Below are 137,945 nucleotides of genomic sequence, written 5' to 3' on the forward strand. Positions count from 1 at the left end.
AGCAACTCACCACCTGGAGTCATCCTCTTGGATCCAAGCTTCAGTTGTGGAGAAGACACCGTTCCTGACCAGAGAAACGAGCAGCCTCTGAAAATGGGGCCTTTTCTCCCTCCTAGCCACAGCTGGTCAGGATCCTTTGCTTACAAACCGAACCCTAATGGACGGGGCTTCCCGACCCGGACTCAGGTGGGGCGTGTGAGAAGTGGGACTGTTCTTAATGTTTCCTCTGAATAGTGTGGGGGTGCCTCAGTTTCCCCTAGGCAGTTCTTAAGTATCTAGGGGGTGGAGTAAGGGTGTATGATCATTGCAGAGCCCTAGAGGGCATGTGTGTGCAGGAGTCTGGACACAGAGAATGGCCAACACCCTGTTTCCTGGCAACTGATGGCCTGGGCCCTTCCCCCCCTGCAAGGTGAGAGCTGAAGGGTTGGAGAACAAAGGAATCAGGTGACCTCCTGGCCCGGGAAAGGGACAAAGCCCAGAGGAGGAGGGGTTGGAGGGGGGTTTCAGTTTGGGGCTGGCTGGGACATGGAGTGAAGTGCAGACGTGGTTGTCTGGCTCACTGCCCCCCAAAATGGACCCAGCTGAGGGGTCCCGTTCTCTGCACCTGCAAGCTCTGTTTTAGACCATGTTCCTGTCCTCTAATAAACCTTCTGTTTTACTGGCTGGCTGAGAGTCACATCTGACTGCGGAGTTGGGGTGCAGGACCCCCTGGCTTCCCCAGGAGCCCCGCCTGAGCGGACTCGCTGGGGGGAAGCGCACGGAGGGGCAGAGGAGGCTGAATGCTCCGAGGTCAGACCCAGGAAGGTGGAAGCTGTGTGAGCTGTGAGTCCTGAAGACAGGCTGCTCACAGAAAAGCGACTGCCCCAGAGTTCTGACTGGCTTCATAGGGAGCAGTTTCAGAGCATGCCGGGGACTCCGTGACAGGGCGTGAGCAGAGTCCTCACCAAACCAGACACTTCTCTCTCCGAGACTGGCGAGAGCTCGGCTCCCAGATGGAGGGCTCTTGCCTGGCATCACCAACGGTCACAGGCTCGCTGCTCTCACTCACATTCCGTCGCATGAGGGCAGTAGATTCTGAGGCTTGACTTCTTTTTCCTTGCTGCTAAAGCCAGCCCAAGGGGAAAAAAACAAGTAAGTTACCATCTCAGGCGGCAACGTCTCAGAGGCTCCTCTGTTTGCCTCTTCCACACGGCGGGGATCCGCCCTCCACTCTCCTCCCATTACACCTTGAGCATCCCAACCAAAATCTCCTTTTCTTACGGCACCCCACAGAGTCACTCTGCTCAAGAGACTCTGGCCCCTCTCCACCTACATCCCCCTGAGCCCTGTCCCCAGCGAGGACGCCCACGGCCGCTGAGGAGGACGACAGCGACTGCGGACGAGGAACTGGAAGCACTGACCTGGCAGCCAGGTCTGCAGAGGGCAGAGAGCGGAGGCCTTGTTCCGCCCCCTTGGAAAGAGGCCCAAGCGGCTCAGGCCCCCTCCTGCCGTGTTTCCCTCCGGCGAGAGCTCCGGCACCATTCCTCGCCAGAGCCGCTGCGAAAGCCGAGCCGGAGCCCTAGCTCCACAGCGCTCATCATGTTGTGGGTCGTCTTGTGTTGCGTGTGACATGTTGTGGGTTATTTTGTGTTGAGTGAGTGTGTGTTTGTGAGATGTTGTGGGTCGTGTGTGTGATGTTTTGTGTGTGTTGCTTTCCGTGTCGCGGTGTGTGTGTGTCTTTGTCGTGTGTTATTTTTGTGTGTCGTGTTCTGTGCCCTTCTGTGTCATCGTATCGAAAAGCATTTTGGTGAATAATTCGAGGAGAGCTTTAGCACTAGTACTTGTCGATAATTTAAGTCTCCTTAGGAGTAATTTTCTTGACCCAATCGCTACGAACTCTTCAGGAGAGACGCTGGATTGCTGGAGTCTTTACCACTAGATACTTGTAAAGAATGATTTTCTACCTTGAGTCCTTTGCACGAACCGATCTGTTCCAACGCACCAAGGGAGAATGCCTTTGCTTTTCTGCTGGAGGATTCCGTGGGAAATTTATCAGAGGACGGCTGAGGAATTAATTGTCTCATTCCTAGTCATTTTCACGGTCCGATTTTAGTCCAAATCTCCAGGAGCTAATTATGAACATAGTACGGAGGATGATTCCATGTGTAATTAATTGCTAACATTGATCAGAAAGAACTGCCTCCTTTTTAGTCATTTCTACCAAATCGTCAACTGATATCTACCTAATCACAAGGAGCCAATCTGAAAGGCTTTTGGAGGAGGATTCCATTTGTCATTGATTATAAGCATTGATCAGTTATAACTTTCTCTTTTTTAGCAATTTTCTCGATAAATCCTTGCTAAATGCCAAAGAGAGAATAGACTTGCTTTTTGGTGCATGGTTCCATGAGGAGGACATCAGGATACCTGATTTCGAATGACGTTCTCATTTTCAGTAATTTTCGCAACCTGCTCTGTACCGTCTGACGAGAAGTGAATCCTCGGGGCTTTCAGGAAGATTCCTTCTCAAATTTATCTGTCGCACAGATCAAAGATGAATTTCTCTATTTTAGTATATTTCGAGAAACGATTTCTTCGAAATCACCAGCAGGGAATCGAAAAGCGTTTTGGTGAATCATTCGAGGAGAAATGGATCACTAGTACTTGTCAATAATGTATGTCTCATGATGAGTAATTTTCTGGAACAGATCTCTACCAAATGATCAGGCGAGATTACGTATGGCTTTTCGAGGAAGAGTGCATGAGACATCAACGGCTACATCTGATTAGTAATGAAAGTCTCATTTTTAGCACTTTACACTACCTTTCTGTATGTGTGACGTGTTCTGTGTGTGTGTGCGTCGGTATCGTGCTGTGTGTGTTGTCTTGGGTGGCCACAACACAGGGAAATGCACAAAGCATTCCCCTCCTGGAGGAAGAGTGACACGACGTGGCCACTCAGGAGTAATACACAAACAATCCCAAGCCTCCCCCCCACCCCCCACCCCGGAGCAACAGTGATGTCTGTGGCCAATTCAGGTCATTCAGAAAGCATTTCCCTCATGGAGCAACAGTGACACTGGGTGGCCACTTGGAGTAATGCAGAAAGCATTTCCCTCACGGAGCAATGGTGAAACTGCGTGGCCAATTCAGGTAGTGCTCATATCATTTCCCTCCCGGAGCAACAGTGACACCGGGCAGCCCCTTGGAGTAAGACACAAATCATTTCCTCACGGAGCACCAGTTGCACAAAATGAGTTGAATAATAATAATAATCATTAATAATAAAACTAAACAAAAAATAGGTAGGTAGATTTTCAATATTGGAAGGTAGAGCAAACAGAAGAAGGCAGATTTCTAAGCAACTACAAATTCGCACGCATACTGAGCCTAAGATCTTCAAGAGACTGGATTCAACAAGTATTTTCCCATCCTACATGTCTTTCTCCAACTTGAAGAGTTTCTGTAGATTAGATTTGCCGTTGTTTCTCTTTACAGATTACACTCCTGTGTTAGGCTGGACTTCCCCCTTCTCGTTTCCTTTGTCTCTTCAGGTACTTTCAGCAGCCTTTCTACTGCCCTGCATGATCTTCGTCCTCTCCGACTTTTCCATGGCTCCCGAGACCTCACTTGTGGGAATGCACACCTACCCGCGTCCTGTGAAGGGACACGGCACGAGGAGAGAAGAGGAGAGACGAGAAAGAGAGAGTTGGCGAACACAGGAGAGAAAACAGAGAAACAGGAGAGCAAGGCGAGCAACTCACCACCTGGAGTCATCCTCTTGGATCCAAGCTTCAGTTGTGGAGAAGACACCGTTCCTGACCAGAGAAACGAGCAGCCTCTGAAAATGGGGCCTTTTCTCCCTCCTAGCCACAGCTGGTCAGGATCCTTTGCTTACAAACCGAACCCTAATGGACGGGGCTTCCCGACCCGGACTCAGGTGGGGCGTGTGAGAAGTGGGACTGTTCTTAATGTTTCCTCTGAATAGTGTGGGGGTGCCTCAGTTTCCCCTAGGCAGTTCTTAAGTATCTAGGGGGTGGAGTAAGGGTGTATGATCATTGCAGAGCCCTAGAGGGCATGTGTGTGCAGGAGTCTGGACACAGAGAATGGCCAACACCCTGTTTCCTGGCAACTGATGGCCTGGGCCCTTCCCCCCCTGCAAGGTGAGAGCTGAAGGGTTGGAGAACAAAGGAATCAGGTGACCTCCTGGCCCGGGAAAGGGACAAAGCCCAGAGGAGGAGGGGTTGGAGGGGGGTTTCAGTTTGGGGCTGGCTGGGACATGGAGTGAAGTGCAGACGTGGTTGTCTGGCTCACTGCCCCCCAAAATGGACCCAGCTGAGGGGTCCCGTTCTCTGCACCTGCAAGCTCTGTTTTAGACCATGTTCCTGTCCTCTAATAAACCTTCTGTTTTACTGGCTGGCTGAGAGTCACATCTGACTGCGGAGTTGGGGTGCAGGACCCCCTGGCTTCCCCAGGAGCCCCGCCTGAGCGGACTCGCTGGGGGGAAGCGCACGGAGGGGCAGAGGAGGCTGAATGCTCCGAGGTCAGACCCAGGAAGGTGGAAGCTGTGTGAGCTGTGAGTCCTGAAGACAGGCTGCTCACAGAAAAGCGACTGCCCCAGAGTTCTGACTGGCTTCATAGGGAGCAGTTTCAGAGCATGCCGGGGACTCCGTGACAGGGCGTGAGCAGAGTCCTCACCAAACCAGACACTTCTCTCTCCGAGACTGGCGAGAGCTCGGCTCCCAGATGGAGGGCTCTTGCCTGGCATCACCAACGGTCACAGGCTCGCTGCTCTCACTCACATTCCGTCGCATGAGGGCAGTAGATTCTGAGGCTTGACTTCTTTTTCCTTGCTGCTAAAGCCAGCCCAAGGGGAAAAAAACAAGTAAGTTACCATCTCAGGCGGCAACGTCTCAGAGGCTCCTCTGTTTGCCTCTTCCACACGGCGGGGATCCGCCCTCCACTCTCCTCCCATTACACCTTGAGCATCCCAACCAAAATCTCCTTTTCTTACGGCACCCCACAGAGTCACTCTGCTCAAGAGACTCTGGCCCCTCTCCACCTACATCCCCCCGAGCCCTGTCCCCAGCGAGGACGCCCACGGCCGCTGAGGAGGACGACAGCGACTGCGGACGAGGAACTGGAAGCACTGACCTGGCAGCCAGGTCTGCAGAGGGCAGAGAGCGGAGGCCTTGTTCCGCCCCCTTGGAAAGAGGCCCAAGCGGCTCAGGCCCCCTCCTGCCGTGTTTCCCTCCGGCGAGAGCTCCGGCACCATTCCTCGCCAGAGCCGCTGCGAAAGCCGAGCCGGAGCCCTCGCTCCACAGCGCTCATCATGTTGTGGGTCGTCTTGTGTTGCGTGTGACATGTTGTGGGTTATTTTGTGTTGAGTGAGTGTGTGTTTGTGAGATGTTGTGGGTCGTGTGTGTGATGTTTTGTGTGTGTTGCTTTCCGTGTCGCGGTGTGTGTGTGTCTTTGTCGTGTGTTATTTTTGTGTGTCGTGTTCTGTGCCCTTCTGTGTCATCGTATCGAAAAGCATTTTGGTGAATAATTCGAGGAGAGCTTTAGCACTAGTACTTGTCGATAATTTAAGTCTCCTTAGGAGTAATTTTCTTGACCCAATCGCTACGAACTCTTCAGGAGAGACGCTGGATTGCTGGAGTCTTTACCACTAGATACTTGTAAAGAATGATTTTCTACCTTGAGTCCTTTGCACGAACCGATCTGTTCCAACGCACCAAAGGAGAATGCCTTTGCTTTTCTGCTGGAGGATTCCGTGGGAAATTTATCAGAGGACGGCTGAGGAATGAATTGTCTCATTCCTAGTCATTTTCACGGACCGATTTTAGTCCAAATCTCCAGGAGCTAATTATGAACATAGTACGGAGGATGATTCCATGTGTAATTAATTGCTAACATTGATCAGAAAGAACTGCCTCCTTTTTAGTCATTTCTACCAAATCGTCAACTGATATCTACCTAATCACAAGGAGCCAATCTGAAAGGCTTTTGGAGGAGGATTCCATTTGTCATTGATTATAAGCATTGATCAGTTATAACTTTCTCTTTTTTAGCAATTTTCTCGATAAATCCTTGCTAAATGCCAAAGAGAGAATAGACTTGCTTTTTGGTGCATGGTTCCATGAGGAGGACATCAGGATACCTGATTTCGAATGACGTTCTCATTTTCAGTAATTTTCGCAACCTGCTCTGTACCGTCTGACGAGAAGTGAATCCTCGGGGCTTTCAGGAAGATTCCTTCTCAAATTTATCTGTCGCACAGATCAAAGATGAATTTCTCTATTTTAGTATATTTCGAGAAACGATTTCTTCCAAATCACCAGCAGGGAATCGAAAAGCGTTTTGGTGAATCATTCGAGGAGAAATGGATCACTAGTACTTGTCAATAATGTATGTCTCATGATGAGTAATTTTCTGGAACAGATCTCTACCAAATGATCAGGCGAGATTACGTATGGCTTTTCGAGGAAGAGTGCATGAGACATCAACGGCTACATCTGATTAGTAATGAAAGTCTCATTTTTAGCACTTTACACTACCCATCTGTATGTGTGACGTGTTCTGTGTGTGTGTGCGTCGGTATCGTGCTGTGTGTGTTGTCTTGGGTGGCCACAACACAGGGAAATGCACAAAGCATTCCCCTCCTGGAGGAAGAGTGACACGACGTGGCCACTCAGGAGTAATACACAAACAATCCCAAGCCTCCCCCCCACCCCCCACCCCGGAGCAACAGTGATGTCTGTGGCCAATTCAGGTCATTCAGAAAGCATTTCCCTCATGGAGCAACAGTGACACTGGGTGGCCACTTGGAGCAATGCAGAGAGCATTTCCCTCACGGAGCAATGGTGAAACTGCGTGGCCAATTCAGGTAGTGCTCATATCATTTCCCTCCCGGAGCAACAGTGACACCGGGCAGCCCCTTGGAGTAAGACACAAATCATTTCCTCACGGAGCACCAGTTGCACAAAATGAGTTGAATAATAATAATAATCATTAATAATAAAACTAAACAAAAAATAGGTAGGTAGATTTTCAATAATTGGAAGGTAGAGCAAACAGAAGAAGGCAGATTTCTAAGCAACTACAAATTCGCACGCATACTGAGCCTAAGATCTTCAAGAGACTGGATTCAACAAGTATTTTCCCATCCTACATGTCTTTCGGCAACTTGAAGAGTTTCTGTAGATTAGATTTGCCGTTGTTTCTCTTTACAGATTACACTCCTGTGTTAGGCTGGACTTCCCCCTTCTCGTTTCCTTTGTCTCTTCAGGTACTTTCAGCAGCCTTTCTACTGCCCTGCATGATCTTCGTCCTCTCCGACTTTTCCATGGCTCCCGAGACCTCACTTGTGGGAATGCACACCTACCCGCGTCCTGTGAAGGGACACGGCACGAGGAGAGAAGAGGAGAGACGAGAAAGAGAGAGTTGGCGAACACAGGAGAGAAAACAGAGAAACAGGAGAGCAAGGCGAGCAACTCACCACCTGGAGTCATCCTCTTGGATCCAAGCTTCAGTTGTGGAGAAGACACCGTTCCTGACCAGAGAAACGAGCAGCCTCTGAAAATGGGGCCTTTTCTCCCTCCTAGCCACAGCTGGTCAGGATCCTTTGCTTACAAACCGAACCCTAATGGACGGGGCTTCCCAACCCGGACTCAGGTGGGGCGTGTGAGAAGTGGGACTGTTCTTAATGTTTCCTCTGAATAGTGTGGGGGTGCCTCAGTTTCCCCTAGGCAGTTCTTAAGTATCTAGGGGGTGGAGTAAGGGTGTATGATCATTGCAGAGCCCTAGAGGGCATGTGTGTGCAGGAGTCTGGACACAGAGAATGGCCAACACCCTGTTTCCTGGCAACTGATGGCCTGGGCCCTTCCCCCCCTGCAAGGTGAGAGCTGAAGGGTTGGAGAACAAAGGAATCAGGTGACCTCCTGGCCCGGGAAAGGGACAAAGCCCAGAGGAGGAGGGGTTGGAGGGGGGTTTCAGTTTGGGGCTGGCTGGGACATGGAGTGAAGTGCAGACGTGGTTGTCTGGCTCACTGCCCCCCAAAATGGACCCAGCTGAGGGGTCCCGTTCTCTGCACCTGCAAGCTCTGTTTTAGACCATGTTCCTGTCCTCTAATAAACCTTCTGTTTTACTGGCTGGCTGAGAGTCACATCTGACTGCGGAGTTGGGGTGCAGGACCCCCTGGCTTCCCCAGGAGCCCCGCCTGAGCGGACTCGCTGGGGGGAAGCGCACGGAGGGGCAGAGGAGGCTGAATGCTCCGAGGTCAGACCCAGGAAGGTGGAAGCTGTGTGAGCTGTGAGTCCTGAAGACAGGCTGCTCACAGAAAAGCGACTGCCCCAGAGTTCTGACTGGCTTCATAGGGAGCAGTTTCAGAGCATGCCGGGGACTCCGTGACAGGGCGTGAGCAGAGTCCTCACCAAACCAGACACTTCTCTCTCCGAGACTGGCGAGAGCTCGGCTCCCAGATGGAGGGCTCTTGCCTGGCATCACCAACGGTCACAGGCTCGCTGCTCTCACTCACATTCCGTCGCATGAGGGCAGTAGATTCTGAGGCTTGACTTCTTTTTCCTTGCTACTAAAGCCAGCCCAAGGGGAAAAAAACAAGTAAGTTACCATCTCAGGCGGCAACGTCTCAGAGGCTCCTCTGTTTGCCTCTTCCACACGGCGGGGATCCGCCCTCCACTCTCCTCCCATTACACCTTGAGCATCCCAACCAAAATCTCCTTTTCTTACGGCACCCCACAGAGTCACTCTGCTCAAGAGACTCTGGCCCCTCTCCACCTACATCCCCCCGAGCCCTGTCCCCAGCGAGGACGCCCACGGCCGCTGAGGAGGACGACAGCGACTGCGGACGAGGAACTGGAAGCACTGACCTGGCAGCCAGGTCTGCAGAGGGCAGAGAGCGGAGGCCTTGTTCCGCCCCCTTGGAAAGAGGCCCAAGCGGCTCAGGCCCCCTCCTGCCGTGTTTCCCTCCGGCGAGAGCTCCGGCACCATTCCTCGCCAGAGCCGCTGCGAAAGCCGAGCCGGAGCCCTAGCTCCACAGCGCTCATCATGTTGTGGGTCGTCTTGTGTTGCGTGTGACATGTTGTGGGTTATTTTGTGTTGAGTGAGTGTGTGTTTGTGAGATGTTGTGGGTCGTGTGTGTGATGTTTTGTGTGTGTTGCTTTCCGTGTCGCGGTGTGTGTGTGTCTTTGTCGTGTGTTATTTTTGTGTGTCGTGTTCTGTGCCCTTCTGTGTCATCGTATCGAAAAGCATTTTGGTGAATAATTCGAGGAGAGCTTTAGCACTAGTACTTGTCGATAATTTAAGTCTCCTTAGGAGTAATTTTCTTGACCCAATCGCTACGAACTCTTCAGGAGAGACGCTGGATTGCTGGAGTCTTTACCACTAGATACTTGTAAAGAATGATTTTCTACCTTGAGTCCTTTGCACGAACCGATCTGTTCCAACGCACCAAGGGAGAATGCCTTTGCTTTTCTGCTGGAGGATTCCGTGGGAAATTTATCAGAGGACGGCTGAGGAATGAATTGTCTCATTCCTAGTCATTTTCACGGACCGATTTTAGTCCAAATCTCCAGGAGCTAATTATGAACATAGTACGGAGGATGATTCCATGTGTAATTAATTGCTAACATTGATCAGAAAGAACTGCCTCCTTTTTAGTCATTTCTACCAAATCGTCAACTGATATCTACCTAATCACAAGGAGCCAATCTGAAAGGCTTTTGGAGGAGGATTCCATTTGTCATTGATTATAAGCATTGATCAGTTATAACTTTCTCTTTTTTAGCAATTTTCTCGATAAATCCTTGCTAAATGCCAAAGAGAGAATAGACTTGCTTTTTGGTGCATGGTTCCATGAGGAGGACATCAGGATACCTGATTTCGAATGACGTTCTCATTTTCAGTAATTTTCGCAACCTGCTCTGTACCGTCTGACGAGAAGTGAATCCTCGGGGCTTTCAGGAAGATTCCTTCTCAAATTTATCTGTCGCACAGATCAAAGATGAATTTCTCTATTTTAGTATATTTCCAGAAACGATTTCTTCCAAATCACCAGCAGGGAATCGAAAAGCGTTTTGGTGAATCATTCGAGGAGAAATGGATCACTAGTACTTGTCAATAATGTATGTCTCATGATGAGTAATTTTCTGGAACAGATCTCTACCAAATGATCAGGCGAGATTACGTATGGCTTTTCGAGGAAGAGTGCATGAGACATCAACGGCTACATCTGATTAGTAATGAAAGTCTCATTTTTAGCACTTTACACTACCCATCTGTATGTGTGACGTGTTCTGTGTGTGTGTGCGTCGGTATCGTGCTGTGTGTGTTGTCTTGGGTGGCCACAATACAGGGAAATGCACAAAGCATTCCCCTCCTGGAGGAAGAGTGACACGACGTGGCCACTCAGGAGTAATACACAAACAATCCGAAGCCTCCCCCCCACCCCCCACCCCGGAGCAACAGTGATGTCTGTGGCCAATTCAGGTCATTCAGAAAGCATTTCCCTCATGGAGCAACAGTGACACTGGGTGGCCACTTGGAGTAATGCAGAAAGCATTTCCCTCACGGAGCAATGGTGAAACTGCGTGGCCAATTCAGGTAGTGCTCATATCATTTCCCTCCCGGAGCAACAGTGACACCGGGCAGCCCCTTGGAGTAAGACACAAATCATTTCCTCACGGAGCACCAGTTGCACAAAATGAGTTGAATAATAATAATAATCATTAATAATAAAACTAAACAAAAAATAGGTAGGTAGATTTTCAATAATTGGAAGGTAGAGCAAACAGAAGAAGGCAGATTTCTAAGCAACTACAAATTCGCACGCATACTGAGCCTAAGATCTTCAAGAGACTGGATTCAACAAGTATTTTCCCATCCTACATGTCTTTCGGCAACTTGAAGAGTTTCTGTAGATTAGATTTGCCGTTGTTTCTCTTTACAGATTACACTCCTGTGTTAGGCTGGACTTCCCCCTTCTCGTTTCCTTTGTCTCTTCAGGTACTTTCAGCAGCCTTTCTACTGCCCTGCATGATCTTCGTCCTCTCCGACTTTTCCATGGCTCCCGAGACCTCACTTGTGGGAATGCACACCTACCCGCGTCCTGTGAAGGGACACGGCACGAGGAGAGAAGAGGAGAGACGAGAAAGAGAGAGTTGGCGAACACAGGAGAGAAAACAGAGAAACAGGAGAGCAAGGCGAGCAACTCACCACCTGGAGTCATCCTCTTGGATCCAAGCTTCAGTTGTGGAGAAGACACCGTTCCTGACCAGAGAAACGAGCAGCCTCTGAAAATGGGGCCTTTTCTCCCTCCTAGCCACAGCTGGTCAGGATCCTTTGCTTACAAACCGAACCCTAATGGACGGGGCTTCCCGACCCGGACTCAGGTGGGGCGTGTGAGAAGTGGGACTGTTCTTAATGTTTCCTCTGAATAGTGTGGGGGTGCCTCAGTTTCCCCTAGGCAGTTCTTAAGTATCTAGGGGGTGGAGTAAGGGTGTATGATCATTGCAGAGCCCTAGAGGGCATGTGTGTGCAGGAGTCTGGACACAGAGAATGGCCAACACCCTGTTTCCTGGCAACTGATGGCCTGGGCCCTTCCCCCCCTGCAAGGTGAGAGCTGAAGGGTTGGAGAACAAAGGAATCAGGTGACCTCCTGGCTCGGGAAAGGGACAAAGCCCAGAGGAGGAGGGGTTGGAGGGGGGTTTCAGTTTGGGGCTGGCTGGGACATGGAGTGAAGTGCAGACGTGGTTGTCTGGCTCACTGCCCCCCAAAATGGACCCAGCTGAGGGGTCCCGTTCTCTGCACCTGCAAGCTCTGTTTTAGACCATGTTCCTGTCCTCTAATAAACCTTCTGTTTTACTGGCTGGCTGAGAGTCACATCTGACTGCGGAGTTGGGGTGCAGGACCCCCTGGCTTCCCCAGGAGCCCCGCCTGAGCGGACTCGCTGGGGGGAAGCGCACGGAGGGGCAGAGGAGGCTGAATGCTCCGAGGTCAGACCCAGGAAGGTGGAAGCTGTGTGAGCTGTGAGTCCTGAAGACAGGCTGCTCACAGAAAAGCGACTGCCCCAGAGTTCTGACTGGCTTCATAGGGAGCAGTTTCAGAGCATGCCGGGGACTCCGTGACAGGGCGTGAGCAGAGTCCTCACCAAACCAGACACTTCTCTCTCCGAGACTGGCGAGAGCTCGGCTCCCAGATGGAGGGCTCTTGCCTGGCATCACCAACGGTCACAGGCTCGCTGCTCTCACTCACATTCCGTCGCATGAGGGCAGTAGATTCTGAGGCTTGACTTCTTTTTCCTTGCTGCTAAAGCCAGCCCAAGGGGAAAAAAACAAGTAAGTTACCATCTCAGGCGGCAACGTCTCAGAGGCTCCTCTGTTTGCCTCTTCCACACGGCGGGGATCCGCCCTCCACTCTCCTCCCATTACACCTTGAGCATCCCAACCAAAATCTCCTTTTCTTACGGCACCCCACAGAGTCACTCTGCTCAAGAGACTCTGGCCCCTCTCCACCTACATCCCCCCGAGCCCTGTCCCCAGCGAGGACGCCCACGGCCGCTGAGGAGGACGACAGCGACTGCGGACGAGGAACTGGAAGCACTGACCTGGCAGCCAGGTCTGCAGAGGGCAGAGAGCGGAGGCCTTGTTCCGCCCCGTTGGAAAGAGGCCCAAGCGGCTCAGGCCCCCTCCTGCCGTGTTTCCCTCCGGCGAGAGCTCCGGCACCATTCCTCGCCAGAGCCGCTGCGAAAGCCGAGCCGGAGCCCTAGCTCCACAGCGCTCATCGTGTCGTCTTGTGTTGCGTGTGACATGTTGTGGGTTATTTTGTGTTGAGTGAGTGTGTGTTTGTGAGATGTTGTGGGTCGTGTGTGTGATGTTTTGTGTGTGTTGCTTTCCGTGTCGTGGTGTGTGTGTGTCTTTGTCGTGTGTTATTTTTCTGTGTCGTGTTCTGTGCCCTTCTGTGTCATCGTATCGAAAAGCATTTTGGTGAATAATTCGAGGAGAGCTTTAGCACTAGTACTTGTCGATAATTTAAGTCTCTTTAGGAGTAATTTTCTTGACCCAATCGCTACGAACTCTTCAGGAGAGACGCTGGATTGCTGGAGTCTTTACCACTAGATACTTGTAAAGAATGATTTTCTACCTTGAGTCCTTTGCACGAACCGATCTGTTCCAACGCACCAAGGGAGAATGCCTTTGCTTTTCTGCTGGAGGATTCCGTGGGAAATTTATCAGAGGACGGCTGAGGAATGAATTGTCTCATTCCTAGTCATTTTCACGGACCGATTTTAGTCCAAATCTCCAGGAGCTAATTATGAATATAGTACGGAGGATGATTCCATGTGTAATTAATTGCTAACATTGAACAGAAAGAACTGCCTCCTTTTTAGTCATTTCTACCAAATCATCAACTGATATCTACCTAATCACAAGGAGCCAATCTGAAAGGCTTTTGGAGGAGGATTCCATTTGTCATTGATTATAAGCATTGATCAGTTATAACTTTCTCTTTTTTAGCAATTTTCTCGATAAATCCCTGCTAAATGCCAAAGAGAGAATAGACTTGCTTTTTGGTGCATGGTTCCATGAGGAGGACATCAGGATACCTGATTTCGAATGACGTTCTCATTTTCAGTAATTTTCGCAACCTGCTCTGTACCGTCTGACGAGAAGTGAATTCTCGGGGCTTTCAGGAAGATTCCTTCTCAAATTTATCTGTCGCACAGATCAAAGATGAATTTCTCTATTTTAGTATATTTCAAGAAACGATTTCTTCCAAATCACCAGCAGGGAATCGAAAAGCGTTTTGGTGAATCATTCGAGGAGAAATGGATCACTAGTACTTGTCAATAATGTATGTCTCATTATGAGTAATTTTCTGGAACAGATCTCTACCAAATGATCAGGCGAGATTACGTATGGCTTTTCGAGGAAGAGTGCATGAGACAGCAATGGCTACATCTGATTAGGAATGAATGTCTCATTTTTAGCACTTTACACTACCCATCTGTATGTGTGACGTGTTCTGTGTGTGTGCGCGCGTCGGTGTCGTGCTGTGTGTGTTGTCTTGGGTGGCCACACAGGGTAATGCACAAAGCATTCCCCTCCTGGAGGAAGAGTGACACGACGTGGCCACTCAGGAGTAATACACAAACAATCCCCCGCCCTCCCCCCCCACCTTCCCCCCCCCCGGAGCAACAGTGATGTGTGCGGCCAATTCAGGTCATGCACAAAGCATTTCCCTCCTGGACCGACAGTGACACTGGGTGGCAACTTGGAGTAATGCAGAAAGCATTTCCCTCACGGAGCAATGGTGACACTGCGTGGCCAATTCAGGTAGTGCTCAAATCATTTCCCTCCAAGAGCAACAGTGACACCGGGCAGCCCCTTGGAGTAGTGAATCCTCGGGGCTTTCAGGAAGATTCCCTCTCAAATTTATCTGTCGCTGCGAAGGTTCCTCCCCCACTCTGAACTCTAGGGTACAGATGTGGGGACCTGCATGAAACACCTCCTAAGCTTATCTTTACTAGCTTAGGTCAAAACTTCCCCAAGGTACAAAATATTCCACCCGTTGTCCTTGGATTGGCCGCTACCACCACCAAACTAATACTGGTTACTGGGGAAGAGCTGTTTGGATGCATCTTTCCCCCCAAAATACTTCCCAAATCCTTGCACCCCACTTCCTGGACCAGGTTTGGTAAAAAGCCTCACCAATTTGCCTAGGTGACTACAGACCCAGATCCTTGGATCTTAAGAACAATGAACAATCCTCCCAACACTTGCACCTCCCCTTTCCTGGGAAATGTTGGATAAAAAGCCTCACCAATTTGCATAGGTGACCACAGACCCAAACCCTTGGATCTGAGAACAATGAAAAAGCATTCAGTTTTCTTACAAGAAGACTTTTAATAAAAATAGAAGTAAATAGAAATAAAGAAATCCCCCCTGTAAAATCAGAATGGTAGATCTCTTACAGGGTAATTAGATTCAAAAACATAGAGAACCCCTCTAGGCAAAACCTTAAGTTACAAAAAAGATACACAGACAGAAATAGTTATTCTATTCAGCACAATTCTTTTCTCAGCCATTTAAAGAAATCATAATCTAACACATACCTAGCTAGATTACTTACTAAAAGTTCTAAGATTCCATTCCTGGTCTATCCCCGGCAGAAACCAGCATATAGACAGACACACAGACCCTTTGTTTCTCTCCCTCCTCCCAGCTTTTGAAAGTATCTTGTCTCCTCATTGGTCATTTTGGTCAGGTGCCAGCAAGGTTACCTTTAGCTTCTTAACCCTTTACAGGTGAGAGGAGCTTTCCCCTGGCCAGGAGGGATTTCAAAGGGGTTTACCCTTCCCTTTATATTTATGACACCCCCCCCCAAATCTCAGCTAGGGTGAAACACTGGCTGGGATTTCTTCCTGGAGCTCTAGGAAAAACAGAGATAATAAGACACATGCATCTCTAAATACACTACCAAGTACATAAAGACTAACAATGTTTTCCACATCTCAAGGACGATTTTAACCAGTTGATTCTAGGAAACTTTCACGGGAGAGTGCATCAGCCACTTTGTTAGAGCTCCTGAGATGTGTTGGATGTCGAAATCAAAATCTTGGAGAGCTAAACTCCACCGAAGAAGTTTTTTGTTAGTTTCCTTGACGGTGTGAAGCCACTTCAGTGCAGCATGGTCGGTTTGCAGGTGGAAACACCGTCCCCAAACATATGGGCGTAGCTTTTCCAGAGCGTAACATTCCAGAGCGTAACAATGGCATAACATTCTTTTTCAGTGACTGACCGGTTGCTTTCCCTCTCAGACAGTTTTTTGCTGAGAAACACTACAGGGTGGAATTCTTGATCAGGTCCTTTCTGCATAAAAACTGCTCCCACACCACGCTCGGACGCATCTGTGGTTACTAGGAACGGTTTGTCAAAGTCTGGGGCCCTTAGTACAGGGTCAGACATGAGTGTCGCTTTAAGCTTGTTGAAGGCCTTCTGACACTTTTCGGTCCACTGAACAGCATTTGGCTGTTTCTTTTTGGTTAGGTCTGTCAGTGGGGCAGCGATTTGGCTGTAGTGCGGTACAAATCGTCTGAAATAACCGGCCAAGCCTAAGAAGGATTGAACCTGTTTCTTTGACTTTGGGACAGGCCACTTTTGGATAGCATCCACTTTGGCCTGTAGGGGGCTGATAGTTCCTTGACCCACCTGGTGTCCAAGGTAAGTCACTCTGTTTAGGCCTATTTGACACTTCTTAGCCTTAACAGTTAGTCCTGCCTCCCTTATGCGCTCAAGGACTTTGTGTAGATGTTCCAGGTGGTCTGCCCAGGAATCCGAAAATATGGCCACATCGTCAAGGTAGGCGACTGCATATTCTCCTAATCCCGCTAGGAGACCATCTACAAGTCTTTGGAAAGTGGCGGGTGCATTTCGCAGCCCGAAAGGGAGTACATTAAATTCATACAGCCCGAGATGTGTGATGAAGGCTGACCTTTCCTTGGCAGATTCATCTAGCGGTACCTGCCAGTACCCCTTGGTTAAGTCCAAGGTAGAGATGAACTGGGCCCGTCCCAGTTTCTCTCATAGTTCATCTGTGCGTGGCATTGGATAGTTGTCTGGGCGAGTTACAGCATTTAGCTTACGGTAGTCCACGCAAAAACGTATTTCCCCATCTGGTTTGGGAACTAGAACCACTGGAGATGCCCATGCACTTTCAGAGGGGCGGATTACACCCATCTGTAACATATCCTGGATCTCCCGTTCTATAGCAGTTTTAGCTTGAGGAGACACCCGGTAAGGGTGGACCCTAATTGGGTGAGCATTACCTGTGTCAATGGAGTGGTATGCCCGTTCAGTCAGTCCTGGGGTGGCTGAGAACGTTGGTGCGTAGCTAGTGCGCAGCTCCTTGATCTGCTGTCACTGCATACGCCCAAGGGTCATGGAGAGGTTCACCTTTTCCACACCACCAGCACTTTTCCCTTCGTAGTAGACACCTTCAGGCCACTCAGCGTCATCTCCTCCCTGGACTGTAAACTGACAAACCTTTAATTCTCTGGAATAAAAGGGCTTTAGAGAATTAATATGGTGCACCTTAGGCTTTCGGTTAGAGGTGGGGAATGCTATGAGATAATTAACAGCTCCCAGGCGCTCCTGGACCGTGAATGGCCCTTCCCACGATGCTTCCATTTTATGGGCCTGGAGCGCCTTTAAGACCATGACCTGGTCTCCTACTTTGAAGGAATGCTCTCTGGCATGTTTATCATACCAGGCTTTTTGCTCTTTTTGAGCATCCTGTAAGTTTTCTCTAGCAAGGGCTAAAGAGGTTCGGAGGGTGTTTTGTAGGTTGGTTACAAAGTCCAGAATGTTATTTCCTGGAGAAGGTGTAAATCCCTCCCATTGCTGCTTCACCAACTGCAATGGCCCTCTAACCTCACGGCCATATACAAGTTCAAATGGGGAAAACCCTAAACTGGGATGTGGTACAGCTCTGTAGGCAAAGAGCAACTGCTGCAACACTAGGTCCCAATCATTGGAGTGCTCATTTACGAATTTACGTATCATGGCCCCCAAAGTTCCATTAAACTTCTCCACCATGCCATTTGTTTGATGGTGGTAAGGAGTGGCAACCAAGTGATTTACCCCATGAGCTTCCCAAAGGTTTTCCATAGTTCCTGCCAGGAAATTAGTCCCTGCATCTGTGAGGATGTCGGAGGGCCAACCTACCCTGGCAAAAATGTCTGCTAGTGCCTGGCACACACTTTTACCCCTGGTGTTGCTTAGAGGTACTGCTTCCGGCCATCGGGTGGCAAAATCCATGAAAGTCAGTATGTACTGCTTTCCTCTGGCTGTCTTTTTCGGAAAAGGACCCAGAATATCCACAGCTACTCGCTGAAATGGAACTTCAATGATGGGGAGTGGCTGGAGAGGAGCTTTGACCTGGTCTTGGGGTTTTCCCACTCTTTGGCACACCTCACAAGACTGGACATACGTAGAAACATCCTTGCCCATTCCCTCCCAGTGGAATGACCCCACCAAACGGTCTTTGGTCCTGTTCACCCCAGCATGGCCACTAGGGTGATCGTGGGCTAAGCTCAAGAGCTTGGCCCGGTATTTAGTTGGAACTACCAACTGTCTCTGAGGATGCCAGTCTTCCTGGTGTCCACCAGAAAGAGTTTCCTTGTATAAAAGTCCTCTTTCTACAACAAACCTGGATCGATTAGAAGAGCTGAGAGGCGGTGGGTTGCTCCGTGCCACCCTCCAAGCTCTCTGGAGGCTTTCATCTACTTTCTGTTCAGTGTGGAACTGTTCCCTTGATGCTGGAGACATCAGTCCCTCATGGGATTGTGGACCTAGGCTTGGTCCCTCTGGAAGCGATATAGGGGATGGAGCTGTTTCTGTTGACTGTGAACCGCTCTCCGCTGGTGCACTATGTTGGGATTCAGGCTCCGGCTGAGCCTCTTGTGTCAGGTTATCAGCTGCTGCCAGTTCAGGGTCGGTGGGGCCCTCTGGTGTTGAGGTTGCAAGTACTGGATTCAGTGCTGACACGGGGTCTGGTGTTGGTTGTTCGGCTGGTTCCGGTTCTGGGACTGGTTCCGTCTGGGTCTCTGGGACTGGATCCACTACTGCTGTTGCAGACATTGGCCTGGGGTCCGGGTCCATCACCTCTGACTGGGTCCTGATAGAAGTTTCCGGAACAGAGCTAGGCCTCACGGCTTGTTTAGCCTGGCTGCGGGTGACCGTTCCCACCCTCTTGGCCTGCTTCACATGATTGGCCAAGTCTTCCCCCAACAGCATGGGGATGGGATAACCATCATAGACTGCAAAAGTCCACATTCCTGACCAGCCCTTGTACTGGACAGGCAACTTGCCTGTAGTCAAATTGAAAGAGTTGGACTTGAAGGGTTGAATCGTCACTTGGATCTCTGGGTTGATTAAATTGGGGTCCACTAAGGAAGCATGGATAGCTGACACTTGTGCTCCGGTGTCCCTCCACGCGGTGACCTTCTTCCCGCCCACACTCACAGTTTCCCTCCGCTCCAAGAGTATCTGGGAGATATCTGGGCCTGTGGACCTCTGGTGTGATTCCGGTGCAATGAACTGTAATCTGTTGGGGTTCTTGGGGCAGTTGGCCTTTACATGCCCCAGCTCGTTACATTTAAAACATCGTCCAGCTGACGGGTCACTGGGGCGAGGAGGGTTGCTGGAGAACGGGGTGGTGGGACGATAAGGGGTCTGGAGGGTTCTTTGGGAGGTAGGTGGGGCCTAGGGCGGCCCCTGGTAATAGGGTGTGGTCTGGGGTGGTCCCTTCTGGTCTCCGCTCCACCTGCGACCAGTTTTCTTCTTCTCTGCCACCTCCACCCATCTGGCTCCAATCTCTCCTGCCTCGATTACAGTTTTGGGTTTCCCATCTAGGAAGTATCTTTCTATTTCCTCAGGAACACCCTCTAAGAATTGTTCCATTTGCATTAGGAAGGGCAAATTTAGTGGAGATTCAACACTTGCTCCTGATATCCAGGCATCCCAATGTTTCACAATGTGGTAGGCATGTCAGGTAAATGACATGTCTGGTTTCCACCTTAGGGCTCTGAACCTCCGACGAGACTGCTCAGGTGTTATCCCCATTCTGACTGTGACCTTGGATTTAAACAGTTCATACTTGTTCATGTGTTACTTTAGACATTTCAGCTGCCACCTCAGCTAAGGGTCCACTGAGCTGTGGCCTCAGCTCTACCATGTATTGGTCAGTAGAGATGTTGTACCCAAGGCAGGCCCTTTCGAAGTTTTCTAAGAAGGCCTATCATCACCTGCCTTGTAGGTGGGGAACTTTCTGGGATGGGAAGTGGTACTTGGAGAAGGATTGCTAGGGTTTGTTGGTATATTCTGTTGGGCCTTTATCCTCTCCACCTCCTCCACATGCTTCCTCTCTTTTCCTTCTCCTCCTCCACATGCTTCCTCTCTTTTTCCTTCTCCTCCTCCAAATGCTTCTTTGCTTCCATTTCCCTCTTGTGGGCAGCCTCCTGTACCTCCTTCTCCAGCCGCATGAGTTCTATCTGTCTTTCATGTTCCCTTTGTTTTTCCTCAGCCTGAAATTTGGCTAATTCCAGCTGTAGTCGAGCTGCGGATTTGGTCATTCTAACCTCTCTGTTTTTAACTAACTTTACATCCGAGGTTTAGAAAGAAACAAACAAAACTTGGCTGTAAAATTTTGCTGTGCTGGAATAGAATACCTATTCTCTGAAAGTGATTGTCAGCCTACAGAAAAAGACAATTCCCTTGTCTCTGCTCTGGGCCCAAATTAAAGCAAAAAACCTCCAACTACTTGGAAACCTGCTTACCCAGCCCAAAGAAAAAGCAAATGGGTAGAACACCCCCCCTATTTACTTTTAGGAAGAAAAGAAAAGAAAAAAAAACCTCTGGGTTGGAAGACTGTGAATTTCCCTGCAGGAGTTAAGTACCCTGCCTCCAGGCAAAGAAAACCTGCAATTCACAAAGATAATCCCCTTTTGTCTCTGCTTGGCCACAAAGCAGAGAAAAAACAAGCTGCTTTCAGTTTCAGCTGCTTTCTGGACTTTCTTTCCAAAGGAAAAAAAAATTTCCTTTTTAAAATCTGTATTTCTAGTTCAAAAAATCTCAACTGGATCTCAAAATAATTTCAGGTTAATCCCACCACTATGCCACCATGTCAAGGTTCCTCCCCCACTCTGAACTCTATGGTACAGATGTGGGGACCTGCATGAAAAACCTCCTAAGCTTATCTTTACCAGCTTAGGTCAAAACTTCCCCAAGGTACAAAATATTCCACCCATTGTCCTTGGATTGGCCGCTACCACCACCAAACTAATACTGGTTACTAGGGAAGAGCTGTTTGGACGCGTCTTTCCCCCCCAAATACTTCCCAAAACCTTGCACCCCACTTCCTGGACCAGGTTTGGTAAAAAGCCTCACCAATTTGCCTAGGTGACTACAGACCCAGACCCTTGGATCTTAAGAACAATGAACAATCCTCCCAACACTTGCACCCCCCCTTTCCTGGGAAATGTTGGATAAAAAGCCTCACCAATTTGCATAGGTGACCACAGACCCAAACCCTTGGATCTGAGAACAATGAAAAAGCATTCAGTTTTCTTACAAGAAGACTTTTAATAAAAATAGAAGTAAATAGAAATAAAGAAATCCCCCCTGTAAAATCAGAATGGTAGATCTCTTACAGGGTAATTAGATTCAAAAACATAGAGAACCCCTCTAGGCAAAACCTTAAGTTACAAAAAAGATACACAGACAGAAATAGTTATTCTATTCAGCACAATTCTTTTCTCAGCCATTTAAAGAAATCATAATCTAACACATACCTAGCTAGATTACTTACTAAAAGTTCTAAGATTCCATTCCTGGTCTATCCCTGGCAGAAACCAGCATATAGACAGACACACAGACCCTTTGTTTCTCTCCCTCCTCCCAGCTTTTGAAAGTATCTTGTCTCCTCATTGGTCATTTTGGTCAGGTGCCAGCAAGGTTACCTTTAGCTTCTTAACCCTTTACAGGTGAGAGGAGCTTTCCCCTGGCCAGGAGGGATTTCAAAGGGGTTTACCCTTCCCTTTATATTTATGACACACCCTTTATTCCATAACATAATTAAGGAAAATATTTCTCAATGAACTCTTCGTAAAAGGTCAGAAACAGCCAGTGTCCGCATCATGCTAAGGGCATTGGTATTTTCTTTAAATTTGCCAGACCAACCTAACTAACATCTAACAGACATTTGAACCTCTTCTTTTCACACCATTGCTCATCCTCAGGCTCTGCTTTGTCTCCAGACAGATCCATTCTCTTTCAGAACGGCCTTCCTCTTTCCATCTGTTTTGTTCATTGACATGTTGGAGTAAACACTCCCCTTCACTCTGTTCTCAGACAAACACTAGTATTAACTGTTTGCTACTGATGGGTTTAGAAAGCGTTTGTCGAGTGGAAGATGACATTTGTGGAGGATTGTTCCCAAGATCCAGTACTTTGTGTTCCAACATCTCCCAGCTTCCTTGGTGAAAATAAGACCAAGGTTTCCTTGCAATATAGAAGAAGAAAGCAGCTTTTCACCCCAGATGGGACTTGGACCCACAATCTCTGGCTTAGGAAGCCAATGCCTTATCCATTAGGCCACTGGGGCCCTGCTGCATAAGTGAAGGAGGGATGGAAATTCCCTCTCATAATTGCACATTCCTCACATTCACTTGGAACCAAATACTCCCTTTATGAACTTTACATAACTGTCTGCATCCCCTGGCTGCGAGGCAAAGGGGCAGGTCACTGACAGAGCTGAGCACCACCTTTCTGCCAGCCATCTTTAGAGAAGAACCCCACCCTAGAGTCACACCTCCCTCCTCCAGCACCTCCATGTCTGTGGCTCTGAGTGCCAGTAGGCTGCTTAGTGGGCGAATCTGGGCTTGGAAGGGGGGTCAGGTCAGCCTGTAAGGAATAACCAGGTGGGGCAGACCCAGGGGGAGGCTGTGGGCTGCTGTACAATTGGATCAAGTGACAGCTGGCTGAGTTCCAGGAGATGAGGCTGCAGCTGGACGATTTGAGCAGGATCACCGAGTGAGGGGAGGGGCGGCCTCCCATGACATTTTTGTGGCCTGCAGGGAATGGAGACAAAGCAGGGGGATGCAGGGACTCAGGGCAGGACCCGCAGATCCGGTACTGCAGGGCTACAGTTGATGGAGGAGAGAGAGTCCTGCAAGAGGAAGCAGCCGGAGGGAAGCAATAAGTGCAGAGTGCTAGCCAGCCAGCTGAGAGTCACAGGGGTCCAGAAATGGAAATGCTAGCAGGTCCTATGGTGTAATGGTCAGCATGCAAAACTCTGAATCCTGCGATCTGAGTTCGAATCCCAGTGGGACTTCCTGGGTCTATGTTGGTTTGCTGCAAAGCTTTAGAGTTTAGGGTGCTTGGTTTCCGTGTCTCTGGGTGAATCAGAGTGAATTTTTTCCCTCTTCCTGGGCAACTGATGCCCACTGGAGATAGGTCTTTGGTCCAGCTGGTTCAAGGGTCTGGCCACAATAGGTTGGGGCCCTGGAACTTAACAGTCTGGCTAGAGACACCTGAACATTGTGTTTCTCAATGCTTCACCTGATGCTTACAAGTTTGGTCCTTCTTCCTGCAGTTGCCAACCTCTTCCTCTTGCCCACATGGCGCTTGAATAAAGGAGTGCCAGGGACAGGCTTCATAGTCAGGGCTAGGCAGGAGGGAGGAAGTGTTCCAGGCTGGAGCCCAGCACATCTCTCCTCCTCTGGGCACCTAGAGCAGAGGCGGCTGGTGCTGACAGCTCCAAGGGAAGGCTTAAAAGGCACAGAGCAACCGTGGGTGGGGCAAGAGGAGAAGAGGAACATGCCTATGTGTGGCCAGCAGACAGCCACAGAGACAGACAGACAGCCTGCTCCCTGCTCTCTGGCATGCCGAACCCTCACTGAAGGCCACCTACAGACCAGCATTCTCTCTGCGGCCAGCATCACAAGGTGGTAGGAAAACAAAGCCAGCCCGCCAGTGAGACCTCTGACCGTTCCCACTCAAGGAGTATTTTTGGCGGTGGCACAGGAGATATTTCCCCAAGAGGCTGTAGAGGCTTGTAGGGGCTTTGTGCTGGGAGAGAAGCTGAGCCCTGATTAGGGGGCGGGGCTTCACTGACGAGGAGTCCTATAAAGGTAGCAGCCAGTCAGGCAGCGGCACAGGAGCTAGCAAACAGAGCTGTAAATGGGGGAGTTTGAGTGGGAGTTCTGTTGGAGGAGAAGGTATTTGTGTGTGTTTGGTTTTGTATTGGTAGTATCTGTATGTGTAGAGGCTTGGAGGGGCTTTGTGCTGGGAGAGAAGCTGAGCGCTGATTAGGGGGCGGGGCTTCACTGACTATGGGTCTTATAAAGGTAGCGGCACAGACAGCTGCAGCGGCACAGGAGCTAGCAAACAGAGCTGTGAACAGGGGAGTTTGAGTGGGAGTTCTGTTGAAGGAGAAGGTATTTGTGTGTGTTTGGTTTTGTATTGGTAGTATCTGTATGTGTAGGGGCTTCGTGCTGGGAGAGAAGCTGAGTCCTGATTAGGGGGCGCGGCTTCACTGACGAGGGGTCCTATAAAGGGAGCAGCCAGTCAGGCAGAAGCAAAGACAGCTGCAGCGGCACAGGAGCTAGCAAACAGAGCTTTAAACAGGGGAGTTTGAGTGGGAGTTCTGTTGGAGGAGAAGGTATTTGTGTGTGTGTGTCTGGTTTTGTATTGGTAGTATCTGTATGTGTAGGGGCTTTGTGCTGGGAGAGAAGCTGAGCCCTGATTAGGGGGCGGGGCTTCACTGACTAGGGGTCCTATAAAGGTAGCAGCCAGTCAGGAAGCGGCACAGACAGCTGCAGTGGCACGGGAGCTAGCAAACAGAGCTGTAAACAGGGGAGTTGGAGTGGGAGTTCTGTTGGAGGAGAAGGTGTTCGTGTGTGTTTGGTTTTGTATTGGTAGTATCTGTATGTGTAGAGGCTTGTAGGGGCTTTGTGCTGGGAGAGAAGCTGAGCCCTGATTAGGGAGCGGGGCTTCCCTGACTAGGGGTCCTATAAAGGTAGCAGCCAGTCAGGCAGCGGCAGAGACAGCTGCAGCGGCACAGGAGCTAGCAAAGAGAGCTGTAAACAGGGGAGTTCTGTTGGAGGAGAAGGTATTTGTGTGTGTTTGGTTTTGTAATGGTAGTATCTGTATGTGTAGGGGCTTTGTGCTGGGAGAGAAACTGAGCCCTAATTAGGGGGCGGGGCTTCCCTGACTAGGGGTCCTATAAAGGTAGCAGCCAGTCAGGCAGCGGCACAGGTTGTAGCAAACAGAGCTGTAAACAGGGGAGTTTGAGTGGGAGTTCTGTTGGAGGAGAAGGTATTTGTGTGTGTGTGTGTGTTTGGTTTTGTATTGGTAGTATCTGTATGTGTAGGGGCTTTGTGCTGGGAGAGAAGCTGAGCCCTGATTAGGGGGCGGGGCTTCACTGACTAGGGGTCCTATAAAGGTAGCGGCACAGACAGCTGCAGCGGCACAGGAGCTAGCAAAGAGAGCTGTAAACAGGGGAGTCCTGTTGGAGGAGAAGGTATTTGTGTGTGTTTGGTTTTGTATTGGTAGTATCTGTATGTGTAGGGGCTTTGTGCTGGGAGAGCAGCTGAGCCCTGATTAGGGGGCGGGGCTTCACTGACGAGGGGTCCTATAAAGGTAGCAGCCAGTCAGGAAGCGGCACAGACAGCTGCAGTGGCACGGGAGCTAGCAAACAGAGCTGTAAACAGGGGAGTTGGAGTGGGAGTGGGAGTTCTGTTGGAGGAGAAGGTGTTTGTGTGTGTTTGGTTTTGTATTGGTAGTATCTGTATGTGTAGAGGCTTGTAGGGGCTTTGTGCTGGGAGAGAAGCTGAGCCCTGATTAGGGGGCGGGGCTTCCCTGACTAGGGGTCCTATAAAAGTAGCGGCACAGAGAGCTGCAGCGGCACAGGAGCTAGCAAATAGAGCTGTAAACAGGGGAGTTTGAGTGGGAGTTCTGTTGGAGGAGAAGGTATTTGTATGTGTGTGTTTGGTTTTGTATTGGTAGTTTTTGTATGTGTAGGGGCTTTGTGCTGGGAGAGAAGCTGAGCCCTGATTAGGGGGCGGGGCTTCGCTGACTAGGGGGCCTATAAAGGTAGCAGCCAGTCAGGCAGCGGCACAGGAGGTAGCAAACAGAGCTGTAAACAGGGGAATTTGAGTGGGAGTTCTGTTGGAGGAGAAGGTATTTGTGTGTGTTTGGTTTTGTATTGGTAGTATCTGTATGTGTAGAGGCTTGGAGGGGCTTTGTGTTGGGAGAGAAGCTGAGCCCTGATTAGGGGGCGGGGCTTCCCTGACTAGGGGTCCTATAAAGGTAGCAGCCAGTCAGGCAGCGGCAGAGACAGCTGCAGCGGCACAGGAGCTAGGAAACAGAGCTGTAAACAGGGGAGTTTGAGTGGGAGTTCTGTTGGAGGAGAAGGTATATGTGTGTGTGTGTTCGGTTTTGTATTGGTAGTATCTGTATGTGTAGAGGCTTGTAGGGGCTTTGTGCTGGGAGAGAAGCTGAGCACTGATTAGGGGGCGGGGCTTCCCTGACGAGGGGTCCTATAAAGATAGCAGCCAGTCAGGCAGTGGCACAGGAGCTAGCAAACAGAGCTGTAAACAGGGGAGTTTGAGTGGGAGTTCTGTTGGAGGAGAAGGTATTTGTGTGTGTTTGGTTTTGTATTGGTAGTATCTGCATGTGTAGGGGCTTTGTGCTGGGAGAGAAGCTGAGCCCTGATTAGGGGGCGGGGCTTCCCTGACTAGGGGTCCTATAAAGGTAGCAGCCAGTCAGGCAGCGGTACAGGAGGTAGCAAACAGAGCTGTAAACAGGGGAGTTTGAGTGGGAGTTCTGTTGGAGGAGAAGGTATTTGTGTGTGTGTGTTTGGTTTTGTATTGGTAGTATCTGTATGTGTAGGGGCTTTGTGCTGGGAGAGAAGCTGAGCCCTGATTAGGGGGCGGGGCTTCACTGACTAGGGGTCCTATAAAGGTAGCGGCACAGACAGCTGCAGCGGCACAGGAGCTAGCGAACAGAGCTGTGAATAGGGGAGTTTGAGTGGGAGTTCTGTTGGAGGAGAAGGTATATGTGTGTGTGTGTTCGGTTTTGTATTGGTAGTATCTGTATGTGTAGAGGCTTGGAGGGGCTTTGTGTTGGGAGAGAAGCTGAGCCCTGATTAGGGGACGGGGCTTCCCTGACTAGGGGTCCTATAAAGGTAGCAGCCAGTCAGGCAGCGGCAGAGACAGCTGCAGCGGCACAGGAGCTAGGAAAGAGAGCTGTAAACAGGGGAGTTTGAGTGGGGGTTCTGTTGGAGGAGAAGGTATATGTGTGTGTGTGTTCGGTTTCGTATTGGTAGTATCTGTATGTGTAGAGGCTTGTAGGGGCTTTGCGCTGGGAGAGAAGCTGAGGTCTGATTAGGGGGCGGGGCTTCCCTGACTAGGGGTCCTATAAAGGTAGCAGCCAGTCAGGCAGTGGCACAGGAGCTAGCAAACAGAACTGTAAACAGTGGAGTTTGAGTGGGAGTTCTGTTGGAGGAGAAGGTATTTGTGTGTGTTTGGTTTTGTATTGGTAGTATCTGTATGTCTAGAGGCTTTGTTCTGGGAGAGAAGCTGAGCCCTGATTAGGGGGCGGAGCTTCACTGTCTAGGGGTCTTATGAAGGTAGCAGCCAGTCAGGCAGCGGCACAGAAAGCTGCAGTGGCCCAGGAGGTAGCAAAGAGAGCTGTAAACAGGGGAGTTTGAGTAAGAGTTCTGTTGGAGGAGAAGGTATTTTTGTGTGTCTGGTTTTGTATTGGTGGTACCTGTATGTGTAGGGGCTTTGTGCTGGGAGAGAAGCTGAGCCCTGGTAAAGGGGCAGGGCTTCCCTAACTAGGGGTCCTATAAAGGTAGCAGCCAGTCAAACAGCGGCACAGGAGCTAGCAAACAGAGCTGTAAACAGGGGAGTTTGAGTGGGAGTTCTGTTGGAGGAGAAGGTATTTGTGTGTGTTTGGTTTTGTATTGGTAGTATCTGTATGTGTAGAGGCTTGGAGGGGCTTTGTGCTGGGAGAGAAGCTGAGCCCTGATTAGGGGGCGGGGCTTCACTGACTAGGGGTCCTATAAAGGGAGCAACCAGTCAGGCAGCGGCACACACAGCTGCAGTGGTACAGGAGCTAGCAAACGGAGCTGTAAACAGGGGAGTTTGAGTGGGAGTTCTGTTGGAGGAGAAGGTATTTGTGTGTGTGTGTGTTTGGTTTTGTTTTGGTAGTATCTGTATGTGTAGGGGCTCGGAGGGGCTTTGTGCTGGGAGAGAAGCAGAGCCCTGATTAGGGGGCGGGGCTTCACTGACTAGTGGTCCTATAAAAGTAGCGGCACAGACAGCTGCAGCGGCACAGGAGCTAGCAAAGAGAGCTGTAAACAGGGGAGTTCTGTTGGAGGAGAAGGTATTTGTGTGTGTTTGGTTTTGTATTGGTAGTATCTGTATGTGTAGGGGCTTCGTGCTGGGAGAGCAGCTGAGCCCTGATTAGGGGGCGGGGCTTCCCTGACTAGGGGTCCTATAAAGGTAGCAGCCAGTCAGGCAGCGGCACAGGAGGTAGCAAACAGAGCTGTAAACAGGGGAGTTTGAGTGGGAGTTCTGTTGGAGGAGAAGGTATTTGTGTGTGTTTGGTTTTGTATTGGTAGTATCTGTATGTATAGAGGCTTGGAGGGGCTTTGTGCTGGGAGAGAAGCTGAGCCCTGATTAGGGGGCGGGGCTTCACAGACTAGGGGTCCTATAAAGGTAGCGGCACAGACAGCTGCAGCGGCACAGGAGCTAGCAAACAGAGCTGTAAACAGGGGAGTTTGAGTGGGAGTTCTGTTGGAGGAGAAGGTATTTGTGTGTGTTTGGTTTTGTATTGGTAGTATCTGTATGTGTAGAGGCTTGGAGGGGCTTTGTGCTGGGACAGAAGCTGAGCCCTGATTAGGGGGCGGGGCTTCCCTGACTAGGGGTCCTGCAAAGGTAGCAGCCAGTCAGGCAGCGGCACAGGAGCTAGCAAACAGAGCTGTAAATGGGGGAGTTTGAGCGGGAGTGATGTTGGAGGAGAACGTGTTTGTGTTAGTTTGGTTTTGTATTGGTAGTATCTGTATGTGTAGGTGCTTGTAGGGGCTTTGTGCTGGGAGAGAAGCTGAGCCCTGATTAGGGGGCGGGGCTTCACTGACTAGGGGTCCTATAAAGGTAGCAGCCAGTCAGGCAGCGGCACAGACAGCTGCAGTGGCACAGGAGCTAGCAAACAGAGCTGTAAACAGGGGAGTTTGAGTGGGAGTTCTGTTGGAGGAGAAGGTATTTGTGTGTGTTTGGTTTTGTATTGGTAGTATCTGTATGTGTAGGGGCTTTGTGTTGGGAGAGAAGCTGAGCCCTGATTAGGGGGCGGGGCTTGCCTGACTAGGGGTCCTATAAAGGTAGCAGCCAGTCAGGCAGCGGCACAGACAGCTGCAGCGGCACAGGAGCTAACAAACAGAGCTGTAAACAGGGAGTTTGAGTCGGAGTTCTGTTGGAGGAGAAGCTGTTTGTGTGTGTTTTTGTACTGGTAGTACCTGTATGTGTAGAGACTTGGAGGGGCTTTGTGCGGGGAGAGAAGCTGAGCCCTGATTAGGGGGCGGGGCTTCACTGACTAGGGGTCCTATAAAGGTCGCAGCCAGTCAGGCAGCGGCAAGGACAGCTGCAGCGGCACAGGAGCTAGCAAACAGAGCTGTAAACAGGGGAGTTTGAGTGGGAGTTCTGTTGGAGGAGAAGGTATTTGTGTGTCTGTTCGGTTTTGTATTGGTGGTATCTGTATGTGTAGAGGCTTTGTGCTGGGAGAGAAGCTGAGCCCTGATTAGGGGGCGGGGCTTCACTGACTAGGGGTCCTATAAAGGGAGCAGCCAATCAGGCAGCGGCACAGACAGCTGCAGCGGCACAGGAGCTAGCAAACAGAGCTGTAAACAGGGGAGTTTGAGTGGGAGTTCCTTTGGAGGAGAAGGTATTTGTGTGTGTTTGGTTTTGTATTGGTAGTATCTGTATGTCTAGAGGCTTTGTTCTGGGAGAGAAGCTGAGCCCTGATTAGGGGGCGGAGCTTCACTGTCTAGGGGTCTTATGAAGGTAGCAGCCAGTCAGGCAGCGGCACAGACAGCTGCAGTGGCACAGGAGCTAGCAAACAGAGCTGTAAACAGGGGAGTTTGAGTGGGAGTTCTGTTGGAGGAGAAGGTATTTGTGTGTGTTTGGTTTTGTATTGGTAGTATCTGTATGTGTAGAGGCTTGGAGGGGCTTTGTGCTGGGAGAGAAGCTGAGCCCTGATTAGGGGGCTGGGCTTCACTGACTAGGGGACCTATAAAGGTAGCAGCCAGTCAAACAGCGGCACAGGAGCTAGCAAACAGAGCTGTAAACAGGTTAGTTTGAGTGGGAGTTCTGTTGGAGGAGAAGGTATTTGTGTGTGTTTGGTTTTGTATTGGTAGTATCTGTATGTGTAGAGGCTTGGAGGGGCTTTGTGCTGGGAGAGAAGCTGAGCCCTGATTAGGGGGCGGGGCTTCACTGACTAGGGGTCCTGTAAAGGTAGCAGCCAGTCAGGCAGCGGCACAGGAGCTAGCAAACAGAGCTGTAAATGGGGGAGTTTGAGCGGGAGTGATGTTGGAGGAGAACGTGTTTGTGTTAGTTTGGTTTTGTATTGGTAGTATCTGTATGTGTAGGTGCTTGTAGGGGCTTTGTGCTGGGAGAGAAGCTGAGCCCTGATTAGGGGACGGGGCTTCACTGACTAGGGGTCCTAGAAAGGGAGCAGCCAGTCAGGCAGCGGCAAGGACAGCTGCAGCGGCACAGGAGCTAGCGAACAGAGCTGTAAACAGGGGAGTTTGAGTGGGAGTTCTGTTGGAGGAAAAGGTATTTGTGTGTGTGTTTGGTTTTGTATTGGTAGTATCTGTATGTGTAGAGGCTTTGTGCTGGGAGAGAAGCTGAGCCCTGATTAGGGGGCGGGGCTTGCCTGACTAGGGGTCCTATAAAGGTAGCAGCCAGTCAGGCAGCGGCACAGGAGCTAACAAACAGAGCTGTAAACAGGGGAGTTTGAGTGAGAGTTCTGTTGGAGGAGATGGTATTTTTGCGTGTCTGGTTTTGTATTGGTGGTATCTGTATTTGTAGGGGCTTTGTGCTGGGAGAGAAGCTGAGCCCTGATTAGGGGGCGGGGCTTCACTGACTAGGGGTCCTATGAAGGTAGCAGCCAGTCAGGCAGCGGCAAGGACAGCTGCAGCGGCACAGGAGCTAGCAAACAGAGCTGTAAACAGGGGAGTTTGAGTGGGAGTTCTGTTGGAGGAGAAGTTATTTGTGTGTGTGTTTTCTTTTGTATTGGTAGTATCTGTATTTGCAGGGGCTTTGTGCTGGGAGAGAAGCTGAGCCCTGATTAGGGGGCGGGACTTCACTGACTAGGGGACCTATGAAGGTAGCAGCGAGTCAGGCAGCGGCACAGACAGCTGCAGTGGCACAGGAGCTACCAAACAGAGCTGTAAACAGGGGAGTTTGAGTGGGAGCTCTGTTGGAGGAGAAGGTATTTGTGTGTGTGTTTGGTTTTGTATTGGTGGTATCTGTATGTGTAGAGGCTTGGAGGGGCTTTGTGCTGGGAGAGAAGCTGAGCCCTGATTAGGGGGCGGGGCTTCACTGACTAGGGGTCCTATAAAGGTAGCAGCCAGTCAGGCAGCGGCAAGGACAGCTGCAGCGGCACAGGAGCTAGCAAACAGAGCTGTAAACAGGGGAGTTTGAGTGGGAGTTCTGTTGGAGGAGAAGGTGTTTGTGTGTGTTTGGTTTTGTATTGGTAGTATCTGTATGTGTAGAGGCTTGGAGGGGCTTTGTGCTGGGAGAGAAGCTGAACCCTGATTAGGGGGTGGGGCTTCACTGACTAGGGGTCCTATAAAGGTAGCAGCCAGTCAGGCAGCGGTTCAGACAGCTGCAGTGGCCCAGGAGATAGCAAACAGAGCTGTAAACAGGGGAGTTTGAGTGGGAGTTCTGTTGGAGGAGAAGGTATTTTTGTGTGTCTGGTTTTGTATTGGTGGTATCTGTATGTGGAGGGGCTTTGTGCTGGGAGAGAAGCTGAGCCCTGGTTAGGGGGCAGGGCTTCCCTGACTAGGGGTCCTATAAAGGTAGCAGCCAGTCAAACAGCGGCACAGGAGCTGGCAAACAGAGCTGTAAACAGGGGAGTTTGAGTGGGAGTTCTGTTGGAGGAGAAGGTATTGGTGTGTGTTTGGTTTTGTATTGGTAGTATCTGTATGTGTAGAGGCTTGGACGGGCTTTGTGCTGGGAGAGAACCTGAGCCCTGATTAGGGGGCGGGGCTTCACTGACTAGGGGACCTATAAAGGTAGCAGCACAGACAGGTGCAGCGGCACAGGAGCTAGCAAACAGAGCTGTAAACAGGGGAATTGTGTTGGAGGAGAAGGTATTTGTGTGTGTGTTTGGTTTTGTATTGGTAGTATATGTATGTGTAGAGGCTTGGAGGGGCTTTGTGCTGGGAGAGAAGCTGAGCCCTGATTAGGGGGCGGGGCTTCCCTGACTAGGGGTCCTATGAAGGTAGCAGCCAGTCAGGCAGCGGAAAGGACAGCTGCAGCGGCACAGGAGCTAGCAAACAGAGCTGTAAACAGGGGAGTTTGAGTGGGAGTTCTGTTGGAGGAGAAGTTATTTGTGTGTGTGTTTGGTTTTGTATTGGTAGTATCTGTATTTGCAGGGGCTTTGTGCTGGGAGAGAAGCTGAGCCCTGATTAGGGGGCGGGGCTTCACTGACGAGGGGACCTATGAAGGTAGCAGCGAGTCAGGCAGCGGTACAGACACCTGTAGTGGCACAGGAGCTAGAAAACAGAGGTGTAAACAGGGGAGTTTGAGTGGGAGTTCTGTCGGAGGAGAAGGTGTCTGTGTTTGTTCGGTTTTGTATTGGTAGTATCTGTGTGTGTAGAGGCTTGGAGGGGCTTTGTGCTGGGAGAGAAGCTGAGCCCTGATTAGGGGGCGGGGCTTCACTGACTATGGGTCCTACGAAGGTAGCAGCCAGTCAGGCAGCGGCACAGACAGCTGCAGCGGCAAAGGAGCTAGCAAACAGAGCTGTAAACAGGGGAGTATGAGTGGGAGTTCTGTTGGAGGAGATGGTATTTTTGCGTGTCTGGTTTTGTATTGGTGGTATCTGTATGTGTAGGGGCTTTGTGCTGGGAGAGAAGCTGAGCCCTGATTAGGGGGCGGAGCTTCACTGTCTAGGGGTCTTATGAAGGTAGCAGCCAGTCAGGCAGCGGCACAGAAAGCTGCAGTGGCCCAGGAGGTAGCAAAGAGAGCTGTAAACAGGGGAGTTTGAGTAAGAGTTCTGTTGGAGGAGAAGGTATTTTTGTGTGTCTGGTTTTGTATTGGTGGTACCTGTATGTGTAGGGGCTTTGTGCTGGGAGAGAAGCTGAGCCCTGGTAAAGGGGCAGGGCTTCCCTAACTAGGGGTCCTATAAAGGTAGCAGCCAGTCAAACAGCGGCACAGGAGCTAGCAAACAGAGCTGTAAACAGGGGAGTTTGAGTGGGAGTTCTGTTGGAGGAGAAGGTATTTGTGTGTGTTTGGTTTTGTATTGGTAGTATCTGTATGTGTAGAGGCTTGGAGGGGCTTTGTGCTGGGAGAGAAGCTGAGCCCTGATTAGGGGGCGGGGCTTCACTGACTAGGGGTCCTATAAAGGGAGCAACCAGTCAGGCAGCGGCACACACAGCTGCAGTGGTACAGGAGCTAGCAAACGGAGCTGTAAACAGGGGAGTTTGAGTGGGAGTTCTGTTGGAGGAGAAGGTATTTGTGTGTGTGTGTGTTTGGTTTTGTTTTGGTAGTATCTGTATGTGTAGGGGCTCGGAGGGGCTTTGTGCTGGGAGAGAAGCAGAGCCCTGATTAGGGGGCGGGGCTTCACTGACTAGTGGTCCTATAAAAGTAGCGGCACAGACAGCTGCAGCGGCACAGGAGCTAGCAAAGAGAGCTGTAAACAGGGGAGTTCTGTTGGAGGAGAAGGTATTTGTGTGTGTTTGGTTTTGTATTGGTAGTATCTGTATGTGTAGGGGCTTCGTGCTGGGAGAGCAGCTGAGCCCTGATTAGGGGGCGGGGCTTCCCTGACTAGGGGTCCTATAAAGGTAGCAGCCAGTCAGGCAGCGGCACAGGAGGTAGCAAACAGAGCTGTAAACAGGGGAGTTTGAGTGGGAGTTCTGTTGGAGGAGAAGGTATTTGTGTGTGTTTGGTTTTGTATTGGTAGTATCTGTATGTATAGAGGCTTGGAGGGGCTTTGTGCTGGGAGAGAAGCTGAGCCCTGATTAGGGGGCGGGGCTTCACAGACTAGGGGTCCTATAAAGGTAGCGGCACAGACAGCTGCAGCGGCACAGGAGCTAGCAAACAGAGCTGTAAACAGGGGAGTTTGAGTGGGAGTTCTGTTGGAGGAGAAGGTATTTGTGTGTGTTTGGTTTTGTATTGGTAGTATCTGTATGTGTAGAGGCTTGGAGGGGCTTTGTGCTGGGACAGAAGCTGAGCCCTGATTAGGGGGCGGGGCTTCCCTGACTAGGGGTCCTGCAAAGGTAGCAGCCAGTCAGGCAGCGGCACAGGAGCTAGCAAACAGAGCTGTAAATGGGGGAGTTTGAGCGGGAGTGATGTTGGAGGAGAACGTGTTTGTGTTAGTTTGGTTTTGTATTGGTAGTATCTGTATGTGTAGGTGCTTGTAGGGGCTTTGTGCTGGGAGAGAAGCTGAGCCCTGATTAGGGGGCGGGGCTTCACTGACTAGGGGTCCTATAAAGGTAGCAGCCAGTCAGGCAGCGGCACAGACAGCTGCAGTGGCACAGGAGCTAGCAAACAGAGCTGTAAACAGGGGAGTTTGAGTGGGAGTTCTGTTGGAGGAGAAGGTATTTGTGTGTGTTTGGTTTTGTATTGGTAGTATCTGTATGTGTAGGGGCTTTGTGTTGGGAGAGAAGCTGAGCCCTGATTAGGGGGCGGGGCTTGCCTGACTAGGGGTCCTATAAAGGTAGCAGCCAGTCAGGCAGCGGCACAGACAGCTGCAGCGGCACAGGAGCTAACAAACAGAGCTGTAAACAGGGAGTTTGAGTCGGAGTTCTGTTGGAGGAGAAGCTGTTTGTGTGTGTTTTTGTACTGGTAGTACCTGTATGTGTAGAGACTTGGAGGGGCTTTGTGCGGGGAGAGAAGCTGAGCCCTGATTAGGGGGCGGGGCTTCACTGACTAGGGGTCCTATAAAGGTCGCAGCCAGTCAGGCAGCGGCAAGGACAGCTGCAGCGGCACAGGAGCTAGCAAACAGAGCTGTAAACAGGGGAGTTTGAGTGGGAGTTCTGTTGGAGGAGAAGGTATTTGTGTGTCTGTTCGGTTTTGTATTGGTGGTATCTGTATGTGTAGAGGCTTTGTGCTGGGAGAGAAGCTGAGCCCTGATTAGGGGGCGGGGCTTCACTGACTAGGGGTCCTATAAAGGGAGCAGCCAATCAGGCAGCGGCACAGACAGCTGCAGCGGCACAGGAGCTAGCAAACAGAGCTGTAAACAGGGGAGTTTGAGTGGGAGTTCCTTTGGAGGAGAAGGTATTTGTGTGTGTTTGGTTTTGTATTGGTAGTATCTGTATGTCTAGAGGCTTTGTTCTGGGAGAGAAGCTGAGCCCTGATTAGGGGGCGGAGCTTCACTGTCTAGGGGTCTTATGAAGGTAGCAGCCAGTCAGGCAGCGGCACAGACAGCTGCAGTGGCACAGGAGCTAGCAAACAGAGCTGTAAACAGGGGAGTTTGAGTGGGAGTTCTGTTGGAGGAGAAGGTATTTGTGTGTGTTTGGTTTTGTATTGGTAGTATCTGTATGTGTAGAGGCTTGGAGGGGCTTTGTGCTGGGAGAGAAGCTGAGCCCTGATTAGGGGGCTGGGCTTCACTGACTAGGGGACCTATAAAGGTAGCAGCCAGTCAAACAGCGGCACAGGAGCTAGCAAACAGAGCTGTAAACAGGTTAGTTTGAGTGGGAGTTCTGTTGGAGGAGAAGGTATTTGTGTGTGTTTGGTTTTGTATTGGTAGTATCTGTATGTGTAGAGGCTTGGAGGGGCTTTGTGCTGGGAGAGAAGCTGAGCCCTGATTAGGGGGCGGGGCTTCACTGACTAGGGGTCCTGTAAAGGTAGCAGCCAGTCAGGCAGCGGCACAGGAGCTAGCAAACAGAGCTGTAAATGGGGGAGTTTGAGCGGGAGTGATGTTGGAGGAGAACGTGTTTGTGTTAGTTTGGTTTTGTATTGGTAGTATCTGTATGTGTAGGTGCTTGTAGGGGCTTTGTGCTGGGAGAGAAGCTGAGCCCTGATTAGGGGACGGGGCTTCACTGACTAGGGGTCCTAGAAAGGGAGCAGCCAGTCAGGCAGCGGCAAGGACAGCTGCAGCGGCACAGGAGCTAGCGAACAGAGCTGTAAACAGGGGAGTTTGAGTGGGAGTTCTGTTGGAGGAAAAGGTATTTGTGTGTGTGTTTGGTTTTGTATTGGTAGTATCTGTATGTGTAGAGGCTTTGTGCTGGGAGAGAAGCTGAGCCCTGATTAGGGGGCGGGGCTTGCCTGACTAGGGGTCCTATAAAGGTAGCAGCCAGTCAGGCAGCGGCACAGGAGCTAACAAACAGAGCTGTAAACAGGGGAGTTTGAGTGAGAGTTCTGTTGGAGGAGATGGTATTTTTGCGTGTCTGGTTTTGTATTGGTGGTATCTGTATTTGTAGGGGCTTTGTGCTGGGAGAGAAGCTGAGCCCTGATTAGGGGGCGGGGCTTCACTGACTAGGGGTCCTATGAAGGTAGCAGCCAGTCAGGCAGCGGCAAGGACAGCTGCAGCGGCACAGGAGCTAGCAAACAGAGCTGTAAACAGGGGAGTTTGAGTGGGAGTTCTGTTGGAGGAGAAGTTATTTGTGTGTGTGTTTTCTTTTGTATTGGTAGTATCTGTATTTGCAGGGGCTTTGTGCTGGGAGAGAAGCTGAGCCCTGATTAGGGGGCGGGACTTCACTGACTAGGGGACCTATGAAGGTAGCAGCGAGTCAGGCAGCGGCACAGACAGCTGCAGTGGCACAGGAGCTACCAAACAGAGCTGTAAACAGGGGAGTTTGAGTGGGAGCTCTGTTGGAGGAGAAGGTATTTGTGTGTGTGTTTGGTTTTGTATTGGTGGTATCTGTATGTGTAGAGGCTTGGAGGGGCTTTGTGCTGGGAGAGAAGCTGAGCCCTGATTAGGGGGCGGGGCTTCACTGACTAGGGGTCCTATAAAGGTAGCAGCCAGTCAGGCAGCGGCAAGGACAGCTGCAGCGGCACAGGAGCTAGCAAACAGAGCTGTAAACAGGGGAGTTTGAGTGGGAGTTCTGTTGGAGGAGAAGGTGTTTGTGTGTGTTTGGTTTTGTATTGGTAGTATCTGTATGTGTAGAGGCTTGGAGGGGCTTTGTGCTGGGAGAGAAGCTGAACCCTGATTAGGGGGTGGGGCTTCACTGACTAGGGGTCCTATAAAGGTAGCAGCCAGTCAGGCAGCGGTTCAGACAGCTGCAGTGGCCCAGGAGATAGCAAACAGAGCTGTAAACAGGGGAGTTTGAGTGGGAGTTCTGTTGGAGGAGAAGGTATTTTTGTGTGTCTGGTTTTGTATTGGTGGTATCTGTATGTGGAGGGGCTTTGTGCTGGGAGAGAAGCTGAGCCCTGGTTAGGGGGCAGGGCTTCCCTGACTAGGGGTCCTATAAAGGTAGCAGCCAGTCAAACAGCGGCACAGGAGCTGGCAAACAGAGCTGTAAACAGGGGAGTTTGAGTGGGAGTTCTGTTGGAGGAGAAGGTATTGGTGTGTGTTTGGTTTTGTATTGGTAGTATCTGTATGTGTAGAGGCTTGGACGGGCTTTGTGCTGGGAGAGAACCTGAGCCCTGATTAGGGGGCGGGGCTTCACTGACTAGGGGACCTATAAAGGTAGCAGCACAGACAGGTGCAGCGGCACAGGAGCTAGCAAACAGAGCTGTAAACAGGGGAATTGTGTTGGAGGAGAAGGTATTTGTGTGTGTGTTTGGTTTTGTATTGGTAGTATATGTATGTGTAGAGGCTTGGAGGGGCTTTGTGCTGGGAGAGAAGCTGAGCCCTGATTAGGGGGCGGGGCTTCCCTGACTAGGGGTCCTATGAAGGTAGCAGCCAGTCAGGCAGCGGAAAGGACAGCTGCAGCGGCACAGGAGCTAGCAAACAGAGCTGTAAACAGGGGAGTTTGAGTGGGAGTTCTGTTGGAGGAGAAGTTATTTGTGTGTGTGTTTGGTTTTGTATTGGTAGTATCTGTATTTGCAGGGGCTTTGTGCTGGGAGAGAAGCTGAGCCCTGATTAGGGGGCGGGGCTTCACTGACGAGGGGACCTATGAAGGTAGCAGCGAGTCAGGCAGCGGTACAGACACCTGTAGTGGCACAGGAGCTAGAAAACAGAGGTGTAAACAGGGGAGTTTGAGTGGGAGTTCTGTCGGAGGAGAAGGTGTCTGTGTTTGTTCGGTTTTGTATTGGTAGTATCTGTGTGTGTAGAGGCTTGGAGGGGCTTTGTGCTGGGAGAGAAGCTGAGCCCTGATTAGGGGGCGGGGCTTCACTGACTATGGGTCCTACGAAGGTAGCAGCCAGTCAGGCAGCGGCACAGACAGCTGCAGCGGCAAAGGAGCTAGCAAACAGAGCTGTAAACAGGGGAGTATGAGTGGGAGTTCTGTTGGAGGAGATGGTATTTTTGCGTGTCTGGTTTTGTATTGGTGGTATCTGTATGTGTAGGGGCTTTGTGCTGGGAGAGAAGCTGAGCCCTGATTTGGGGGCGGGGCTTCCCTGACTAGGGGTCCTATAAAGGGAGCAGCCAGTCAGGCAGCGGCACAGACAGCTGCAGCGGAACAGGAACTAGCAAACAGAGCTGTAAACAGGGGAGTTTGCGTTGGAGTTCTGTTGGAGGAGAAGCTGTTTGTGTGTGTTTTTGTATTGGTAGTATCTGTATGTGTAGAGGCTTGTAGGGGCTTTGTACTGGGAGAGAAGCTGAGCCCTGATTTGGGGGTGGGGCTTCACTGACTCGGGGTCCTATAAAGGGAGCAGCCAGTCAGGCAGCGGCACAGGAGCTAGCAAACAGAGCTGTAAACAGGGGAGTTTGAGTGGGAGTTCTGTTGGAGGAGAAGGTATTTTTGTGTGTCTGGTTTTGTATTGGTGGTATCTGTATGTGTAGGGGCTTTGTGCTGGGAGAGAAGCTGAGCCCTGGTTAGGGGGCAGGGCTTCCCTGACTAGGGGTCCTATAAAGGTAGCAGCCAGTCAAACAGCGGCACAGGAGCTGGCAAACAGAGCTGTAAACAGGGGAGTTTGAGTGGGAGTTCTGTTGGAGGAGAAGGTATTTGTGTGTGTTTGGTTTTGTATTGGTAGTATCTGTATGTGTAGAGGCTTGGAGGGGCTTTGTGCTGGGAGAGAAGCTGAGCCCTGATTAGGGGGCGGGGCTTCACTGACTAGGGGTCCTATAAAGGTAGCAGCCAGTCAGGCAGCGGCACAGGAGCTAGCAAACAGAGCTGTAAATGAGGGAGTTTGAGCGGGAGTGATGTTGGAGGAGAAGGTGTTTGTGTTAGTTTGGTTTTGTATTGGTAGTATCTGTATGTGTAGGTGCTTGTAGGGGCTTTGTGCTGGGAGAGAAGCTGAGCCCTGATTTGGGGGTGGGGCTTCACTGACTCGGGGTCCTATAAAGGGAGCAGCCAGTCAGGCAGCGGCACAGGAGCTAGCAAACAGAGCTGTAAACAGGGGAGTTTGAGTGGGAGTTCTGTTGGAGGAGAAGGTATTTTTGTGTGTCTGGTTTTGTATTGGTGGTATCTGTATGTGTAGGGGCTTTGTGCTGGGAGAGAAGCTGAGCCCTGATTAGGGGGTGGGGCTTCACTGACCAGGGGTCCTGTAAAGGTAGCAGCCAGTCAGGCAGCGGCACAGACAGCTGCAGCGGCACAGGAGCTAGCAAACAGAGCTGTAAACAGGGGAGTTTGAGTGGGAGTTCTGTTGGAGGAGAAGTTATTTGTGTGTGTGTTTGCTTTTGTATTGGTAGTATCTGTATTTGCAGGGGCTTTGTGCTGGGAGAGAAGCTGAGCCCTGATTAGAGGGCCGGGCTTCACTGACTAGGGGTCCTATAAAGGTAGCAGCACAGACAGCTGCAGTGGCACAGGAGCAAGCAAACAGAGCTGTAAACAGGGGAGTTTGAGTGTGAGTTCTGTTTGAGGAGAAGATATTTGTGTGTGTTTGGTTTTGTATTGGTGGTATCTGTATGTGTAGAGGCTTGGAGGGGCTTTGTGCTGGGATAGAAGCTGAGCCCTGATTAGGGGGCGGAGCTTCACTGTCTAGGGGTCTTATGAAGGCAGCAGCCAGTCAGGCAGCGGCACAGGAGCTAGCAAACAGAGCTGTAAACAGGGGAGTTTGAGTGGGAGTTCTGTTGGAGGACAAGTTGTTTGTGTGTGTTTGGTTTTGTATTGGTAGTATCTGTATGTGTAGAGGCTTGGAGGGGCTTTGTGCTGGGAGAGAAGCTGAACCCTGATTAGGGGGCGGGGCTTCACTGACTAGGGGTCCTATAAAGGGAGCAGTCAGTCAGGCAGCGGCACGGGAGCTAGCAAACAGGGGTGTATTCAGGGGAGTTTGAGTGTGAGATCTGTTGGAGGAGAAGGTATTCGTGTGTGTTTGGTTTTGTATTGGTAGTGTCCGTATGTGTAGGGGCTTTGTGCTGGGAGAGAAGCTGAGTCCTGATTAGGGGGCGGGGCTTCACTGACTAGGGGTCCTATAAAGGTAGCAGCACAGACAGGTGCAGCGGCACAGGACCTAGCAAACAGAGCTGTAAACAGGGGAGTTTGAGTGGGAATTCTGTTGGAGGAGAAGGTATTTGTGTGTGTTTGGTTTTGTATTGGTGGTATCTGTATGTGCAGGGGCTTTGTGCTGGGAGAGAAGCTGAGCCCTGATTAGGGGTGGGGCTACACTGACTTGGGGTTCTATAGAGGCAGCAGCTAGTCAGGCAGCGGCACAGACAGCTGCAGCGATACAGGAGCTAGAAAAAAGAGGTGTAAACAGGGGAGTTTGAGTGGGAGTTCTGTCGGAGGAGAAGGTGTCTGTGTTTGTTCGGTTTTGTATTGGTAGTATCTGTATGTGTAGAGGCTTGGAGGGGCTTTGTGCTGGGAGAGAAGCTGAGCCCTGATTAGGGGGCGGAGCTTCACTGTCTAGGGGTCTTATGAAGGTAGCAGCCAGTCAGGCAGCGGCACAGACAGCTGCAGCGGCACAGGAGCTAGCAAACAGAGCTGTCAACAGGGGAATTTGAGTGGGAGTTCTGTTGGAGGAGAAGGTATTTGTGTGTGTTTGGTTTTGTACTGGTCGTATCTGTATGTGTAGAGGCTTGGAAGGGCTTTGTGCTGCGATAGAAGCTGAGCCCTGATTAGGGGGCAGGGCTTCCCTGACTAGGGGTCCTATAAAGGTAGCAGCCAGTAAAACAGCGGCACAGGAGCTAGCAAACAGAGCTGTAAACAGGGGAGTTTGAGTGGGAACTCTGTTGGAGGAGAAGGTATTTGTGTGTGTGTTTGGTTTTGTATTGGTAGTATCCGTATGTGTAGGGGCTTTGTGCTGGGAGAGAAACTGAGCCCTGATTAGGGGGCGGGGCTTCACTGACTAGGGGTCCTATAAAGGTAGCAGCCAGTCAGGCAGCGGCACAGACATCTGCAGCGGCAAAGGAGCTAGCAAGCAGAGCTGTAAACAGGGGAGTTTGAGTGGGAATTCTGTTGGAGGAGAAGGTATTTGTGTGTGTGTTTGGTTTTGTATTGGTAGTATCTGTATTTGCAGGGGCCTTGTGCTGGGAGAGAAGCTGAGCCCTGATTAGGGGGCGGGGCTACACTGACTTGGGGTTCTATAGAGGCAGCAGCCAGTCAGGCAGCGGCACAGACATCTGCAGCGATACAGGAGCTAGCAAACAGAGCTGTAAACAGGGGAGTTTGAGTGGGAGTTCTGTTGGAGGAGAAGGTATTTGTGTGTGTGTTTGGTTTTGTATTGGTAGTATATGTATGTGTAGAGGCTTGGAGGGGCTTTGTGCTGGGAGAGAAGCTGAGCCCTGATTAGGGGCGGGGCTTCCCTGACGAGGGGTCCTATAAAGGTAGCAGCCAGTCAGGCAGCGGCACAGGAGCTAGCAAAGAGAGCTGTAAACAGGGGAGTTGTGTTGGAGGAGAAGGTACTTGTGTATGTTTGGTTTTGTATTGGTAGTATCTGTATGTGTAGAGGCTTGGAGGGGCTTTGTGCTGGGACAGAAGCTGAGCCCTGATTAGGGGGCGGGGCTTCCGTGACTAGGGGTCCTATGAAGGTAGCAGCGAGTCAGGCAGCGGTACAGACAGGTGCAGTGGCACAGGAGCTAGAAAACAGAGGTGTAAACAGGGGAGTTTGAGTGGGAGTTCTGTTGGAGGAGAAGTTATTTGTGTGTGTGTTTGGTTTTGTATTGGTAGTATCTGTATTTGCAGGGGCCTTGTGCTGGGAGAGAAGCTGAGCCCTGATTAGGGGGCGGGGCTTCACTGACGAGGGGACCTATGAAGGTAGCAGCGAGTCAGGCAGCGGTACAGACAGGTGCAGTGGCACAGGAGCTAGAAAACAGAGGTGTAAACAGGGGAGTTTGAGTGGGAGTTCTGTCGGAGGAGAAGGTGTCTCTGTTTGTTCGGTTTTGTATTGGTAGTATCTGTATGTGTAGAGGCTTGGAGGGGCTTTGTGCTGGGAGAGAAGCTGAGCCCTGATTAGGGGGCGGAGCTTCACTGTCTAGGGATCTTATGAAGGTAGCAGCCAGTCAGGCAGCGGCACAGACAGCTGCAGCGGCACAGGAGCTAGCAAACAGAGCTGTAAACAGGGGAGTTTGAGTGGGAGTTCTGTTGGAGGAGAAGTTATTTGTGTGTGTGTTTGCTTTTGTATTGGTAGTATCTGTATTTGCAGGGGCTTTGTGCTGGGAGAGAAGCTGAGCCCTGATTAGAGGGCCGGGCTTCACTGACTAGGGGTCCTATAAAGGTAGCAGCCAGTCAGGCAGCGGCACAGGAGCTAGCAAACAGAGCTGTAAACAGGGGAGTTTGAGTGGGAGTTCTGTTGGAGGAGAATGTATTTGTGTGTGTTTGGTTTTGTATTGGTAGTATTTGTATGTGTAGAGGCTTGGAGGGGCTTTGTGCTGGGAGAGAAGCTGAGCCCTGATTAGGGGGCGGGGCTTCACTGACTAGGGGTCCTATAGAGGTAGCAGCACAGACAGCTGCAGTGGCACAGGAGCAAGCAAACAGAGCTGTAAACAGGGGAGTTTGAGTGTGAGTTCTGTTTGAGGAGAAGATATTTGTGTGTGTTTGGTTTTGTATTGGTGGTATCTGTATGTGCAGAGGCTTGGAGGGGCTTTGTGCTGGGAGAGAAGCTGAGCCGTGATTAGAAGGCGGGGCTTCACTGACTAGGGGTCCTATAAAGGGAGCAGCCAGTCAGGCAGCGGCAGAGAAAGCTGCAGCGGCACAGGAGCTAGTAAACAGAGCTGTAAACAGGGGAGTTTGAATGGGAGTTCTGTTGGAGGAGAAGGTATTTGTGTGTGTTTGGTTTTGTACTGGTCGTATCTGTATGTGTAGAGGCTTGGAAGGGCTTTGTGCTGCGAGAGAAGCTGAGCCCTGATTAGGGGGCAGGGCTTCCCTGACTAGGGGTCCTATAAAGGTAGCAGCCAGTCAGGCAGCGGCACAGGAGCTAGCAAACAGAGCTGTAAACAGGGGAGTTTGAGTGGGAGTTCTGTTGGAGGAGAATGTATTTGTGTGTGTTTGGTTTTGTATTGGTGGTATCTGTATGTGTAGAGGCTTGGAGGGGCTTTGTGCTGGGAGAGAAGCTGAGCCCGGATTAGGATGCGGGGCTTCACTGACTAGGGGTCCTGTAAAGGGAGCAGCCAGTCAGGCAGCGGCACAGACAGCTGCAGCGGCACAGGAGCTAGCAAACAGAGCTGTAAACAGGGGAGTTGTGTTGGAGGAGAAGGTATTTGTGTATGTTTGGTTTTGTATTGCTAGTATCTGTATGTGTAGAGGCTTGGAAGGGCTTTGTGCTGGGAGAGAAGCTGAGCACTGATTAGGGGGCAGGGCTTTCCTGACTAGGGGTCCTATAAAGGTAGGAGCACAGACAGCTGCAGTGGCACAGGAGCTAGCAAACAGAGCTGTAAACAGGGGAGTTTGACTGTGACTTCTGTTGGAGGAGAAGGTATTTGTGTGTGTTTGGTTTTGTATTGGTGGTATCTGTATGTGTAGAGGCTTGGAGGGGCTTTGTGCTGGGAGAGAAGCTGAGTCCTGATTAGGGGGCGGGGCTTCACTGACTAGGGGTCCTATAAAGGTAGCAGCACAAACAGGTGCAGCGGCACAGGACCTAGCAAACAGACGTGTAAACAGGGGAGTTTGAGTGGGAGTTCTGTTGGAGGAGAAGGTATTTGTGTGTGTGTTTGGTTTTGTATTGGTAGTATATGTATGTGTAGAGGCTTGGAGGGGCTTTGTGCTGGGAGAGAAGCTGAGCCCTGATTAGGGGCGGGGCTTCCCTGACGAGAGGTCCTATAAAGGTAGCAGCCAGTCAGGCAGCGGCACAGGAGCTAGCAAACAGAGCTGTAAACAGGGGAGTTTGAGAGGGAGTTCTGTTGGAGGAGAAGGTATTTGTGTGTGTTTGGTTTTGTATTGGTAGTATCTGTATGTGTAGAGGCTTGGAGGGGCTTTGTGCTGGGAGAGAAGCTGAGCCCTGATTAGGGGGCGGGGCTTCACTGACTAGGGGTCCTGTAAAGGTAGCAGCCAGTCAGGCAGCGGCACAGACAGCTGCAGCGGCACAGGAGCTAGCAAACAGAGCTGTAAACAGGGGAGTTGTGTTGGAGGAGAAGGTACTTGTCTATGTTTGGTTTTGTATTGGTAGTATCTGTATGTGTAGAGGCTTGGAGGGGCTTTGTGCTGGGACAGAAGCTGAGCCCTGATTAGGGGGCGGGCCTTCCGTGACTAGGGGTCCTATGAAGGTAGCAGCCAGTCAGGCAGCGGCAAGGACAGCTGCAGCGGCACAGGAGGTAGCAAACAGACCTGTAAACAGGGGAGTTTGAGTGGGAGTTCTGTTGGAGGAGAAGTTATTTGTGTGTGTGTTTGGTTTTGTATTGGTAGTATCTGTATTTGCAGGGGCCTTGTGCTGGGAGAGAAGCTGAGCCCTGATTAGGGGGCGGGGCTTCACTGACGAGGGGACCTATGAAGGTAGCAGCGAGTCAGGCAGCGGTACAGACAGGTGCAGTGGCACAGGAGCTAGAAAACAGAGGTGTAAACAGGGGAGTTTGAGTGGGAGTTCTGTCGGAGGAGAAGGTGTCTCTGTTTGTTCGGTTTTGTATTGGTAGTATCTGTATGTGTAGAGGCTTGGAGGGGCTTTGTGCTGGGAGAGAAGCTGAGCCCTGATTAGGGGGCGGAGCTTCACTGTCTAGGGGTCTTATGAAGGTAGCAGCCAGTCAGGCAGCGGCACAGACAGCTGCAGCGGCACAGGAGCTAGCAAACAGAGCTGTAAACAGGGGAGTTTGAGTGGGAGTTCTGTTGGAGGAGAAGGTATTTGTGTGTGTTTGGTTTTGTATTGGTGGTATCTGTATGTGTAGAGGCTTGGAGGGGCTTTGTGCTGGGAGAGAAGCTGAGTCCTGATTAGGGGGCGGGGCTTCACTGACTAGGGGTCCTATAAAGGTAGCAGCACAAACAGGTGCAGCGGCACAGGACCTAGCAAACAGACGTGTAAACAGGGGAGTTTGAGTGGGAGTTCTGTTGGAGGAGAAGGTATTTGTGTGTGTGTTTGGTTTTGTATTGGTAGTATATGTATGTGTAGAGGCTTGGAGGGGCTTTGTGCTGGGAGAGAAGCTGAGCCCTGATTAGGGGCGGGGCTTCCCTGACGAGGGGTCCTATAAAGGTAGCAGCCAGTCAGGCAGCGGCACAGGAGCTAGCAAACAGAGCTGTAAACAGGGGAGTTTGAGTGGGAGTTCTGTTGGAGGAGAAGGTATTTGTGTGTGTTTGGTTTTGTATTGGTAGTATCTGTATGTGTAGAGGCTTGGAGGGGCTTTGTGCTGGGAGAGAAGCTGAGTCCTGATTAGGGGGCGGGGCTTCACTGACTAGGGGTCCTATAAAGGTAGCAGCACAAACAGGTGCAGCGGCACAGGACCTAGCAAACAGACGTGTAAACAGGGGAGTTTGAGTGGGAGTTCTGTTGGAGGAGAAGGTATTTGTGTGTGTATTTGGTTTTGTATTGGTAGTATCTGTATGTGTAGGGGCTTTGTGCTGGGAGAGAAGCTGAGCCCTGATTAGGGGGCGGGGCTTGCCTGACTAGCGGTGCCTATAAAGGTAGCAGCCAGTCAGGCAGCGGCACAGGAGCTAACAAACAGAGCTGTAAACAGGGGAGTTTGAGTGAGAGTTCTGTTGGAGGAGATGGTATTTTTGCGTGTCTGGTTTTGTATTGGTGGTATCTGTATGTGTAGGGGCTTTGTGCTGGGAGAGAATCTGAGCCCTGATTAGGGGGCGGGGCTTCACTGAGTAGGGGTCCTATGAAGGTAGCAGCCAGTCAGGCAGCGGCAAGGACAGCTGCAGCGGCACAGGAGCTAGCAAACAGAGCTGTAAACTGGGGAGTTTGAGTGGGAGTTCTGTTGGAGGAGAAGTTATTTGTGTGTGTGTTTTCTTTTGTATTGGTAGTATCTGTATTTGCAGGGGCTTTGTGCTGGGAGAGAAGCTGGGCCCTGATTAGGGGGCGGGACTTCACTGACTAGGGGACCTATGAAGGTTGCAGCGAGTCAGGCAGCGGCACAGACAGCTGCAGTGGCACAGGAGCTACCAAACAGAGCTGTAAACAGGGGAGTTTGAGTGGGAGCTCTGTTGGAGGAGAAGGTGTTTGTGTGTGTTTGGTTTTGTATTGGTAGTATCTGTATGTGTAGAGGCTTGGAGGGGCTTTGTGCTGGGAGAGAAGCTGAGCCCTGATTAGGGGGCGGGGCTTCACTGACTAGGGGTCCTACGAAGGTAGAAGCCAGTCAGGCAGCAGCACAGACAGCTACAGCGGCACAGGAGCTAGCAAACAGAGCTGTAAACAGGGGAGTTTGAGTCGGAGTTCTGTTGGAGGAGAAGGTGTTTGTGTGTTTGGTTTTGTATTGGTGGTATCTGTATGTGTAGAGGCTTGGAGGGGCTTTGTGCTGGGATAGAAGCTGATCCCTGATTAGGGGGCGGGGATTCACTGTCTAGGGGTCCTATGGAGGTAGCAGCCAGTCAGGCAGCGGCACAGACAGCTGCAGCGGCACAGGAGCTAGCAAACAGAGCTGTAAACAGGGGAGTTTGAGTGGGAGTTCAGTTGGAGGAGATGGCATTTTTGCGTGTCTGGTTTTGTATTGGTGGTATCTGTATGTGTAGGGGCTTTGTGCTGGGAGAGAAGCTGAGCCCTGATTAGGGGGCGGGGCTTCCCTGACTAGGGGTCCTATAAAGGGAGCAGCCAGTCAGGCAGCGGCACAGACAGCTGCAGCGGAACAGGAAGTAGCAAACAGAGCTGTAAACAGGGGAGTATGAGTTGGAGTTCTGTTGGAGGAGAAGCTGTTTGTGTGTGTTTTTGTATTGGTAGTATCTGTATGTGTAGAGGCTTGGAGGGGCTTTGTACTGGGAGAGAAGCTGAGCCCTGATTTGGGGGCGGGGCTTCACTGACTAGGGGTCCTGTAAAGGTAGCAGCCAGTCAGGCAGCGGTTCAGACAGCTGCAGTGGCCCAGGAGATAGCAAACAGAGCTGTAAACAGGGGAGTTTGAGTGGGAGTTCTGTTGGAGGAGAAGGTATTTTTGTGTGTCTGGTTTTGTATTGGTGGTATCTGTATGTGTAGGGGCTTTGTGCTGGGAGAGAAGCTGAGCCCTGGTTAGGGGGCAGGGCTTCCCTGACTAGGGGTCCTATAAAGGTAGCAGCCAGTCAGGCAGCGGCACAGGAGCTAGCAAACAGAGCTGTAAATGGGGGAGTTTGAGCGGGAGTGATGTTGGAGGAGAACGTGTTTGTGTTAGTTTGGTTTTGTATTGGTAGTATCTGTATGTGTAGGTGCTTGTAGGGGCTTTGTGCTGGGAGAGAAGCTGAGCCCTGATTAGGGGGCGGGGCTACACTGACTTGGGGTTCTATAGAGGCAGCAGCGAGTCAGGCAGCGGCACAGACAGCTGCAGCGATACAGGAGCTAGCAAACAGAGCTGTAAACAGGGGAGTTTGAGTGGGAGTTCTGTTGGAGGAGAAGGTATTTGTGTGTGTGTTTGGTTTTGTATTGGTAGTATATGTATGTGTAGAGGCTTGGAGGGGCTTTGTGCTGGGAGAGAAGCTGAGCCCTGATTAGGGGCGGGGCTTCCCTGACGAGGGGTCCTATAAAGGTAGCAGCCAGTCAGGCAGCGGCACAGGAGCTAGCAAACAGAGCTGTAAACAGGGGAGTTTGAGTTGGAGTTCTGTTGGAGGAGAAGGTATTTGTGTATGTTTGGTTTTGTATTGGTAGTATCTGTATGTGTAGAGGCTTGGAGGGGGTTTGTGCTGGGACAGAAGCTGAGCCCTGATTAGGGGGCAGGGCTTCCCTGACTAGGGGTCCTATGAAGGTAGCAGCCAGTCAGGCAGCGGCAAGGACAGCTGCAGCGGCACAGGAGCTAGCAAACAGAGCTGTAAACAGGGGAGTTTGAGTGGGAGTTCTGTTGGAGGAGAAGGTATTTGTGTGTGTGTTTGGTTTTGTATTGGTAGTATCTGTATTTGCAGGGGCTTTGTGCTGGGAGAGAAGCTGAGCCCTGATTAGGGGGCGGGGCTTCACTGACTAGGGGTCCTATAAAGGTAGCGGCACAGACAGCTGCAGCGGCACAGGAGCTAGAAAACAGAGGTGTAAACAGGGGAGTTTGAGTGGGAGTTCTGTCGGAGGAGAAGGTGTCTGTGTTTGTTCGGTTTTGTATTGGTAGTATCTGTATGTGTAGAGGCTTGGAGGGGCTTTGTGCTGGGAGAGAAGCTGAGCCCTGATTAGGGGGCGGAGCTTCACTGTCTAGGGGTCTTATGAAGGTAGCAGCCAGTCAGGCAGCGGCACAGACAGCTGCAGCGGCACAGGAGCTAGCAAACAGAGCTGTAAACAGGGGAGTTTGAGTGGGAGTTCTGTTGGAGGAGAAGGTATTTGTGTGTGTTTGGTTTTGTACTGGTCGTATCTGTATGTGTAGAGGCTTGGAGGGGCTTTGTGCTGGGAGAGAAGCTGAACCCTGATAAGGGGGCGGGGCTTCACTGACTAGGGGTCCTATAAAGGTAGCAGCACAGACAGGTGCAGCGGCACAGGAGCTAGCAAACAGAGCTGTAAACAGGGGAGTTTGAGTGGGAGTTCTGTTGGAGGAGGAGGTATTTGTGTGTGTTTGGTTTGGATTGGTAGTACCTGTATGTGTAGGGGCTTTGTGCTGGGAGAGAAGCTGAGCCCTGGTTAGGGGGCAGGGCTTCCCTGACTAGGGGTTCTATAAAGGTAGCAGCCAGTCAAACAGCGGCACAGGAGCTAGCAAACAGAGCTGTAAACAGGGGAGTTTGAGTGGGAGTTCTGTTGGAGGAGAAGTTGTTTGTGTGTGTTTGGTTTTGTATTGGTAGTATCTGTATGTGTAGGGGCTTTGTGCTGGGAGAGAAGCTGAGCCCTGATTAGAAGGCGGGGCTTCACTGACTAGGGGTCCTATAAAGGGAGCAGTCAGTCAGGCAGCGGCACAGGAGCTAGCAAACAGGGGTGTAAACAGGGGAGTTTGAGTGTGAGTTCTGTTGGAGGAGAAGGTATTCGTGTGTGTTTGGTTTTGTATTGGCTTGTATCCGTATGTTTAGGGGCTTTGTGCTGGGAGAGAAGCTGAGTCCTGATTAGGGGGCGGGGCTTCACTGACTAGGGGACCTATAAAGGTAGCAGCACAGACAGGTGCAGCGGCACAGGACCTAGCAAAGAGAGCTGTAAACAGGGGAGTTTGAGAGGGAATTCTGTTGGAGGAGAAGGTATTTGTGTGTGTTTGGTTTTGTATTGGTGGTATCTGTATGTGCAGGGGCTTTGTGCTGGGAGAGAAGCTGAGCCCTGATTAGGGGGCGGGGCTACACTGACTTGGGGTTCTATAGAGGCAGCAGCCAGTCAGGCAGCGGCACAGACAGCTGCAGCGATACAGGAGCTAGCAAACAGAGCTGTAAACAGGGGAGTTGTGTTGGAGGAGAAGGTACTTGTGTATGTTTGGTTTTGTATTGGTAGTATCTGTATGTGTAGAGGCTTGGAGGGGCTTTGTGCTGGGACAGAAGCTGAGCCCTGATTAGGGGGCGGGGCTTCCCTGACTAGGGGTCCTATGAAGGTAGCAGCCAGTCAGGCAGCGGAAAGGACAGCTGCAGCGGCACAGGAGCTAGCAAACAGAGCTGTAAACAGGGGAGTTTGAGTGGGAGTTCTGTTGGAGGAGAAGGTATTTGTGTGTGTGTTTGGTTTTGTATTGGTAGTATCTGTATGTGTAGAGGCTTGGAGGGGCTTTGTGCTGGGAGAGAAGCTGAGCCCTGATTAGGGGCGGGGCTTCCCTGACGAGGGGTCCTATAAAGGTAGCAGCCAGTCAGGCAGCGGCACAGACAGCTGCAGCGGCACAGGAGCTAGCAAACAGAGCTGTAAACAGGGGAGTTGTGTTGGAGGAGAAGGTACTTGTGTATGTTTGGTTTTGTATTGGTAGTATCTGTATGTGTAGAGGCTTGGAGGGGCTTTGTGCTGGGACAGAAGCTGAGCCCTGATTAGGGGGCGGGGCTTCCCTGACTAGGGGTCCTATGAAGGTAGCAGCCAGTCAGGCAGCGGAAAGGACATCTGCAGCGGCACAGGAGCTAGCAAACAGAGCTGTAAACAGGGGAGTTTGAGTGGGAGTTCTGTTGGAGGAGAAGTTATTTGTGTGTGTGTTTGGTTTTGTATTGGTAGTATCTGTATTTGCAGGGGCTTTGTGCTGGGAGAGAAGCTGAGCCCTGATTAGGGGTCGGGGCTTCACTGACGAGGGGACCTATGAAGGTAGCAGCGAGTCAGGCAGCGGTACAGACAGCTGCAGTGGCACAGGAGCTAGAAAACAGAGGTGTAAACAGGGGAGTTTGAGTGGGAGTTCTGTCGGAGGAGAAGGTGTCTGTGTTTGTTCGGTTTTGTATTGGTAGTATCTGTATGTGTAGAGGCTTGGAGGGGCTTTGTGCTGGGAGAGAAGCTGAGCCCTGATTAGGGGGCGGGGCTTCACTGAGTAGGGGTCCTACGAAGGTAGCAGCCAGTCAGGCAGCGGCACAGACAGCTGCAGCGGCACAGGAGCTAGCAAACAGAGCTGTAAACAGGGGAGTATGAGTGGGAGTTCTGTTGGAGGAGATGTTTTTTTTGCGTGTCTGGTTTTGTATTGGTGGTACCTGTATGTGTAGGGGCTTTGTGCTGGGAGAGAAGCTGAGCCCTGGTTAGGGGGCGGGGCTTCACTGACTAGGGGTCCTATAAAGGTAGCAGCCAGTCAGGCAGCGGCACAGGAGCTAGCAAACAGAGCTGTAAATGGGGGAGTTTGAGCGGGAGTGATGTTGGAGGAGAACGTGTTTGTGTTAGTTTGGTTTTGTATTGGTAGTATCTGTATGTGTAGGTGCTTGTAGGGGCTTTGTGCTGGGAGAGAAGCTGAGCCCTGATTAGGGGGCGGGGCTTCACTGACTAGGGGTCCTGTAAAGGTAGCAGCCAGTCAGGCAGCGGCACAGACAGCTGCAGCGGCACAGGAGCTAGCAAACAGAGCTGTAAACAGGGGAGTTTGAGTGGGAGTTCTGTTGGAGGAGAAGTTATTTGTGTGTGTGTTTGCTTTTGTATTGGTAGTATCTGTATTTGCAGGGGCTTTGTGCTGGGAGAGAAGCTGAGCCCTGATTAGGGGGCGGGGCTTCACTGACTAGGGGTCCTGTAAAGGTAGCAGCCAGTCAGGCAGCGGCACAGACAGCTGCAGCGGCACAGGAGCTAGCAAACAGAGCTGTAAACAGGGGAGTTTGAGTGGGAGTTCTGTTGGAGGAGAATGTATTTGTGTGTGTTTGGTTTTGTATTGGTAGTGTTTGTATGTGTAGAGGCTTGGAGGGGCTTTGTGCTGGGAGAGAAGCTGAGCCCTGATTAGGGGGCGGGGCTTCACTGACTAGGGGTCCTATAAAGGTAGCAGCACAAACAGCTGCAGTGGCACAGGAGCAAGCAAACAGAGCTGTAAACAGGGGAGTTTGAGTGTGAGTTCTGTTGGAGGAGAAGGTATTTGTGTGTTTGGTTTTGTATTGGTGGTATCTGTATGTGTAGAGGCTTGGAGGGGCTTTGTCCTGGGAGAGAAGCTGAGCCGTGATTAGAAGGCGGGGCTTCACTGACTAGGGGTCCTATAAAGGGAGCAGCCAGTCAGGCAGCGGCAGAGAAAGCTGCAGCGGCACAGGAGCTAGTAAACAGAGCTGTAAACAGGGGAGTTTGAATGGGAGTTCTGTTGGAGGAGAAGGTATTTGTGTGTTTGGTTTTGTATTGGTAGTATCTGTATGTGTAAAGGCTTGGAGGGGCTTTGTGCTGGGAGAGAAGCTGAGCCCTGATTAGGGGGCGGGGCTTCACTGACTAGGAGTCCTATAAAGGTAGCACCCGGTCAGGCAGCGGCACAGACATCTGCAGCGGCAAAGGAGCTAGCAAGCAGAGCTGTAAACAGGGGAGTTTGAGTGGGATTTCTGTTGGAGGAGAATGTATCTGTGTTTGTTTGGTTTTGTATTGGTAGTATCTGTATGTGTAAAGGCTTGGAGGGGCTTTGTGCTGGGATAGAAGCTGAGCCCTGATTAGGGGGCGGAGCTTCACTGTCTAGGGGTCTTATGAAGGTAGCAGCCAGTCAGGCAGCGGCACAGGAGCTAGCAAACAGAGCTGTAAACAGGGGAGTTTGAGTGGGAGTTCTGTTGGAGGACAAGTTGTTTGTGTGTGTTTGGTTTTGTATTGGTAGTATCTGTATGTGTAGAGGCTTGGAGGGGCTTTGTGCTGGGAGAGAAGCTGAGTCCTGATTAGGGGGCGAGGCTTCACTGACTAGGGGTCCTATAAAGGTAGCAGCACAGACAGGTGCAGCGGCACAGGAGCTAGCAAACAGAGCTGTAAACAGGGGAGTTGTGTTGGAGGAGAAGGTATTTCTGTATGCTTGGTTTTGTATTGGTAGTATCTGTATGTGTAGAGGCTTGGAGGGGCTTTGTGCTGGGACAGAAGCTGAGCCGTGATTAGGGGGCGGGGCTTCCCTGACTAGGGGTCCTATAAAGGTAGCGGCACAGACAGCTGCAGCGGCAAGGACAGCTGCAGCGGCACAGGAGCTAGCAAACAGAGGTGTAAACAGGGGAGTTTGAGTGGGAGTTCTGTTGGAGGAGAAGGTATTTGTGTGTGTGTTTGGTTTTGTATTGGTAGTATCTGTATTTGCAGGGGCTTTGTGCTGGGAGAGAAGCTGAGCCCTGATTGGGGGCGGGGCTTCACTGACTAGGGGTCCTGTAAAGGTAGCAGCCAGTCAGGCAGCGGCACAGACAGCTGCAGCGGCACAGGAGGTAGCAAACAGAGCTGTAAACAGGGGAGTTGTGTTGGAGGAGAAGGTACTTGTGTATGTTTGGTTTTGTATTGGTAGTATCTGTATGTGTAGAGGCTTGGAAGGGCTTTGTGCTGCGAGAGAAGCTGAGCACTGATAGGGGGCAGGGCTTCCCTGACTAGGGGTCCTATAAAGGTAGCAGCCAGTCAAACAGCGGCACAGGAGCTAGCAAACAGAGCTGTAAACAGGGGAGTTTGAGTGGGAGTTCTGTTGGAGGAGCAGTTATTTGTGTGTGTGTTTGGTTTTGTATTGGTAGTATCTGTATTTGCAGGGGCATTGTGCTGGGAGAGAAGCTGAGCCCTGATTAGGGGGCGGAGCTTCACTGTCTAGGGGTCTTATGAAGGTAGCAGCCAGTCAGGCAGCGGCACAGACAGCTGCAGCGGCACAGGAGCTAGCAAACAGAACTGTAAACAGGGGAGTTTGAGTGGGAGTTCTGTTGGAGGAGAAGGTATTCGTGTGTGTTTGGTTTTGTATTGGTAGTATCCGTATGTGTAGGGACTTTGTGCTGGAAGAGAAGCTGAGTCCTGATTAGGGGGCGGGGCTTCACTGACTAGGGGTCCTATAAAGGTAGCAGGACAGACAGGTGCAGCGAAACAGGAGCTAGCAAACAGAGCTGTAAACAGGGGAGTTTGAGTGGGAGTTCTGTTGGAGGAGAAGGTATTTGTGTGTGTGTTTGGTTTTGTATTGGTGGTATCTGTATGTGTAGAGGCTTGGAGGGGCTTTGTGCTGGGAGAGAAGCTGAGCCCTGATTAGGGGGCGGGGCTTCACTGACTGGTGGTACTATAAAGGTAGCAGCCAGTCAGGCAGCGGCTCAGGAGCTAGCAAACAGAGCTGTAAACAGGGGGTTTGAGTGGGAGTTCTGTTGGAGGAGAATGTATTTGCGTTTGTTTGGTTTTGTATTGGTAGTATCTGTATGTGTAAAGGCTTGGAGGGGCTTTGTGCTGGGAGAGAAGCTGAGCCCGGATTAGGATGCGGGGCTTCACTGACTAGGGGTCCTGTAAAGGGAGCAGCCAGTCAGGCAGCGGCACAGACAGCTGCAGCGGCACAGGAGCTAGCAAACAGAGCTGTAAACAGGGGAGTTGTGTTGGAGGAGAAGGTATTTGTGTATGTTTGGTTTTGTATTGGTAGTATCTGTATGTGTAGAGGCTTGGAAGGGCTCTGTGCTGCGAGAGAAGCTGAGCACTGATTAGGGGGCAGGGCTTCCCTGACTAGGGGTCCTATAAAGGTAGCAGCCAGTCAAACAGCGGCACAGGAGCTAGCAAACAGAGCTGTAAACAGGGGAGTTCTGTTGGAGGAGAAGGTGTTTGTGTGTGTTTGGTTTTGTATTGGTAGTATCTGTATGTGTAGAGGCTTGGAGGGGCTTTGTGCTGGGACAGAAGCTGAGTCCTGATTAGGGGGCGGGGCTTCCGTGACTAGGGGTCCTATGAAGGTAGCAGCCAGTCAGGCAGCGGCAAGGACAGCTGCAGCGGCACAGGAGCTAGCAAACAGAGCTGTAAACGGGAGTTTGAGTGGGAATTCTGTTGGAGGAGAAGGTATTTGTGTGTGTGTTTGGTTTTGTATTGGTAGTATCCGTATGTGTATCGGCTTTGTGCTGGGAGAGTAGCTGAGCCCTGATTAGGGGGCGGGGCTTCACTGATTAGGGGTCCAATAAAGGTAGCAGTCAGTCAGGCAGCGGCACAGACATCTGCAGCTGCACAGGAGCTAGCAAGCAGGGCTGTAAACAGGGGAGTTTGAGTGGGAATTCTGTTGGAGGAGAAGATATTTGTGTGGGTTTGGTTTTGTATTGGTGGTATCTGTATGTGTAGGGGCTTTGTGCTGGGAGAGAAGCTGAGCCCTGATTAGGGGGCGGGGCTTCACTGACTAAGGGTCCTATAAAGGGAGCAGCCAGTCAGGCAGCGGCACAGGAGCTAGCAAACAGAGATGTAAACAGGGGAGTTTGAGTGGGAGTTCTGTTGGAGGAGAAGGTATTCGTGTGTGTGTTTGGTTTTGTATTGTGGTATCTGTATGTGTAGAGGCTTGGAGGGGCTTTGTGCTGGGAGAGAAGCTGAGCCCTGATTAGGGGGCGGGGCTTCACTGACTAGGGGTCCTATAAAGGTAGCAGCCAGTCAGGCAGCGGCACAGGAGCTAGCAAACAGAGCTGTAAGCAGGGGAGTTGGAGTGGGAGTTCTGTTTGAGGAGAAGTTATTTGTGTGTGTTTTTGTATTGGTAGTATCTGTATGTGTAGAGGCTTGGAGAGGCTAGGTGCTGCGAGAGAAGCTGAGCCCTGATTAGGGGGCGGGGCTTCACTGACTAGGGGTCCTATAAAGGTAGCAGCCAGTCAGGCAGCGGAACAGACAGCTGCAGTGGCACAGGAGCTAGCAAACAGAGCTGTAAACAGGGGAGTTTGAGTGGGAGTTCTGTTGGAGGAGAAGGTATTTGTGTGTGTTTTTGTATTGGTAGTATCTGTATGTGTAGAGGTTTGAAGGGGCTTTGTGCTGGGAGAGAAGCTGAGCCCTGATTAGGGGGCGGGGCTTCACTGACTAGGCGTCCTATAAAGGTAGCAGCCAGTCAGGCAGCGGCACAGACAGCTGCAGCAGCACAGGAGCTAGCAAACAGAGCTGTAAACAGGGGAGTTTGAGTGGGAGTTCTGTTGGAGGAGAAGGTATTTGTGTGTGTTTGGTTTTGTATTGGTAGTATCTGTATGTGTAGAGGCTTGGAGGGGCTTTGTGCTGGGAGAGAAGCTGAGCCCTGATTAGGGGGCGGGGCTTCACTGACTAGGGGTCCTATAAAGGTAGCAGCCAGTCAGGCAGCGACACAGGAGCTAGCAAACAGAGCTGTAAACGAGGGAGTTTGAGTGGGAGTTCTGTTGGAGGAGAAGGTATTTGTGTATGTTTTTTTGTATTGGTAGTGTCTGTATGTGTAGAGGCTTGGAGGGGCTTTGTGCTGGGAGAGAAGCTGAGCCCTGATCAGGGGGCGGGGCTTCACTGACTAGGTGTCCTATAAAGGTAGGAGCCAGTCAGGCAGCGGCACAGACAGCTGCAGCGGTACAGGAGCTGGCAAACAGAGCTGTAAACAGGGGAGTTTGAGTGGGAGTTCTGTTCGAGGAGAAGGTATTTGTGTGTGTTTTTGTATTGGTAGTATCTGTATGTGTAGAGGTTTGAAGGGGCTTTGTGCTGGGAGAGAAGCTGAGCCCTGATTAGGGGGCGGGGCTTCACTGACTAGGGGTCCTATAAAGGGGGCAGCCAGTCAGGCAGTGGCACAGGAGCTAGCAAACAGACCTGTAAACAGGGCAGTTTGAGTGGGAGTTCTGTTGGAGGAGAAGGTATTTGTTTGTTTTTTTGTATTGGTAGTATCTGTATGTGTAGAGGCTTGGAGGGGCTTGGTGCTGGGAGAGAAGCTGAGCCCTGATAATAGGGCGGGGCTTCACTGACTAGGGGTCCTATAAAGGTAGCAGCCAGTCAGGCAGTGGCAGACAGCTGCAGCGGCAGAGGAGCTAGCAAACAGAGCTGTGAACAGGGGAGTTTGAGTGGGAGTTCTGTTGGAGGAGAAGGTATTTGTGTGTGTTTGGTTTTGTATTGGTAGTACCTGTATGTGTAGAGGCTTGGATGGGCTTTGTGCTGGGAGAGAAGCTGAGCCCTGATTAGAGGGCGGGGCTTCACTGACTAGGGGTCCTGTAAAGGTAGCAGCCAGTCAGGCAGCGGCACAGACAGCTGCAGCGGCAAAGGAGCTAGCAAACAGAGCTGTAAACAGGGGAGTTTGAGTGGGAGTTCTGTTGGAGGAGAAGGTATTTGTGTGTGTTTTTGTATTGGTAGTACGTGTATGTGTAGAGGTTTGAACGGGCTTTGTACTGGGAGAGAAGCTGAGCCCTGATCAGGGGGCGGGGCTTCACTGACTAGGGGTCCTATAAAGGTAGGAGCCAGTCAGGCAGCGGTACAGGAGCTAGCAAACAGAGCTGTAAGCAGGGGAGTTTGAGTGGGAGTTCTGTTGGAGGAGAAGGTATTTGTGTGTTTTCGGTTTTGTATTGGTAGTGTCTGTTTGTGTACGGGCTTTGTGCTGGGAGAGAAGATGAGCCCTGATTAGGGGCCGGGCTTCACTGACTAGGGGTCCTATAAAGGTAGCAGCCAGTCAGACAGCGGCACAGGAGCTAGCAAACAGAGCTGTAAGCAGGGGAGTTTGAGTGGGAGTTCTTTTGGAGGAGAAGGTATTTGTGTGTTTTTTTGTATTGGTAGTATCTGTATGTGTAGAGGCTTGGAGGGGCTTTGTGCTGGGAGAGAAGCTGAGCCCTGATTAGGGGGCGGGGCTTCACTGACTAGGGGTCCTATAAAGGTAGCAGCCAGTCAGGCAGCGGAACAGACAGCTGCAGTGGCACAGGAGCTAGCAAACAGAGCTGTGAACAGGGGAGTTTGAGTGGGAGCTCTGTTGAAGGAGAAGGTATTTGTGTGTGTTTGGTTTTGTATTGGTAGTATCTGTATGTGTAGAGGCTTGGAGGGGCTTTGTGCTGGGAGAGAAGCTGAGCCCTGATTAGGGGGCGGGGCTTCACTGACTAGGGGTCCTATCAAGGTAGCAGCCAGTCAGGCAGCGGCACAGGAGCTAGCAAACAGACCTGTAAACAGGGCAGTTTGAGTGGGAGTTCTGTTGGAGGAGAAGGTATTTGTGTGTGTTTTTGTATTGGTAGTATCTGTATGTGTAGAGGCTTGGAGGGGCTTTGTGCTGGGAGAGAAGCTGAGCCCTGATTGGGGGCGGGGCTTCACTGACTAGGGGTCCTATAAAGGTAGCAGCCAGTCAGGCAGCGGCACAGGAGCTAGCAAACAGAGCTGTAAACAGGGGAGTTTGAGTGGGAGTTCTGTTGGAGGAGAAGGTATTTGTGTGTGTTTGGTTTTGTATTGGTAGTACATGTATGTGTAGAGGCTTGGATGGGCTTTGTGCTGGGAGAGAAGCTGAGCCCTGATTAGGGGGCGGGGCTTCACTGACTAGGGGTCCTGTAAAGGTAGCAGCCAGTCAGGCAGCGGCACAGACAGCTGCAGCGGCAAAGGAGCTAGCAAACAGAGCTGTAAACAGGGGAGTTTGAGTGGGAGTTCTGTTGGAGGAGAAGGTATTTGTGTGTGTTTGGTTTTGTATTGGTAGTATCTGTATGTGTAGGGGCTTTGTGCTGGGAGAGAAGCTGAGCCCTGATTAAGGGGGCGGGGTTTCACTGACTAGGGGTCCTATAAAGGTAGCAGCCAGTCAGGCAGTGGAACAGACAGCTGCAGCGGCACAGGAGCTAGCAAACAGAGCTGTAAACAGGGGTGTTTGAGTTTGAGTTCTGTTGGAGGAGGAGGTATTTGTGTGTATTTTTGTATTGGTAGTATCTGTATGTGTAGAGGCTTGGAGGGGCTTTGTGCTGGGAGAGAAGCTGAGCCCTGATCAGGGGGCGGGGCTTCACTGACTAGGGGTCCTATAAAGGTAGGAGCCAGTCAGGCAGCGGCACAGGAGCTAGCAAACAGAGCTGTAAACAGGGGAGTTTGAGTGGGAGTTGTGTTGGAGGAGAAGGTATTTGTGTGTGTTTGTATTGGTAGTATCTGTATGTGTAGAGGCTTGGAGGGGCGAGGTGCTGCGAGAGAAGCTGAGCCCTGATTAGGGGGCGGGGCTTCACTGACTAGGGGTCCCATAAAGGTAGCAGCCAGTCAGGCAGCGGCACAGGAGCTGGCAAACAGAGCTGTGAACAGGGGAGTTTGAGTGGGAGTTCTGTTGGAGGAGAAGGTATTTGTGTGTGTTTTTGTATTGGTATTATCTGTATGTGTAGAGGCTTGGAGGGGCTAGGTGCTGCGAGAGAAGCTGAGCCCTGATTAGGGGGCGGGGCTTCACTGACTAGGGGTCCTAGAAAGGTAGCAGCCAGTCAGGCAGCGGCACAGGAGCTAGCAAACAGAGCTGTAAACAGGGGAGTTTGTGTGGGAGTTCTGTTGGAGGAGAAGGTATTTGTGTGTGTTTGGTTTTTTATTGGTAGTATCTGTATGTGTAGGGGTTTGGCGGGGCTTTGTGCTTGGAGAGAAGCTGAGCCCTGACTAGGGGGCGGGGCTTCACTGACTAGGGCTCCTAGAAATGGAGCAGCCAGTCAGGCAGCGGCACAGACAGCTGCAGTGGCACAGGCGCTACCAAACAGAGCTGTAAACAGGGGAGTTTGAGTGGGCGTTCTGTTGGAGGAGAAAGTATTTGTGTGTGTTTGGTTTTGTATTGTCAGTATCTGTATGTGCAGGGGCTTTGTGCTGGGAGAGAAGCTGAGCCCTGATTAGGGGGCGGGGCTTCCCGGACTAGGGGTCCTATAAAGGTAGCAGCCAGTCAGGCAGCGGCACAGGAGCTAGCAAACAGAGCTGTAAACAGGGGAGTTTGAGTGGGAGTTCTGTTGGAGGAGGAGGTATTTGTGTGTATTTTTGTATTGGTAGTATCTGTTTGTGTAGAGGCTTGGAGGGGCTTTGTGCTGGGAGAGAAGCTGAGCCCTGATCAGGGGGCGGGGCTTCACTGACTAGGGGTCATATAAAGGTAGGAGCCAGTCAGGCAGCGGCACAGGAGCTAGCAAACAGAGCTGTAAGCAGGGGAGTTTGAGTGGGAGTTCTTTTGGAGGAGAAGGTATTTGTGTTGTTTTGTATTGGTAGTATCTGTATGTGTAGAGGCTTGGAGGGGCTTTGTGCTGGGAGAGAAGCTGAGCCCTGATTCGGGGCGGGGCTTCACTGACTAGGGGTCCTATAAAGGTAGCAGCCAGTCAGGCAGCGGCACACGAGCTAGCAAACAGAGCTGTAAACAGGGGAGTTTGACTGGGAGTTCTGTTGGAGGAGAAGGTATTTGTGTGTGTTCGGTTTTGTATTGGTAGTGTCTGTATGTGTACGGGCTTTGTGCTGGGAGAGAAGCTGAACCCTGATAAGGGGGCGGGGCTTCACTGACTAGGGGTCCTATAAAGGTAGCAGCACAGACAGGTGCAGCGGCACAGGAGCTAGCAAACAGAGCTGTAAACAGGGGAGTTTGAGTGGGAGTTCTGTTGGAGGAGGAGGTATTTGTGTGTGTTTGGTTTGGATTGGTAGTACCTGTATGTGTAGGGGCTTTGTGCTGGGAGAGAAGCTGAGCCCTGGTTAGGGGGCAGGGCTTCCCTGACTAGGGGTTCTATAAAGGTAGCAGCCAGTCAAACAGCGGCACAGGAGCTAGCAAACAGAGCTGTAAACAGGGGAGTTTGAGTGGGAGTTCTGTTGGAGGAGAAGTTGTTTGTGTGTGTTTGGTTTTGTATTGGTAGTATCTGTATGTGTAGGGGCTTTGTGCTGGGAGAGAAGCTGAGCCCTGATTAGAAGGCGGGGCTTCACTGACTAGGGGTCCTATAAAGGGAGCAGTCAGTCAGGCAGCGGCACAGGAGCTAGCAAACAGGGGTGTAAACAGGGGAGTTTGAGTGTGAGTTCTGTTGGAGGAGAAGGTATTCGTGTGTGTTTGGTTTTGTATTGGCTTGTATCCGTATGTTTAGGGGCTTTGTGCTGGGAGAGAAGCTGAGTCCTGATTAGGGGGCGGGGCTTCACTGACTAGGGGACCTATAAAGGTAGCAGCACAGACAGGTGCAGCGGCACAGGACCTAGCAAAGAGAGCTGTAAACAGGGGAGTTTGAGAGGGAATTCTGTTGGAGGAGAAGGTATTTGTGTGTGTTTGGTTTTGTATTGGTGGTATCTGTATGTGCAGGGGCTTTGTGCTGGGAGAGAAGCTGAGCCCTGATTAGGGGGCGGGGCTACACTGACTTGGGGTTCTATAGAGGCAGCAGCCAGTCAGGCAGCGGCACAGACAGCTGCAGCGATACAGGAGCTAGCAAACAGAGCTGTAAACAGGGGAGTTGTGTTGGAGGAGAAGGTACTTGTGTATGTTTGGTTTTGTATTGGTAGCATCTGTATGTGTAGAGGCTTGGAGGGGCTTTGTGCTGGGACAGAAGCTGAGCCCTGATTAGGGGGCGGGGCTTCCCTGACTAGGGGTCCTATGAAGGTAGCAGCCAGTCAGGCAGCGGAAAGGACAGCTGCAGCGGCACAGGAGCTAGCAAACAGAGCTGTAAACAGGGGAGTTTGAGTGGGAGTTCTGTTGGAGGAGAAGGTATTTGTGTGTGTGTTTGGTTTTGTATTGGTAGTATCTGTATGTGTAGAGGCTTGGAGGGGCTTTGTGCTGGGAGAGAAGCTGAGCCCTGATTAGGGGCGGGGCTTCCCTGACGAGGGGTCCTATAAAGGTAGCAGCCAGTCAGGCAGCGGCACAGACAGCTGCAGCGGCACAGGAGCTAGCAAACAGAGCTGTAAACAGGGGAGTTGTGTTGGAGGAGAAGGTACTTGTGTATGTTTGGTTTTGTATTGGTAGTATCTGTATGTGTAGAGGCTTGGAGGGGCTTTGTGCTGGGACAGAAGCTGAGCCCTGATTAGGGGGCGGGGCTTCCCTGACTAGGGGTCCTATGAAGGTAGCAGCCAGTCAGGCAGCGGAAAGGACATCTGCAGCGGCACAGGAGCTAGCAAACAGAGCTGTAAACAGGGGAGTTTGAGTGGGAGTTCTGTTGGAGGAGAAGTTATTTGTGTGTGTGTTTGGTTTTGTATTGGTAGTATCTGTATTTGCAGGGGCTTTGTGCTGGGAGAGAAGCTGAGCCCTGATTAGGGGTCGGGGCTTCACTGACGAGGGGACCTATGAAGGTAGCAGCGAGTCAGGCAGCGGTACAGACAGCTGCAGTGGCACAGGAGCTAGAAAACAGAGGTGTAAACAGGGGAGTTTGAGTGGGAGTTCTGTTGGAGGAGAAGGTATTTGTGTGTGTGTTTGGTTTTGTATTGGTAGTATCTGTATGTGTAGAGGCTTGGAGGGGCTTTGTGCTGGGAGAGAAGCTGAGCCCTGATTAGGGGCGGGGCTTCCCTGACGAGGGGTCCTATAAAGGTAGCAGCCAGTCAGGCAGCGGCACAGACAGCTGCAGCGGCACAGGAGCTAGCAAACAGAGCTGTAAACAGGGGAGTTGTGTTGGAGGAGAAGGTACTTGTGTATGTTTGGTTTTGTATTGGTAGTATCTGTATGTGTAGAGGCTTGGAGGGGCTTTGTGCTGGGACAGAAGCTGAGCCCTGATTAGGGGGCGGGGCTTCCCTGACTAGGGGTCCTATGAAGGTAGCAGCCAGTCAGGCAGCGGAAAGGACATCTGCAGCGGCACAGGAGCTAGCAAACAGAGCTGTAAACAGGGGAGTTTGAGTGGGAGTTCTGTTGGAGGAGAAGTTATTTGTGTGTGTGTTTGGTTTTGTATTGGTAGTATCTGTATTTGCAGGGGCTTTGTGCTGGGAGAGAAGCTGAGCCCTGATTAGGGGTCGGGGCTTCACTGACGAGGGGACCTATGAAGGTAGCAGCGAGTCAGGCAGCGGTACAGACAGCTGCAGTGGCACAGGAGCTAGAAAACAGAGGTGTAAACAGGGGAGTTTGAGTGGGAGTTCTGTCGGAGGAGAAGGTGTCTGTGTTTGTTCGGTTTTGTATTGGTAGTATCTGTATGTGTAGAGGCTTGGAGGGGCTTTGTGCTGGGAGAGAAGCTGAGCCCTGATTAGGGGGCGGGGCTTCACTGAGTAGGGGTCCTACGAAGGTAGCAGCCAGTCAGGCAGCGGCACAGACAGCTGCAGCGGCACAGGAGCTAGCAAACAGAGCTGTAAACAGGGGAGTATGAGTGGGAGTTCTGTTGGAGGAGATGGTATTTTTGCCTGTCTGGTTTTGTATTGGTGGTATCTGTATGTGTAGGGGCTTTGTGCTGGGAGAGAAGCTGAGCCCTGATTTGGGGGCGGGGCTTCCCTGACTAGGGGTCCTATAAAGGGAGCAGCCAGTCAGGCAGCGGCACAGACAGCTGCAGCGGAACAGGAACTAGCAAACAGAGCTGTAAACAGGGGAGTTTGCGTTGGAGTTCTGTTGGAGGAGAAGCTGTTTGTGTGTGTTTTTGTATTGGTAGTATCTGTATGTGTAGAGGCTTGTAGGGGCTTTGTACTGGGAGAGAAGCTGAGCCCTGATTTGGGGGCGGGGCTTCACTGACTCGGGGTCCTATAAAGGGAGCAGCCAGTCAGGCAGCGGCACAGGAGCTAGCAAACAGAGCTGTAAATGGGGGAGTTTGAGCGGGAGTGATGTTGGAGGAGAACGTGTTTGTGTTAGTTTGGTTTTGTATTGGTAGTATCTGTATGTGTAGGTGCTTGTAGGGGCTTTGTGCTGGGAGAGAAGCTGAGCCCTGATTAGGGGGCGGGGCTTCACTAACTAGGGGTCCTGTAAAGGTAGCAGCCAGTCAGGCAGCGGCACAGACAGCTGCAGCGGCACAGGAGCTAGCAAACAGAGCTGTAAACAGGGGAGTTTGAGTGGGAGTTCTGTTGGAGGAGAAGTTATTTGTGTGTGTGTTTGCTTTTGTATTGGTAGTATCTGTATTTGCAGGGGCTTTGTGCTGGGAGAGAAGCTGAGCCCTGATTAGGGGGCGGGGCTTCCCTGACTAGGGGTCCTATAAAGGTAGCGGCACAGACAGCTGCAGCGGCACAGGAGCTAGCAAACAGAGGTGTAAACAGGGGAGTTTGAGTGGGAGTTCTGTTGGAGGAGAAGGTATTTGTGTGTGTGTTTGGTTTTGTATTGGTAGTATCTGTATTTGCAGGGGCTTTGTGCTGGGAGAGAAGCTGAGCCCTGATTAGGGGGCGGGACTTCACTGACTAGTGGTCCTATAAAGGTAGCGGCACAGACAGCTGCAGCGGCACAGGAGCTAGAAAAAAGAGGTGTAAACAGGGGAGTTTGAGTGGGAGTTCTGTCGGAGGAGAAGGTGTCTGTGTATGTTTGGTTTTGTATTGGTAGTATTTGTATGTGTAGAGGCTTGGAGGGCCTTTGTGCTGGGAGAGAAGCTGAGCCCTGATTGGGGGCGGGGCTTCACTGACTAGGGGTCCTGTAAAGGTAGCAGCCAGTCAGGCAGCGGCACAGACAGCTGCAGCGGCACAGGAGGTAGCAAACAGAGCTGTAAACAGGGGAGTTGTGTTGGAGGAGAAGGTACTTGTGTATGTTTGGTTTTGTATTGGTAGTATCTGTATGTGTAGAGGCTTGGAAGGGCTTTGTGCTGCGAGAGAAGCTGAGCACTGATTAGGGGGCAGGGCTTCCCTGACTAGGGGTCCTATAAAGGTAGCAGCCAGTCAAACAGCGGCACAGGAGCTAGCAAACAGAGCTGTAAACAGGGGAGTTTGAGTGGGAGTTCTGTTGGAGGAGCAGTTATTTGTGTGTGTGTTTGGTTTTGTATTGGTAGTATCTGTATTTGCAGGGGCATTGTGCTGGGAGAGAAGCTGAGCCCTGATTAGGGGGCGGAGCTTCACTGTCTAGGGGTCTTATGAAGGTAGCAGCCAGTCAGGCAGCGGCACAGACAGCTGCAGCGGCACAGGAGCTAGCAAACAGAACTGTAAACAGGGGAGTTTGAGTGGGAGTTCTGTTGGAGGAGAAGGTATTCGTGTGTGTTTGGTTTTGTATTGGTAGTATCCGTATGTGTAGGGACTTTGTGCTGGAAGAGAAGCTGAGTCCTGATTAGGGGGCGGGGCTTCACTGACTAGGGGTCCTATAAAGGTAGCAGGACAGACAGGTGCAGCGAAACAGGAGCTAGCAAACAGAGCTGTAAACAGGGGAGTTTGAGTGGGAGTTCTGTTGGAGGAGAAGTTATTTGTGTGTGTGTTTGGTTTTGTATTGGTGGTATCTGTATGTGTAGAGGCTTGGAGGGGCTTTGTGCTGGGAGAGAAGCTGAGCCCTGATTAGGGGGCGGGGCTTCACTGACTGGTGGTCCTATAAAGGTAGCAGCCAGTCAGGCAGCGGCTCAGGAGCTAGCAAACAGAGCTGTAAACAGGGGGTTTGAGTGGGAGTTCTGTTGGAGGAGAATGTATTTGCGTTTGTTTGGTTTTGTATTGGTAGTATCTGTATGTGTAAAGGCTTGGAGGGGCTTTGTGCTGGGAGAGAAGCTGAGCCCGGATTAGGATGCGGGGCTTCACTGACTAGGGGTCCTGTAAAGGGAGCAGCCAGTCAGGCAGCGGCACAGACAGCTGCAGCGGCACAGGAGCTAGCAAACAGAGCTGTAAACAGGGGAGTTGTGTTGGAGGAGAAGGTATTTGTGTATGTTTGGTTTTGTATTGGTAGTATCTGTATGTGTAGAGGCTTGGAAGGGCTCTGTGCTGCGAGAGAAGCTGAGCACTGATTAGGGGGCAGGGCTTCCCTGACTAGGGGTCCTATAAAGGTAGCAGCCAGTCAAACAGCGGCACAGGAGCTAGCAAACAGAGCTGTAAACAGGGGAGTTCTGTTGGAGGAGAAGGTGTTTGTGTGTGTTTGGTTTTGTATTGGTAGTATCTGTATGTGTAGAGGCTTGGAGGGGCTTTGTGCTGGGAGAGAAGCTGAGTCCTGATTAGGGGGCGGGGCTTCCGTGACTAGGGGTCCTATGAAGGTAGCAGCCAGTCAGGCAGCGGCAAGGACAGCTGCAGCGGCACAGGAGCTAGCAAACAGAGCTGTAAACGGGAGTTTGAGTGGGAATTCTGTTGGAGGAGAAGGTATTTGTGTGTGTGTTTGGTTTTGTATTGGTAGTATCCGTATGTGTATCGGCTTTGTGCTGGGAGAGTAGCTGAGCCCTGATTAGGGGGCGGGGCTTCACTGATTAGGGGTCCAATAAAGGTAGCAGTCAGTCAGGCAGCGGCACAGACATCTGCAGCTGCACAGGAGCTAGCAAGCAGGGCTGTAAACAGGGGAGTTTGAGTGGGAATTCTGTTGGAGGAGAAGATATTTGTGTGGGTTTGGTTTTGTATTGGTGGTATCTGTATGTGTAGGGGCTTTGTGCTGGGAGAGAAGCTGAGCCCTGATTAGGGGGCGGGGCTTCACTGACTAAGGGTCCTATAAAGGGAGCAGCCAGTCAGGCAGCGGCACAGGAGCTAGCAAACAGAGATGTAAACAGGGGAGTTTGAGTGGGAGTTCTGTTGGAGGAGAAGGTATTCGTGTGTGTGTTTGGTTTTGTATTGTGGTATCTGTATGTGTAGAGGCTTGGAGGGGCTTTGTGCTGGGAGAGAAGCTGAGCCCTGATTAGGGGGCGGGGCTTCACTGACTAGGGGTCCTATAAAGGTAGCAGCCAGTCAGGCAGCGGCACAGGAGCTAGCAAACAGAGCTGTAAGCAGGGGAGTTGGAGTGGGAGTTCTGTTTGAGGAGAAGTTATTTGTGTGTGTTTTTGTATTGGTAGTATCTGTATGTGTAGAGGCTTGGAGAGGCTAGGTGCTGCGAGAGAAGCTGAGCCCTGATTAGGGGGCGGGGCTTCACTGACTAGGGGTCCTATAAAGGTAGCAGCCAGTCAGGCAGCGGAACAGACAGCTGCAGTGGCACAGGAGCTAGCAAACAGAGCTGTAAACAGGGGAGTTTGAGTGGGAGTTCTGTTGGAGGAGAAGGTATTTGTGTGTGTTTTTGTATTGGTAGTATCTGTATGTGTAGAGGTTTGAAGGGGCTTTGTGCTGGGAGAGAAGCTGAGCCCTGATTAGGGGGCGGGGCTTCACTGACTAGGCGTCCTATAAAGGTAGCAGCCAGTCAGGCAGCGGCACAGACAGCTGCAGCAGCACAGGAGCTAGCAAACAGAGCTGTAAACAGGGGAGTTTGAGTGGGAGTTCTGTTGGAGGAGAAGGTATTTGTGTGTGTTTGGTTTTGTATTGGTAGTATCTGTATGTGTAGAGGCTTGGAGGGGCTTTGTGCTGGGAGAGAAGCTGAGCCCTGATTAGGGGGCGGGGCTTCACTGACTAGGGGTCCTATAAAGGTAGCAGCCAGTCAGGCAGCGACACAGGAGCTAGCAAACAGAGCTGTAAACGAGGGAGTTTGAGTGGGAGTTCTGTTGGAGGAGAAGGTATTTGTGTATGTTTTTTTGTATTGGTAGTGTCTGTATGTGTAGAGGCTTGGAGGGGCTTTGTGCTGGGAGAGAAGCTGAGCCCTGATCAGGGGGCGGGGCTTCACTGACTAGGTGTCCTATAAAGGTAGGAGCCAGTCAGGCAGCGGCACAGACAGCTGCAGCGGTACAGGAGCTGGCAAACAGAGCTGTAAACAGGGGAGTTTGAGTGGGAGTTCTGTTGGAGGAGATGGTATTTGTGTGTGTTTGGTTTTGTATTGGTAGTATCTGTATGTGTAGCGGTTTGGCGGGGCTTTGTGCTTGGAGAGAAGCTGAGCCCTGATTAGGGGGCGGGGCTTCCCTGAGTAGGGGTCCTATAAAGGTAGGAGCCAGTCAGGCAGCGGCACAGGAGCTAGCAAACAGAGCTGTAAGCAGGGGAGTTTGAGTGGGAGTTCTTTTGGAGGAGAAGGTACTTGTGTGTGGTTTTTGTATTGGTAGTATATGTATGTGTAGAGGCTTGGAGGGGCTTTGTGCTGGGAGAGAAGCTGAGCCCTGATCAGGGGGCGGGGCTTCACTTACTAGGGGTCCTATAAAGGTAGGAGCCAGTCAGGCAGCGGCACAGGAGCTAGCAAACAGAGCTTTAAGCAGGGGAGTTTGAGTGGGACTTCTGTTGGAGGAGATGGTATTTGTGTGTGTTTGGTTTTTTATTGGTAGTATCTGTATGTGTAGGGGTTTGGCGAGGCTTTGTGCTTGGAGAGAAGCTGAGCCCTGATTAGGGGGCGGGGTTTCACTGACTAGGGGTCCTATAAAGGTAGCAGCCAGTCAGGCAGCGGAACAGACAGCTGCAGCGGCACAGGAGCTAGCAAACAGAGCTGTAAACAGGGGTGTTTGAGTGGGAGTTGTGTTGGAGGAGGAGGTATTTGTGTGTATTTTTGTATTGGTAGTATCTGTAGGTGTGAAGGCTTGGAGGGGCTTTGTGCTGGGAGAGAAGCTGAGCCCTGATCAGGGGGCGGGGCTTCACTGACTAGGGGTCCTATAAAGGTAGGAGCCAGTCAGGCAGCGGCACAGGAGCTAGCAAACAGAGCTGAAGCAGGGGAGTTTGAGTGGGAGTTCTTTTGGAGGAGAAGTTATTTGTGTTTTTTTGTATTGGTAGTATCTGTATGTGTAGAGGCTTGGAGGGGCTTTGTGCTGGGAGAGAAGCTGAGCCCTGATTGGGGGCGGGGCTTCACTGACTAGGGGTCCTATAAAGGTAGCAGCCAGTCAGGCAGTGGCAGACAGCTGCAGCGGCACAGGAGGTAGCAAACAGACCTGTAAACAGGGCAGTTTGAGTGGGAGTTCTGTTGGAGGAGAAGGTATTTGTGTGTGTTTTTGTATTGGTAGTATCTGTATGTGTAGAGGTTTGAAGGGGCTTTGTGCTGGGAGAGAAGCTGAGCCCTGATTAGGGGGCGGGGCTTCACTGACTAGGGGTCCTATAAAGGGGGCAGCCAGTCAGGCAGTGGCACAGGAGCTAGCAAACAGACCTGTAAACAGGGCAGTTTGAGTGGGAGTTCTGTTGGAGGAGAAGGTATTTGTTTGTTTTTTTGTATTGGTAGTATCTGTATGTGTAGAGGCTTGGAGGGGCTTGGTGCTGGGAGAGAAGCTGAGCCCTGATAATAGGGCGGGGCTTCACTGACTAGGGGTCCTATAAAGGTAGCAGCCAGTCAGGCAGTGGCAGACAGCTGCAGCGGCACAGGAGCTAGCAAACAGAGCTGTGAACAGGGGAGTTTGAGTGGGAGTTCTGTTGGAGGAGAAGGTATTTGTGTGTGTTTGGTTTTGTATTGGTAGTACCTGTATGTGTAGAGGCTTGGATGGGCTTTGTGCTGGGAGAGAAGCTGAGCCCTGATTAGAGGGCGGGGCTTCACTGACTAGGGGTCCTGTAAAGGTAGCAGCCAGTCAGGCAGCGGCACAGACAGCTGCAGCGGCAAAGGAGCTAGCAAACAGAGCTGTAAACAGGGGAGTTTGAGTGGGAGTTCTGTTGGAGGAGAAGGTATTTGTGTGTGTTTTTGTATTGGTAGTACGTGTATGTGTAGAGGTTTGAACGGGCTTTGTACTGGGAGAGAAGCTGAGCCCTGATCAGGGGGCGGGGCTTCACTGACTAGGGGTCCTATAAAGGTAGGAGCCAGTCAGGCAGCGGTACAGGAGCTAGCAAACAGAGCTGTAAGCAGGGGAGTTTGAGTGGGAGTTCTGTTGGAGGAGAAGGTATTTGTGTGTTTTCGGTTTTGTATTGGTAGTGTCTGTTTGTGTACGGGCTTTGTGCTGGGAGAGAAGATGAGCCCTGATTAGGGGCCGGGCTTCACTGACTAGGGGTCCTATAAAGGTAGCAGCCAGTCAGACAGCGGCACAGGAGCTAGCAAACAGAGCTGTAAGCAGGGGAGTTTGAGTGGGAGTTCTTTTGGAGGAGAAGGTATTTGTGTGTTTTTTTGTATTGGTAGTATCTGTATGTGTAGAGGCTTGGAGGGGCTTTGTGCTGGGAGAGAAGCTGAGCCCTGATTAGGGGGCGGGGCTTCACTGACTAGGGGTCCTATAAAGGTAGCAGCCAGTCAGGCAGCGGAACAGACAGCTGCAGTGGCACAGGAGCTAGCAAACAGAGCTGTGAACAGGGGAGTTTGAGTGGGAGCTCTGTTGAAGGAGAAGGTATTTGTGTGTGTTTGGTTTTGTATTGGTAGTATCTGTATGTGTAGAGGCTTGGAGGGGCTTTGTGCTGGGAGAGAAGCTGAGCCCTGATTAGGGGGCGGGGCTTCACTGACTAGGGGTCCTATCAAGGTAGCAGCCAGTCAGGCAGCGGCACAGGAGCTAGCAAACAGACCTGTAAACAGGGCAGTTTGAGTGGGAGTTCTGTTGGAGGAGAAGGTATTTGTGTGTGTTTTTGTATTGGTAGTATCTGTATGTGTAGAGGCTTGGAGGGGCTTTGTGCTGGGAGAGAAGCTGAGCCCTGATTGGGGGCGGGGCTTCACTGACTAGGGGTCCTATAAAGGTAGCAGCCAGTCAGGCAGCGGCAAAGGAGCTAGCAAACAGAGCTGTAAACAGGGGAGTTTGAGTGGGAGTTCTGTTGGAGGAGAAGGTATTTGTGTGTGTTTGGTTTTGTATTGGTAGTACATGTATGTGTAGAGGCTTGGATGGGCTTTGTGCTGGGAGAGAAGCTGAGCCCTGATTAGGGGGCGGGGCTTCACTGACTAGGGGTCCTGTAAAGGTAGCAGCCAGTCAGGCAGCGGCACAGACAGCTGCAGCGGCAAAGGAGCTAGCAAACAGAGCTGTAAACAGGGGAGTTTGAGTGGGAGTTCTGTTGGAGGAGAAGGTATTTGTGTGTGTTTGGTTTTGTATTGGTAGTATCTGTATGTGTAGGGGCTTTGTGCTGGGAGAGAAGCTGAGCCCTGATTAAGGGGGCGGGGTTTCACTGACTAGGGGTCCTATAAAGGTAGCAGCCAGTCAGGCAGTGGAACAGACAGCTGCAGCGGCACAGGAGCTAGCAAACAGAGCTGTAAACAGGGGTGTTTGAGTTTGAGTTCTGTTGGAGGAGGAGGTATTTGTGTGTATTTTTGTATTGGTAGTATCTGTATGTGTAGAGGCTTGGAGGGGCTTTGTGCTGGGAGAGAAGCTGAGCCCTGATCAGGGGGCGGGGCTTCACTGACTAGGGGTCCTATAAAGGTAGGAGCCAGTCAGGCAGCGGCACAGGAGCTAGCAAACAGAGCTGTAAACAGGGGAGTTTGAGTGGGAGTTGTGTTGGAGGAGAAGGTATTTGTGTGTGTTTGTATTGGTAGTATCTGTATGTGTAGAGGCTTGGAGGGGCGAGGTGCTGCGAGAGAAGCTGAGCCCTGATTAGGGGGCGGGGCTTCACTGACTAGGGGTCCCATAAAGGTAGCAGCCAGTCAGGCAGCGGCACAGGAGCTGGCAAACAGAGCTGTGAACAGGGGAGTTTGAGTGGGAGTTCTGTTGGAGGAGAAGGTATTTGTGTGTGTTTTTGTATTGGTATTATCTGTATGTGTAGAGGCTTGGAGGGGCTAGGTGCTGCGAGAGAAGCTGAGCCCTGATTAGGGGGCGGGGCTTCACTGACTAGGGGTCCTAGAAAGGTAGCAGCCAGTCAGGCAGCGGCACAGGAGCTAGCAAACAGAGCTGTAAACAGGGGAGTTTGTGTGGGAGTTCTGTTGGAGGAGAAGGTATTTGTGTGTGTTTGGTTTTTTATTGGTAGTATCTGTATGTGTAGGGGTTTGGCGGGGCTTTGTGCTTGGAGAGAAGCTGAGCCCTGACTAGGGGGCGGGGCTTCACTGACTAGGGCTCCTAGAAATGGAGCAGCCAGTCAGGCAGCGGCACAGACTGCTGCAGTGGCACAGGCGCTACCAAACAGAGCTGTAAACAGGGGAGTTTGAGTGGGCGTTCTGTTGGAGGAGAAAGTATTTGTGTGTGTTTGGTTTTGTATTGTCAGTATCTGTATGTGCAGGGGCTTTGTGCTGGGAGAGAAGCTGAGCCCTGATTAGGGGGCGGGGCTTCCCGGACTAGGGGTCCTATAAAGGTAGCAGCCAGTCAGGCAGCGGCACAGGAGCTAGCAAACAGAGCTGTAAACAGGGGAGTTTGAGTGGGAGTTCTGTTGGAGGAGGAGGTATTTGTGTGTATTTTTGTATTGGTAGTATCTGTTTGTGTAGAGGCTTGGAGGGGCTTTGTGCTGGGAGAGAAGCTGAGCCCTGATCAGGGGGCGGGGCTTCACTGACTAGGGGTCATATAAAGGTAGGAGCCAGTCAGGCAGCGGCACAGGAGCTAGCAAACAGAGCTGTAAGCAGGGGAGTTTGAGTGGGAGTTCTTTTGGAGGAGAAGGTATTTGTGTTGTTTTGTATTGGTAGTATCTGTATGTGTAGAGGCTTGGAGGGGCTTTGTGCTGGGAGAGAAGCTGAGCCCTGATTCGGGGCGGGGCTTCACTGACTAGGGGTCCTATAAAGGTAGCAGCCAGTCAGGCAGCGGCACACGAGCTAGCAAACAGAGCTGTAAACAGGGGAGTTTGACTGGGAGTTCTGTTGGAGGAGAAGGTATTTGTGTGTGTTCGGTTTTGTATTGGTAGTGTCTGTATGTGTACGGGCTTTGTGCTGGGAGAGAAGCTGAGCCCTGATTAGGGGGCGGGGCTTCACTGACTAGGGGTCCTATAAAGGTAGCAGCCAGTCAGGCAGCGGCAGACAGGTGCCGCGGCACAGGAGCTAGCAAACAGAGCTGTGAACAGGGGAGTTTGAGTGGGAGTTCTGTTGCAGGAGAAGGTATTTGTGTGTGTTTGGTTTTGTATTGGTAGTATCTGTATGTGTAGGGGCTTTGTTGTGGGAGAGAAGCTGGGCCCTGATTAGGGGGCTGGGCTTCCCTGACTAGGGGTCCTATAAAGGTAGCAGCCAGTCAGGCAGCGGCACAGGAGCTAGCAAACAGACCTGTAAACAGGGGAGTTTGAGTTGGAGTTCTGTTGGAAGAGAAGGTATTTGTGTGTGTGTTTGGTTTTGTATTTGTAGTATCTCTGTGTGTAGAGGCTTGGAGGGGCTTTGTGCTGGGAGAGAAGCTGAGCCCTGATTAGGGGGCGGGGCTTCCCTGACTAGGGGTCTAATAAAGGCAGCGGCACGGACAGCTGCAGCGGCACAGGAGCGAGCAAACAGAGCTGTAAACAGGGGAGTTTGAGTGGGAGTTCTGTTGGAGGAGAAGGTATTTGTGTGTGTGTTTGGTTTTCTATTGGTGGTATCTGTATGTGTAGAGGCTTGGAGGGGCTTTGTGCTGGGAGACAAGCTGAGCCCTGATTAGGGGGCGGGGCTTCGCTGACTAGGGGTCCTATGAAGGTAGCAGCCAGTCAGGCAGCGGCACAGACAGCTGCAGCGGCACAGGAGCTAGGAAACAGAGCTGTAAACAGGGGAGTTTGAGTGCGAGTTCTGTTGGAGCAGAAGGTATTTGTGTGTGTTTTTTTTTGTATTGGTAGTATCTGTATGTGTAGGGGCTTTGTGCTGGGAGAGAAGCTGAGCCCTGATTAGGGGGCGGGGCTTCCCTGACTAGGGGTCCTATGAAGGTAGCAGCCAGTCAGGCAGCGGCACAGGAGCTAGCAAACAGAGTTGTAAGCAGGGAGTATGAGTGGGAGTTCTGTTGGAGGAGAAGGTATTTGTGTGTGTTTGGTTTTGTATTGGTAGTATCTGTATGTGTAGAGGCTTGGAGGGGCTTTCTGCTGGGAGAGAAGCTGAGCCCTGATTAGGGGGCGGGGCTTTACTGACTCGGGGTCCTATCAAGGTAGCAGCCAGTCAGGCAGCGGAACAGACAGCTGCAGTGGCACAGGAGCTAGCAAACAAAGCTGTAAACAGGGGACTTTGCGTGGGAATTCTTTTGGAGGAGAAGGTATTTGTGTGTGTTTTTGTATTGGTGGTATCTGTATGTGTAGACGCTTTGAGGGGCATTGTGCTGGGAGAGAAGCTGAGCCCTGATTAGGGGGCGGGGCTTCACTGACTAGGGGTCCTGTAAAGGTAACAGCCAGTCAGGCAGCGGCACAGACAGCAGCAGCGGCACAGGAGCTAGCAAACAGAGCTGTAAACAGGGCAGTTTGAGTGGGAGTTCTGTTGGAGGAGATGGTATTTGTGTGTGTTTGGTTTTTTATTGTTAGTATCTGTATGTGTAGGGGTTTGGCGGGGCTTTGTGCTTGGAGAGAAGCTGAGCCCTGATTAGGGGGCGGGGCTTCACTGACTAGGGGTCCTATAAAGGTAGCAGTCAGTCAGGCAGCGGAACAGACAGCTGCAGTGGCACAGGAGCTAGCAAACAGAGCTGTAAACAGGGGAGTTGGAGTGGGAGTTCTGTTGGAGGAGAAGGTATTTGTTTTTGTTTTTGTATTGGTAGTATCTGTATGTGTAGAGGTTTGAAGGGGCTTTGTGCTGGGAGAGAAGCTGAGCCCTGATTAGGGGGCGGGGCTTCACTGACTAGGTGTCCTATAAAGGTAGCAGCCAGTCAGGCAGCGGATAAGACAGCTGCAGCGGCACAGGAGCTAGCAAACAGAGCTGTAAACAGGGGAGTTTGAGTGGGAGTTCTGTTGGAGGAGAAGGTATTTGTGTGTATTTTTGTATTGGTAGTAGCTGTATGTGTAGAGGCTTGGAGGGGCTTTGTGCTGGGAGAGAAGCTGAGCCCTGATCAGGGGGCGGGGCTTCACTGACTAGGGGTCCTATAAAGGTAGCAGCCAGTCAGGCAGCGGCACAGGAGCTAGCAAACAGACCTGTAAACAGGGGAGTTTGAGTGGGAGTTCTGTTGGAGGAGAAGGTATTTGTGTGTGTTCGGTTTTGTATTGGTAGTGTCTGTATGTGTACGGGCTTTGTGCTGGGAGAGAAGCTGAGCCCTGATTAGGGGGCGGGGCTTCACTGACTAGGGGTCCTATAAAGGTAGCAGCCAGTCAGGCAGCGGCACAGGAGCTAGCAAACAGAGTTGTAAACAGGGGAGTTTGAGTGGGAGTTCTGTTGGAGGAGAAGGTATTTGTGTGTGTGTTCGGTTTTGTATTGGTAGTATCTGTATATGAACGGGCTTCGTGCTGGGAGAGAAGCTGAGCCCTGATCAGGGGGCGGGGCTTCACTGACTAGGGGTCCTATAAAGGTAGGAGCCAGTCAGGCAGCGGCACAGGAGCTAGCAAGCAGAGCTTTAAGCAGGGAGTATGAGTGGGAGTTCTCTTGGAGGAGAAGGTATTTGTGTGTGTTTGGTTTTGTATTGGTAGTATCTGTATGTGTAGAGGCTTGGAGGGGCTTTGTGCTGGGAGAGAAGCTGAGCCCTGATCAGGGGGCGGGGCTTCACTGACTAGGGGTCCTATAAAGGTAGCAGCCAGTCAGGCAGCGGCACAGGAGCTAGCAAACAGACCTGTAAACAGGGGAGTTTGAGTGGGAGTTCTGTCGGAGGAGAAGGTATTTGTGTGTGTTTGGTTTTGTATTGTCAGTATCTGTATGTGCAGGGGCTTTGTGCTGGGAGAGAAGCTGAGCCCTGATTAGGGGGCGGGGCTTCCCTGACTAGGGGTCCTATAAAGGTAGCAGCCAGTCAGGCAGCGGCACAGACAGCTGAAGCGGCACAGGAGCTATCAAACAGAGCTGTAAACAGGGGAGTTGTAGTGGGAGTTCTGTTGGAGGAGAAGGTATTTGTGTGTGTTTGGTTTTGTATTGGTAGTATCTTTATGTGTAGAGGCTTGGAGGGGCTTTGTGCTGGGAGAGAAGCTGAGCCCTGATTAGGGGGCGGGGCTTCCCTGACTAGGGGTCCTATAAAGGTAGCAGCCAGTCAGGCAGCGGCACAGACAGCTGGAGCGGCACAGGAGCTATCAAACAGAGCTGTAAACAGGGGAGTTGGAGTGGGAGTTCTTTTGGAGGAGAAGGTATTTGTGTGTGTTTGGTTTTGTATTGGTAGTATCTGTATGTGTAGAGGCTTGGAGGGGCTTTGTGCTGGGAGAGAAGCTGAGCCCTGATCAGGGGGCGGGGCTTCACTGACTAGGGGTCCTATAAAGGTAGGAGCCAGTCAGGCAGCGGCACAGGAGCTAGCAAACAGAGCTGTAAGCAGGGGAGTTTGAGTGGGAGTTCTTTTGGAGGAGAAGGTATTTGTGTGTTTTTTTGTATTGGTAGTACCTGTATGTGTAGAGGCTTGGAGGGGCTTTGTGCTGGGAGAGAAGCTGAGCCCTAATTGGGGGCGGGGCTTCACTGACTAGGGGTCTTATAAAGGTAGCAGCCAGTCAGGCAGCGGCACAGGAGCTAGCAAACAGACCTGTAAAGAGGGGAGTTTGAGTGGGAGTTCTGTTGGAGGAGAAGGTATTTGTGTGTGTGTTCGGTTTTGTATTGGTAGTATTTGTATATGAACGGGCTTTTTGCTGGGAGAGAAGCTGAGCCCTGATCAGGGGGCGGGGCTTCACTGACTAGGGGTCCTATAAAGGTAGGAGCCAGTCAGGCAGCGGCACAGCAGCTAGCAAGCAGAGCTTTAAGCAGGGAGTATGAGTGGGAGTTCTCTTGGAGGAGAAGGTATTTGTGTGTGTTTGGTTTTGTATTGGTAGTATCTGTATGTGTAGAGGCTTGGAGGGGCTTTGTGCTGGGAGAGAAGCTGAGCCCTGATTAGGGGGCGGGGCTTCACTGACTAGGGGTCCTATCAAGGTAGCAGCCAGTCAGGCAGCGGAACAGACAGCTGCAGTGGCACAGGAGCTAGCAAACAGAGCTGTAAACCGGGCAGTTTGCGTGGGAGTTCTGTTGGAGGAGAAGGTATTTGTGTGTGTTCGGTTTTGTATTGGTAGTATCTGTATGTGAACGGGCTTTGTGCTGGGAGAGAAGCTGAGCCCTGATCAGGGGGCGGGGCTTCGCTGACTAGGGGTCCTATAAAGGTAGGAGCCAGTCAGACAGCGGCACAGGAGCTAGCAAACAGAGCAGTAAGCAGGGGAGTTTGAGTGGGAGTTCTGTTCGAGGAGAAGGTATTTGTGTGTGTTTGGTTTTGTATTGGTAGTATCTGTGTGTGTATGGGTTTGGCGGGGCTTTGTGCTTGGAGAGAAGCTGAGCCCTGATTAGGGGGCGGGGCTTCACTGACTAGGGGTCCTATAAATTTAGCAGCCAGTCAGGCAGCGGCACAGACAGCTGAAGCGGCACAGGAGCTAGCAAACAGAGCTGTAAACAGGGGAGTTGGAGTGGGAGTTCTGTTGGAGGAGAAGGTATTTGTGTGTGTTTTTGTATTGGTAGTATCTGTATGTGTAGAGGTTTGAAGGGGCTTTGTGCTGGGAGAGAAGCTGAGCCCTGATTAGGGGGCGGGGCTTCACTGACTAGGCGTCTTATAAAGGTAGCAGCCAGTCAGGCAGCGGCACAGGAGCTAGCAAACAGAGCTGTAAACAGGGGAGTTTGAGTGGGAGTTCTGTTGGAGGAGAAGGTATTTGTGTGTGTTTGGTTTTGTATTGTCAGTATCTGTATGTGCAGGGGCTTTGTGCTGGGAGAGAAGTTGAGCCCTGATTAGGGGGCGGGGCTTCCCTGACTAGAGGTCCTATAAAGGTAGCAGCCAGTCAGGCAGCGGCACAGGAGCTAGCAAACAGAGCTGTAAACAGGGGAGTTTGAGTGGGAGTTCTGTTGGAGGAGAAGGTATTTGTGTGTGTTTGGTTTTGTACTGGTAGTATCTGTATGTGTAGAGACTTGGAGGGGCTTTGTGCTGGGAGAGAAGCTGAGCCCTGATTAGGGGGCGGGGCTTCACTGACTAGGGGTCCTATAAAGGTAGCAGCCAGTCAGGCAGCGGCAGACAGTTGCAGCGGCACAGGAGCTAGCAAACAGATCTGTGAACAGGGGAGTTTGAGTGGGAGTTCTGTTGGAGAAGAAGGTATTTGTGTGTGTTTGGTGTTGTATTGGTAGTATCTGTATGTGTAGAGACTTGGAGGGGCTTTGTGCTGGGAGAGAAGCTGAGCCCTGATTAGGGGGCGGGGCTTCACTGACTAGGGGTCCTATAAAGGTAGCAGACAGTCAGGCAGCGGCACAGACAGCTGCAGCGGCAAAGGAGCTAGCAAACAGACCTCTAAACAGGGGAGTTTGAGTGGGAGTTCTGTTGGAGGAGAAGGTATTTGTGTGTGTTTTTGTATTGGTAGTATCCGTATGTGTAGTGGTTTGAAGGGGCTTTGTGCTGGGACAGAAGCTGAGCCCTGATTAGGGGGCGGGGCTTCACAGACTAGGGGTCCTATAAAGGGAGCAGCCAGTCAGGCAGCGGCACAGACAGCTGCAGTGGCACAGGCGCTAGCAAACAGAGCTGTAAACAGGGGAGTTTGAGTGGGAGTTCTGTTGGAGGGGAAGGTATCTCTGTGTGTTTGGTTTTGTATTGTCAGTATCTGTATGTGCAGGGGCTTTGTGCTGGGAGAGAAGCTGAGCCCTGATTAGGGGGCGGGGCTTCCCTGACTAGGGGTCCTATAAAGGTAGCAGCCAGTCAGGCAGCGGCAAGGAGCTAGCAAACAGAGCTGTAAACAGGGGAGTTTGAGTGGGAGTTCTGTTGGAGGAGAAGGTATTTGTGTGTGTTTGGTTTTGTATTGGTAGTATCTGTATGTGTAGGGGCTTTGTGCTGGGAGAGAAGCTGAGCCCTGATTAGGGGGCGGGGCTTCACTGACTAGGGGTCCTATAAAGGTAGCAGCCAGTCAGACAGCGGCACAGGAGCTAGCAAACAGAGCAGTAAGCAGGGGAGTTTGAGTGGGAGTTCTGTTGGAGGAGAAGGTAGTTGTGTATGTTTTTTTGTATTGGTAGTGTATGTATGTGTAGAGGCTTGGAGGGGCTTTGTGCTCGGAGAGAAGCTGAGCCCTGATCAGGGGGCGGGGCTTCACTGACTAGGGGTCCTAGAAAGGTAGCAGCCAGTCAGGCATCGGCACAGACAGCTGCAGCGGCACAGGAGCTAGCAAACAGAGCTGTAAACAGGGGAGTTTGAGTGGGAGTTCTGTTGGAGGAGATGGTATTTGTGTGTGTTTGGTTTGTATTGGTAGAATCTGTATGTGTAGAGGCTTGGAGGGGCTTTGTGCTGGGAGAGAAGCTGAGCCCTGATCAGGGGGCGGGGCTTCACTGACTAGGGGTCCTATAAAGGTAGGAGCCACTCAGGCAGCGGCAGAGACAGCTGCAGCGGCACAGGAGCTAGCAAACAGAGCTGTGAACAGGGGAGTTTGAGTGGGAGTTCTGTTGGAGGAGAAGGTATTTGTGTGTATTTTTGTATTGGTGGTATCTGTATGTGTAGACGCTTTGAGGGGCATTGTGCTGGGAGAGAAGCTGAGCCCTGATTAGGGGGCAGGGTCTCTGACTAGGGGTCCTGTAAAGGTAGCAGCTAGTCAGGCAGCGGCACAGACAGCAGCAGCGGCACAGGAGCTAGCAAACAAAGCTGTAAACAGGGGAGTTTGAGTGGGAGTTCTGTTGGAGGAGATGGTATTTGTGTGTGTTTGGTTTTTTATTGGTAGTATCTGTATGTGTAGGGGTTTGGCGGGGCTTTGTGCTTGGAGACAAGCTGAGCCCTGATTAGGGGGCGGGGTTTCACTGACTAGGGGTCCTGTAAAGGTAGCAGCCAGTCAGGCAGCGGCAGAGACAGCAGCAGCGGCACAGGAGCTAGCAAACAGAGCTGTAAACAGGGGAGTTTGAGTGGGAGTTCTGTTGGAGGAGGAGGTATTTGTGTGTGTTTGGTTTTGTATTGGTAGTATCTGTATGTGTAGAGGTTTGAAGGGGCTTTGTGCTGGGAGAGAAGCTGAGCCCTGATTAGGGGGCGGGGCTTCACTGACTAGGCGTCCTATAAAGGTAGCAGCCACTCAGACAGCGGCACAGGAGCTTGCAAACAGAGCTGTAAGCAGGGGAGTTTGAGTGGGAGTTCTGTTGGAGGAGAAGGTATTTGTATGTGTTTGGTTTGTATTGGTAGTATCTGTATGTGTAGAGGCTTGGAGGGGCTTTGTGCTGGGAGAGAAGCTGAGCCCTGATTAGGGGGCGGGGCTTCACTGACTAGGGGTCCTATAAAGGTAGCAGCCAGTCAGGCAGCGGCAGAGGAGCTAGCAAACAGACCTGTAAACAGGGGAGTTTGAGTGGGAGTTCTGTTGGAGGAGAAGGTATTTGTTTGTGTTCGGTTTTGTATTGGTAGTATCTGTATGTGTACGGGCTTTGTGCTATGAGAGAAGCTGAGCCCTGATCAGGGGGCGGGGCTTCACTGACTAGGGGTCCTATAAAGGTAGCAGCCAGTCAGGCAGCGGAACAGACAGCTGCAGTGGCACAGGAGCTAGCAAACAGAGCTGTAAACAGGGGAGTTTGAGTGGGAGTTCTGTTGGAGGAGAAGGTATTTGTGTGTGTTTGGTTTTGTATTGGTAGTATCTGTATGTGTAGGGGCTTTGTGCTGGGAGAGAAGCTGAGCCGTGATTAGGGGGCGGGGCTTCACTGACTAGGTGTCCTATAAAGGTAGCAGCCAGTCAGGCAGCGGCACAGGAGCTAGCAAACAGAGCTGTAAACAGGGGAGTTTGAGTGGGAGTTCTGTTGGAGGAGAAGGTATTTGTGTGTTTTTTTGTATTGGTAGTATCTGTGTAGAGGCTTGGAGGGGCTTTGTGCTGGGAGAGAAGCTGAGCCCTGATTAGGGGGCGGGGCTTCACTGACTAGGGGTCCTATAAAGGTCGCAGCCAGTCAGGCAGCGGCAGACAGCTGCAGCGGCAGAGGAGCTAGCAAACAGAGCTGTAAACAGGGGAGTTTGAGTGGGAGTTCTGTTGGAGGAGAAGGTATTTGTGTGTGTTTTTGTATTGGTAGTACCTGTATGTGCAGAGGTTTGAAGGGGCTTTGTGCTGGGAGAGAAGCTGAGCCCTGGTTAGGGGGCGGGGCTTCACTGACTAGTGGTCCTATAAAGGTAGCAGCCAGTCAGGCAGCGGCACAGACAGCTGCAGCGGCACAGGAGCTAGCAAACAGAGCTGTAAACAGGGGAGTTTGAGTGGGAGTTCTGTTGGAGGAGATGGTATTTGTGTGTGTTTGGTTTTTTATTGGTAGTATCTGTATGTGTAGGGGTTTGGCGGGGCTTTGTGTTTGGAGAGAAGCTGAGCCCTGATTAGGGGGCGGGGCTTCCCTGACTAGGGGTCCTATAAAGGTAGCAGCCAGTCAGGCAGCGGCACAGACAGCTGCAGCGGCAAAGGAGCTAGCAAACAGAGCTCTTAACAGGGGAGTTTGAGTGGGAGTTCTGTTGGAGGAGAAGGTATTTGTGTGTGTTCGGTTTTGTATTGGTAGTATCTGTATGTGAACGGGCTTTGTGCTGGGAGAGAAGCTGAGCCCTGATCAGGGGGCGGGGCTTCCCTGACTAGGGGTCCTATAAAGGTAGGAGCCAGTCAGGCAGCGGCACAGGAGCTAGCAAGCAGAGCTGTAAGCAGGGGAGTTTGAGTGGGATTTCTGTTGGAGGAGAAGGTATTTGTGTGTTTTTTTGTATTGGTAGTACCTGTATGTGTAGTGGTTTGAAGGGGCTTTGTGCTGGGACAGAAGCTGAGCCCTGATTAGGGGGCGGGGCTTCACTGACTAGGGGTCCTATAAAGGTAGCAGCCAGTCAGGCAGCGGCACAGACAGCTGCAGCGGCACAGGAGCTAGCAAACAGAGCTGTAAACAGGGGAGTTTGAGTGGGAATTCTGTTGGAGGAGAAGGTATTTGTGTGTGTTCGGTTTTGTATTGGTAGTATCTGTATGTGAACGGGATTTGTGCTGGGAGAGAAGCTGAGCCCTGATTAGGGGGCGGGGCTTCACTGACTAGGGGTCCTATAAAGGTAGCAGCCAGTCAGGCAGCGGCACAGACAGCTGCAGCGGCACAGGAGCTAGCAAACAGAGCTGTAAACAGGGGAGTTTGAGTGGGAGTTCTGTTGGAGGGGAAGGTATTTCTGTGTGTTTGGTTTTGTATTGTCAGTATCTGTATGTGCAGGGGCTTTGTGCTGGGAGAGAAGCTGAGGCCTGATTAGGGGGCGGGGCTTCCCTGACTAGGGGTCCTATAAAGGTAGCAGCCAGTCAGGCAGCGGCAAGGACCTAGCAAACAGAGCTGTAAACAGGGGAGTTTGAGTGGGAGTTCTGTTGGAGGAGAAGGTATTTGTGTATGTTTTATTGTATTGGTAGTGTATGTATGTGTAGAGGATTGGAGGGGCTTTGTGCTGGGAGAGAAGCTGAGCCCTGATCAGGGGGCGGGGCTTCACTGACGAGGTGTCCTATAAAGGTAGCAGCCAGTCAGGCAGCGGCACAGACAGCTGCAGCGGCACAGGAGCTAGCAAACAGAGCTGTGAACAGGGGAGTTTGAGTGGGAGTTCTGTTGGAGGAGAAGGTATTTGTGTGTGTTTTCGTATTGGTAGTATCTGTATGTGTAGTGGTTTGAAGGGGCTTTGTGCTGGGAGAGAAGCTGAGCCCTGATTAGGGGGCGGGGCTTCACTGACTAGGGGTCCTGTAAAGGTAGCAGCCGGTCAGGCAGCGGCACAGACAGCAGCAGCGGCACAGGAGCTAGCAAACAGAGCTGTAAACAGGGGAGTTTGAGTGGGAGTTCTGTTGGAGGAGAAGGTATTTGTGTGTGTTTGGTTTTGTATTGGTAGTATCTGTATGTGTAGAGGCTTGGAGGGGCTTTGTGCTGGGAGAGAAGCTGAGCCCTGATCAGGGGGCGGGGCTTCACTGACTAGGGGTCCTATAAAGGTAGCAGCCAGTCAGGCAGCGGAACAGAAAGCTGCAGTGGCACAGGAGCTAGCAAACAGAGCTGTAAACAGGGGAGTTTGAGTGGGAGTTCTGTTGGAGGAGAAGGTATTTGTGTGTGTTTGGTTTTGTATTGGTAGTATCTGTATGTGTAGGGGCTTTGTGCGGGGAGAGAAGCTGAGCCCTGATTAGGGGGCGGGGCTTCACTGACTAGGGGTCCTATAAAGGTAGCAGCCAGTCAGACTGCGGCACAGGAGCTAGCAAACAGAGCTGTAAGCAGGGGAGTTTGAGTGGGAGTTCTGTTGGAGGAGAAGGTATTTGTGTGTGTTTTTTTGTATTGGTAGTGTCTGATTGTTTAGAGGATTGGAGGGGCTTTGTGCTGGGAGAGAAGCTGAGCCCTGATCAGGGGGCGGGGCTTCACTGACTAGGTGTCCTATAAAGGTAGCAGCCAGTCAGGCAGCGGCACAGGAGCTAGCAAACAGAGCTGTAAACAGGGGAGTTGGTGTGGGAGTTCTGTTGGAGGAGAAGGTATTTGTGCGTGTTTGGTTTTGTATTGTCAGTATTGGTATGTGCAGGGGCTGTGTGCTGGGAGAGAAGCTGAGCCCTGATTAGGGGGCGGGGCTTCACTGACTAGGGGTCCTATCAAGATAGCAGCCAGTCAGGCAGCGGCACAGGAGCTAGCAAACAGACCTGTAAACAGGGCAGTTTGAGTGGGAGTTCTGTTGGAGGAGAAGGTATCTGTGTGTGTTTTTGTATTGGTAGTATCTGTATGTGTAGTGGTTTGAAGGGGCTTTGTGCTGGGACAGAAGCTGAGCCGTGATTAGGGGGCGGGGCTTCACTGACTAGGGGTCCTATAAAGGTAGCAGCCAGTCAGGCAGCCGCACAGACAGCTGCAGCGGCACAGGAGCTAGCAAACAGAGCTGTAAACAGGGGAGTTGGAGTGGGAGTTCTGTTGGAGGAGAAGGTATTTGTGTGTGTTTGGTTTTGTATTGTCAGTATCTGTATGTGCAGGGGCTGTGTGCTGGGAGAGAAGCTGAGCTCTGATTAGGGGGCGGGGCTTCCCTGACTAGGGGTCCTATAAAGGTAGCAGCCAGTCAGGCAGCGGCACAGGAGCTAGCAAACAGAGCTGTAAACAGGGGAGTTTGAGTGGGAGTTCTGTTGGAGGAGAAGGTATTTGTGTGTGTTTTTGTATTGGTAGTATCTGTATGTGTAGAGGTTTGAAGGGGCTTTGTGCTGGGAGAGAAGCTGAGCCCTGATTAGGGGGCGGGGCTTCACTGACTAGGGGTCCTATAAAGGTAGCAGCCAGTCAGGCAGCGGCAGACAGCTGCAGCGGCACAGGAGCTAGGAAACAGAGCTGTAAACAGGGGAGTTTGAGTGGGAGTTCTGTTGGAGGAGAAGGTATTTGTGTGTGTTTGGTTTTGTATTGTCAGTATCTGTATGTGCAGGGGCTTTGTGCTGGGAGAGAAGCTGAGCCCTGATTAGGGGGCGGGGCTTCCCTGACTAGGGGTCCTATAAAGGTAGCAGCCAGTCAGGCAGCGGCACAGGAGCGAGCAAACAGAGCTGTAAACAGGGGAGTTGGAGTGGGAGTTCTGTTGGAGGAGAAGGTATTTGTGTGTTTTTTTGTATTGGTAGTATCTGTATGTGTAGAGGCTTGGAGGGGCTTTGTGCTGGGAGAGAAGCTGAGCCCTGATTAGGGGGCGGGGCTTCACTGACGAGGGGTCCTATAAAGGTAGCAGCCAGTCAGGCAGCGGCATAGACAGCTGCAGCGGCACAGGAGCTAGCAAACAGAGCTGTAAACAGGGGAGTTGGAGTGGGAGTTCTGTTGGAGCAGAAGGTATTTGTGTGTGTTTGGTTTTGTATTGGTAGTATCTGTATGTGTAGGGGCTTTGTGCTGGGAGAGAAGCTGAGCCCTGATTAGGGGACGGGGCTTCACTGACTAGCGGTCCTATAAAGGTAGCAGCCAGTCAGGCAGCGGAACAGACAGCTGCAGTGGCACAGGAGTTAGCAAACAGAGCTGTAAACAGGGGAGTTGGAGTGGGAGTTCTGTTGGAGGAGAAGGTATTTGTGTATGTTTTTGTATTGGTATTATCTGTATGTGTAGAGGCTTGGAGGGGCTAGGTGCTGTGAGAGAAGCTGAGCCCTGATTGGGGGCGGGGCTTCACTGACTAGGGGTCCTATAAAGGTAGCAGCCAGTCAGGCAGCGGCACAGACAGCTGCAGCGGCACAGGAGCTAGCAAACAGAGCTGTAAACAGGGGAGTTGGAGTGGGAGTTCTGTTGGAGGAGAAGGTATTTGTGTGTGTTTTTGTATTTGTAGTACCTGTATGTGTAGAGGTTTGAAGGGGCTTTGTGCTGGGAGAGAAGCTGAGCCCTGATTAGGGGGCGGGGCTTCACTGACTAGGGGTCCTATAAAGGTAGCAGCCAGTCAGGCAGCGGCAGACAGCTGCAGCGGCACAGGAGCTAGCAAACAGAGCTGTGAACAGGGGAGTTTGAGTGGGAGTTCTGTTGGAGGAGAAGGTATTTGTGTGTGTTTGGTTTTGTATTGGTAGTATCTGTATGTGTAGAGGCTTGGAGGGGCTTTGTGCTGGGAGAGAAGCTGAGCCCTGATTAGGGGGCGGGGCTTCACTGACTAGGGGTCCTATAAAGGTACGAGCCAGTCAGGCAGCGGCACAGGAGCTAGCAAGCAGAGCTGTAAGCAGGGGAGTTTGAGTGGGAGTTCTTTTGGAGGAGAAGGTATTTGTGTGTTTTTTTGTATTGGTAGTATCTGTATGTGTAGAGGCTTGGAGGGGCTTTGTGCTGGGAGAGAAGCTGAGCCCTGATTAGGGGGCGGGGCTTCACTGACTAGGGGTCCTATAAAGGTAGCAGCCAGTCAGGCAGCGGCACAGGAGCTAGCAAACAGAGCTGTAAACAGGGGAGTTTGAGTGGGAGTTCTGTTGGAGGAGAAGGTATTTGTTTGTGTTTTTGTATTGGTGGTATCTGTATGTGTAGACGCTTTCAGGGGCATTGTGCTGGGAGAGAAGCTGAGCCCTGATTAGGGGGCGGGGCTTCACTGACTAGGCGTCCTATAAAGGTAGCAGCCAGTCAGGCAGCGGCACAGACAGCTACAGCGGCACAGGAGCTAGGAAACAGAGCTGTAAACATGGGAGTTTGAGTGGGAGTTCTGTTGGAGGAGAAGGTATTTGTGTGTGTTTGGTTTTGTATTGTCAGTATCTGTATGTGCAGGGGCTTTGTGCTGGGAGAGAAGCTGAGCCCTGATTAGGGGGCGGGGCTTCCCTGACTAGGGGTCCTATAAAGGTAGCAGCCAGTCAGGCAGCGGCACAGGAGCGAGCAAACAGAGCTGTAAACAGGGGAGTTGGAGTGGGAGTTCTGTTGGAGGAGAAGGTATTTGTGTGTTTTTTTGTATTGGTAGTATCTGTATGTGTAGAGGTTTGAAGGGGCTTTGTGCTGGGAGAGAAGCTGAGCCCTGATTAGGGGGCGGGGCTTCACTGACTAGGGGTCCTATAGAGGTAGCAGCCAGTCAGGCAGCGGCACAGACAGCTGCAGCGGCACAGGAGCTAGCAAACAGAGCTGTAAACAGGGGAGTTTGAGTGCGAGTTCTGTTGGAGGAGAAGGTATTTGTGTGTGTTTTTGTATTGGTAGTACCTGTATGTGTAGAGGTTTGAAGGGGCTTTGTGCTGGGAAAGAAGCTGAGCCCTGATTAGGGGGCGGGGCTTCACTGACTAGGGGTCCTATAAAGGTAGCAGCCAGTCAGGCAGCGGCACAGGAGCTAGCAAACAGAGCTGTGAACAGGGGAGTTTGAGTGGGAGTTCTGTTGGAGGGGAAGGTATTTGTGTGTGTTTGGTTTTGTATTGTCAGTATCTGTATGTGCAGGGGCTTTGTGCTGGGAGAGAAGCTGAGCCCTGATTAGGGGGCGGGGCTTCACTGACTAGGGGTCCTATAAAGGTAGCAGCCAGTCAGACAGCGGCACAGGAGAGAGCAAACAGAGCTGTAAGCAGGGGAGTTTGAGTGGGAGTTCTGTTGGAGGAGGAGGTATTTGTGTGTTTGGTTTTGTATTGGTAGTATCTGTATGTGTAGAGGTTTGAAGGGGCTTTGTGGTGGGAGAGAAGCTGAGCCCTGATTAGGGGGCGGGGCTTCACTGACTAAGCATCCTATAAAGGGAGCAGCCAGTCAGGCAGCGGCACAGACAGCTGCAGCTGCACAGGAGCTAGCAAACAGAACTGTAAACAGGGGAGTTTGAGTGGGAGTTCTGTTGGAGGAGAAGGTATTTGTGTGTGTTTTTGTATTGGCAGTACCTGTATGTGTAGAGGTTTGAAGGGGCTTTGTGCTGGGAAAGAAGCTGAGCCCTGATTAGGGGGCGGGGCTTCACTGACTAGGGGTCCTATAAAGGTAGCAGCCAGTCAGGCAGCGGCACAGACAGCTGCAGCTGCACAGGAGCTAGCAAACAGAGCTCTAAACAGGGGAGTTTGAGTGGGAGTTCTGTTGGAGGAGAAGGTGTTTGTGTGTGTTCGGTTTTGTATTGGTAGTATCTGTATGTGTAGAGGTTTGAAGGGGCTTTGTGCTGGGAGAGAAGCTGAGCCCTGATTAGGGGGCGGGGCTTCACTGACTAGGGGTCCTATAAAGGTAGCAGCCAGTCAGGCAACGGCACAGGAGCTAGCAAACAGACCTGTAAACAGGGCAGTTTGAGTGGGAGTTCTGTTGGAGGAGAAGGTATTTGTGTGTGTTTGGTTTTGTATTGGTAGTATCTGTAGGTGTAGAGGCTTGGAGGGGCTTTGTGCTGGGAGAGAAGCTGAGGCCTGATTGGGGGCGGGGCTTGACTGACTAGGGGTCCTATAAAGGTAGCAGCCAGTCAGGCAGCGGCTCAGACAGCTGCAGCGGCACAGGAGCTAGCAAACAGAGCTGTGAACAGGGGAGTTTGAGTGGGAGTTCTGTTGGAGGAGAAGGTATTTGTGTGTGTTTGGTTTTGTATTGGTAGTATCTGTATGTGTAGGGGCTTCGTGCTGGGAGAGAAGCTGAGCCCTGATTAGGTGGCGGGGCTTCACTGACTAGGGGTCCTATGAAGGTAGCAGCCAGTCAGGCAGTGGCACAGGAGCTAGCAAACAGAGCTGTAAACAGGGGAGTTTGAGTGGGAGTTCTGTTGAAGGAGATGGTATTTGTGTGTGTTTGGTTTTGTATTGGTAGTATCTGTATGTGTAGGGGTTTGGCGGGGCTTTGTACTTCGAGAGAAGCTGAGCCCTGATTAGGGGGCGGGGCTTCACTGACTAGGGATCCTATAAAGGTAGCAGCCAGTCAGGCAGCGGCACAGACAGCTGAAGCGGCACAGGAGCTAGCAAACAGAGCTGTAAACAGGGGAGTTGGAGTGGGAGTTCTGTTGGACGAGAAGGTATTTGTGTGTGTTTGGTTTTGTATTGGTAGTATCTGTATGTGTAGAGGCTTGGAGGGGCTTTGTGCTGGGAGAGAAGCTGAGCCCTGATTAGGGGGCGGGGCTTCACTGACTAGGTGTCCTATAAAGATAGCAGCCAGTCAGGCAGCGGCAAAGGAGCTAGCAAACAGAGCTGTGAACAGGGGAGTTTGAGTGGGAGTTCTGTTGGAGGAGAAGGTATTTGTGTGTGTTTGGTTTTTTAATTGGTAGTATCTGTATGTGTAGGGGTTTGGCGGGGCTTTGTGCTGGGAGAGAAGCTGAGCCCTGTTTAGGGGGCGGGGCTTCCCTGACTAGGGGTCCTATAAAGGTAGCAGCCAGTCAGGCAGCGGCACAGGAGCTAGCAAACAGAGCTGTAAACAGGGGAGTTTGAGTGGGAGTTCTGTTGGAGGAGAAGGTATTTGTGTGTGTTTGTTTTTGTATTGTCAGTATCTGTATGTGCAGGGCCTTTGTGCTGGGAGAGAAGCTGAGCCCTGATTAGGGGGCGGTGCTTCCCTGACTAGGGGTCGTATAAAGGTAGCAGCCAGTCAGGCAGCGGCACAGGAGCTAGCAAACAGAGCTGTAAACAGGGGAGTTTGAGTGGGAGTTCTGTTGGAGGAGAAGGTATTTGTGTGTGTTTTTGTATTGGTAGTACCTGTATGTGTAGAGGTTTGAAGGGGCTTTGTGCTCGGAGAGAAGCTGAGCCCTGATTAGGGGGCGGGGCTTCACTGACTAGGGGTCCTATAAAGGGAGCAGCCAGTCAGGCAGCGGCACAGGAGCTAGCAAACAGACCTGTAAAAAGGGCAGTTTGAGTGGGAGTTCTGTTAAAGGAGAAGGTATTTGTGTGTGTTTGGTTTTGTATTGGTAGTTTCTGTATGTGTAGAGGCTTGGAGGGGCTAGGTGCTGGGAGAGAAGGAGAGCCCTGATTAGGGGGCGGGGCTTGACTGACTAGGGGTCCAATAAAGGGAGCAGCCAGTCAGGCAGCAGCACAGACAGCTGCAGCGGCACAGGAGCTAGCAAACAGAGCTGTAAACAGGGGAGTTGGAGTGGGAGTTCTGTTGGAGGAGAAGGTATTTGTGTTTGGTTTTGTATTGGTAGTATACGTATGTGTAGAGGCTTGAAGGGGCTTTGTGCTGGGAGAGAAGCTGAGCCCTGATTAGGGGGCGGGGCTTCACTGACTAGGGGTCCTAAAAAGGTAGCAGCCAGTCAGGCAGCGGCTCAGACAACTGCAGCGGCACAGGAGCTAGCAAACAGAGCTGTAAACAGGGGAGTTGGAGTGGGAGATCTGTTGGAGGAGAAGGTATTTGTGTGTGTTTGGTTTTGTATTGGTAGTATCTGTATGTGCAGGGGCTTTGTGCTGGGAGAGAAGCTGAGCCCTGATTAGGGGGCGGGGCTTCACTGACTAGGGGTCCTACAAAGGTAGCAGCCAGTCAGACACCGGCACAGGAGCTAGCAAACAGAGCTGTAAGCAGGGGAGTTTGAGTGGGAGTTCTGTTGGAGGAGAAGGTGTTTGTGTGTGTTCGGTTTTGTATTGGTAGTATCTGTATGTGTAGAGGTTTGAAGGGGCTTTGTGCTGGGAGAGAAGCTGAGCCCTGATTAGGGGGCGGGGCTTCACTGACTAGGGGTCCTATAAAGGTAGCAGCCAGTCAGGCAACGGCACAGGAGCTAGCAAACAGACCTGTAAACAGGGCAGTTTGAGTGGGAGTTCTGTTGGAGGAGAAGGTATTTGTGTGTGTTTGGTTTTGTATTGGTAGTATCTGTAGGTGTAGAGGCTTGGAGGGGCTTTGTGCTGGGAGAGAAGCTGAGGCCTGATTGGGGGCGGGGCTTGACTGACTAGGGGTCCTATAAAGGTAGCAGCCAGTCAGGCAGCGGCTCAGACAGCTGCAGCGGCACAGGAGCTAGCAAACAGAGCTGTGAACAGGGGAGTTTGAGTGGGAGTTCTGTTGGAGGAGAAGGTATTTGTGTGTGTTTGGTTTTGTATTGGTAGTATCTGTATGTGTAGGGGCTTCGTGCTGGGAGAGAAGCTGAGCCCTGATTAGGTGGCGGGGCTTCACTGACTAGGGGTCCTATGAAGGTAGCAGCCAGTCAGGCAGTGGCACAGGAGCTAGCAAACAGAGCTGTAAACAGGGGAGTTTGAGTGGGAGTTCTGTTGAAGGAGAAGGTATTTGTGTGTGTTTGGTTTTGTATTGGTAGTATCTGTATGTGTAGAGGCTTGGAGGGGCTTTGTGCTGGGAGAGAAGCTGAGCCCTGATTAGGGGGCGGGGCTTCACTGACTAGGTGTCCTATAAAGATAGCAGCCAGTCAGGCAGCGGCAAAGGAGCTAGCAAACAGAGCTGTGAACAGGGGAGTTTGAGTGGGAGTTCTGTTGGAGGAGAAGGTATTTGTGTGTGTTTGGTTTTTTAATTGGTAGTATCTGTATGTGTAGGGGTTTGGCGGGGCTTTGTGCTGGGAGAGAAGCTGAGCCCTGTTTAGGGGGCGGGGCTTCCCTGACTAGGGGTCCTATAAAGGTAGCAGCCAGTCAGGCAGCGGCACAGGAGCTAGCAAACAGAGCTGTAAACAGGGGAGTTTGAGTGGGAGTTCTGTTGGAGGAGAAGGTATTTGTGTGTGTTTGTTTTTGTATTGTCAGTATCTGTATGTGCAGGGCCTTTGTGCTGGGAGAGAAGCTGAGCCCTGATTAGGGGGCGGTGCTTCCCTGACTAGGGGTCGTATAAAGGTAGCAGCCAGTCAGGCAGCGGCACAGGAGCTAGCAAACAGAGCTGTAAACAGGGGAGTTTGAGTGGGAGTTCTGTTGGAGGAGAAGGTATTTGTGTGTGTTTTTGTATTGGTAGTACCTGTATGTGTAGAGGTTTGAAGGGGCTTTGTGCTCGGAGAGAAGCTGAGCCCTGATTAGGGGGCGGGGCTTCACTGACTAGGGGTCCTATAAAGGGAGCAGCCAGTCAGGCAGCGGCACAGGAGCTAGCAAACAGACCTGTAAAAAGGGGAGTTTGAGTGGGAGTTCTGTTAAAGGAGAAGGTATTTGTGTGTGTTTGGTTTTGTATTGGTAGTTTCTGTATGTGTAGAGGCTTGGAGGGGCTAGGTGCTGGGAGAGAAGGAGAGCCCTGATTAGGGGGCGGGGCTTGACTGACTAGGGGTCCAATAAAGGGAGCAGCCAGTCAGGCAGCAGCACAGACAGCTGCAGCGGCACAGGAGCTAGCAAACAGAGCTGTAAACAGGGGAGTTGGAGTGGGAGTTCTGTTGGAGGAGAAGGTATTTGTGTTTGGTTTTGTATTGGTAGTATACGTATGTGTAGAGGCTTGAAGGGGCTTTGTGCTGGGAGAGAAGCTGAGCCCTGATTAGGGGGCGGGGCTTCACTGACTAGGGGTCCTAAAAAGGTAGCAGCCAGTCAGGCAGCGGCTCAGACAACTGCAGCGGCACAGGAGCTAGCAAACAGAGCTGTAAACAGGGGAGTTTGATTTGGAGTTCTGTTGGAGGAGAAGGTATTTGTGTGTGTTTGGTTTTGTATTGGTAGTATCTGTATGTGTAGGGGCTTTGTGCTGGGAGAGAAGCTGAGCCCTGATTAGGGGGCGGGGCTTCACTGACTAGGGGTCCTATAAAGGTAGCAGCCAGTCAGGCAGCGGCACAGGAGCTAGCAAACAGAGCTGTGAACAGGGGAGTTTGAGTGGGAATTCTGTTGGAGGAGAAGGTATTTGTGTGTGTTTGGTTTTGTATTGGTAGTTTCTGTATGTGTACAGGCTTGGAGGGGCTAGGTGCTGGGAGAGAAGCTGAGCCCTGATTAGGGGGCGGGGCTTGACTGACTAGGGGTCCAATAAAGGGAGCAGCCAGTCAGGAAGCGGCACAGACAGCTGCAGCGGCACAGGAGCTAGCAAACAGAGCTGTAAACAGGGGAGTTGGAGTGGGAGTTCTGTTGGAGGAGAAGGTATTTGTGTGTGTTTGTTTTTGTATTGTCAGTATCTGTATGTGCAGGGGCTTTGTGCTGGGAGAGAAGCTGAGCCCTGATTAGGGGGCGGTGCTTCCCTGACGAGGGGTCCTATAAAGGTAGCAGCCACTCAGGCAGCGGCACAGAAGCTAGCAAAGGGAGCTGTAAACAGGGGAGTTGGAGTGGGAGTTCTGTTGGAGGAGAAGGTATTTGTGTGTGTTTGGTTTTGTATTTGTAGTATCTGTATGTGTAGGGACTTTGTGCTGGGAGAGAAGCTGAGCCCTGATTAGGGGGCGGGGCTTCACTGACTAGGGGTCCTATAAAGGTAGCAGCCAGTCAGGCAGCGGCACAGACAGCTGCAGCGGCACAGGAGCTAGCAAACAGAGCTGTAAACAGGGGAATTTGAGTGGGAGTTCTGTTGGAGGAGAAGGTATTTGTGTGTGTTTGGTTTTGTATTGCTAGTATCTGTATGTGTAGGGGCTTTGTGCTAGGAGAGAAGCTGAGCCCTGATTAGGGGGCGGGGCTTCCCTGACTAGGGGTTCTATAAAGGTAGCAGCCAGTCAGGCAGCGGCAAAGGAGCTAGCAAACAGAGCTGTAAACAGGGGAGTTGGAGTGGGAGTTCTGTTGGAGGAGAAGCTATTTGTGTGTGTTTGGTTTTGTATTGGTAGTATCTGTATGTGCAGGGGCTTCGTTCTGGGAGAGAAGCTGAGCCCTGATTAGGGGGCGGGGCTTCACTGACTAGGGGTCCTATAAAGGTAGGAGCCAGTCAGACAGCGGCACAGGAGCTAGCAAACAGAGCTGTAAGCAGGGGAGTTTGAGTGGGAGTTCTGTTGGAGGAAAAGGTATTTGTGTGTGTGTGTTTTTGTATTGGTAGTATCTGTATGTGTAGAGGCTTGGAGGATCTTTGTGCTGGGGGAGAAGCTTAGCCCTTATTAGGGGGCGGGGCTTCACTGACTAGGGGTCCTATAAAGGTAGCAGCCAGTCAGGCAGCGGCACAGACAGCTGCAGTGGCACAGGAGCTAGCAAACAGAGCTGTAAACAGGGGAGTTTGAGTGGGAGTTCTGTTGGAGGAGAAGGTATTTGTGTGTGTTTGGTTTTGTATTGGTAGTATCTGTATGTGCAGGGGCTTCGTTCTCGGAGAGAAGCTGAGCCCTGATTAGGGGGCGGGGCTTCACTGACTAGGGGTCCTATAAAGGTAGGAGCCAGTCAGACAGCGGCACAGGAGCTAGCAAACAGAGCTGTAAGCAGGGGAGTTTGAGTGGGAGTTCTGTTGGAGGAGAAGGTATTTGTGTGTTTTTTTGTATTGGTAGTATCTGTATGTGTAGAGGCTTGGAGGGGCTTTGTGCTGGGAGAGAAGCTGAGCCCTGATTAGGGGGCGGGGCTTCACTGACTCGGGGTCCTATGAAGGTAGCAGCCACTCAGGCAGTGGCACAGGAGCTAGCAAACAGAGCTGTAAACAGGGGAGTTTGAGTGGCAGTTCTGTTGGAGGAGATGGTATTTGTGTGTGTTTGGTTTTGTATTGGTAGTATATGTATGCGCAGGGGCTTTGTGCTGGGAGAGAAGCTGAGCCCTGATTAGGGGGCGGGGCTTCACTGACTAGGGGTCCTATCAAGGTAGCAGCCAGTCAGGCAGCGGCACAGGAGCTAGCAAACAGACGTGTAAACAGGGCAGTTTGAGTGGGAGTTCTGTTGGAGGAGAAGGTATTTGTGTGTGTTTGGTTTTGTATTGGTAGTATCTGTATGTGTAGGGTCTTTGTGCTGGGAGAGAAGCTGAGCCCTGATTAGGGGGCGGGGCTCCACTGACTAGGCGTCCTATAAAGGTAGCAGCCAGTCAGGCAGCTGCACAGACAGCTGCAGCGGCACAGGAGCTAGCAAACAGAGCTGTAAACAGGGGAGTTGGAGTGGGAGTTCTGTTGGAGGAGAAGGTATTTGTGTGCGTTTGGTTTTGTATTGTCAGTATCTGTATGTGCAGGGGCTTTGTGCTGGGAGAGAAGCAGAGCCCTGATTAGGGGGCGGGGCTTCCCTGACTAGGGATCCTATAAAGGTAGCAGCCAGTCAGGCAGCGGCACAGGAGCTAGGAAACAGAGCTGTAAACAGGGGAGTTTGAGTGGGAGTTCTGTTGGAGGAGATGGTATTTGTGTGTGTTTGGTTTTGTATTGGTAGTATATGTATGTGTAGGGGTTTGGCGGGGCTTTGTGCTTGGAGAGAAGCTGAACCCTGATTAGGGGGCGGGGCTTCACTGACTAGGGGTCCTATAAAGGTAGGAGCCAGTCAGGCAGCGGCACAGGAGTTAGAAAACAGAGCTGTAAGCAGGGGACTTTGAGTGGGAGTTCTTTTGGAGGAGAAGGTATTTGTGTGTTTTTTTGTATTGGTAGTATCTGTATGTGTAGAGGCTTGGAGGGGCTTTGTGCTGGGAGAGAAGCTGAGCCCTGATCAGGGGGCGGGGCTTCACTGACTAGGGGTCCTATAAAGGTAGCAGCCAGTCAGGCATCGGCACAGACAGCTGCAGTGGCACAGGAGCTAGCAAACAGAGCTGTAAACAGGGGAGTTTCAGTGGGAGTTCTGTTGGAGGAGATGGTATTTGTGTGTGTTTGGTTTTGTATTGGTAGTATATGTATGTGTAGGGGTTTGGCGGGGCTTTGTGCTTGGAGAGAAGCTGAGCCCTGATTAGGGGGCGGGGCTTCACTGACTAGGGGTCCTATAAAGTTAGCAGCCAGTCAGGCAGCGGCACAGGAGCTAGCAAACAGAGCTGTAAACAGGGGAGTTTGAGTGGGAGTTCTGTTGGAGGAGAAGGTATTTGTGTGTGTTTTTGTATTGGTAGTATCTGTATGTGTAGAGGTTTGAAGGGGCTTTGTGCTGGGAGAGAAGCTGAGCCCTGATTAGGGGGCGGGGCTTGACTGACTAGGGGTCCAATAAAGGGAGCAGCCAGTCAGGAAGCGGCACAGACAGCTGCAGCGGCACAGGAGCTAGCAAACAGAGCTGTAAACAGGGGAGTTGGAGTGGGAGTTCTGTTGGAGGAGAAGGTATTTGTGTGTGTTTGTTTTTGTATTGTCAGTATCTGTATGTGCAGGGGCTTTGTGCTGGGAGAGAAGCTGAGCCCTGATTAGGGGGCGGTGCTTCCCTGACGAGGGGTCCTATAAAGGTAGCAGCCACTCAGGCAGCGGCACAGAAGCTAGCAAAGGGAGCTGTAAACAGGGGAGTTGGAGTGGGAGTTCTGTTGGAGGAGAAGGTATTTGTGTGTGTTTGGTTTTGTATTTGTAGTATCTGTATGTGTAGGGACTTTGTGCTGGGAGAGAAGCTGAGCCCTGATTAGGGGGCGGGGCTTCACTGACTAGGGGTCCTATAAAGGTAGCAGCCAGTCAGGCAGCGGCACAGACAGCTGCAGCGGCACAGGAGCTAGCAAACAGAGCTGTAAACAGGGGAATTTGAGTGGGAGTTCTGTTGGAGGAGAAGGTATTTGTGTGTGTTTGGTTTTGTATTGCTAGTATCTGTATGTGTAGGGGCTTTGTGCTAGGAGAGAAGCTGAGCCCTGATTAGGGGGCGGGGCTTCCCTGACTAGGGGTTCTATAAAGGTAGCAGCCAGTCAGGCAGCGGCAAAGGAGCTAGCAAACAGAGCTGTAAACAGGGGAGTTGGAGTGGGAGTTCTGTTGGAGGAGAAGCTATTTGTGTGTGTTTGGTTTTGTATTGGTAGTATCTGTATGTGCAGGGGCTTCGTTCTGGGAGAGAAGCTGAGCCCTGATTAGGGGGCGGGGCTTCACTGACTAGGGGTCCTATAAAGGTAGGAGCCAGTCAGACAGCGGCACAGGAGCTAGCAAACAGAGCTGTAAGCAGGGGAGTTTGAGTGGGAGTTCTGTTGGAGGAAAAGGTATTTGTGTGTGTGTGTTTTTGTATTGGTAGTATCTGTATGTGTAGAGGCTTGGAGGATCTTTGTGCTGGGGGAGAAGCTTAGCCCTTATTAGGGGGCGGGGCTTCACTGACTAGGGGTCCTATAAAGGTAGCAGCCAGTCAGGCAGCGGCACAGACAGCTGCAGTGGCACAGGAGCTAGCAAACAGAGCTGTAAACAGGGGAGTTTGAGTGGGAGTTCTGTTGGAGGAGAAGGTATTTGTGTGTGTTTGGTTTTGTATTGGTAGTATCTGTATGTGCAGGGGCTTCGTTCTCGGAGAGAAGCTGAGCCCTGATTAGGGGGCGGGGCTTCACTGACTAGGGGTCCTATAAAGGTAGGAGCCAGTCAGACAGCGGCACAGGAGCTAGCAAACAGAGCTGTAAGCAGGGGAGTTTGAGTGGGAGTTCTGTTGGAGGAGAAGGTATTTGTGTGTTTTTTTGTATTGGTAGTATCTGTATGTGTAGAGGCTTGGAGGGGCTTTGTGCTGGGAGAGAAGCTGAGCCCTGATTAGGGGGCGGGGCTTCACTGACTCGGGGTCCTATGAAGGTAGCAGCCACTCAGGCAGTGGCACAGGAGCTAGCAAACAGAGCTGTAAACAGGGGAGTTTGAGTGGCAGTTCTGTTGGAGGAGATGGTATTTGTGTGTGTTTGGTTTTGTATTGGTAGTATATGTATGCGCAGGGGCTTTGTGCTGGGAGAGAAGCTGAGCCCTGATTAGGGGGCGGGGCTTCACTGACTAGGGGTCCTATCAAGGTAGCAGCCAGTCAGGCAGCGGCACAGGAGCTAGCAAACAGACGTGTAAACAGGGCAGTTTGAGTGGGAGTTCTGTTGGAGGAGAAGGTATTTGTGTGTGTTTGGTTTTGTATTGGTAGTATCTGTATGTGTAGGGTCTTTGTGCTGGGAGAGAAGCTGAGCCCTGATTAGGGGGCGGGGCTCCACTGACTAGGCGTCCTATAAAGGTAGCAGCCAGTCAGGCAGCTGCACAGACAGCTGCAGCGGCACAGGAGCTAGCAAACAGAGCTGTAAACAGGGGAGTTGGAGTGGGAGTTCTGTTGGAGGAGAAGGTATTTGTGTGCGTTTGGTTTTGTATTGTCAGTATCTGTATGTGCAGGGGCTTTGTGCTGGGAGAGAAGCAGAGCCCTGATTAGGGGGCGGGGCTTCCCTGACTAGGGATCCTATAAAGGTAGCAGCCAGTCAGGCAGCGGCACAGGAGCTAGGAAACAGAGCTGTAAACAGGGGAGTTTGAGTGGGAGTTCTGTTGGAGGAGATGGTATTTGTGTGTGTTTGGTTTTGTATTGGTAGTATATGTATGTGTAGGGGTTTGGCGGGGCTTTGTGCTTGGAGAGAAGCTGAACCCTGATTAGGGGGCGGGGCTTCACTGACTAGGGGTCCTATAAAGGTAGGAGCCAGTCAGGCAGCGGCACAGGAGCTAGAAAACAGAGCTGTAAGCAGGGGACTTTGAGTGGGAGTTCTTTTGGAGGAGAAGGTATTTGTGTGTTTTTTTGTATTGGTAGTATCTGTATGTGTAGAGGCTTGGAGGGGCTTTGTGCTGGGAGAGAAGCTGAGCCCTGATCAGGGGGCGGGGCTTCACTGACTAGGGGTCCTATAAAGGTAGCAGCCAGTCAGGCAGCAGAACAGACAGCTGCAGTGGCACAGGAGCTAGCAAACAGAGCTGTAAACAGGGGAGTTTGAGTGGGAGTTCTGTTGGAGAAGAAGGTATTTGTGTGTGTTTGGTTTTGTATTGGTAGTATCTGTATGTGTAGGGGCTTTGTGCTGGGAGAGAAGCTGAGCCCTGATTAGGGGGCGGGGCTTCACTGACTAGGGGTCCTATAAAGGTAGCAGCCAGTCAGACTGCGGCACAGGAGCTAGCAAACAGAGCTGTAAGCAGGGGAGTTTGAGTGGGAGTTCTGTTGGAGGAGAAGGTATTTGTGTGTGTTTTTTTGTATTGGTAGTGTCTGTATGTGTAGAGGCTTGGAGGGGCTTTGTTCTGGGAGAGAAGCTGAGCCCTGATCAGGGGGCGGGGCTTCACTGACTAGGTGTCCTATAAAGGTAGCAGCCAGTCAGGCATCGGCACAGACAGCTGCAGCGGCACAGGAGCTAGCAAACAGAGCTGTAAACAGGGGAGTTTCAGTGGGAGTTCTGTTGGAGGAGATGGTATTTGTGTGTGTTTGGTTTTGTATTGGTAGTATATGTATGTGTAGGGGTTTGGCGGGGCTTTGTGCTTGGAGAGAAGCTGAGCCCTGATTAGGGGGCGGGGCTTCACTGACTAGGGGTCCTATAAAGTTAGCAGCCAGTCAGGCAGCGGCACAGGAGCTAGCAAACAGAGCTGTAAACAGGGGAGTTTGAGTGGGAGTTCTGTTGGAGGAGAAGGTATTTGTGTGTGTTTTTGTATTGGTAGTATCTGTATGTGTAGAGGTTTGAAGGGGCTTTGTGCTGGGAGAGAAGCTGAGCCCTGATTAGGGGGCGGGGCTTCACTGACTAGGCTTCCTATAAAGGTAGCAGCCAGTCAGGCAGCGGAACAGACAGCTGCAGTGGCAGAGGAGCTAGCAAACAGAGCTTTAAACAGGGGAATTTGAGTGGGAGTTCTGTTGGAGGAGAAGGTATTTGTGTGTGTTTTTGTATTGGTAGTATCTGTATGTGTAGAGGCTTGAAGGGGCTTTGTGCTGGGAGAGAAGCTGAGCCCTGATTAGGGGGCGGGGCTTCAGTGAGTAGGGGTCCTATAAAGGTAGCAGCCAGTCAGGCATTGGCACAGACAGCTGCAGCGGCACAGGAGCTAGCAAACAGAGCTGTAAACAGGGGAGTTTGAGTGGGAGTTCTGTTGGAGGAAAAGGTATTTGTGTGTGTTCGGTTTTGTATTGGTAGTGTCTGTATGTGTACGGGCTTTGTGCTGGGAGAGAAGCTGAGCCCTGATTAGGGGGCGGGGCTTCACTGACTAGGGGTCCTATAAAGGTAGCAGCCAGTTAGACAAGGGCACAGGAGCTAGCAAACAGAGCTGTAAGCAGGGGAGTTTGAGTGGAAGTTCTGTTGGAGGAGAAGGTATTTGTGTGTGTTTGGTTTTGTATTGGTAGTATCTGTATGTGTAGAGCTTGGAGGGGCTTTGTGCTGGGAGAGAAGCTGAGCCCTGATTAGGGGGCGGGGCTTCCCTGACTAGGGATCCTATAAAGGTAGCAGCCAGTCAGGCAGCGGCACAGGAGCTAGGAAACAGAGCTGTAAACAGGGGAGTTTGAGTGGAAGTTCTGTTGGAGGAGATGGTATTTGTGTGTGTTTGGTTTTGCATTGGTAGTATATGTATGTGTAGGGGTTTGGCGGGGCTTTGTGCTTGGAGAGAAGCTGAACCCTGATTAGGGGGCGGGGCTTCACTGACTAGGGGTCCTATAAAGGTAGCAGCCAGTGAGACTGCGGCACAGGAGCTAGCAAACAGAGCTGTAAGCAGGGGAGTTTGAGTGGGAGTTCTGTTGGAGGAGAAGGTATTTGTGTGTGTTTTTTTGTATTGGTAGTGTCTGTATGTGTAGAGGCTTGTAGGGGCTTTGTGCTGGGAGAGAAGCTGAGCCCTGATCAGGGGGCGGGGCTTCACTGACTAGGTGTCCTATAAAGGTAGCATCCAGTCAGGCATCGGCACAGACAGCTGCAGCGGCACAGGAGCTAGCAAACAGAGCTGTAAACAGGGGAGTTTCAGTGGGAGTTCTGTTGGAGGAGATGGTATTTGTGTGTGTTTGGTTTTGTATTGGTAGTATATGTATGTGTAGGGGTTTGGCGGGGCTTTGTGCTTGGAGAGAAGCTGAGCCCTGATTAGGGGGCGGGGCTTCACTGACTAGGGGTCCTATAAAGGTAGCAGCCAGTCAGGCAGCGGCACAGGAGCTAGCAAACAGAGCTCTAAACAGGGGAGTTTGAGTGGGAGTTCTGTTCGAGGAGAAGGTATTTGTGTGTGTTTTTGTATTGGTAGTATCTGTATGTGTAGAGGTTTGAAGGGGCTTTGTGCTGGGAGTGAAGCTGAGCCCTGATTAGGGGGCGGGGCTTCACTGACTAGGGGTCCTATAAAGGTAGCAGCCAGTCAGGCAGCGGAACAGACAGCTGCAGTGGCACAGGAGCTAGCAAACAGAGCTTTAAACAGGGGAATTTGAGTGGGAGTTCTGTTGGAGGAGAAGGTATTTGTGTGTGTTTTTGTATTGGTAGTATCTGTATGTGTAGAGGTTTGAAGGGGCTTTGTGCTGGGAGAGAAGCTGAGCCCTGATTAGGGGGCGGGGCTCCACTGACTAGGCGTCCTATAAAGGTAGCAGCCAGTCAGGCAGCGGCACAGACAGCTGCAGCGGCACAGGAGCTAGCAAACAGAGCTGTAAACAGGGGAGTTGGAGTGGGAGTTCTGTTGGAGGAGAAGGTATTTGTGTGCGTTTGGTTTTGTATTGTCAGTATCTGTATGTGCAGGGGCTTTGTGCTGGGAGAGAAGCAGAGCCCTGATTAGGGGGCGGGGCTTCCCTGACTAGGGATCCTATAAAGGTAGCAGCCAGTCAGGCAGCGGCACAGGAGCTAGGAAACAGAGCTGTAAACAGGGGAGTTTGAGTGGGAGTTCTGTTGGAGGAGATGGTATTTGTGTGTGTTTGGTTTTGTATTGGTAGTATATGTATGTGTAGGGGTTTGGCCGGGCTTTGTGCTTGGAGAGAAGCTGAACCCTGATTAGGGGGCGGGGCTTCACTGACTAGGGGTCCTATAAAGGTAGGAGCCAGTCAGGCAGCGGCACAGGAGCTAGAAAACAGAGCTGTAAGCAGGGGACTTTGAGTGGGAGTTCTTTTGGAGGAGAAGGTATTTGTGTGTTTTTTTGTATTGGTAGTATCTGTATGTGTAGAGGCTTGTAGGGGCTTTGTGCTGGGAGAGAAGCTGAGCCCTGATCAGGGGGCGGGGCTTCACAGACTAGGGGTCCTATAAAGGTAGCAGCCAGTCAGGCAGCGGAACAGACAGCTGCAGTGGCACAGGAGCTAGCAAACAGAGCTGTAAACAGGGGAGTTTGAGTGGGAGTTCTGTTGGAGAAGAAGGTATTTGTGTGTGTTTGGTTTTGTATTGGTAGTATCTGTATGTGTAGGGGCTTTGTGCTGGGAGAGAAGCTGAGCCCTGATCAGGGGGCGGGGCTTCACTGACTAGGGGTCCTATAAAGGTAGCAGCCAGTCAGACTGCGGCACAGGAGCTAGCAAACAGAGCTGTAAGCAGGGGAGTTTGAGTGGGAGTTCTGTTGGAGGAGAAGGTATTTGTGTGTGTTTTTTTGTATTGGTAGTGTCTGTATGTGTAGAGGCTTGGAGGGGCTTTGTGCTGGGAGAGAAGCTGAGCCCTGATCAGGGGGCGGAGCTTCACTGACTAGGTGTCCTATAAAGGTAGCAGCCAGTCAGGCATCGGCACAGACAGCTGCAGCGGCACAGGAGCTAGCAAACAGAGCTGTAAACAGGGGAGTTTCAGTGGGAGTTCTGTTGGAGGAGATGATATTTGTGTGTGTTTGGTTTTGTATTGTCAGTATCTGTATGTGCAGGGGCTTTGTGCTGGGAGAGAAGCTGAGACCTGATTAGGGGGCGGGGCTTCCCTGACTAGGGGTCCTATAAAGGTGGCTGCCAGTCAGGCAGCGGCACAGGACCTAGCAAACAGAGCTGTGAACAGGGGAGTTTGAGTGGGAGTTCTGTTGGAGTAGAAGCTATTTGTGTGTGTTTTTGTATTGGTAGTATCTGTATGTGTAGAGGCTTTTAGGGGCTAGGTGCTGCGAGAGAAGCTGAGCCCTGATTAGGGGGCGGGGCTTCACTGACTAGGGGTCCTATAAAGGTAGCAGCCAGTCAGGCAGCGGCACAGGAGCTACCAAACAGAGCTGTAAACAGGGGAGTTTGAGTGGGAGTTCTGTTGGAGGAGAACGTATTTGTGTGTGTTTTTGTATTGGTATTATCTGTATGTGTAGAGGCTTGGAGGGGCTTTGTGCTGGGAGAGAAGCTGAGCCCTGATTAGGGGGCGGGGCTTCACTGACTAGGGGTCCTATAAAGGTAGCAGCCAGTCAGGCAGCGGCACAGGAGCTAGCAAACAGAGCTGTGAACAGGGGAGTTTGAGTGGGAGTTCTGTTGGAGGAGAAGGTATTTGTTTGTGTTTTTGTATTGGTAGTATCTGTATGTGTAGGGGTTTGGCGGGGCTTTGTGCTTGGAGAGAAGCTGAGCCCTGATTAGGGGGCGGGGCTTCACTGACTAGGGGTCCTATAAAGGTAGCAGCCAGTCAGGCAGCGGAACAGACAGCTGCAGTGGCACAGGAGCTAGCAAACAGAGCTGTGAACAGGGGAGTTTGAGTGGGAGTTCTGTTGGAGGAGACGGTATTTGTGTGTGTTTGGTTTTGTATTGTCAGTATCTGTATGTGCAGGGGCTTTGTGCTGGGAGAGAAGCTGAGCCCTGATTAGGGGGCGGGGCTTCCCTGACTAGGGGTCCTATAAAGGTAGCAGCGAGTCAGGCAGCGGCACAGGAGCTAGCAAACAGAGCTGTGAACAGGGGAGTTTGAGTGGGAGTTCTGTTGGAGGAGAAGCTATTTGTGTGTGTTTTTGTATTGGTAGTATCTGTATGTGTAGAGGCTTTTAGGGGCTAGGTGCTGCGAGAGAAGCTGAGCCCTGATCAGGGGGCGGGGCTTCACTGACTAGGGGTCCTATAAAGGTAGCAGCCAGTCAGGCAGCGGCACAGGAGCTACCAAACAGAGCTGTAAACAGGGGAGTTTGAGTGGGAGTTCTGTTGGAGGAGAACGTATTTGTGTGTGTTTTTGTATTGGTATTATCTGTATGTGTAGAGGCTTGGAGGGGCTTTGTGCTGGGAGAGAAGCTGAGCCCTGATTAGGGGGCGGGGCTTCACTGACAAGGGGTCCTATAAAGGTAGCAGCCAGTCAGGCAGCGGCACAGGAGCTAGCAAACAGAGCTGTGAACAGGGGAGTTTGAGTGGGAGTGCTGTTGGAGGAGAAGGTATTTGTGTGTGTTTTTGTATTGGTAGTATCTGTATGTGTAGAGGCTTGGAGGGGCTAGGTGCTGCGAGAGAAGCTGAGCCCTGATTAGGGGGCGGGGCTTCCCTGACTAGGGGTCCTATAAAGGTAGCAGCGAGTCAGGCAGCGGCACAGGAGCTAGCAAACAGAGCTGTGAACAGGGGAGTTTGAGTGGGAGTTCTGTTGGAGGAGAAGCTATTTGTGTGTGTTTTTGTATTGGTAGTATCTGTATGTGTAGAGGCTTTTAGGGGCTAGGTGCTGCGAGAGAAGCTGAGCCCTGATCAGGGGGCGGGGCTTCACTGACTAGGGGTCCTATAAAGGTAGCAGCCAGTCAGGCAGCGGCACAGGAGCTACCAAACAGAGCTGTAAACAGGGGAGTTTGAGTGGGAGTTCTGTTGGAGGAGAACGTATTTGTGTGTGTTTTTGTATTGGTATTATCTGTATGTGTAGAGGCTTGGAGGGGCTTTGTGCTGGGAGAGAAGCTGAGCCCTGATTAGGGGGCGGGGCTTCACTGACAAGGGGTCCTATAAAGGTAGCAGCCAGTCAGGCAGCGGCACAGGAGCTAGCAAACAGAGCTGTGAACAGGGGAGTTTGAGTGGGAGTTCTGTTGGAGGAGAAGGTATTTGTTTGTGTTTTTGTATTGGTAGTATCTGTATGTGTAGGGGTTTGGCGGGGCTTTGTGCTTGGAGAGAAGCTGAGCCCTGATTAGGGGGCGGGGCTTCACTGACTAGGGGTCCTATAAAGGTAGCAGCCAGTCAGGCAGCGGAACAGACAGCTGCAGTGGCACAGGAGCTAGCAAACAGAGCTGTGAACAGGGGAGTTTGAGTGGGAGTTCTGTTGGAGGAGACGGTATTTGTGTGTGTTTGGTTTTGTATTGTCAGTATCTGTATGTGCAGGGGCTTTGTGCTGGGAGAGAAGCTGAGCCCTGATTAGGGGGCGGGGCTTCCCTGACTAGGGGTCCTATAAAGGTAGCAGCAAGTCAGGCAGCGGCACAGGAGCTAGCAAACAGAGCTGTAAATAGGGGAGTTTGAGTGGGAGTGCTGTTGGAGGAGAAGGTATTTGTGTGTGTTTTTGTATTGGTAGTATCTGTATGTGTAGAGGCTTGGAGGGGCTAGGTGCTGCGAGAGAAGCTGAGCCCTGATTAGGGGGCGGGGCTTCACAGACTAGGGGTCCTATAAAGGTAGCACCCAGTCAGGCAGCGGCACAGGAGCTAGCAAACACAGCTGTGAACAGGGGAGTTTGAGTGGGAGTTCTGTTGGAGGAGAAGCTATTTGTTTGTGTATTTGTATTGGTAGTATCTGTATGTGTAGAGGCTTTTAGGGGCTAGGTGCTGCGAGAGAAGCTGAGCCCTGATTAGGGGGCGGGGCTTCACTGACTAGGGGTCCTATAAAGGTAGCAGCCAGTCAGGCAGCGGCACAGGAGCTAGCAAACAGAGCTGTAAACAGGGGAGTTTGAGTGGGAGTTCTGTTGGAGGAGAAGGTATTTGTGTGTGTTTGGTTTTGTATTGGTAGTATCTGTATGTGTAGAGCTTGGAGGGGCTTTGTGCTGGGAGAGAAGCTGAGCCCTGATTAGGGGGCGGGGCTTCACTGACTAGGGGTCCTATAAAGGTAGCAGCCAGTCAGACAGCGGCACAGGAGCTAGCAAACAGAGCTGTAAACAGGGGAGTTGGAGTGGGAGTTCTGTTGGAGGAGATGGCATTTGTGTGTGTTTGGTTTTGTATTGGTAGTATATGTATGTGTAGGGGTTTGGCGGGGCTTTGTGCTTGGAGAGAAGCTGAACCCTGATTAGGGGGCGGGGCTTCACTGACTAGGGGTCCTATAAAGGTAGCAGCCAGTCAGGCAGCGGCACAGGAGCTAGGAAACAGAGCTGTAAACAGGGGAGTTTGAGTGGGAGTTCTGTTGGAGGAGAAGGTATTTGTGTGTGTTTGGTTTTGTATTGGTAGTATCTGTATGTGTAGAGGCTTGGAGGGGCTTTGTGCTGGGAGAGAAGCTGAGCCCTGATCAGGGGGCGGGGCTTCACTGACTAGGGGTCCTATAAAGGTAGCAGCCAGTCAGGCAGCGGCACAGGAGCTAGGAAACAGAGCTGTAAACAGGGGAGTTTGAGTGGGAGTTCTGTTGGAGGAGAAGGTATTTGTGTGTGTTTGGTTTTGTATTGGTAGTATCTGTATGTGTAGGGGCTTTGTGCTGGGAGAGAAGCTGAGCCCTGATTAGGGGGCGGGGCTTCACTGACTAGGGGTCCTATAAAGGTAGCAGCCAGTCAGACTGCGGCACAGGAGCTAGCAAACAGAGCTGTAAGCAGGGGAGTTTGAGTGGGAGTTCTGTTGGAGGAGAAGGTATTTTTGTGTTTTTTTTTGTATTGGTAGTGTCTGTATGTGTAGAGGCTTGGAGGGGCTTTGTGCTGGGAGAGAAGCTGAGCCCTGATCAGGGGGCGGGGCTTCACTGACTAGGTGTCCTATAAAGGTAGCAGCCAGTCAGGCATGGGCACAGACAGCTGCAGCGGCACAGGAGCTAGCAAACAGAGCTGTAAACAGGGGAGTTTCAGTGGGAGTTCTGTTGGAGGAGATGGTATTTGTGTGTGTTTGGTTTTGTATTGGTAGTATCTGTATGTGTAGAGGTTTGAAGGGGCTTTGTGCTGGGAGAGAAGCTTAGCCCTGATTAGGGGGCGGGGCTTCACTGACTAGGCTTCCTATAAAGGTAGCAGCCAGTCGGGCAGCGGCACAGACAGCTGCAGCGGCACAGGAGCTAGCAAACAGAGCTGTAAACAGGGGAGTTGGAGTGGGAGTTCTGTTGGAGGAGAAGGTATTTGTGTGTGTTTGGTTTTGTATTGTCAGTATCTGTATGTGCAGGGGCTGTGTGCTGGGAGAGAAGCTGAGCCCTGATTAGGGGGCGGGACTTCCCTGACTAGGGGTCCTATAAAGGTAGCAGCCAGTCAGGCAGCGGCACAGGAGCTAGCAAACAGAGCTGTAAACAGGGGAGTTTGAGTGGGAGTTCTGTTCGAGGAGAAGGTATTTGTGTGTGTTTTTGTATTGGTAGTATCTGTATGTGTAGAGGTTTGAAGGGGCTTTGTGCTGGGAGAGAAGCTGAGCCCTGATTAGGGGGCGGGGCTTCACTGACTAGGGTTCCTATAAAGGTAGCAGCCAGTCAGGCAGCGGAACAGACAGCTGCAGTGGCACAGGAGCTAGCAAACAGAGCTTTAAACAGGGGAATTTGAGTGGGAGTTCTGTTGGAGGAGAAGGTATTTGTGTGTGTTTGGTTTTGTATTGGTAGTATCTGTATGTGTAGAGGCTTGAAGGGGCTTTGTGCTGGGAGAGAAGCTGAGCCCTGATTAGGGGGCGGGGCTTCACTGACTAGGGGTCCTATAAAGGTAGCAGCCAGTCAGGCAGCGGCACAGACAGCTGCAGCGGCACAGGAGCTAGCTAACAGAGCTGTAAACAGGGGAGTTTGAGTGGGAGTTCTGTTGGAGGAGATGGTATTTGTGTGTGTTTGGTTTTGTATTGGTAGTATCTGTATGTGTAGGGGTTTGGCGGGGCTTTGTGCTTGGAGAGAAGCTGAGCCCTGATTAGGGGGCGGGGCTTCACTGACTAGGGGTCCTATAAAGGTAGCAGCCAGTCAGGCAGCGGAACAGACAGCTGCAGTGGCACAGGAGCTAGCAAACAGAGCTGTGAACAGGGGAGTTTGAGTGGGAGTTCTGTTGGAGGAGACGGTATTTGTGTGTGTTTGGTTTTGTATTGTCAGTATCTGTATGTGCAGGGGCTTTGTGCTGGGAGAGAAGCTGAGCCCTGATTAGGGGGCGGGGCTTCCCTGACTAGGGGTCCTATAAAGGTAGCAGCGAGTCAGGCAGCGGCACAGGAGCTAGCAAACAGAGCTGTAAATAGGGGAGTTTGAGTGGGAGTTCTGTTGGAGGAGAAGGTATTTGTGTGTGTTTTTGTATTGGTAGTATCTGTATGTGTAGAGGCTTGGAGGGGCTAGGTGCTGCGAGAGAAGCTGAGCCCTGATTAGGGGGCGGGGCTTCACAGACTAGGGGTCCTATAAAGGTAGCACCCAGTCAGGCGGCGGCACAGGAGCTAGCAAACACAGCTGTGAACAGGGGAGTTTGAGTGGGAGTTCTGTTGGAGGAGAAGGTATTTGTGTATGTTTGGTTTTGTATTGGTAGTATCTGAATGTGTAGGGGCTAGGTGCTGCGAGAGAAGCTGAGCCCTGATTAGGGGGCGGGGCTTCACAGACTAGGGGTCCTATAAAGGTAGCAGCCAGTCAGGCAGCGGCACAGGAGCTAGCAAAAGAGCTGTGAACAGGGGAGTTTGAGTGGGAGTTCTGTTGGAGGAGAAGGTATTTGTTTGTGTTTGGTTTTGTATTGGTAGTATCTGTATGTGTAGGGGTTTGGCGGGGCTTTGTGCTTGGAGAGAAGCTGAGCCCTGATTAGGGGGCGGGGCTTCACTGACTAGGGGTCCTATAAAGGTAGCAGCCAGTCAGGGAGCGGAACAGACAGCTGCAGTGGCGCAGGAGCTAGCAAACAGAGCTGTGAACAGGGGAGTTTGAGTGGGAGTTCTGTTGGAGGAGAACGTATTTGTGTGTGTTTTTGTATTGGTATTATCTGTATGTGTAGAGGCTTGGAGGGGCTTTGTGCTGGGAGAGAAGCTGAGCCCTGATTAGGGGGCGGGGCTTCACTGACTAGGGGTCCTATAAAGGTAGCAGGCAGTCAGGCAGCGGCACAGGAGCTAGCAAACAGAGCTGTGAACAGGGGAGTTTGAGTGGGAGTTCTGTTGGAGGAGAACGTATTTGTGTGTGTTTTTGTATTGGTAGCATCTGTATGTGTAGAGGCTTGGAGGGGCTAGGTGCTGCGAGAGAAGCTGAGCCCTGATTAGGGGCGGGGCTTCACTGACTAGGGGTCCTATAAAGGTAGCAGCCAGTCAGGCATTGGCACAGACAGCTGCAGCGGCACAGGAGCTAGCAAACAGAGCTGTAAACAGGGGAGTTTGAGTGGGAGTTCTGTTGGAGGAGAAGGTACTTGTGTGTGTTTGGTTTTGTATTGGTAGTATCTGTATGTGTACGGGCTTTGTGCTGGGAGAGAAGCTGAGCCCTGATTAGGGGGCGTGGCTTCCCTGACTAGGGGTCCTATGAAGGTAGCAGCCAGTCAGGCAGCGGCACAGGAGCTAGCAAACAGAGCGGTAAACAGGGGAGTTTGAGTGGGAGTTCTGTTGGAGGAGATGGTATTTGTGTGTTTTTTTGTGTTGGTAGTATCTGTATATGTAGAGGCTTGGAGGGGCTTTGTGCTGGGAGAGAAGCTGAGCCCTGATCAGGGGTCGGGGCTTCACTGACTAGGGGTCCTATAAAGGTAGGAGCCAGTCAGGCAGTGGCACAGGAGCTAGCAAACAGAGCTGTAAGCAGGGGAGTTTGAGTGGGAGTTCTTTTGGAGGAGAAGGTATTTGTGTGTTTTTTTGTATTGGTAGTATCTGTATGTGTAGAGGCTTGGAGGGGCTTTGTGCTGGGAGAGAAGCTGAGCCCTGATTCGGGGCGGGGCTTCACTGACTAGGGGTCCTATAAAGTTAGCAGCCAGTGAGGCAGCGGCACAGACAGCTGAAGCGGCACAGGACCTAGCAAACAGAGCTGTAAACAGGGGAGTTGGAGTCGGAGTTCTGTTGGAGGAGAAGGTATTTGTGTGTGTTTGGTTTTGTATTGTCAGTATCTGTATGTGCAGGGGCTTTGTGCTGGGAGAGAAGCTGAGCCCTGATCAGGGGGCGGGGCTTCACTGACTAGGGGTCCTATAAAGGTAGCAGCCAGTCAGGCAGCGGCACAGGAGCTAGCAAACAGGGCTGTGAACAGGGGAGTTTGAGTGGGAGTTCTGTTGGAGGAGAAGGTATTTGTGTGTGTTTTTGTATTGGTAGTATCTGTATGTGTAGAGGCTTGGAGGGGCTTTGTGCTGCGAGAGAAGCTGAGCCCTGATTAGGGGGCGGGGCTTCACTGACTAGGGGTCCTATAAAGGTAGCAGCCAGTCAGGCAGCGGCACAGACAGCTGCAGCGGCACAGGAGCTTGCAAACAGAGCTGTAAACAGGGGAGTTTGAGTGGGAGTTCTGTTGGAGGAGATGGTATTTGTGTGTGTTTGGTTTTGTATTGGTAGTATCTGTATGTGTAGGGGTTTGGCGGGGCTTTGTGCTTGGAGAGAAGCTGAGCCCTGATTAGGGGACGGTGCTTCACTGACTAGGGGTCCTGTAAAGGTAGCAGCCAGTCAGGCAGCGGCACAGACAGCTGCAGCGGCAAAGGAGCTAGCAAACAGAGCTGTAAACAGGGGAGTTTGAGTGGGAGTTCTGTTGGAGGAGAAGGTATTTGTGTGTGTTTGGTTTTGTATTGGTAGTACCTGTATGTGTAGAGGTTTGAAGGGGCTTTGTCCTGGGAGAGAAGCTGAGCCCTGATTGGGGGCGGGGCTTCACTGACTAGGGGTCCTATAAAGGTAGCAGCCACTCAGGCAGCGGCACAGGAGCTAGCAAACAGACCTGTAAACAGGGCAGTGTGAGTGGGAGTTCTGTTGGAGGAGAAGGTATTTGTGTGTGTTTTTGTATTGGTATTATCTGTATGTGTAGAGGCTTGGAGGGGCTTTGTGCTGGGAGAGAGGCTGAGCCCTGATTAGGGGGCGGGGCTTCACTGACTAGGAGTCCTATAAAGGTAGCAGCCAGTCAGACTGCGGCACAGGAGCTAGCAAACAGAGCTGTAAACAGGGGACTTTGAGTGGGAGTTCTGTTGGAGGAGAAGGTATTTGTGTATGTTTGGTTTTGTATTGGTAGTATCTGTATGTGTAGGGTCTCTGTGCTGGGAGAGAAGCTGAGCCCTGATCAGGGGGCGGGGCTTCACTGACTAGGGGTCCTATAAAGGTAGGAGCCAGTCAGGCAGCGGCACAGGAGCTAGCAAACAGAGCTGTAAGCAGGGGACTTTGAGTGGGAGTTCTTTTGGAGGAGAAGGTATTTGTGTGTGTTTTTTTGTATTGGTAGTGCCTGTATGTGTAGAGGTTTGGAGGGGCTTTGTGCTGGGAGAGAAGCTGAGCCCTGATCAGGGGGCGGGGCTTCACTGACTAGGTGTCCTATAAAGGTAGCAGCCAGTCAGGCATCGGCACAGACAGCTGCAGCGGCACAGGAGCTAGCAAACAGAGCTGTAAACAGGGGAGTTTCAGTGGGAGTTCTGTTGGAGGAGATGGTATTTGTGTGTGTTTGGTTTTGTATTGGTAGTATCTGTATGTGTAGAGGCTTGAAGGGGCTTTGTGCTGGGAGAGAAGCTGAGCCCTGATTAGGGGGCGGGGCTTCACTGACTAGGGGTCCTATAAAGGTAGCAGCCAGTCAGGCATTGGCACAGACAGCTGCAGCGGCACAGGAGCTAGCAAACAGAGCTGTAAACAGGGGAATTTGAGTGGGAGTTCTGTTGGAGGAGAACGTATTTGTGTGTTTTTGTATTGGTATTATCTGTATGTGTAGAGGCTTGGAGGGGCTTTGTGCTGGGAGAGAAGCTGAGCCCTGATTAGGGGGCGGGGCTTCACTGACTAGGGGTCCTATAAAGGTAGCAGCCAGTCAGGCAGCGGCACAGGAGCTAACAAAAGAGCTGTGAACAGGGGAGTTTGAGTGGGAGTTCTGTTGGAGGAGATGGTATTTGTGTGTGTTTGGTTTTGTATTGGTAGTATCTGTATGTGTAGGGGTTTGGCGGGGCTTTGTGCTTGGAGAGAAGCTGAGCCCTGATTAGGGGGCGGGGCTTCACTGACTAGGGGTCCTATAAAGGTAGCAGCCAGTCAGGCAGCGGAACAGACAGCTGCAGTGGCACAGGAGCTAGCAAACAGAGCTGTGAACAGGGGAGTTTGAGTGGGAGTTCTGTTGGAGGAGAAGGTATTTGTGTGTGTTTGGTTCTGCATTGGTAGTATCTGTATGTGTAGAGGCTTGGAGGGGCTTTGTGCTGGGAGAGAAGCTGAGCCCTGATTAGGGGGCGGGGCTTCACTGACTAGGGGTCCTATGAAGGTAGCAGCCAGTCAGGCAGCGGCACAGGAGCTAGCAAAGAGAGCTGTGAACAGGGGAGTTTGAGTGGGAGTTCTGTTGGAGGAGAAGGTATTTGTGTGTGTTTTTGTGTTGGTAGTATCTGTATGTGTAGAGGCTTGGAGGGGCTAGGTGCTGCGAGAGAAGCTGAGCCCTGATTAGGGGGCGGGGCTTCACTGACTAGGGGTCCTATAAAGGTAGCAGGCAGTGAGGCAGCGGCACAGGAGCTAGCAAACAGAGCTGTGAACACGGGAGTTTGAGTGGGAGTTCTGTTGGAGGAGAAGGTATTTGTGTGTGTTTTTGTATTGGTAGCATCTGTATGTGTAGAGGCTTGGAGGGGTTAGGTGCTGCGAGAGAAGCTGAGCCCTGATTAGGGGGCGGGGCTTCACTGACTAGGGGTCCTATAAAGGTAGCAGCCAGTCAGGCAGCGGCACAGACAGCTGTAGCGGCACAGGAGCTAGGAAACAGAGCTGTAAACAGGGGAGTTTGAGTGGGAGTTCTGTTGGAGGAGATGATATTTGTGTGTGTTTGGTTTTGTATTGGTAGTTTCTGTATGTGTAGGGGTTTGGCGGGGCTTTGTGCTTGGAGAGAAGCTGAGCCCTGATTAGGGGGCGGGGCTTAACTGACTAGGGGTCCTATAAAGGTAGCAGCCAGTCAGGCAGCGGAACAGACAGCTGCAGTGGCACAGGAGCTAGCAAACAGAGCTGTGAACAGGGGAGTTTGAGTGGGAGTTCTGTTGGAGGAGAAGGTATTTGTGTGTGTTTGGTTTTGTATTGTCAGTATCTGTATGTGCAGGGGCTTTGTGCTGGGAGAGAAGCTGAGCCCTGATTAGGGGGCGGGGCTTCCCTGACTAGGGGTCCTATAAAGGTAGCAGCCAGTCAGGCAGCGGCACAGGAGCTAGCAAACAGAGCTGTGAACAGGGGAGTTTGAGTGGGAGTTCTGTTGGAGGAGAAGGTACTTGTGTGTGTTCGGTTTTGTATTGGTAGTATCTGTATGTGTACGGGCTTTGTGCGGGGAGAGAAGCTGAGCCCTGATTAGGGGGCGTGGCTTCCCTGACTAGGGGTCCTATGAAGGTAGCAGCCAGTCAGGCAGCGGCACAGGAGCTAGCAAACAGAGCGGTAAACAGGGGAGTTTGAGTGGGAGTTCTGTTGGAGGAGAAGGTATTTGTGTGTTTTTTTGTATTGGTAGTATCTGTATATGTAGAGGCTTGGAGGGGCTTTGTGCTGGGAGAGAAGCTGAGCCCTGATCAGGGGTCGGGGCTTGACTGACTAGGGGTCCTATAAAGGTAGGAGCCAGTCAGGCAGTGGCACAGGAGCTAGCAAACAGAGCTGTAAGCAGGGGAGTTTGAGTGGGAGTTCTTTTGGAGGAGAAGGTATTTGTGTGTTTTTTTGTATTGGTAGTATCTGTATGTGTAGAGGCTTGGAGGGGCTTTGTGCTGGGAGAGAAGCTGAGCCCTGATTGGGGGCGGGGCTTCACTGACTAGGGGTCCTATAAAGTTAGCAGCCAGTCAGGCAGCGGCACAGACAGCTGAAGCGGCACAGGACCTAGCAAACAGAGCTGTAAACAGGGGAGTTGGAGTCGGAGTTCTGTTGGAGGAGAAGGTATTTGTGTGTGTTTTTGTATTGGTAGTATCTGTATGTGTAGAGGCTTGGAGGGGCTAGGTGCTGGGAGAGAAGCTGAGCCCTGATTAGGGGGCGGGGCTTGACTGACTAGGGGTCCTATAAAGGTAGCAGCCAGTCAGGCAGCGGCTCAGACAGCTGCAGCGGCACAGGAGCTAGCAAACAGAGCTGTAAACAGGTGAGTTTGAGTGGGAGTTCTGTTGGAGGAGAAGGTATTTGTGTGTGTTTGGTTTTGTATTGTCAGTATCTGTATGTGCAGGGGCTTTGTGCTGGGAGAGAAGCTGAGCCCTGATTAGGGGGCGGGGCTTCCCTGACTAGGGGTCCTATAAAGGTAGCAGCCAGTCAGGCAGCGGCACAGGAGCTAGCAAACAGAGCTGTAAACAGGGGAGTTTGATTGGGAGTTCTGTTGGAGGAGATGGTATTTGTGTGTGTTTTTGTATTGGTAATATCTGTATGTGTAGAGGCTTGGAGGGGCTAGGTGCTGGGAGAGAAGCTGAGCCCTGATTAGGGGGCGGGGCTTCACTGACTAGGGGTCCTATAAAGGTAGCAGCCAGTCAGGCAGCGGCACAGGAGCTAGCAAACAGAGCTGTGAACAGGGGAGTTTGAGTGGGAGTTCTGTTGGAGGAGAAGGTATTTGTGTGTGTTTTTGTATTGGTAGTATATGTATGTGTAGAGGCTTGAAGGGGCTTTGTGCTGGGAGAGAAGCTGAGCCCTGATTAGGGGGCGGGGCTTGACTGACTAGGGGTCCTATAAAGGTAGCAGCCAGTCAGGCATTGGCACAGACAGCTGCAGCGGCACAGGAGCTAGCAAACAGAGCTGTAAACAGGGGAGTTTGAGTGGGAGTTCTGTTGGAGGAGAAGGTATTTGTGTGTGTTTGGTTTTGTATTGTCAGTATCTGTATGTGCAGGGGCTTTGTGCTGGGAGAGAAGCTGAGCCCTGATTAGGGGGCGGGGCTTCACTGACTAGGGGTCCTATAAAGGTAGCAGACAGTCAGGCAGCGGCACAGTCAGCTGCAGCGGCACAAGAGCTAGCAAACAGAGCTGTAAACAGGGGAGTTTGAGTGGGAGTTCTGTTGGAGGAGAAGGTATTTGTGTGTTTTTGGTTTTGTATTGGTAGTATCTGTATGTGTAGAGGCTTGGAGGGGCTTTGTGCTGGGAGAGAAGCTGAGCCCTGCTTAGGGGGCGGGGCTTCACTGACTAGGCGTCCTATAAAGGTAGCAGCCAGTCAGGCAGCGGCACAGGAGCTAGCAAACAGAGCTGTAAACAGGGGAGTTTGAGTGGGAGTTCTGTTGGAGGAGAAGGTATTTGTGTGTGTTTGGTTTTGTATTGGTAGTATCTGTATGTGTAGAGGCTTGGAGGGGCTTTGTGCTGGGAGAGAAGCTGAGCCCTGATCAGGGGGCGGGGCTTCACTGACTAGGGGTCCTATAAAGGTAGCAGCCAGTCAGGCAGCGGCACAGGAGCTAGCAAACAGAGCTGTAAACAGGGGAGTTTGAGTGGGAGTTCTGTTGGAGGAGAAGGTATTTGTGTGTGTTTGGTTTTGTATTGGTAGTATCTGTATGTGTAGGGGTTTGGCGGGGCTTTGTGCTTGGAGAGAAGCTGAGCCCTGATTAGGGGGCGGGGCTTAACTGACTAGGGGTCCTATAAAGGTAGCAGACAGTCAGGCAGCGGAACAGACAGCTGCAGTGGCACAGGAGCTAGCAAACAGAGCTGTGAACAGGGGAGTTTGAGTGGGAGTTCTGTTGGAGGAGAAGGTATTTGTGTGTGTTTTTGTATTGGTATTATCTGTATGTTTAGAGGCTTGGAGGGGCTAGGTGCTGCGAGAGAAGCTGAGCCCTGATTAGGGGGCGGGGCTTCACTGACTAGGGGTCCTATAAAGGTAGCAGCCAGTCAGGCATTGGCACAGACAGCTGCAGCGGCACAGGAGCTAGCAAACAGAGCTGTAAACAGGGGAGTTTGAGTGGGAGTTCTGTTGGAGGAGAAGGTATTTGTGTGTGTTTGGTTTTGTATTGTCAGTATCTGTATGTGCAGGGGCTTTGTGCTGGGAGAGAAGCTGAGCCCTGATTAGGGGGCGGGGCTTCCCTGACTAGGGGTCCTATAAAGGTAGCAGCCAGTCAGGCAGCGGCACAGGAGCTAGCAAACAGAGCTGTAAACAGGGGAGTTTGAGTGGGAGTTCTGTTGGAGGAGAAGGTATTTGTGTGTGTTTTTGTATTGGTAATATCTGTATGTGTAGAGGCTTGGAGGGGCTAGGTGCTGGGAGAGAAGCTGAGCCCTGATTAGGGGGCGGGGCTTCACTGACTAGGGGTCCTATAAAGGTAGCAGCCAGTCAGGCAGCGGCACAGGAGCTAGCAAACAGAGCTGTGAACAGGGGAGTTTGAGTGGGAGTTCTGTTGGAGGAGAAGGTATTTGTGTGTGTTTTTGTATTGGTAGTATATGTATGTGTAGAGGCTTGAAGGGGCTTTGTGCTGGGAGAGAAGCTGAGCCCTGATTAGGGGGCGGGGCTTGACTGACTAGGGGTCCTATAAAGGTAGCAGCCAGTCAGGCATTGGCACAGACAGCTGCAGCGGCACAGGAGCTAGCAAACAGAGCTGTAAACAGGGGAGTTTGAGTGGGAGTTCTGTTGGAGGAGAAGGTATTTGTGTGTGTTTGGTTTTGTATTGTCAGTATCTGTATGTGCAGGGGCTTTGTGCTGGGAGAGAAGCTGAGCCCTGCTTAGGGGGCGGGGCTTCACTGACTAGGCGTCCTATAAAGGTAGCAGCCAGTCAGGCAGCGGCACAGGAGCTAGCAAACAGAGCTGTAAACAGGGGAGTTTGAGTGGGAGTTCTGTTGGAGGAGAAGGTATTTGTGTGTGTTTGGTTTTGTATTGGTAGTATCTGTATGTGTAGAGGCTTGGAGGGGCTTTGTGCTGGGAGAGAAGCTGAGCCCTGATCAGGGGGCGGGGCTTCACTGACTAGGGGTCCTATAAAGGTATAAGCCAGTCAGGCAGCGGCACAGGAGCTAGCAAACAGAGCTGTAAACAGGGGAGTTTGAGTGGGAGTTCTGTTGGAGGAGAAGGTATTTGTGTGTGTTTGGTTTTGTATTGGTAGTATCTGTATGTGCAGGGGTTTGGCGGGGCTTTGTGCTTGGAGAGAAGCTGAGCCCTGATTAGGGGGCGGGTCTTAACTGACTAGGGGTCCTATAAAGGTAGCAGCAAATCAGGCAGCGGAACAGACAGCTGCAGTGGCACAGGAGCTAGCAAACAGAGCTGTGAACAGGGGAGTTTGAGTGGGAGTTCTGTTGGAGGAGAAGGTATTTGTGTGTGTTTTTGTATTGGTATTATCTGTATGTGTAGAGGCTTGGAGGGGCTAGGTGCTGCGAGAGAAGCTGAGCCCTGATTAGGGGGCGGGGCTTCACTGACTAGGGGTCCTATAAAGGTAGCAGCCAGTCAGGCAGCGGCACAGGAGCTAGCAAACAGAGCTGTGAACAGGGGAGTTTGAGTGGGAGTTCTGTTGGAGGAGAAGGTATTTGTGTGTGTTTTTGTATTGGTAGTATATGTATGTGTAGAGTCTTGAAGGGGCTTTGTGCTGGGAGAGAAGCTGAGCCCTGATTAGGGGGCGGGGCTTGACTGACTAGGGGTCCTACAAAGGTAGCAGCCAGTCAGGCAGCGGCTCAGACAGCTGCAGCGGCACAGGAGCTAGCAAACAGATCTGTAAACAGGTGAGTTTGAGTGGGAGTTCTGTTGGAGGAGAAGGTATTTGTGTGTGTTTGGTTTTGTATTGTCAGTATCTGTATGTGCAGGGGCTTTGTGCTGGGAGGGAAGCTGAGCCCTGATTAGGGGGCGGGGCTTCACTGACTAGGGGTCCTATAAAGGTAGCAGCCAGTCCGGCAGAGGCACAGGAGCTAGCAAACAGAGCTGTGAACAGGGGAGTTTGAGTGGGAGTTCTGTTGGAGGAGAAGCTATTTGTGTGTGTTTTTGTATTGATAGTATCTGTATGTGTAGAGGCTTGGAGGGGCTAGGTGCTGCGAGAGAAGCTGAGCCCTGATTAGGGGGCGGGGCTTCACTGACTAGGGGTCCTATAAAGGTAGCAGCCAGTCAGGCAGCGGCACAGGAGCTAGCAAACAGAGCTGTGAACAGGGGAGTTTGAGTGGGAGTTCTGTTGGAGGAGAAGCTATTTGTGTGTGTTTTTGTATTGGTAGTATCTGTATGTGTAGAGGCTTGGAGGGGCTTTGTGCTGGGAGAGAAGCTGAGCCCTGATTAGGGGGCGGGGCTTCACTGACTAGGGGTCCTATAAAGGTAGCAGCCAGTCAGGCAACGACACAGGAGCTAGCAAACAGAGCTGTGAACAGGGGAGTTTGAGTGGGAGTTCTGTTGGAGGAGATGGTATTTGTGTGTGTTTGGTTTTGTATTGGTAGTATCTGTATGTGTAGGGGTTTGGCGGGGCTTTGTGCTTGGAGAGAAGCTGAGCCCTGATTAGGGGGCGGGGCTTGACTGACTAGGGGTCCTATAAAGGTAGCAGCCAGTCAGGCATTGGCACAGACAGCTGCAGCGGCACAGGAGCTAGCAAACAGAGCTGTAAACAGGTGAGTTTGAGTGGGAGTTCTGTTGGAGGAGAAGGTATTTGTGTGTGTTTGGTTTTGTATTGTCAGGATCTGTATGTGCAGGGGCTTTGTGCTGGGAGAGAAGCTGAGCCCTGATTAGGGGGCGGGGCTTCACTGACTAGGGGTCCTATAAAGGTAGCAGCCAGTCAGGCAGCGGCACAGGAGCTAGCAGACAGAGCTGTAAACAGGGGAGTTTGAGTGGGAGTTCTGTTGGAGGAGATGGTATTTGTGTGTGTTTGGTTTTGTATTGGTAGTATCTGTATGTGTAGGGGTTTGGCGGGGCTTTGTGCTTGGAGAGAAGCTGAGCCCTGATTAGGGGGCGGGGCTTAACTGACTAGGGGTCCTATAAAGGTAGCAGACAGTCAGGCAGCGGAACAGACAGCTGCAGTGGCACAGGAGCTAGCAAACAGAGCTGTGAACAGGGGAGTTTGAGTGGGAGTTCTGTTGGAGGAGAAGGTATTTGTGTGTGTTTTTGTATTGGTATTATCTGTATGTTTAGAGGCTTGGAGGGGCTAGGTGCTGCGAGAGAAGCTGAGCCCTGATTAGGGGGCGGGGCTTGACTGACTAGGGGTCCTATAAAGGTAGCAGCCAGTCAGGCATTGGCACAGACAGCTGCAGCGGCACAGGAGCTAGCAAACAGAGCTGTAAACAGGGGAGTTTGAGTGGGAGTTCTGTTGGAGGAGAAGGTATTTGTGTGTGTTTGGTTTTGTATTGTCAGTATCTGTATGTGCAGGGGCTTTGTGCTGGGAGAGAAGCTGAGCCCTGATTAGGGGGCGGGGCTTCCCTGACTAGGGGTCCTATAAAGGTAGCAGCCAGTCAGGCAGCGGCACAGGAGCTAGCAAACAGAGCTGTAAACAGGGGAGTTTGAGTGGGAGTTCTGTTGGAGGAGAAGGTATTTGTGTATGTTTTTGTATTGGTAATATCTGTATGTGTAGAGGCTTGGAGGGGCTAGGTGCTGGGAGAGAAGCTGAGCCCTGATTAGGGGGCGGGGCTTCACTGACTAGGGGTCCTATAAAGGTAGCAGCCAGTCAGGCAGCGGCACAGGAGCTAGCAAACAGAGCTGTGAACAGGGGAGTTTGAGTGGGAGTTCTGTTGGAGGAGAAGGTATTTGTGTGTGTTTTTGTATTGGTAGTATATGTATGTGTAGAGGCTTGAAGGGGCTTTGTGCTGGGAGAGAAGCTGAGCCCTGATTAGGGGGCGGGGCTTGACTGACTAGGGGTCCTATAAAGGTAGCAGCCAGTCAGGCATTGGCACAGACAGCTGCAGCGGCACAGGAGCTAGCAAACAGAGCTGTAAACAGGGGAGTTTGAGTGGGAGTTCTGTTGGAGGAGAAGGTATTTGTGTGTGTTTGGTTTTGTATTGTCAGTATCTGTATGTGCAGGGGCTTTGTGCTGGGAGAGAAGCTGAGCCCTGATTAGGGGGCGGGGCTTCACTGACTAGGGGTCCTATAAAGGTAGCAGACAGTCAGGCAGCGGCACAGTCAGCTGCAGCGGCACAAGAGCTAGCAAACAGAGCTGTAAACAGGGGAGTTTGAGTGGGAGTTCTGTTGGAGGAGAAGGTATTTGTGTGTTTTTGGTTTTGTATTGGTAGTATCTGTATGTGTAGAGGCTTGGAGGGGCTTTGTGCTGGGAGAGAAGCTGAGCCCTGCTTAGGGGGCGGGGCTTCACTGACTAGGCGTCCTATAAAGGTAGCAGCCAGTCAGGCAGCGGCACAGGAGCTAGCAAACAGAGCTGTAAACAGGGGAGTTTGAGTGGGAGTTCTGTTGGAGGAGAAGGTATTTGTGTGTGTTTGGTTTTGTATTGGTAGTATCTGTATGTGTAGAGGCTTGGAGGGGCTTTGTGCTGGGAGAGAAGCTGAGCCCTGATCAGGGGGCGGGGCTTCACTGACTAGGGGTCCTATAAAGGTAGCAGCCAGTCAGGCAGCGGCACAGGAGCTAGCAAACAGAGCTGTAAACAGGGGAGTTTGAGTGGGAGTTCTGTTGGAGGAGAAGGTATTTGTGTGTGTTTTTGTATTGGTATTATCTGTATGTTTAGAGGCTTGGAGGGGCTAGGTGCTGCGAGAGAAGCTGAGCCCTGATTAGGGGGCGGGGCTTCACTGACTAGGGGTCCTATAAAGGTAGCAGCCAGTCAGGCATTGGCACAGACAGCTGCAGCGGCACAGGAGCTAGCAAACAGAGCTGTAAACAGGGGAGTTTGAGTGGGAGTTCTGTTGGAGGAGAAGGTATTTGTGTGTGTTTGGTTTTGTATTGTCAGTATCTGTATGTGCAGGGGCTTTGTGCTGGGAGAGAAGCTGAGCCCTGATTAGGGGGCGGGGCTTCCCTGACTAGGGGTCCTATAAAGGTAGCAGCCAGTCAGGCAGCGGCACAGGAGCTAGCAAACAGAGCTGTAAACAGGGGAGTTTGAGTGGGAGTTCTGTTGGAGGAGAAGGTATTTGTGTGTGTTTTTGTATTGGTAATATCTGTATGTGTAGAGGCTTGGAGGGGCTAGGTGCTGGGAGAGAAGCTGAGCCCTGATTAGGGGGCGGGGCTTCACTGACTAGGGGTCCTATAAAGGTAGCAGCCAGTCAGGCAGCGGCACAGGAGCTAGCAAACAGAGCTGTGAACAGGGGAGTTTGAGTGGGAGTTCTGTTGGAGGAGAAGGTATTTGTGTGTGTTTTTGTATTGGTAGTATATGTATGTGTAGAGGCTTGAAGGGGCTTTGTGCTGGGAGAGAAGCTGAGCCCTGATTAGGGGGCGGGGCTTGACTGACTAGGGGTCCTATAAAGGTAGCAGCCAGTCAGGCATTGGCACAGACAGCTGCAGCGGCACAGGAGCTAGCAAACAGAGCTGTAAACAGGGGAGTTTGAGTGGGAGTTCTGTTGGAGGAGAAGGTATTTGTGTGTGTTTGGTTTTGTATTGTCAGTATCTGTATGTGCAGGGGCTTTGTGCTGGGAGAGAAGCTGAGCCCTGATTAGGGGGCGGGGCTTCACTGACTAGGGGTCCTATAAAGGTAGCAGACAGTCAGGCAGCGGCAAAGTCAGCTGCAGCGGCACAAGAGCTAGCAAACAGAGCTGTAAACAGGGGAGTTTGAGTGGGAGTTCTGTTGGAGGAGAAGGTATTTGTGTGTTTTTGGTTTTGTATTGGTAGTATCTGTATGTGTAGAGGCTTGGAGGGGCTTTGTGCTGGGAGAGAAGCTGAGCCCTGCTTAGGGGGCGGGGCTTCACTGACTAGGCGTCCTATAAAGGTAGCAGCCAGTCAGGCAGCGGCACAGGAGCTAGCAAACAGAGCTGTAAACAGGGGAGTTTGAGTGGGAGTTCTGTTGGAGGAGAAGGTATTTGTGTGTGTTTGGTTTTGTATTGGTAGTATCTGTATGTGTAGAGGCTTGGAGGGGCTTTGTGCTGGGAGAGAAGCTGAGCCCTGATCAGGGGGCGGGGCTTCACTGACTAGGGGTCCTATAAAGGTAGCAGCCAGTCAGGCAGCGGCACAGGAGCTAGCAAACAGAGCTGTAAACAGGGGAGTTTGAGTGGGAGTTCTGTTGGAGGAGAAGGTATTTGTGTGTGTTTGGTTTTGTATTGGTAGTATCTGTATGTGCAGGGGTTTGGCGGGGCTATGTGCTTGGAGAGAAGCTGAGCCCTGATTAGGGGGCGGGTCTTAACTGACTAGGGGTCCTACAAAGGTAGCAGCCAGTCAGGCAGCGGCTCAGACAGCTGCAGCGGCACAGGAGCTAGCAAACAGATCTGTAAACAGGTGAGTTTGAGTGGGAGTTCTGTTGGAGGAGAAGGTATTTGTGTGTGTTTGGTTTTGTATTGTCAGTATCTGTATGTGCAGGGGCTTTGTGCTGGGAGGGAAGCTGAGCCCTGATTAGGGGGCGGGGCTTCACTGACTAGGGGTCCTATAAAGGTAGCAGCCAGTCCGGCAGAGGCACAGGAGCTAGCAAACAGAGCTGTGAACAGGGGAGTTTGAGTGGGAGTTCTGTTGGAGGAGAAGCTATTTGTGTGTGTTTTTGTATTGATAGTATCTGTATGTGTAGAGGCTTGGAGGGGCTAGGTGCTGCGAGAGAAGCTGAGCCCTGATTAGGGGGCGGGGCTTCACTGACTAGGGGTCCTATAAAGGTAGCAGCCAGTCAGGCAGCGGCACAGGAGCTAGCAAACAGAGCTGTGAACAGGGGAGTTTGAGTGGGAGTTCTGTTGGAGGAGAAGCTATTTGTGTGTGTTTTTGTATTGGTAGTATCTGTATGTGTAGAGGCTTGGAGGGGTTAGGTGCTGCGAGAGAAGCTGAGCCCTGATTAGGGCGCGTGGCTTGACTGACTAGGGGTCCTATAAAGGTAGCAGCCAGTCAGGCATTGGCACAGACAGCTGCAGCGGCACAGGAGCTAGCAAACAGAGCTGTAAACAGGGGAGTTTGAGTGGGAGTTCTGTTGGAGGAGAAGGTATTTGTGTGTTTTTGGTTTTGTATTGGTAGTATCTGTATGTGTAGAGGCTTGGAGGGGCTTTGTGCTGGGAGAGAAGCTGAGCCCTGCTTAGGGGGCGGGGCTTCACTGACTAGGCGTCCTATAAAGGTAGCAGCCAGTCAGGCAGTGGCACAGGAGCTAGCAAACAGAGCTGTAAACAGGGGAGTTTGAGTGGGAGTTTTGTTGGAGGAGATGGTATTTGTGTGTGTTTGGTTTTGTATTGGTAGTATCTGTATGTGTAGAGGCTTGGAGGGGCTTTGTGCTGGGAGAGAAGCTGAGCCCTGATTAGGGGGCGGGGCTTCACTGACTAGGGGTCCTATAAAGTTAGCAGCCAGTCAGGCAGCAGAACAGACAGCTGCAGTGGCACAGGAGCTGGCAAACAGAGCTTTAAACAGGGGAATTTGAGTGGGAGTTCTGTTGGAGGAGAAGGTATTTGTGTGTGTTTTTGTATTGGTAGTATCTGTATATGTAGAGGCTTGGAGGGGCTTTGTGCTGGGAGAGAAGCTGAGCCCTGATCAGGGGGCGGGGCTTCACTGACTAGGGGTCTTATAAAGCTAGCAGCCAGTCAAGCAGCGGCACAGGAGCTAGCAAACAGAGCTGTAAACAGGGCAGTTTGAGTGGGAGTTCTGTTGGAGGAGAAGGTATTTGTGTGTTTTTTTGTATTGGTAGTATCTGTATATGTAGAGGCTTGGAGGGGCTTTGTGCTGGGAGAGAAGCTGAGCCCTGATCAGGGGGCGGGGCTTCACTGACTAGGGGTCCTATAAAGCTAGCAGCCAGTCAAGCAGCGGTACAGGAGCTAGCAAACAGAGCTGTAAACAGGGCAGTTTGAGTGGGAGTTCTGTTGGAGGAGAAGGTATTTGTGTGTGTTTTTGTATTGGTAGTATCTGTATGTGTAGAGGCTTGGAGGGGCTTTGTGCTGGGAGAGAAGCTGGGCCCTGATTAGGGGGCGGGGCTTCACTGACTAGGTGTCCTATAAAGGGAGCAGCCAGTCAGGCAGCGGCACAGGAGCTAGGAAACAGAGCTGTAAACAGGGGAGTTTGAGTGGTAGTTCTGTTGGAGGAAAAGGTATTTGTGTGTGTTTGGTTTTGTATTGGTAGTATCTGTATGTGTAGAGGCTTGGAGGGGCTTTGTGCTGGGAGAGAAGCTGAGCCCAGATTAGGGGGCGGGGCTTCAGTGACTAGGGGTCCTATAAAGGTACCAGCCAGTCAGGCAGCGGCACAGGAGCTAGCAAACAGAGCTGTAAGCAGGGCAGTTTGAGTGGGAGTTCTGTTGGAGGAGAAGGTATTTGTGTGTGTTTGGTTTTTTATTGGTAGTATCTGTATGTGAAGGGGTTTGGCGGGGCTTTGTGCTTGGAGAGAAGCTGAACCCTGATTAGGGGGCGGGGCTTCACTGACTAGGGGTCCTATAAAGGTAGCAGCCAGTCAGGCAGCGGAACAGACAGCTGCAGCGGCACAGGAGCTAGCAAACAGAGCTGTAAACAGGGGAGTTTGAGTGGGAGTTCTGTTGGAGGAGAAGGTATTTGTGTGTGTTTGGTTTTGTATTGGTAGTATCTGTATGTGTAGAGGCTTGGAGGGGCTTTGTGCTGGGAGAGAAGCTGAGCCCTGGTTTGGGGGCGGGGCTTCAGTGACTAGGGGTCCTATAAAGGTAGCAGCCAGTCAGGCAGCGGCACAGGAGCTAGCAAACAGAGCTGTAAACAGGGGAGTTTGAGTGGGAGTTCTGTTGGAGGAGAAGGTATTTGTGTGTGTTTGGTTTTGTATTGGTAGTATCTGTATGTGTAGAGGCTTGGAGGGGCTTTGTGCTGGGAGAGAAGCTGAGCCCTGATCAGGGGGCGGGGCTTCCCTGACTAGGGGTCCTATAAAGGTAGCAGCCAGTCAGGCAGCGGCACAGGAGGTAGCAAACAGAGCTGTAAACAGGGGAGTTTGAGTGGGAGTTCTGTTGGAGGAGAAGGTATTTGTGTGTGTTTTTGTATTGGTAATATCTGTATGTGTAGAGGCTTGGAGGGGCTAGGTGCTGGGAGAGAAGCTGAGCCCTGATTAGGGGGCGGGGCTTCACTGACTAGGGGTCCTATAAAGGTAGCAGCCAGTCAGGCAGCGGCACAGGAGCTAGCAAACAGAGCTGTGAACAGGGGAGTTTGAGTGGGAGTTCTGTTGGAGGAGAAGGTATTTGTGTGTGTTTGGTTTTGTATTGTCAGTATCTGTATGTGCAGGGGCTTTGTGCTCGGAGAGAAGCTGAGCCCTGATTAGGGGGCGGGGCTTCACTGACTAGGGGTCCTAAAGAGGTAGCAGCCAGTCAGGCAGCGGCACAGACAGCTGCAGCGGCACAGGAGCTAGCAAACAAGGCTGTAAACAGGGGAGTTTGAGTGGGAGTTCTGTTGGAGGGGAAGGTATTTGTGTGTTTTTGGTTTTGTATTGGTAGTATCTGTATGTGTAGAGGCTTGGAGGGGCTTTGTGCTGGGAGAGAAGCTGAGCCCTGATTAGGGGGCGGGGCTTCCCTGACTAGGGGTCCTATAAAGGTAGCAGCCAGTCAGGCAGCGGCACAGGAGGTAGCAAACAGAGCTGTAAACAGGGGAGTTTGAGTGGGAGTTCTGTTGGAGGAGAAGGTATTTGTGTGTGTTTTTGTATTGGTAATATCTGTATGTGTAGAGGCTTGGAGGGGCTAGGTGCTGGGAGAGAAGCTGAGCCCTGATTAGGGGGCGGGGCTTCACTGACTAGGGGTCCTATAAAGGTAGCAGCCAGTCAGGCAGCGGCACAGGAGCTAGCAAACAGAGCTGTGAACAGGGGAGTTTGAGTGGGAGTTCTGTTGGAGGAGAAGGTATTTGTGTGTGTTTTTGTATTGGTAGTATATGTATGTGTAGAGGCTTGAAGGGGCTTTGTGCTGGGAGAGAAGCTGAGCCCTGATTAGGGGGCGGGGCTTGACTGACTAGGGGTCCTATAAAGGTAGCAGCCAGTCAGGCATTGGCACAGACAGCTGCAGCGGCACAGGAGCTAGCAAACAGAGCTGTAAACAGGGGAGTTTGAGTGGGAGTTCTGTTGGAGGAGAAGGTATTTGTGTGTGTTTGGTTTTGTATTGTCAGTATCTGTATGTGCAGGGGCTTTGTGCTGGGAGAGAAGCTGAGCCCTGCTTAGGGGGCGGGGCTTCACTGACTAGGCGTCCTATAAAGGTAGCAGCCAGTCAGGCAGCGGCACAGGAGCTAGCAAACAGAGCTGTAAACAGGGGAGTTTGAGTGGGAGTTCTGTTGGAGGAGAAGGTATTTGTGTGTGTTTGGTTTTGTATTGGTAGTATCTGTATGTGTAGAGGCTTGGAGGGGCTTTGTGCTGGGAGAGAAGCTGAGCCCTGATCAGGGGGCGGGGCTTCACTGACTAGGGGTCCTATAAAGGTATAAGCCAGTCAGGCAGCGGCACAGGAGCTAGCAAACAGAGCTGTAAACAGGGGAGTTTGAGTGGGAGTTCTGTTGGAGGAGAAGGTATTTGTGTGTGTTTGGTTTTGTATTGGTAGTATCTGTATGTGCAGGGGTTTGGCGGGGCTTTGTGCTTGGAGAGAAGCTGAGCCCTGATTAGGGGGCGGGTCTTAACTGACTAGGGGTCCTATAAAGGTAGCAGCAAATCAGGCAGCGGCTCAGACAGCTGCAGCGGCACAGGAGCTAGCAAACAGATCTGTAAACAGGTGAGTTTGAGTGGGAGTTCTGTTGGAGGAGAAGGTATTTGTGTGTGTTTGGTTTTGTATTGTCAGTATCTGTATGTGCAGGGGCTTTGTGCTGGGAGGGAAGCTGAGCCCTGATTAGGGGGCGGGGCTTCACTGACTAGGGGTCCTATAAAGGTAGCAGCCAGTCCGGCAGAGGCACAGGAGCTAGCAAACAGAGCTGTGAACAGGGGAGTTTGAGTGGGAGTTCTGTTGGAGGAGAAGCTATTTGTGTGTGTTTTTGTATTGATAGTATCTGTATGTGTAGAGGCTTGGAGGGGCTAGGTGCTGGGAGAGAAGCTGAGCCCTGATTAGGGGGCGGGGCTTCACTGACTAGGGGTCCTATAAAGGTAGCAGCCAGTCAGGCAACGACACAGGAGCTAGCAAACAGAGCTGTGAACAGGGGAGTTTGAGTGGGAGTTCTGTTGGAGGAGATGGTATTTGTGTGTGTTTGGTTTTGTATTGGTAGTATCTGTATGTGTAGGGGTTTGGCGGGGCTTTGTGCTTGGAGAGAAGCTGAGCCCTGATTAGGGGGCGGGGCTTGACTGACTAGGGGTCCTATAAAGGTAGCAGCCAGTCAGGCATTGGCACAGACAGCTGCAGCGGCACAGGAGCTAGCAAACAGAGCTGTAAACAGGGGAGTTTGAGTGGGAGTTCTGTTGGAGGAGAAGGTATTTGTGTGTGTTTGGTTTTGTATTGTCAGGATCTGTATGTGCAGGGGCTTTGTGCTGGGAGAGAAGCTGAGCCCTGATTAGGGGGCGGGGCTTCCCTGACTAGGGGTCCTATAAAGGTAGCAGCCAGTCAGGCAGCGGCACAGGAGCTAGCAAACAGAGCTGTAAACAGGGGAGTTTGAGTGGGAGTTCTGTTGGAGGAGAAGGTATTTGTGTATGTTTTTGTATTGGTAATATCTGTATGTGTAGAGGCTTGGAGGGGCTAGGTGCTGGGAGAGAAGCTGAGCCCTGATTAGGGGGCGGGGCTTCACTGACTAGGGGTCCTATAAAGGTAGCAGCCAGTCAGGCAGCGGCACAGGAGCTAGCAAACAGAGCTGTGAACAGGGGAGTTTGAGTGGGAGTTCTGTTGGAGGAGAAGGTATTTGTGTGTGTTTTTGTATTGGTAGTATATGTATGTGTAGAGGCTTGAAGGGGCTTTGTGCTGGGAGAGAAGCTGAGCCCTGATTAGGGGGCGGGGCTTGACTGACTAGGGGTCCTATAAAGGTAGCAGCCAGTCAGGCATTGGCACAGACAGCTGCAGCGGCACAGGAGCTAGCAAACAGAGCTGTAAACAGGGGAGTTTGAGTGGGAGTTCTGTTGGAGGAGAAGGTATTTGTGTGTGTTTGGTTTTGTATTGTCAGTATCTGTATGTGCAGGGGCTTTGTGCTGGGAGAGAAGCTGAGCCCTGATTAGGGGGCGGGGCTTCACTGACTAGGGGTCCTATAAAGGTAGCAGACAGTCAGGCAGCGGCACAGTCAGCTGCAGCGGCACAAGAGCTAGCAAACAGAGCTGTAAACAGGGGAGTTTGAGTGGGAGTTCTGTTGGAGGAGAAGGTATTTGTGTGTTTTTGGTTTTGTATTGGTAGTATCTGTATGTGTAGAGGCTTGGAGGGGCTTTGTGCTGGGAGAGAAGCTGAGCCCTGCTTAGGGGGCGGGGCTTCACTGACTAGGCGTCCTATAAAGGTAGCAGCCAGTCAGGCAGCGGCACAGGAGCTAGCAAACAGAGCTGTAAACAGGGGAGTTTGAGTGGGAGTTCTGTTGGAGGAGAAGGTATTTGTGTGTGTTTGGTTTTGTATTGGTAGTATCTGTATGTGTAGAGGCTTGGAGGGGCTTTGTGCTGGGAGAGAAGCTGAGCCCTGATCAGGGGGCGGGGCTTCACTGACTAGGGGTCCTATAAAGGTAGCAGCCAGTCAGGCAGCGGCACAGGAGCTAGCAAACAGAGCTGTAAACAGGGGAGTTTGAGTGGGAGTTCTGTTGGAGGAGAAGGTATTTGTGTGTGTTTTTGTATTGGTATTATCTGTATGTTTAGAGGCTTGGAGGGGCTAGGTGCTGCGAGAGAAGCTGAGCCCTGATTAGGGGGCGGGGCTTCACTGACTAGGGGTCCTATAAAGGTAGCAGCCAGTCAGGCATTGGCACAGACAGCTGCAGCGGCACAGGAGCTAGCAAACAGAGCTGTAAACAGGGGAGTTTGAGTGGGAGTTCTGTTGGAGGAGAAGGTATTTGTGTGTGTTTGGTTTTGTATTGTCAGTATCTGTATGTGCAGGGGCTTTGTGCTGGGAGAGAAGCTGAGCCCTGATTAGGGGGCGGGGCTTCCCTGACTAGGGGTCCTATAAAGGTAGCAGCCAGTCAGGCAGCGGCACAGGAGCTAGCAAACAGAGCTGTAAACAGGGGAGTTTGAGTGGGAGTTCTGTTGGAGGAGAAGGTATTTGTGTGTGTTTTTGTATTGGTAATATCTGTATGTGTAGAGGCTTGGAGGGGCTAGGTGCTGGGAGAGAAGCTGAGCCCTGATTAGGGGGCGGGGCTTCACTGACTAGGGGTCCTATAAAGGTAGCAGCCAGTCAGGCAGCGGCACAGGAGCTAGCAAACAGAGCTGTGAACAGGGGAGTTTGAGTGGGAGTTCTGTTGGAGGAGAAGGTATTTGTGTGTGTTTTTGTATTGGTAGTATATGTATGTGTAGAGGCTTGAAGGGGCTTTGTGCTGGGAGAGAAGCTGAGCCCTGATTAGGGGGCGGGGCTTGACTGACTAGGGGTCCTATAAAGGTAGCAGCCAGTCAGGCATTGGCACAGACAGCTGCAGCGGCACAGGAGCTAGCAAACAGAGCTGTAAACAGGGGAGTTTGAGTGGGAGTTCTGTTGGAGGAGAAGGTATTTGTGTGTGTTTGGTTTTGTATTGGTAGTATCTGTATGTGCAGGGGTTTGGCGGGGCTTTGTGCTTGGAGAGAAGCTGAGCCCTGATTAGGGGGCGGGTCTTAACTGACTAGGGGTCCTACAAAGGTAGCAGCCAGTCAGGCAGCGGCTCAGACAGCTGCAGCGGCACAGGAGCTAGCAAACAGATCTGTAAACAGGTGAGTTTGAGTGGGAGTTCTGTTGGAGGAGAAGGTATTTGTGTGTGTTTGGTTTTGTATTGTCAGTATCTGTATGTGCAGGGGCTTTGTGCTGGGAGGGAAGCTGAGCCCTGATTAGGGGGCGGGGCTTCACTGACTAGGGGTCCTATAAAGGTAGCAGCCAGTCCGGCAGAGGCACAGGAGCTAGCAAACAGAGCTGTGAACAGGGGAGTTTGAGTGGGAGTTCTGTTGGAGGAGAAGCTATTTGTGTGTGTTTTTGTATTGATAGTATCTGTATGTGTAGAGGCTTGGAGGGGCTAGGTGCTGCGAGAGAAGCTGAGCCCTGATTAGGGGGCGGGGCTTCACTGACTAGGGGTCCTATAAAGGTAGCAGCCAGTCAGGCAGCGGCACAGGAGCTAGCAAACAGAGCTGTGAACAGGGGAGTTTGAGTGGAAGTTCTGTTGGAGGAGAAGCTATTTGTGTGTGTTTTTGTATTGGTAGTATCTGTATGTGTAGAGGCTTGGAGGGGCTTTGTGCTGGGAGAGAAGCTGAGCCCTGATTAGGGGGCGGGTTTCACTGACTAGGGGTCCTATAAAGGTAGCAGCCAGTCAGGCAACGACACAGGAGCTAGCAAACAGAGCTGTAAACAGGGGAGTTTGAGTGGGAGTTCTGTTGGAGGAGATGGTATTTGTGTGTGTTTGGTTTTGTATTGGTAGTATCTGTATGTGTAGGGGTTTGGCGGGGCTTTGTGCTTGGAGAGAAGCTGAGCCCTGATTAGGGGGCGGGGCTTGACTGACTAGGGGTCCTATAAAGGTAGCAGCCAGTCAGGCATTGGCACAGGAGCTAGCAAACAGAGCTGTAGACAGGGGAGTTTGAGTGGGAGTTTTGTTGGAGGAGATGGTATTTGTGTGTGTTTGGTTTTGTATTGGTAGTATCTGTATGTGTAGAGGCTTGGAGGGGCTTTGTGCTGGGAGAGAAGCTGAGCCCTGATTAGGGGGCGGGGCTTCACTGACTAGGGGTCCTATAAAGTTAGCAGCCAGTCAGGCAGCAGAACAGACAGCTGCAGTGGCACAGGAGCTGGCAAACAGAGCTTTAAACAGGGGAATTTGAGTGGGAGTTCTGTTGGAGGAGAAGGTATTTGTGTGTGTTTTTGTATTGGTAGTATCTGTATATGTAGAGGCTTGGAGGGGCTTTGTGCTGGGAGAGAAGCTGAGCCCTGATCAGGGGGCGGGGCTTCACTGACTAGGGGTCTTATAAAGCTAGCAGCCAGTCAAGCAGCGGCACAGGAGCTAGCAAACAGAGCTGTAAACAGGGCAGTTTGAGTGGGAGTTCTGTTGGAGGAGAAGGTATTTGTGTGTTTTTTTGTATTGGTAGTATCTGTATATGTAGAGGCTTGGAGGGGCTTTGTGCTGGGAGAGAAGCTGAGCCCTGATCAGGGGGCGGGGCTTCACTGACTAGGGGTCCTATAAAGCTAGCAGCCAGTCAAGCAGCGGTACAGGAGCTAGCAAACAGAGCTGTAAACAGGGCAGTTTGAGTGGGAGTTCTGTTGGAGGAGAAGGTATTTGTGCGTGTTTGGTTTTTTATTGGTAGTATCTGTATGTGAAGGGGTTTGGCGGGGCTTTGTGCTTGGAGAGAAGCTGAACCCTGATTAGGGGGCGGGGCTTCACTGACTAGGGGTCCTATAAAGGTAGCAGCCAGTCAGGCAGCGGAACAGACAGCTGCAGCGGCACAGGAGCTAGCAAACAGAGCTGTAAACAGGGGAGTTTGAGTGGGAGTTCTGTTGGAGGAGAAGGTATTTGTGTGTGTTTGGTTTTGTATTGGTAGTATCTGTATGTGTAGAGGCTTGGAGGGGCTTTGTGCTGGGAGAGAAGCTGAGCCCTGGTTTGGGGGCGGGGCTTCAGTGACTAGGGGTCCTATAAAGGTAGCAGCCAGTCAGGCAGCGGCACAGGAGCTAGCAAACAGAGCTGTAAACAGGGGAGTTTGAGTGGGAGTTCTGTTGGAGGAGAAGGTATTTGTGTGTGTTTGGTTTTGTATTGGTAGTATCTGTATGTGTAGAGGCTTGGAGGGGCTTTGTGCTGGGAGAGAAGCTGAGCCCTGATCAGGGGGCGGGGCTTCCCTGACTAGGGGTCCTATAAAGGTAGCAGCCAGTCAGGCAGCGGCACAGGAGCTAGCAAACAGAGCTGTAAACAGGGGAGTTTGAGTGGGAGTTCTGTTGGAGGAGAAGGTATTTGTGTGTGTTTTTGTATTGGTAATATCTGTATGTGTAGAGGCTTGGAGGGGCTAGGTGCTGGGAGAGAAGCTGAGCCCTGATTAGGGGGCGGGGCTTCACTGACTAGGGGTCCTATAAAGGTAGCAGCCAGTCAGACAGCGGCACAGGAGCTAGCAAACAGAGCTGTGAACAGGGGAGTTTGAGTGGGAGTTCTGTTGGAGGAGAAGGTATTTGTGTGTGTTTGGTTTTGTATTGTCAGTATCTGTATGTGCAGGGGCTTTGTGCTCGGAGAGAAGCTGAGCCCTGATTAGGGGGCGGGGCTTCACTGACTAGGGGTCCTAAAGAGGTAGCAGCCAGTCAGGCAGCGGCACAGACAGCTGCAGCGGCACAGGAGCTAGCAAACAAGGCTGTAAACAGGGGAGTTTGAGTGGGAGTTCTGTTGGAGGGGAAGGTATTTGTGTGTTTTTGGTTTTTTATTGGTAGTATCTGTATGTGTAGAGGCTTGGAGGGGCTTTGTGCTGGGAGAGAAGCTGAGCCCTGATCAGGGGGCGGGGCTTCACTGACTAGGGGTCCTATAAAGGTAGCAGCCAGTCAGGCAGCGGCACAGGAGCTAGCAAACAGAGCTGTGAACAGGGGAGTTTGAGTGGGAGTTCTGTTGGAGGAGAAGGTATTTGTGTGTTTTTGGTTTTGTATTGGTAGTATCTGTATGTGTAGAGGCTTGGAGGGGCTTTGCGCTGGGAGAGAAGCTAAGCCCTGCTTAGGGGCCGGGGCTTCACTGACTAGGCGTCCTATAAAGGTAGCAGCCAGTCAGGCAGCGGCACAGGAGCTAGCAAACAGAGCTGTAAACAGGGGAGTTTGAGTGGGAGTTCTGTTGGAGGAGAAGGTGTTTGTGTGTGTTTGGTTTTGTATTGGTAGTATCTGTATGTGTAGAGGCTTGGAGGGGCTTTGTGCTGGGAGAGAAGCTGAGCCCTGATCAGGGGGCGGGGCTTCACTGACTAGGGGTCCTATAAAGGTAGCAGCCAGTCAGGCAGCGGCACAGGAGCTAGCAAACAGAGCTGTAAACAGGGGAGTTTGAGTGGGAGTTCTGTTGGAGGAGAAGGTATTTGTGTGTGTTTGGTTTTGTATTGGTAGTATCTGTATGTGCAGGGGTTTGGCGGGGCTTTGTGCTTGGAGAGAAGCTGAGCCCTGATTAGGGGGCGGGGCTTAACTGACTAGGGGTCCTATAAAGGTAGCAGCCAATCAGGCAGCGGAACAGACAGCTGCAGTGGCACAGGAGCTAGCAAACAGAGCTGTGAACAGGGGAGTTTGAGTGGGAGTTCTGTTGGAGGAGAAGGTATTTGTGTGTGTTTTTGTATTGGTATTATCTGTATGTGTAGAGGCTTGCAGGGGCTAGGTGCTGCGAGAGAAGCTGAGCCCTGATTAGGGGGCGGGGCTTCACTGACTAGGGGTCCTATAAAGGTAGCAGCCAGTCAGGCATTGGCACAGACAGCTGCAGCGGCACAGGAGCTAGCAAACAGAGCTGTAAACAGGGGAGTTTGAATGGGAGTTCTGTTGGAGGAGAAGGTACTTGTGTGTTCGGTTTTGTATTGGTAGTATCTGTATGTGTACGGGCTTTGTGCTGGGAGAGAAGCTGAGCCCTGATTAGGGGGCGGGGCTTCACTGACTAGGGGTCCTATAAAGGTAGCAGCCAGTCAGGCAGCGGCACAGGAGCTAGGAAACAGAGCTGTGAACAGGGGATTTTGAGTGGGAGTTCTGTTGGAGGAGAAGGTATTTGTGTGTGTTTTTGTATTGGTAGTATACGTATTTGTAGAGTCTTGAAGGGGCTTTGTGCTGGGAGAGAAGCTGAGCCCTGATTAGGGGGCGGGGCTTGACTGACTAGGGGTCCTATAAAGGTAGCAGCCAGTCAGGCAGCGGCTCAGACAGCTGCAGCGGCACAGGAGCTAGCAAACAGATCTGTAAACAGGTGAGTTTGAGTGGGAGTTCTGTTGGAGGAGAAGGTATTTGTGTGTGTTTGGTTTTGTATTGTCAGTATCTGTATGTGCAGGGGCTTTGTGCTGGGAGAGAAGCTGAGCCCTGATTAGGGGGCGGGGCTTCACTGACTAGGGGTCCTATAAAGGTAGCAGCCAGTCAGGCAGAGGCACAGGAGCTAGCAAACAGAGCTGTGAACAGGGGAGTTTGAGTGGGAGTTCTGTTGGAGGAGAAGGTATTTGTGTGTGTTTTTGTATTGATAGTATCTGTATGTGTAGAGGCTTGGAGGGGCTAGGTGCTGCGAGAGAAGCTGAGCCCTGATTAGGGGGCGGGGCTTCACTGACTAGGGGTCCTATAAAGGTAGCAGCCAGTCAGGCAGCGGCACAGGAGCTAGCAAACAGAGCTGTGAACAGGGGAGTTTGAGTGGGAGTTCTGTTGGAGGAGAAGGTATTTGTGTGTGTTTTTGTATTGGTAGTATCTGTATGTGTAGGGGCTTGGAGGGGTTAGGTGCTGCGAGAGAAGCTGAGCCCTGATTAGGGGGCGGGGCTTGACTGACTAGGGGTCCTATAAAGGTAGCAGCCAGTCAGGCATTGGCACAGACAGCTGCAGCGGCACAGGAGCTAGCAAACAGAGCTGTAAACAGGGGAGTTTGAGTGGGAGTTCTGTTGGAGGAGAAGGTATTTGTGTGTTTTTGGTTTTGTATTGGTAGTATCTGTATGTGTAGGGGTTTGGCGGGGCTTTGTGCTTGGAGAGAAGCTGAGCCCTGATTAGGGGGCGGGGCTTCACTGACTAGGGGTCCTATAAAGTTAGCAGCCAGTCAGGCAGCGGCACAGGAGCTAGCAAACAGAGCTGTAAACAGGGGAGTTTGAGTGGGAGTTTTGTTGGAGGAGATGGTATTTGTGTGTGTTTGGTTTTGTATTGGTAGTATCTGTATGTGTAGGGGTTTGGCGGGGCTTTGTGCTTGGAGAGAAGCTGAGCCCTGATTAGGGGGCGGGGCTTCACTGACTAGGGGTCCTATAAAGTTAGCAGCCAGTCAGGCAGCGGCACAGGAGCTAGCAAACAGAGCTGTAAACAGGGGAGTTTGAGTGGGAGTTCTGTTGGAGGAGAAGGTATTTGTGTGTGTTTGGTTTTGTATTGGTAGTATCTGTATGTGTAGAGGCTTGGAGGGGCTTTGTGCTGGGAGAGAAGCTGAGCCCTGATTAGGGGGCGGGGCTTCACTGACTAGGGTTCCTATAAAGGTAGCAGCCAGTCAGGCAGCAGAACAGACAGCTGCAGTGGCACAGGAGCTGGCAAACAGAGCTTTAAACAGGGGAATTTGAGTGGGAGTTCTGTTGGAGGAGAAGGTATTTGTGTGTGTTTTTGTATTGGTAGTATCTGTATATGTAGAGGCTTGGAGGGGCTTTGTGCTGGGAGAGAAGCTGAGCCCTGATCAGGGGGCGGGGCTTCACTGACTAGGGGTCTTATAAAGCTAGCAGCCAGTCAAGCAGCGGCACAGGAGCTAGCAAACAGAGCTGTAAACAGGGCAGTTTGAGTGGGAGTTCTGTTGGAGGAGAAGGTATTTGTGTGTTTTTTTGTATTGGTAGTATCTGTATATGTAGAGGCTTGGAGGGGCTTTGTGCTGGGAGAGAAGCTGAGCCCTGATCAGGGGGCGGGGCTTCACTGACTAGGGGTCCTATAAAGCTAGCAGCCAGTCAAGCAGCGGTACAGGAGCTAGCAAACAGAGCTGTAAACAGGGGAGTTTGAGTGGTAGTTCTGTTGGAGGAGAAGGTATTTGTGTGTGTTTGGTTTTGTATTGGTAGTATCTGTATGTGTAGAGGCTTGGAGGGGCTTTGTGCTGGGAGAGAAGCTGAGCCCAGATTAGGGGGCGGGGCTTCAGTGACTAGGGGTCCTATAAAGGTACCAGCCAGTCAGGCAGCGGCACAGGAGCTAGCAAACAGAGCTGTAAGCAGGGCAGTTTGAGTGGGAGTTCTGTTGGAGGAGAAGGTATTTGTGTGTGTTTGGTTTTTTATTGGTAGTATCTGTATGTGAAGGGGTTTGGCGGGGCTTTGTGCTTGGAGAGAAGCTGAACCCTGATTAGGGGGCGGGGCTTCACTGACTAGGGGTCCTATAAAGGTAGCAGCCAGTCAGGCAGCGGAACAGACAGCTGCAGCGGCACAGGAGCTAGCAAACAGACCTGTAAACAGGGGAGTTTGAGTGGGAGTTCTGTTGGAGGAGAAGGTATTTGTGTGTGTTTGGTTTTGTATTGGTAGTATCTGTATGTGTAGAGGCTTGGAGGGGCTTTGTGCTGGGAGAGAAGCTGAGCCCTGGTTTGGGGGCGGGGCTTCAGTGACTAGGGGTCCTATAAAGGTAGCAGCCAGTCAGGCAGCGGCACAGGAGCTAGCAAACAGAGCTGTAAACAGGGGACTTTGAGTGGGAGTTCTGTTGGAGGAGAAGGTATTTGTGTGTGTTTGGTTTTGTATTGGTAGTATCTGTATGTGTAGAGGCTTGGAGGGGCTTTGTGCTGGGAGAGAAGCTGAGCCCTGATCAGGGGGCGGGGCTTCCCTGACTAGGGGTCCTATAAAGGTAGCAGCCAGTCAGGCAGCGGCACAGGAGCTAGCAAACAGAGCTGTAAACAGGGGAGTTTGAGTGGGAGTTCTGTTGGAGGAGAAGGTATTTGTGTGTGTTTTTGTATTGGTAATATCTGTATGTGTAGAGGCTTGGAGGGGCTAGGTGCTGGGAGAGAAGCTGAGCCCTGATTAGGGGGCGGGGCTTCACTGACTAGGGGTCCTATAAAGGTAGCAGCCAGTCAGGCAGCGGCACAGGAGCTAGCAAACAGAGCTGTGAACAGGGGAGTTTGAGTGGGAGTTCTGTTGGAGGAGAAGGTATTTGTGTGTGTTTGGTTTTGTATTGTCAGTATCTGTATGTGCAGGGGCTTTGTGCTCGGAGAGAAGCTGAGCCCTGATTAGGGGGCGGGGCTTCACTGACTAGGGGTCCTAAAGAGGTAGCAGCCAGTCAGGCAGCGGCACAGACAGCTGCAGCGGCACAGGAGCTAGCAAACAAGGCTGTAAACAGGGGAGTTTGAGTGGGAGTTCTGTTGGAGGGGAAGGTATTTGTGTGTGTTTGGTTTTGTATTGGTAGTATCTGTATGTGTAGGGGCTTTGTGCTTGGAGAGAAGCTGCGCCCTGATTAGGGGGCGGGGCTTCACTGACTAGGGGTCCTATAAAGGTAGCAGCCAGTCAGGCAGCGGCTCAGACAGCTGCAGCGGCACAGGAGCTAGCAAACAGATCTGTAAACAGGTGAGTTTGAGTGGGAGTTCTGTTGGAGGAGAAGGTATTTGTGTGTGTTTGGTTTTGTATTGTCAGTATCTGTATGTGCAGGGGCTTTGTGCTGGGAGAGAAGCTGAGCCCTGATTAGGGGGCGGGGCTTCACTGACTAGGGGTCCTATAAAGGTAGCAGCCAGTCAGGCAGAGGCACAGGAGCTAGCAAACAGAGCTGTGAACAGGGGAGTTTAAGTGGGAGTTCTGTTGGAGGAGAAGGTATTTGTGTGTGTTTTTGTATTGATAGTATCTGTATGTGTAGAGGCTTGGAGGGGCTAGGTGCTGCGAGAGAAGCTGAGCCCTGATTAGGGGGCGGGGCTTCACTGACTAGGGGTCCTATAAAGGTAGCAGCCAGTCAGGCAGCGGCACAGGAGCTAGCAAACAGAGCTGTGAACAGGGGAGTTTGAGTGGGAGTTCTGTTGGAGGAGAAGGTATTTGTGTGTGTTTTTGTATTGGTAGTATCTGTATGTGTAGGGGCTTGGAGGGGTTAGGTGCTGCGAGAGAAGCTGAGCCCTGATTAGGGGGCGGGGCTTGACTGACTAGGGGTCCTATAAAGGTAGCAGCCAGTCAGGCATTGGCACAGACAGCTGCAGCGGCACAGGAGCTAGCAAACAGAGCTGTAAACAGGGGAGTTTGAGTGGGAGTTCTGTTGGAGGAGAAGGTATTTGTGTGTGTTTGGTTTTGTATTGTCAGTATCTGTATGTGCAGGGGCTTTGTGCTTGGAGAGAAGCTGAGCCCTGATTAGGGGGCGGGGCTTCACTGACTAGGGGTCCTATAAAGGTAGCAGCCAGTCAGGCAGCGGCAAAGGAGCTAGCAAACAGAGCTGTAAACAGGGGAGTTGGAGTGGGAGTTCTGTTGGAGGAGAAGGTATTTGTGTGTGTTTGGTTTTGTATTGGTAGTATCTGTATGTGCAGGGGCTTCGTTCTGGGAGAGAAGCTGAGCCCTGATTAGGGGGCGGGGCTTCACTGACTAGGGGTCCTATAAAGGTAGGAGCCAGTCAGACAGCGGCACAGGAGCTAGCAAACAGAGCTGTAAGCAGGGGAGTTTGAGTGGGAGTTCTGTTGGAGGAGAAGGTATTTGTGTGTTTTTTTGTATTGGTAGTATCTGTATGTGTAGAGGCTTGGAGGGGCTTTGTGCTGGGAGAGAAGCTGAGCCCTGATTAGGGGGCGGGGCTTCACTGACTCGGGGTCCTATGAAGGTAGCAGCCAGTCAGGCAGTGGCACAGGAGCTAGCAAACAGAGCTGTAAACAGGGGAGTTTGAGTGGCAGTTCTGTTGGAGGAGATGGTATTTGTGTGTGTTTGGTTTTGTATTGGTAGTATATGTATGTGTAGAGGCTTGAAGGGGCTTTGTGCTGGGAGAGAAGCTGAGCCCTGATTAGGGGCGGGGCTTGACTGACTAGGGTTCCTATAAAGGTAGCAGCCAGTCAGGCAGCGGCTCAGACAGCTGCAGCGGCACAGGAGCTAGCAAACAGAGCTGTAAACAGGGGAATTGGAGTGGGAGTTCTGTTGGAGAAGAAGGTATTTGTTTGTGTTTGGTTTTGTATTGTCAGTACCTGTATGCGCAGGGGCTTTGTGCTGGGAGAGAAGCTGAGCCCTGATTAGGGGGCGGGGCTTCACTGACTAGGGGTCCTATCAAGGTAGCAGCCAGTCAGGCAGCGGCACAGGAGCTAGCAAACAGAGCTGTAAACAGGGGAATTGGAGTGGGAGTTCTGTTGGAGGAGAAGGTATTTGTGTGTGTTTGGTTTTGTATTGGTAGTATCTGTATGTGTAGGGTCTTTGTGCTGGGAGAGAAGCTGAGCCCTGATCAGGGGGCGGGGCTTCACTGACTAGGGGTCCTATAAAGGTAGGAGCCAGTCAGGCAGCGGCACAGGAGCTAGCAAACAGAGCTGTAAGCAGGGGAGTTTGAGTGGGAGTTCTGTTGGAGGAGAAGGTATTTGTGAATGTTTTTTTGTATTGGTAGTACCTGTATGTGTAAAGGTTTGAAGGGGCTTTGTGCTGGGAGAGAAGCTGAGCCCTGATTAGGGGGCGGGGCTTCACTGACTGGGGGTCCTATAAAGGTAGCAGCCAGTCAGGCAGCGGCAGAGACAGCTGCAGCGGCACAGGAGCTAGCAAACAGAGCTCTAAAAAGGGGAGTTTGAGTGGGAGTTCTGTTGGAGGAGAAGGTATTTGTGTGTATTTTTGTATTGGTAGTATCTGTATGTGTAGAGGCTTGGAGGGGCTTTGTGCTGGAAGAGAAGCTGAGCCCTGATCAGGGGGCGGGGCTTCACTGACTAGGGGTCCTATAAAGGTAGGAGCCAGTCAGGCAGCGGCACAGGAGCTAGCAAACAGAGCTGTAAACAGGGGAGTTTGAGTGGGAGTTCTGTTGGAGGAGAAGGTATTTGTGTGTATTTTTGTATTGGTAGTATCTGTATGTGTAGAGGTTTGAAGGGGCTTTGTGCTGGGAGAGAAGCTGAGCCCTGATTAGGGGGCGGGGCTCCACTGACTAGGCGTCCTATAAAGGTAGCAGCCAGTCAGGCAGCGGCACAGACAGCTGCAGCGGCACAGGAGCTAGCAAACAGAGCTGTAAACAGGGGAGTTGGAGTGGGAGTTCTGTTGGAGGAGAAGGTATTTGTGTGCGTTTGGTTTTGTATTGTCAGTATCTGTATGTGCAGGGGCTTTGTGCTGGGAGAGAAGCAGAGCCCTGATTAGGGGGCGGGGCTTCCCTGACTAGGGATCCTATAAAGGTAGCAGCCAGTCAGGCAGCGGCACAGGAGCTAGGAAACAGAGCTGTAAACAGGGGAGTTTGAGTGGGAGTTCTGTTGGAGGAGATGGTATTTGTGTGTGTTTGGTTTTGTATTGGTAGTATATGTATGTGTAGGGGTTTGGCGGGGCTTTGTGCTTGGACAGAAGCTGAACCCTGATTAGGGGGCGGGGCTTCACTGACTAGGGGTCCGATAAAGGTAGGAGCCAGTCAGGCAGCGGCACAGGAGCTAGAAAACAGAGCTGTAAGCAGGGGACTTTGAGTGGGAGTTCTTTTGG

Source organism: Lepidochelys olivacea (assembly GCF_965140295.1).
Source record: "Lepidochelys olivacea isolate rLepOli2 genome assembly, chromosome: 22".
Lineage (NCBI taxonomy): Eukaryota > Metazoa > Chordata > Testudines > Cheloniidae > Lepidochelys > Lepidochelys olivacea.